Raw genomic sequence first — 144,179 nt, forward strand, 5'->3', positions numbered from 1 at the left:
GACAAAAACGTTGAGGACTGCTGCATTAGAGAATGCATCTTTTTGGAATAGCATCCTCGGATGAGTCTAGTGTGAAGGAATATGGTGTTTGGCAAGAGCTGCTTTGCTTGTTTTTGAACTATAGAAGTCATGATCTACCTCAGCCAGACTGGTCCCACTGTCCCAGAGATCAGCCACAGCACCTGCATTTGGGCCTCCATCCCATGACTGTTGTTCCCATCATGTGTAACACCATCTCTGCCTCCTGCGATGATTTTCATTCTATTTATTCCAACAGAGCTCAAGTTCATTTCTTTTTTTTTTTTTAATTTTTTAAAATTTTTATTTATTTATGGTAGTCACACACACACACACACAGAGAGAGAGAGAGAGAGAGAGAGAGAGACATAGGCAGAGGGAGAAGCAGGCTCCATGCACCGGGAGCCCGACGTGGGATTCGATCCCGGGTCTCCAGGATCGCGCCCTGGGCCAAAGGCAGGCGCTAAACCGCTGCGCCACCCAAGGATCCCTCAAGTCCATTTCTTATCAAAGACTGCCAGAATTTATAGATATAAAACAAAATAACTAAAAGAAAACATTGCAATTTGCAGGTGGGTTAATAAAGAATTCCTATTTTCCTCTCCATGAAAATGTCTTGCCAAGAAATTGCGTGGATCCTTGGAGGGAGCACAGATCTTACTTGCAAAAGCACTTCACCAGCTCCCTCTGCTGTTTGTTGGTTTGATTTGGAACTCAGAGAAACTATGGTACTTTCTGGACTAAAATACTGGATAGTAGGCAAGTGTATCAGTCAGTTATCAGTATACTCTGTACATATATTCTAGAGTAAAAGCAATCAAACCACTAAATACATTTGCCTAAGAGAATTTCTATATGTATTTTTATTATCTTAGAATCTGTTTTTGTTTCAGCTGTGATCATGTAACCTAATGTGAAGAAAAAAGACTTGCAACAAGTATCTGTTTACAGGTATCTATTTGATATAAATTTCCATGGCCCAGAAGAGAAACAAGCAAAAAAATCTCACAAAATTCAGGTGATTGCTGGAAAAATTATTTGCCACAAGTTCAGGGCAGAACAACCAAACCCCATTTAGGGAATTCTAAAGCCTTTAATTCTGAATCCCTACTTGTCAAAACAATTAACAGCCTCAAGAGAAACCTCCATGCTGCTGGAAGAGGTAAACACCATGGGGCTGCCTCTGACTCTAATAGAACTTTCATCTCTAGCTCAGCAAATCTTTAAGTTCAAAACCTGGAGGAAAAGACAACAAATTTAATTATGAAAAAAACTTGCGATCATATTTGGGGCAATAATTTTGTTTTCTTTCCCTAGCCTTAAAGTATTTCTCATTCTAAGTACTAATACCTTCTCAAAATCTCGAAGGTGGATTCTAGTTATTTCTCTTTAATAAAAATAAGTGATTTTTTTTTAAATTCATGGATCCATCTATAAACTGCATTATCTATGTCTAGATAGTTTCTTTCCTAATATTTCTATACCTGGTGTATCTCACATTATTTTACTAGTTCATAAAGCCTGCAGACTTAATTGGGAAAGACAGGTTTATTTGGAATCTTTTATATTTTTATAAAGCAACTGAATTAAAAAAAAAAGTTACCTATGAAAAAACATGCTCTATGGGAACAATCTTCCCTCCCCCCTTTTCTGGAACATTTTTTGAAAGTCTAGTTTGTAACTGATATGTGATTGTTAGTGCTGCAGGTTAGTTAATGGACCAATCAGTAATATAATAAAAGGAAACTATTACTTGAAAATAGATGTCTAGGGGCGCCTGGATGGTTCAGTTGGTTAAGCATCTACCTTCGGCTCAGGTCATGATCTCAGGGTCCTGGGATTGAGCCCCATGTTGGACTCCCTGCTCAGCTGGGAATCTGCTTCTCCCTCTGCCCCTGCTCCTGTGCTCTCTCTCTCTCTCTCACTCTTTCAAATAAATAAAATATTTTTTAAAAAAACGGGTGTCCATCAGACTATTTAAAATAATATTTAGAAAAGATTATATTTTAATTCTTTTTATCTTCAGGACTCAATTCCTCATGTAAATCAATAATTGTTGAGGTCCTCATTTGCTTTCTGTACTAGAACTCAAATGACTGCTATTTACTAAATCTAGGCCTCAATATAGGGCACCTGGCTGGCTCAGTTGGGAGAGCATGTGACTCTTGATCTCCAGGTTGTGATTTTCAGCCCAGTGTAGAAATCACTTAAAATAAATAAACCTGGGGCACCTGGGTCGCTCAGTTGCTTAAGCATATGCATGTCCTGGGATAGAGCCCTGTGTCAGGCTCCCTGTTCAGTGGGAGCCTGCTTCTCCCTCCCCCTCTGCCCCTCCCCACTGCTTGTGCTCTTAAATTAAACAACAACAACAACAACAACAATCTTTTAAATAAATAAACTTGGGGTGCCTGGGTGGCTCAGTCGATGAAACATTCTACTCTCGGTTTTGGCTCAGGTCATGATCTCAAGGTCTTGAGATCAAGCTCCATGCTCTGCTCAGAGTCTGCTTATCCCTCTCTCTCTGCTCTTCCCTCCATTCTCTTACTCTCAAATAAATAAATTTTAATTCTTTTTTTTTTTAAAGATTTTATTAATTCATGAGACACACACACACACACACACACACACACACACACACACACACAGAAGCAGAGACACAGGTAGAGGGAGAAGCAGGCTCCATGCAGGGAGCCCAATGCAGGACTCGATCCCAGGCCTCCAGGATCAGGCCCTGGGCTGAAGGCGGCGCTAAACAGCTGAACCACCTGGGCTGCCCAATAAATTTTAATTCTAATAAATAAGTAAATAAATAAACCTTAAAAAGATAAATCTATGCCTCAGAAGTACCCATTCAAAACCCTTTCAGTTCAAATAAGACATGGAACAAGATCCCCACATGGAGAAATAAAGAACAATCTGCAAAGATATAAACATCAAGGAAATTGAGACAAGAAGATATCACATAACATTGATTTCTTCTTCCTTTTTTAAAGATTTTATTTATTTATTCATGAGAGACACAGAGGAAGAGGCAGAGACACAGGTAGAAGGAGGAGCAGGTTGCTCCAAGGGAGTCTGACATGGGACTCCATCCCAGGTTTCCAGGATCAGGCCTAGGACTGAAGGCGGCACTAAACCACTGAACCACCAGGGCTGCCCATCTTCTTCCTCTTAGAAAACAATCTCTTCTGAGAAAAACAAGTAGCATTAAGTGATTCCTGTAGCAGTCACAGTCTTTGATTGTCAAAGACAAATGTTTTAAGGTTTCTTCTATGAAGTTGGGAGATTCTTCTCTTTATTTTTCTCAAATAACCATTTTAAACTAGAAGTGATGAAGGAAAAGTCTCAAGATTAATTTTCTGTCTCTAGAAAGTAACCTTTTTTAAAGCCATTTTTAAAAAGATTTTATCTTTTTTTTTTTTAAAGTAATCTCTATACCCCACATGGGGCTTGAACTCACGATCTCAGGATTAAGAGCTGCATGTTCTGCCAACTGAGCCAGCCAGGTACCCCTAGAAAGTAAACTTCTAATTTAAAAACATGAATTTGGCCTACTAAAATATAGAGGAGCAGAAGATTCCAATTAGCACAATAATTGGCCTTTCTGCCTGATTGGGTACTTCAAAATAATTAACACATTAAGTTTTGACAGACACCCTAGAAAGTGGTGACATTTTAAAAGCTTTAAAATGTTGACATAAAAAAAAAATCAAAAAAAAAAAAAAATAAAAAAAATAAAATGTTGACATAGAAGGCAAGTCATGGAAAGAATAAATGACCAATAAACATGAAAAAAATGCTTAAGGGATGCCTGAGTGGTTCAGTCAGTTAAGCATCCAACTATTGATCTCAGCAAAGGTCATGATCTCAGGGTCAGGAGTTCAAGCCCCGTGTTGGGCTCCATGCTGGGCATGGAGCCTACTTAAATTTAAAAAAAAAAAAAGCTTAACTTTATTAATATTTGAACAACTGGTAGTTTTTTCCTATGAAATTGACATTATTTTTTTTTAAGATTTTATTTATTCATGAGAGACACACAGAGGCAGAGACACAGGCAGAGGGAGAAGCAGGTTCCATGCAGGGAGCCTGATGTAGGACTCTATCCCTGGTCTCCAGGATCACACCCCAGGCTGAAGCCTGTGGCACCGCAGCTGCCCCAATTGACATGTTTTTAAAAATGTCCATAATGTCCACACACACACACACACACACACACACACACAAAGACAATATCCATAGGGTACCTGGTTGGCTCAGTTGGGTAGAGCATGCAGCTCTTGATCTTGGGATTGTAAGTTCCAGCCCCATGTTGGGTGTAGAGATTACTTAAAAATTAAATCTTGGGGCAGCCTGGGTGGCTCAGCGGTTTAGTGCTGCCTTCAGCCCAGAGCCTGATCCTGGAGACCCAGGATTGAGTCCCAGTCAGGCTCCTGCATGGAGCCTGCTTCTCCCTCTACCTGTGTCTCTGCCTCTCTCTCTCTCTCTCTCTCTGTGTGTCTCTCATGAATAGATAAATAAAATCTTTAAAAAAAATAAATCTTTTTTTAAAGATTTATTTTATTATTATTTTTTCATGAGAGACACAGAGAGAGAGGCAGAGACACAGGCAGAGGGAGAAGCAGGCTCCCTGCGGGGAGCCTGATGTGGGACCCAATCCCAGAACTCCCGGATCACACCCTGAGCTAAAGGCAGATGCTCAAGCACTGAGCCACTCAGGCGTCCCAAAAATTAAATCTTTAAGATTTAAAAAAAATATTTTACTTATTCATTCAGAGAGAGAGAGAGAGAGAGAGAGAGTGGGTGTGACACACGTTTTGCCACACACTCCAATGCACTAGTTATACATAGTTGTTTATCATTCTGAGTAGACTGGGCTTATATCCTTGGCTTAAAGAAATTATTACAAGTGTTATAATAATGCAGTAAAATTAAGTTTTAGTATATGTGCTGCAGAAGTGAGCACTGCAGTAAAATTAAATGTCTCTTGGAAGATTAATTGCTGCATTAACTGTTATAGTACTGGTAATGTCACATTTACAAGTAAAACTTTATTATTTTGGGGCAGCCCCGGTGGCTCAGTGGTTTAGCGCCACCTTCAGTCCAGGGCCTGATCATGGAGACCCCGGATCAAGTCCCAAGTCAGGCTCCCTGCGTGGAGCCTGCCTCTCCCTCTGCCTGTGTCTCTGCCTCTCTCTCTCTCTCTCTCTCTGTGTCCCTCATGAATAAATAAATAAAATCTTTAAAAAAAAACTTTATTATCTTCTATTCGTATTACTATCTTAAGGATCGGTCTTCTGGCAGCATTGACAAACTTGATAAAAGATCACAATCTTGCACTTAGGTTCTACAGACAACATTGAAGTCCTGTCCAAAATCTCAGGCAATGACATGCCAAGACAACATTGCAAACTTGTAATATACTCTTCTATTATCAGTGGGGTGGTAAAAAAAAAAAAAAAGCCCAGTGATAAGAATGTACTGTGGCAGTGCCTGACTGGCTTAGTCAGTGGAGCATGTAGCTCTTGATCTCAGGGTCATGAGTTCAACCTCATGTTGGGTTCAAAGCTTACTTGAAAAACAAAACAAAACAAAACAAAAAAACAACAACGTCGGGACACCTGGGTGGCTCAGCCACCAGGTTGAATGGCTGCCTTCAGCCACAGGGCATGATCCTGAAATCCCCGGGTTGAGTCCTACATCGGGCTCCCTGCAGAGTCTGCTTCTCCCTCTGCCTGTGTCTCTGCCTCTCTGTGTCTCTCATGAATAAAAAAATAAAATCTTAAAAAAAAATAAGTGGAAACAGCTCTTTAAAAAAAATGTACTATGAATTATTTAGAATTTTAGAGTTCAGGTGACTTCAGTGACATTAGAACATAGCCACCATTTTTACCATCTTATTATATAAAGCATCATACTTACATTATAGAAAATTTTAGGGGGCGCCTAGGTGGCTCAGCCAGTTAAGCATCTGCCTTCGGCTTGGGTCACGGTCCCGGGGTCCTGGGATTGAGCCCTAGGTTGGGCTCCCCGCTCAGCAGGGAGTCTGCTTCTCCCTCTACCTCTCTCCTCTGCTCATGATCTATTTCTCAAGTGAATAAATAAAATAAAAAAAAAGAAATATTTAGAAGTATACAGGCATCTGGGTGGCTCAGTCGGTTAAGCGTCTGCCTTCAATTCAGTTCTGCCTTCAGTTCAGGTCATGATCCTGGGGGATCCTGGGATGGAGCCCCACATTGGGCTCCCTGCTCGGCAGGGAGTCTGCGTCTCCCTCTCTCTCTGCCTCTCTCCCCTGCTTATGTTTTCTTTTCTTTTTCCCTGCTTATGTTTTCTTTCTCTCTCTCTCTCTCTCAAAAAAATAAATAAAATCTTTTTTAAAAGAAAATTTAGAAATATATAGAAAATATAAAGATGGAGGAAGAAAAAAAGCACCACAGTTGTATCATCCAAAAGAGGCAACCATTTTTTAACTTTGTTTTTTTGTTTTTGTTTTTTTTTTTTTAAATTTTTATTTATTTATGATAGTCACAGAGAGAGAGAGAGGCAGAGACACAGGCAGAGGGAGAAGCAGGCTCCATGCACCGGAAGCCCGACGTGGGATTCGATCCCGGGTCTCCAGGATCGCGCCCTGGGCCAAAGGCAGGCGCCAAACCGCTGCGCCACCCAGGGATCCCCATTTTTTAACTTTGTCATATTTCTTTTCAACCGTTTAAAAATTTGATGTATTTCTCTTTCTTTTTCTCTACATTCCATAATTGAGATCACAGTATACATACATAGCTTTATATCCCGTATTCTTTTACTTAACACTAAATAGTGATCATTTAGCTTGTCATTAAAAACTTTGAAAACAGGATTTCTAAAGATTCATGAAATGTCAATACAGTAGTAGACTTACACCAGAATATTTTCAGTTGTCTTCATATTACTGGACATGTAATTGCTTTTTAGAAGTATTGCTGTAGGGGTGCCTGGGTGGCTCAGTTGGTTAAGAATCTGCCTTTGGCCCCTGTCACAATTCCAGAGTCCTGGGACCGAGCCCTACATCGGGCTCCCTGTTCAGTGGGGAGTCTCCTTCTCCCTCTCCCTCTTCCTGTCATCCTCTTGCTTGTGCTCTCTCTCTCTCCCTGTCAAATAAATAAATACAATCTTAAAAATTTTTTTAAATATTGCTATAAACGTGTTAGAATAACTACTATTGTGCATAAATGTTTGTACCCATTTTTCATTGGTTTCTTAGAAGTGATCACCAAATCCTTCTCCAGAAAAGTTGTAATCATATTTATCAATAGGACGGGAGTGTCCACTTCAATGTAAACATGCTAGAATCAGAACGCCATTGCTTTTAGTCTTTGCCCTAACGATAGTGGGCAAATGGTACCCTAGTGTTTTAATTTGCATTTGTTCAAGTAATGGTGAAGATTCGGTTGAGTATTTGCTGTATATTTATTAGTGCCCTGTTTTCCTTTTGTGACTTTCCTGTTTATATTCTTCACTCCCTTTTCATATCAGGATGTTGTTTTTCTTGTCACTTCGTACGTGTTCATTGTACACTAAACATATAAGCTCTTAGAAAAAAATTAAGTTTGAATGTCTTCTCATATCATATATAAGAATATGTTTTACATGGATTAATGAGTTAAATATAAACATGATAATAAAGCAACATTGTAGTGAAAAAAGATTAATATTTTCTTCTGGACAGATGAGGACACATTTAAATATCTTAGAGGAAACAACATCTAGTTGACTTTATAAAAATTTTAAAATTTCTATGCATTAAAAAATTGTTCATTTATTTTTCCAATAAAAATTAAAAGGCAAATCAGAAAATGTTAAAAGTGGTTTTTAAAAAAAATTTTTAAAGTGTTTTTTATCATCTCCGTAATAGCCTAATTATTTTTATCCCAGAATTTATCACATTAAAAAAAAGTAACTGTCTGGGATCCCTGGGTAGCTCAGCAGTTTAGCTCCTGCCTTTGGCCCAGGGCATGATCCTGAAGACCAGGGATCAAGTTCCACATCAGGCTCCCTGTGTGGAGCCTGCTTCTCCCTGTGCCTGTGTCTCTGCCTCTCTCTCTGTGTTTCTCATGAATAAATAAATAAAATCTTTAAAAAAAAAGTAACTGCCTACATGTTTGTCTTCCCTACAGTGTGAGCTCCCCAACGGCAGGACTGTGCTTTAGTTATTTTGCTCTCTTACCTTCTGACAAGACCGAGCATTAGTGGGTGCTCTGTGCAGGTTTGTTGAAGGAGGGAAGGGAGTGGGGAGGGGTAAGGAGGGGAGGGGAAAGAGAAGGGTTGAGGAGCAGGAAGAAGGGGAAGGAGGAGAGGAATGAATTGTTTTCCAAGGAAAAGTAGTCCTGCTGAGGACTGAGCAAGGGCTGTCTAGCAAGCAGTCTCTGGATGGCTGAGCCCACTAGGGCGGCCATTGTTTACTGATGGGGATGGGTTGGCAAAGAGCAATCTGACCAGGAGAGGTTGACCCAAGTCAGACGGAGGGGCTCTCTACTCCGCAGGGCATCAGTAAGGCTCTGCAGCCACAGAGGAGAGTAGGCTCTTTGGTCGAGTGAGTGTCTGAGACAGACCTGGAAGTGACCTGGGAGCATCTTAGAGAGACCTCTCTGCCAGTAGCCACGGCCTCGCAGTCATGCTTGCTGCTCCCATGAACTGCCCCTTTGCTAGACTGCAGTGGACCTGGAGGTGAGAGCTGGGGAGGAAAAAGTGAGAAACGTGGGCCAGTGGTGTCATCCTTCTAGATGAAACTTCCGGTCTCCCCAAACCCCTTTTTTGCAGCCATAAATACCAAATCCACTTTGTCATGCAAGCCAGGTACAACTATTTCTTTTTTCTTTTTTAAGATTTTATTTATTTATTCATGAGAGACAGAGAGACAGAGAGAGAGAGAGGCAGAGACACAGGCAGAGGGTGAAGCAGGCTCCGTGCAGGGAGCCCGATGTGGGACTCCATCCTGGGTCTCCAGGATCACGCCCTGGGCTGAAGGCGGCGCTAAACCTCTGGGCTACCCCAGCTGCCCCAGGTATGACTATTTCAATTCACATCTCTTTCCTGACAAGAGTATAATGTGCATCGAAAATTGGCCAGGTTGCTTTGCTATTGACTCTAGCATTCTGATCTGTAACGTGGAGGAGGCTGTGAGGATGGTAGTAGAACTATGGATGCAATTTGTTAAAAATAATGACAGATACAGCCACTTTGGGAAGCAGTGGGGAAATTTCATAAAAGGCTAAACCTAAGTATACCATATGACACAGCAATTCCACTAGTAGGTGTCTGCCCAGGAGAGATGGGAACATTCTACACACAGACTCCCATGTAAATGTTCTGAGCAGTATTATGCATAATAACCAAAAAAGCAGGGAAAAAAACCAAATATTTATGAGTTGATGAATGGACAAAATGTGACACACTCACACAGTGGAATACTCTTCAGCAGGAAATAGGAAGGAAATATTGAGACCTACACAACACAGATAAACCTCAAAAACATGCTCAGTGAAAGAAGCCCATCACAAAGGGCCACAGTATAGGATTCTATTTTAATGTCTAGAAGTGGTGAATTATGGGAACAGAAAATGAGTGGTTTCCTGGGATTGGGGTTGGGATTGGATGACGGTGAATGCGGGTGAATTCAGGGTGAAGGATCTCATGAGGGTAATGGAAACATCCTAAAGCTGGATTATGGTTAATGGTTGCACAACTAGAAAAATGTACTTAAAAGCACTGAATGGTATATTTTTTAAGTGTGAATTTTATGACATGAAAATTATATAAATTACACCTCAAGGCTTTAAAAAATGTAAATGGGATAAATAAAAACTTAGTAAAGAGAGCATTCCTGGGGCATCTGGGAGGCCCAGTTGGTTAAGTGTCTGCCTTCAGCTCAAGTCATGGTCTCAAGGTCCTAGAATCAAGCAACCGCAACCACAACCAGCTCCCTGCTCAGTGGGGAGCCTGCTTCTCTCTCCCTCTGCTCCTCCCCCTCCCCACTTGTGCTATCCCTCTCTCAAATAAATAAAATCTTAAAAACAAATTTCTTTAAGGATAGAGACTTATATTTTGAGAGCTTTGAGAGAACCTGAATACCCTGCTCAGTAAATAATAACATTTTGGATAATAGAAAAGAATGTCACTTTAGGAAACTTTATAGCTTTAGTTCTCAGGAGACTGCAGTGTTAGAAGCTGCTAATTTAATTCCTGTCTTTGCCCTAATGATAGTGGGCAAATGGTACCCTAGTGTTTTAATTTGCATTTGGATTAGAGTCAAATGAAATGGCAAACTAACAAAACGTTGCTGTCACCTGCAGGTTGTTTACATTTCCTGGACATTGAGAATGCTGAGAAGGTGCAATGGTAAACTAGGCCTAGACCTAGCTTCACAGAATTACAGAGTTTTGAGTGGCGCCTTGACAGTGGGGGCCAAGGAGCTGGTGACCACTGGCTCCCACCACACCTGAACGCTCCTGCCCCCGGGTAGTCTCTGGAGAGGCCTGTACCTTAGCACATCCAGGGCAGGTAGGCAGGAAGGAAATGCATCTGCTCAATCCTAAATCTCATTAGCCAAAGGCTTTCGACTTCCCTGCCTTTCTGGGGTCTCTAGTGTGAGGGCCAGAAGTCCCAGGGTGCTGGTGTGAGGCAAGGGCTGTTGGTGCCACCTGAGGCCGTAGAGTCCACACCCAGCTGGTCTCCTGGTGGTGGTGAAGTGGAGGCACATGTCTAAGGGCACCAGAGACAGCGAGGGGTGGCCATCTGGAGGGACATGGGAGATATCTTACGCAGGAAACAACACAAATGGGAGATATTGGGCCTTCAACGCAGAGGCTGATGGGAAGACCAGTGCAGGTTAACCTGGTTCTCCATCTTTATGTGGTTCTGAGCCAGGGCCAGAGAGTGCAGAAACACTCAGTGTCTGTGTTCTGGTGTTTTGAATGCCACGGATGACACGTTGCTCTGGTCCAGCTGGTCTCAAGCTATTTGTGCTCAGGACCCCTTTCCACTCTTAAAAGTTAGTGAGGACCCTGCAGAACTCTGTGTACATGGAGTGAGGGCGTGGAAAAGGGTTATATCTACTAATATTTACCATGTAGAAATTAAAACTTAGACATTTAAAAAATATTAATTGAAATAATTAAAATATCATTACAGGTTAACATAAATAACATGCTTTATGCAAAACAACTGTCTTTTTTTAAAGATTTATTTATTCATGAGAGAGAGGCAGAGGGAGAAGCAGGCTCCATGCCAGGAGCCCGACGCGGGACTCGCTCGGGACTCCAGGATCACGCCCTGGGCCAAAGGCAGGCGTCAAACCACTGAGCCAGCCAGGGATCTCCTGTCTTTTCTTTTTTTAAAAGATTTTATTTATTTATTCATGAGAGACACACAGAGAAAGGCAGAGACACAGGCAGAGGGAGAAGCGGGCTCCCAACTCGGGACTCAATTCCAGGACCCTGGGATCATGACCTGAGCCGTAGGCAGATGCTCAACCACTGAGCCACCCAGGTGCCCCTAAAATAACTATCTTTTCCAAGGAAAAAAACCAAAAGTTATGGTGATGGGTTGAGTAACATTGGTATTTTGCAAATCTCTTGAATATCTGGTTTAAGAGAAGACAGCTGGATTCTTATTTCTGCCTCCACGTTCAATCTGTTGTGCTGTGTTGTTTTGGTTGACGTAGATGGAAAAGTCTAGCTTCCCCAGACATGTAGTAGCAAAAGGGGACCTCGTGGACCTCTCGGCACCCGCAGACCAAGCTGAGAACGGCTGGCGTGGCCTAAGTCACGCTTTTTTCAACTATATGAACAATGCTCTAGCAGAAACCCATACTGTTTACCCTCAACAGAGACCAGAGATAAATTCTATTTGAAAAAAACTTTCCTGGGTGTTGCAATAAACCATAAAACTCCTTTGAACATTTTTATCACTTTGGAAAATGCTTTATCTATCTCCAGCCTGTTCCTTTTGTAAACCAAAGGCATCTGCCTCATTAACAGCCATGTTCTGCACTGCCCTGACCACAAGGTGGCTCCCAGCCCAGGCTTTTCTGGAGGGACCAGTCCCAGGGCTCTACGCTTTGGTGGGGCAGGTGGGGAACGAGCTGCTGAAGCCACTGAGGGCAACTTTCTGTGGATGGTTCAACACAAGAAAAGAGTCTGTTGGGTATGAGGAGGAACTAATTGCAAGAAAAGGGAAATTAAGAAAGATTAGAACTATTTTTTAAAATGTTTTCTGGGCAGCCCCGGTGGCACAGCGGTTTAGCGCCGCCTGCAGCCCGAGGTGTGATCCTGGAGTCGCGGGATCGAGTCCCACATCGGGGCCCCTGCATGGAGCTTGCTTCTCCCTCTGCCTGTGTCTCTGCCTCTCTCTCTCTCTGTGAGTCTCTATGAATAAATAAATAAAATCTTTTAAAAAAATGTTTTCTTTAGGGCAGCCCGGGTGGCTCAGCAGTTTAGCGCCGCCTTCAGCCAGGGCCTGATCCTGGAGACCCGGGATGGAGTCCTATGTCGGGCTCCCTGCGTGGAGCCTGCTTCTCCCTCTGCCTGTGTCTCTGCCCCTCTCTCTGTTTTTTTTTTTTTTCCTCTCCCTCTCTATGTGTCTCTCATGAATAAAGAAATAAAATCTTAAAAAAAAATCTTTTCTTTAGGGGCACCTGGGTGGCTCAGTGGTTGAGTGTCTGCCTTCAGTTCAGGCTGTGATCCTGGGATGGAGAAATGCATGGGGCTCCTCTGCTTGTGTCCCTGCCTCTCTCTCTTGTCTCTCATGAAAAAATAAATAGAATCTTTAAAAATAAATAAATAAATAATTTAAATTTTAATTCAGTTAACATTTAGTGTATTATTAGTTTCAGGAGTAGAGTTCAGTGATTCGTCAGTTGCATACAACACCCAGTGCTCCTTACATCGCGTGCCCTCCTTAATGCCCATCACCCTGTTACCCCATGCCCCTACCCTCTCCCCTCCAGCAACTCTCAGTTTGTTTCCTATGGCTAAGAGCCTCTTATGTTTTGCCTTCTTCCAGAACTGCATTTTTTTTCAGTTTTTATCCTATTTTATTTTTCCTTCCCTTCCCCTTCATTCATTGATTTTGTTTCTTAAGAAAGATTAGAACTATTTCTTAACATGGTGGGGAATTAGGGGAGTACATAAAAAATTCCAAAGTGGTGTTCTCAATATTAGAAGAAGTACTATGTGGCACTTTCCCTCTCTCACCAGCTAAGGTGGCTTTCTTCTCTTATTGTTTTCTGTGTCTCATTGTTTCATGCTTAAATTCTGTATTACTGTCTCTACTAAAATGACTCTCTGCCAAAGCAAGGTTTTATACTGGAATACATGTGTGACACTGAATGGTGGCGGTAGGGTGACGCACTCCATTCTCAGAGACTGGAGGCCTGAGTTCGAGTCTTCACTCACTGTGATGCTCGACAGGTTATTAGGGTTTCCTCCCATGCCCAAGCCATACATTCCATCTAAATGGGCTAAAATAGGGCTAGTAATTCCTTAGCTGCCCAAAGGCTTCGTTCCAAATCAGTTATCTCTGGCGCTCTTTGCTGCTGGCTTTAGGTATATGAATCTATGTTTCAATTTGAATCTGGTCGAGTTTTTGTTGCAACAGAAACCAATATTGGCTAGCCCTTCCCAGTTTCCTTAATGAGACATAAGGCCCCTCAAGGTCCAGCCCCCGCCTGTGTCTCTGGCCTTAAATCTCTGTTGGCACTATAAAGCTCCAGCCATAATGTGACATAATGCCACCCCACCCCCCCATCGTGCTGCTCTTACCTAGTCATCTCCGAGTTGTCATTAGGTCTGAGCTCAGGCATCACTTCTGCTGGGTTGCCTTCTCTCACCCCTCCAGTCCGGTTCAGGGGCCAGGTACCTCTCGTAGTTACTCCCACAGCACCCTGTACGTCCACAGCACACGTTTCAGACTGCTGCATTATCATTTTCTAAATGCTTTAGTCTACTGTGAATCCTGGGAGGCAAGAAGTTTGTCTGTCATCTTCATAGGTATCCTAAATACATAACATGTTTTCTGGCACATAGAAGGTACATAAGAAAATATTTATTGAATGGATGAAGAAAGGAGGGGACATCTTCCCTTGATGATGCCAGTCACGTAGTAGCTGATCATTGATTATTTGTTAAACTGAACAGAAAACACTGATACGCTTAACAGGATGTTCAAAACCTGATAAACAAAGATACCAATAGAATTTTGGTAATGGGTGACTTGCTCACAGAATTAAAAAGTGGCAGATCTGAGATGTGAACCAGAATATTCTGGTTTCACAATCATTTTATTTAGAAACAGAAAATGCTTCCTTCTTCACACAGACACAACCTTAATAATTGCTTCTCAGGACAATTAAGCACAGTTAATTGTCAAGCCCAAGGAAACAGGAAAGGACACAAGGAGAGACTGAGGAAGGATGGCTGAGTAACCAGATTCTAGGATTAAAGTGAGGAGGTGGGGAGACCTTTCTGACATTGCAGGCAGGAGAGGCGCTGACTGCCTGATTTGAAAAGACTAGGAGATAAGCAGACAGAAAGCCTCTGCCCACTAAAAAAGCACACTCTTGCCTTTGCACATACTCTGTGTTTGCTCACTCTTGCTTCTCTTGCCTAGTGAGGTCACAGAAGTTGGGTCCCCACTCGTGCACAGTGGTATGAGACACTTCCCTTGCACAGCTCTTGCACAAATGTGGTCTGAGCTTCAGAAGGGGACTGAGCAACTTGGAAAGACGTAGCCTTTCAGCGTCAGACACCAGGAACCAGCAACGCTGACACGGGATTTGACTCCACTGAAGCCTTCTAATGACCATGGCCCATAAGCGGGTGACCACAACTCCTCCTCCAAAGACCTATGTCTCCTGGAGGAGTATTTGTTTATTTATTTTGTTTGTAATTGTAGTAAAATACACATACTATAAAATTCACTGCCTTAATCATTTTTAACTGTACAGTTCAGTCCCATTAAGCATACTCACATGGCCATGCAACTATCATCACTCATCCATCTTCAGGATTCTTTATCTTCCCAAACTGAAACTCCTTATCTATGAAGGGACATCTCCCCGTTTCCCCTCCCTCCAGTCCCTGGCAACCACCTTCTACTATAGGTACCTCATATTAGTGGAATCATACAGTATTTGTCTTTTTGTGATTGGCTTACTTCACTTAGCATCATGTGATCAAGTTTCATCTATTTCATAGCATGTGTCAGAATTTTTCCCTTTTAAGGCCTGAATAACGTTCCATTGTATATATGTGCCACATCTTCTTTATTCATTCATCTACCAATTGCTTCCACATCTTGGCTATTGTAAATAATGCTGCAATGAACATAGAGGTGCACATATATTTCTGAATTAGTGTTTTTGTTTTCCTCAGGTAAATACCCAGAAGTGGAATTCCTGGATCATATAGTATTTCTATTTTTTAGTTTTGAAGAAACTCCATACTTTTTTTCACTGTAGCTACACCAATTTACATTCTCATCAAAAGTGCATGAGGGTTCCCTTTTCTCCACATCCTTGTCAACACTTGTCATTTTTTGTCTTTTCAATATGATCTATTCCAAGAGCTGTGAGATGCTATCTTGTTGTGGCTTTGATTTGCATTTCTCTGATCATGAGTGATGTTGAGCATCTTTTCATGTATCTCTTAGCTATCTGTATGCCTTCTTTGGAGAAATGTCTATGTAGGCCCTCTGCTCATTTTTTAAAAATTGGATTGTTTTTTGTTATTGAGTCATATGAGTTCTTTATATGGATATCAGCCCATTATCAGACACATCATTGGCAAATATCTTCTCCCATTCAGTAGTTGCTTTCTCATTTTGATGGTTTCTTTTGCTGTGGGAAAGTGTTTTTAGTTTAATGCAATCCCAATTGTTTATTTTTGCTTTAGTTGTCCTTGACCAAGGAGACAGATCCAAAAAAATATTGCTAAGACCTATGTCCAAGAGTTATTGCCTATGTTTTCTTTTAGGAGTTTTATGATTTTGTGTCTTACATTCAGGTCTTGAATCCATTTTGAGTTTATTTTTGTATATGATGTGATAAAGTAGTCAAGTTTTATTCCTTTGCATGTGGCTGTCCAGTTTCCCCAGGATTATTTATTTATTTATTTATTTATTTTATTCCCCAGGATCATTTATTGAAGAGATTATCTTTTCCACATTGTATATTCTTGCCTCCTTTGTCATAAATTGATTGGCTGTATAAATGTGGCTTTATTTCTGGGCTTTCTATTCTGTTCTATTGATCTATGTGTCTATTTTTGTGTCACTACCATACTATTTTGATTACTGTAGCTTTGTAGTACAGTTTGAAATCTGGGAGTGTGATACCTCTAGATTCATTCTTTCTCAAGATAGCTTTGCTATTCAAAGTCTTTTGTGATTCCATAGACATTTTAGGATTTTTTTATTCTGGTTCTGTGAAAAATGCTACTGATAATTTTATAGAGATTACAGTGAATCAATGGATTACTTTGGGTAGTATGGACATTCTAGCAATATTAATTATTCCAATCCATGAGTATGATATATCTTTCCATTTATCTGTGTCATCTTCAGTTTCTTTCAACAATGTCTTACAGTTTTCAGAGGATAGGTCTTTTACCTCCTTGGTTAAGTTTATTTCTAGGTATTTTATTATTTTTGGTGCAATTGTAAATAGGATTGCTTCTTAATTTCTCTTTCTGCTGCTTCATTGTTCATATATAGAAATGCAATGAATTTCTGTATATTGGTTTTGTATTCTGCAACCTTACTGAATTCATTTATCAGTTCTAGCAGTTATTTGGTAGATTCTTCACCATTTTCTAATGTAGTTTCATGTCACCTGTGAATAGTGAAAGTTTTACTCCTTCCTTACCAATTTGGATACCTTTTATTACTTTTTCATGTCTGATTGCTGTGGCTAGCTTCTAGTCCTATGTTCAATAAGTTGGTGAGAATTGGCATTCTCATCTTCATCTTGATCTTGAGGAAAATATTTGGCTTTTCACTGTTGAATATGATGTTAGCTGTGGGTTTTTCATATATGGCCCTTATGATGCTGAGATATACGTCCTCTGTACTCACTTTGTTGAGAGTTTTTATCATAAATGGATGTTGAATTTCATCAAATGGTTTTTTTGCATCTATTGTGATGATCATATGATTTTTATTCTTTAGTTTGTTAATGTGGTGATTGATTTCTGGATGTTAAGCCATCCTTGAATCCTGGGCTAAACCCCACCTGGCCTTTTTTTTTTTTTTTTTTTAAGATTTTGCTTATTTATTTATGAGAGACATACGGAGAGAGGCAAAGACATAGGCAGAGGGAGAACCAGGGTCCTTGAGGGGAGCCTGATACGGGACTCAATCCCAGGACTCTGGGATCATGATCTGAGCCAAAAGCAGATGCTGAACCACTGAGCCACCCTGGCATCCCGGCCCCACCTGGTCTTGATGAATGTTCCTTTGAATTTATTATTGAATTCAGTTTGCTAATATTTTGTTATCTTCAGATGTAATGTTGGAATGTTCATTTGAGATTTTTCTTGTTTCTTGAGGTAGGCCTCATTGACACCCTTATCTTCATGTTATATTAAGGAATTAAGGATATGGAGCCTCCATATTAAGTATTAAGTAAGTATTAAGCAACTTTTCCAAGTTAAAAAAGCACCCAAGATCATGCAGCATCAGACAGACCAGTAACTTAAACTCAGGTCCACCTGAAGCCAAAGCTTCTGGTGAGTCCATTGCACCACCACAATGCAGTACCTGGAGTGGGATTCTAAGTGCCTCCACTGCTGGACCAACACTGGGCCTTATTTTTGGACAACACAAAATCATGGATGGTGTCATAATGGGACTGTTTCCAGAAGAAATTAAAAAGCAGTTGACCTCCTGGCCAGTGGCCCCAAGAAGGGGCACAGCAGCGAGTGCTGAGGGAAGAAGGCAGGATATAGGCAAACAGAAGCAAGTCTGGGCTTGCTGTTGGACAGTGACGACCTTCCACAGCTCTCATTTCTTAGGTCTCTCACATCATCCTTTCTTGCATGAAAACAAAAACAGGTACGTACACTATGGTCCGGAAGCCCTGCTTGAATGTAAAGCTGCCAAGTTTCACAAGGAAATCAGAGATGGTAGAGTTTGTGTCTCTTGGTTCTGCCTTCAGTATTCCTCCAACTCCTGACCTTGCTTGACTGTGACTAGGGCCAGTGGAGATGTGGGTTTTCTCAGCAGGAAGCTGGTGGTTGTATCATATGATTATGGTTGATTTTCTACCTTGTGTTTTGGTTGATGAAAGTAAAAAAATGTATGTTCAAGCATTAATGATTCACTAACATTGGTTTTGTGTGCACTCCCAGGTGGTGTTTATTTTGAAAAGAGACTCCAAGCAGCTATGAGATAAAGTTCAAGAACAAAGTGTTTTCAGAAAGAAAAGAAATGGCCTCAGCTTACAGGCTAAATGTCAAAACAAAGACCAGTGATGAGTTTCTGGACAGCATGTGAATGAAGGAAGGAAGACAGGACTAGAAGACTGACTCCAGGGCCAACTTCCACCCCATGTTCCATTGCTCCAGCCGAATGCAGTGTACCTAGGACGAGGCGCTTATCTTCATCTGTGGGGAACACACCTACCAGATCCTGGGGTTCTGGGGTAGAACAGAGCCTTATCCTGGCTCCACAGGTGCAGGAGAAACACAGGTATGGCCTTTACCCTTGGCTTCTTTGGGTACTTATTTATTGAGGGTTATATTGTGTATAGCATTGTGTTAAGCACCGAGTGTTAGTGATAGACCAGAGGGGAAAAAATAACTGTCACAGGGGCACTGTGTGGCTCAGTTGGTTAAGCATCTGCCTTCAGCTCAGGTAATGATCTCAGGGTCGTGGGATCAAGCCCTGCATCAGGCTCCCTGCTCACTGGGGAGCCTGCTCCTCCCTCCAGCTTGTGCTCTCTCTCGCATCTCTCTCTCATCTCTCTCCCTCAAATAAATAAAATCTTAAAAAATAACTGTCACATATAGAGCCTGCTCTGAAGAAGCTTGTAGAAGAATATGTGAATTTACCAAGAAAATATGAGTGTTTACTATGTGCTAGGCACAGGAAGTCAATGGAAGAGCAAGACACGTTCACTTTAACCAAAATCCCTAACATGGGGTGCCTGGGTGGCTTAGCTGGTTAAACATCTGCCTTTACCCGGGTCATGATCCCAGGATCCCCAAGTTGGGCTCCCTGCTCAGTGGGAAGTCTCTCTCCCCCTCTCATGCTGTCTCTCTCAAATAAAATCTTTTAAAAAGTCACTAAATGCAAAAAAATACTTTGACAGATCCCAGAGCTAATATAAAAGCTAAAGCTAAAAGGCCTCTAGGAGAAAGCACAGGTGAATTTTTTCATGGTGTTGGGGAAGGAAAAGATTTCTCAAATAGAACATGAAAGCACTAACCATCAGAGAAAAATAATAAATTTTGCTTGATCAAAACTAAAACCTGCCCTTTATTTTTTAAAAAGATTTTATTTTTTCATGAGAGACACAGAGAGAGGTAGAGACACAGACAGAGGGAGAAGCAGGGTCCATGCAAGGGGCCTGATGTGGGACTTGATTCTGGAACTCCAGGATCATGCCCTGAGCCAAAGGCAGACGCTCAACCACGGAGCCACTCAGATGTCCCTAAAACCTGCCTTTAAAAGATACTTTTAAGAAAATAGGATAAAATATTCTCAATACATACATCTAACAAAGGACTTATTTCCAAATTGCATCCTTGCCAGGGAAGATGAAAATTTAACTCCTTAAAAACCCTCTTCCCCTGATATCTATTTTTTTTTAAATTTTTTATTTATTTATGATAGTCACAGAGAGAGAGAGAGAGGCAGAGACACAGGCGGAGGGAGAAGCAGGCTCCATGCACCGGGAGCCTGATGTGGGATTCGATCCCGGGTCTCCAGGATCGCGCCCTGGGCCAAAGGCAGGCGCCAAACCGCTGCGCCACCCAGGGATCCCCCTCCCCTGATATCTATGCATCTTCTTCCCATTCCCCTATCTTCCTAGTATAGTATTGTCATAATTTTGGCGAGATCAACATTTAGCATGTCATTATTAAACCTATGTACATGCTATCTTCAAATGGACCACTATATTTTTCTGCACAATCCTTAGTTTTCCTTAGAATTAATCATTGGTTTGTGTTCTTGACTTGCTTGGTTTTCTACATACTCAACCCCAGTCCAATCCCAAACTGCTCACCAAGTATCATAATTTCCTTTCAGATGGGTGAAAGAACTTCTTCCCAGGGAAATCTGTACTAGAGCCTTCTGACCTATTCCATGTGAATGGCCTACCATCTGCACATGGTGCGTGGTTTTTATTCTGGATTGCTTTGACATCATCCCCATGATCCGTTTTCCTCTTTCCCTTTGTTGGATCCACTTCTTGGGCTCCATGTCCTCTTCTAGCTTTGTATAATTTCTTCTTCTGGTAGAGGGCATCTTCTAGGAACTTCCTGGGAAAGAGCGTATGGGAAGAAAATATTTTGAATTCTTCAATCTCAAATCTCTGTGTTTTGGTTTTTGAGAGAGAGAGAGAGAGAGAGAGAGAGAGAGAGAGAGAGACTATGGTGGGTGTGAGGGCAGAGGGAGAGAGAGAGAGAGGATCCCAAGCAGACTCCACCACCTGATGCGGGCCTCCGTCCCATGACCCTGAGATCATGACCTGAGCCAAAAACCAAGAGTCAGATGTTTGACTGATTGTACCACCTAGGCACCCCTCAAATAAATAAATAAATAAATAAATAAATAAATAAATCTTTTTTAAAAGTTGGAAACAATAATTTTACAAATTTTGAAGGCCTTGTTCCATTATTCTCTAATGTCTAGAATTGGTGTTAAGTTCAAAGCCATTCTGTTCTGATCCTTTGTTTTGTTTTGTTTAAGATTTATTTATTTATTTATTCAGAGAGAGAGAGAGGCAGAGACACAGGCCGAGGGAGAAGCAGGTTCCATGCAGGAAGCCTGAGGTGGGACTCAATCCCGGATCTCCAGGATCAGGCCCTGGGCTGAAGGCGGCGCTAAACCGCTGCGCCACCAGGGCTGCCCTGTTCTGATCCTTTGTATATGAACTGTTTTCTCTTTCTAGAAACTTGTAGAATTTTCTCTTTGTTCTAAATATTCTAAATATTGTGATGATATACAGTTGTATGGGTCTATTTTTATCCATTGTTCTGGGCACTTCAGCTCCTTTAAATCTAGAAGCATATTGTTTAGCTCTAGGAAATTTTCCTAAATTATTTCATTGAGGATTTCCTCAACTCCATTAAGTTTTTTCCCCTTTCTGAGCTCCTGCGATTCAGAAATTAGTCATTAACTTATCTTCTAATTTTTTATGTTTCTCTCTTATTTTCCATTTCTTCATCTTTGGGCTCTTTTTTTCTGGAAGAGTTCCTTGACTTTATTATTCAACTTTCTACTGAGTTTCACATTTTTGCTATTGTTTTTTTTATTATTATTATTTCAAAGAGTTCTTATATTCTCTGAATTTTTGTTGTTTTTAAATTTAAATTCAATTTGCCAACATAGATTAAAACACCCATGCTCATCACATCATGTGCCCTCCTTAGTATCTGTCACCCAGTTACTCCAGACCTCCCTCCCCTTCACCAACCCTTTGTTTGCTTCCTAGAATCAGGAGTCTCTCATGGTTTGTCTCCCTCTCTGATATTTCCCCACTCAGTTTTCCCTCCTTCTCTTATGGTCCTTTGTGCTATTTCTTATATTCCACATATAAATGAGACCATATGATAATTACCTTTCTCCAATTGACTTATTTCACTCGGCATAATACCCTCCAGTTCCATTCATGTTGATGTAAATGGCAGATATTCACTTTCTGATAGGTGAGTAATATTCCATTATATATATGTGTGTGTATATATATATATTTTTTTTTCTTTATCCATTGAACCCACTCTGAATGTTTTTTTTTTTAATATAGTATCCTGGGGGTGCCTGGGTGGCTCAGTCAGTTGAGCATGTGACCCTTGTTTTCAGCTCAGTTGCGTAACCAGGCTCCAAGCTCGGTGTGGAATCTACTTGAGATTCTCTCTCTTCCTCTCCTTCTGCCCCACCCCCTGCTCTTGCACACTTTCTCTCTTTCAGATAAATAAATCTTAAGATATAGATATAGATATAGATATAGATATAGGTATAGATATAGATATTAAGAGAGTCCTGTTCTTATTTCAGGGTGGCAACATCTTTTCTTATCATTTTGAAAATACTGGTGATAGTTTGTTGAAAACTTCTTCTCACACAATCTCTTATTTAGCTTCCTTTTTAGTCTCTGTGTTTTTGTCTGCATCTTCTGAGTTATAAGCCTTCCTCAGGTTCACATTATTCTTCAAAGGTTCAGGCCGAAGAGCTTAAACACTAAAATGCTGACTGAAAGCTCTGAGTGTGTGATAAACCTTCAGTGTAAGGTAACCTGGCTTGGCCCTCTGCTTGGCAAATCTCAATATCAGTATCTTCACATCTCTCCTACTAGGCTGTTCAGAGGGCCTGGAGAAGACCACCAATCTCCTGCTTGGAGGATGATAGCCTTGTGGCCAGGATTCTGAGAACTGAGTGAGAACAGAACATACATATACTGCATCCTACTGCAGACAGTCCTATAGTTCTGTCTGAAACCATGCCTTGTAACCTTACAGCCCTCTAGTTTACCATATAAAGAATAGGGCAGTGGGAGAGATAATATGGGTAGCTTCTACTATAAACTTTCAGCCAGTCCTGTTTATTTTAGCATGAAACACTCATCAAAATAGACAATAATCTAGGCCATAAAATACATTTTTATACATTTAAAAGAATATAAATCATAGCTCTTAGACTGCAGTAAAATTAAAATAGAAATCAGGAACAGAAAGAGCTGAAAAATGCCAAAAATACTTGGAGATTAAGCAACACACTTGTAATAACCCATAGGTCAAAGAAGAAATCTCAATAGAAATAGAAATATATTTTGAGCAAATGAAAATGAAAATACAACTTATCAAAATTTGGGGGATGCTCCAAAAGCAGTGATAAGAGGAAAATGTATATGTTGAATGCATGTATTAACCTTACACTTTGAAGAAGAAGAAGGAAGAGGAGTAAGAGGGGAGGGAGAGGAAGAAGAAGAAAAGGAAGAAGAAGGAGGAGAAAGAAGAAGAAGAACAAGAACAAGAAGAACAAGAAAAAGAAGAAAGGTAGCAGCATAAAATAAATGATAAATATTAGAGCAGAAATCAATGAAATTGAAAATAGGAAATCAGAAGAGAAAATCACAAAACTAAAAGCTGATTCTTTGAAAAAAATCGATAAAATCAGTATGCTTCCAGCCAGACTGAGAAAAAAAGAGAGAGAACATAAGTTGCCAATATCAGAAATACAACAGGGTACATCAGTTGAGCATGGACATTAAAAGAGTACATTTGGAGGGAACCTGGGTGGGGGCTCAGTTGGTTAGACATCTAACTCTTGATTTTGGCTCAGGTCCTGATCTCAAGGTTGTGAGATCCAGACCTGCATCAGGCTCTGCCCTCAGCAAGGGAGTCTACCTGAAGATTCTCTCCCTCTCCTTTTGTCCCTCAGCCCCCCTAATAAGAAAAAAAAACTCCTAAAAAACAAAGAATACATTTGGTAACCTAGGTGAAATGGATCATTTCCTTGAAAGACACAATCTGCCAAAGCTCACACAAGAAGTAACTGACAATCTGATAAGCCTATATCCATGAAAGAGGTCAAATCAAAGTTAATCTTCCAAAACAGAAAGCATCAGGCCACAAGAGTTCACGGGTGAATTCATGCAAACATTTTTTTTTAAATTTTTTTTTAGAGAGATTTATCTTTATTAGTATCTTTATTAGCAAGAAAAAGAAAACCAGAATTTCCACCCCCCCCTCATGCAAACATTTAAGGAAGAAATTATACCAATTTTTTACAATCTCTTCCAGAAGATAGAAGCCAACGGAATATTTCCTAACTTCTTCTATGAGGTCAACGTTATCCTGATACCAAAAGCAGACAAAGACATTACAAGAAAAGAAAACAGACCAATATCTCTCATGAACATAGATGCAAAAATTATCAATAAATATTAGCAAATCAAATCCAACAATGTATTAAAAAAATTATACATCACAACCAAATGTGATTTATCCCAGGTAGGCAAGGCTGGTTCAATATTCAAAAACCAATAAGATGGTCCATCACATCAACAGGCTAAAGAAGAAAAATCAAATGATCATACCAATAGCTGCAAACAAAATAAAACAGCAAAACAAAAACACCCATTTGACAAAATCCAAGACTCATTCATGATATTTGAAAAGTTTTAAAAACCCAGCAAAATTGGAATAGAGGAGAACTTCCTCAACTTCTACAAAGAACATCTACTAAAAAAACTACAATTAACATCATATTTAATGATAAGAAAATCAAAGCTTTCCTGCTAAGATCAGGAACAAGACAAAACAAATAAATGTTTCTTTGACCTGCTCACCATTGCTTATCAAGATCATACTGAAAGTTCTAGCTAATTCAATTAAGAAAGAAAAGGAAATACTTTTATACTGATTGAGAAGAAGGAACTCAGACTGTCTTTGTTTCCAGATGACACAATTGTCTATGTAGAAAATCTGAAAAAAATCTATACAAATACTCCTAGAACTAATAGCAATTGTAGAAGTTTACAGGATACAAGGTTAATATACAAAAGTCAAGGGGTAAAGGTAGTCAATAGATAAAAAAACTCCCATTGTAAGATATATGTCTTGGGATGTAATGTATAGCATGGTGATTATAGTTAACAATACTATATTGCATATTTGAAAGTTATTAGTAGACAATAGATCTTAAAAGTTCTCATCACAAGGAAATAAATTTGTAGCTATGCATGGTGTTAGATATTAATTAAACTTACTGTGATAATCATTTCCCAAAATATGCATACTCAAATTATAATGTTGTATACCTAAAATGAATACAATGTATAAATGTCAATTATATATATGCATATATGTCAATTATATCTCAAAAAACATCAATGGCTTTCTTATATACTAGCAATGAACAAGCACAATTTGAAACATAATTTCTAACTTAAAAACATAATACCACTTACAATAGAAGCACAAAAACATGAAATACTCAAGTTAAATCTAACAAAACATATACAAGAGCTACTGAGGAAAACTACAAAACTCTGAAGAAAAGTAACAAAGAAGTTAATACCTGGAAAGATATTCCATATTCATGAATAGGACAATGTATTCAAGGTGTCAGTTTTTTCCAACTTGATCTATAGATCCTACACATTCCAAGTCAAAGTCCCAGCAAGTCGTTTTATAGATATCAATAAGCTGATTCTAAAGTTTATATGGAGAGGCAAAAGACCCAGAATAGCCAACTCAATACTGAAGGGGAAGAACAAAGGTAGAGGATTGACACTACCAGACGTCAAGACTTACTACAAAGCTATGGTAATCAAAACAGTATGATATTGGCACAAGAATGGACAAATAGATCAATGTAACATGATAGAGATCTCAGAAATAAATCCACATAAATATCGCCAACTGAATGATATTTGACAAAGATGAATGCAGCAAAGACAGTCTTTTCTACAAATGGTGTTGGAAGAATTGGACATCCTCATACAAAAAAATCTAGACATCTTACACTCTTCATAAAAAATATCTTTGCAAAAAAAGTCATGAACCTAAATGTAAAGCATGGAATTAGGAAAGTCCTAGAATATAACAGGAGGAAAAAACTAGATGAGCTTGGGTATGGCAATGACACTTTATTTATTTTAATAAAAATTTTCTTGGAAATTTTCATTATTATGGCTAAATTTATTTTTAAAAAATAACTTTCCAGGGGGCACCTGGGTGGTTCAGTCAGTTAAGTATCTAACTCTTGATCTCAGCTTAGGGCTTGATCAGGGTCATTAGTTCAAGCCCTGCATTGGGCTCCACCGTGGGCATGAAGCCTACTTATTTATTTATTTATTTATTTATTTAAATATATTTATTTTTTTAAATTTTTATTTATTTATGATAGCCACAGAAAGAGAGAGAGAGAGAGAGGCAGAGACACAGGCAGAGGGAGAAGCAGACTCCATGAACCGGGAGCCCGATGTGGGATTCGATCCCGGGTCTCCAGAATAGCGCCCTGGGCCAAAAGCAGGCGCCAAACCGCTGCGCCACCCAGGGATCCCCCATGAAGCCTACTTTTTAAAAAAAAAACAAAAACAGGGACCCTGGGTGGCTCAGTGGTTGAGCGTCTGCCTTTGGCTCAGGGCATGATTCTGGAGTCCTGGGATTGAGTCCCGTGTTGGGCTTCCTGCATGGAGCTTGCTTCTCCCTCTGCCTACGTCTCTGCCTCTGTCTGTGTGTCTCTCATAAATAAATAAATAAATAAATAAATAAATAAATAAATAAATAATTTTTTAAAAAGTAACTTTCCATAAGTTAAATTATCATTTTCACAAATACTAGTGCTAAATGAAATACCAACAGCAAAACAGAAACCATGATTAATGAGGAAGTTGAATGTTTTATTATTAAACTATTTATCTTTATTATATAAAAACAGCATCAGCAAGGGCAGTATAATGCAAGATCAAAGATAGTATTTCTCTTTATCTGACACTGTACAACTAACAAACCTTTCTCCACTGCCAGCATTTCCAGTGGGAAGATCATCTAAGCATTTCCACCCCAATCCAGGGCTGGATGTAAGCAATTTACAATATTCCCTAAGGTTTAAGATTACAATTTTATTCTTGAATTATGTAACTTTTTAAAAATTTTTTAAAAATATTTTATTTATTTATTCATGACAGAGAGAGAGAGAGAGAGAGAGAGAGAGAGAGAGAGAGATTGAGAGGCAGAGACACAGGCAAAGGAAGAAGCAGGCTCCATGCAGGGAGCCCGAGGTGGGACTCGATCCTGGGTCTCCAGGATCTCGCCCTGGGCTGCAGGCGGTACTAAACCGCTGAGCCACCCGGGCTGCCCGAATTATGTAACTTTTTTTTTTAATTTTTATTTATTTATGATAGTCACACACAGAGAGAGAGAGAGGCAGGGACATAGGCAGGGGAGAAGCAGGCTCCATGCACCGGAAGCCCGACGTGGGATTCGATCCTGGGTCTCCAGGATCGCGCCCTGGGCCAAAGGCTGCGCCACCCAGGGATCCCCGAATTATGTAACTTTTATAACTAGTTTTTAACCACAGATAATTTCAGGATTCTGAATATTATAACTGGAGCCTAATCTAAAAATCACAGGGTGTTGCAAAAAAGTTTCTTATCAAGTTTATCTGCCATCATTAGAAAGTTAAGGGGTGTTTTCTTCCATTAGCATTGTTGCAAGTAGTTTCTTTTTCCACTGATATTGTTAAAAGTTATTTTAAATCCTCTATCACCACTAATTTAAGATAACTATGCTAGATTAAGTTGTGTCATACTAGTTTATTTAGGGGTTCCATTTTTACTCCTCAATACATTTTCTGTATTTCTTATATGCTTTTTCACTCATTAATTCACCCAGTTCTGAAGGATTACTGAGTGTTATCTGGATCAGCCAACCATTTTCATAACAAGATTTGTTGACAAGTCCTGGGTTTTCTTCAAGAGCTTCAGTAATTTCAGTTACTTCTGATAGAGGAGAACAGAGTTCACTAACAGCTTTCACACTTTTCAAGGCACCAAACTCATCTTGTCCAGTTTTGTCCCACATTTAGGCAGCTACAATAAACAGCATCTCCCAAAGCTTCCTTTGCAAAGTTACTGCAACGGGATGGTTCCAATACCATTTTCAGTTGTTATCCATTCATGTCTGTCTGCAAATTTATGCACGGAGAGCAGAGTGAAGCCTGTGCATAGCTTCCAGGAGGTGCCAGCCCTTAGCACCCCAGGGCCACAGCCCCCATGCTCTGCACTGCTCCTAGCGCCATGTTGCCATGTTCATAGAGGTGTGGGGGTCACACTCTGGCAATGACATTTTAGATAGAACACTGAAGGCATGAACCATAAAAGAAAGAATTGGTTAGCTGAACTTCATTAAAATAAAAAATTTCTTCACTGTGAAAGACAATGAGATTCTCTCAAGAGAATGAGATGATAAACCACAGACTAGGAGAAATTATTTGCAAAAGACACATCTGTTATTCAGAACAAAGAACTCTTAAATTTTAACAATAATAAAACAAGCAATGTGATTTTAAAATAGGCAAATGATCTGAAAAGAAACCTCACCAAAGAAGATATACAGATGACCAGTAAGTACATGGAAAGAGGCTCAATGTTATATGTCATCAGGGAATCGCTAATTAAAACAACAGTGAGATATCACACTACAGACCTATTAGAATGGCCAAAATCCCAAATGCTTACAACAGCAAATGCTGGTGAGGATGTGAAGCAACAGAAATTCATTTGTTGATGGTGGGAATGCAAAATGGTTCAGCCTCTTTGGAAGGTAGTTTGGTAGTCTCTTACAAAACTAAATATACTTCCACCATGTGATTCATCAATTGCACTCCTTGGAATTTACCCAGAGTTGAAAAGTACAGCAGCCCATCCTTATCTGTGGTTTCACGTACTGTGGTTATCCACCCTCAAACCAGGTGGTCTTAAAGCAGACGATCCTTTCTGACATACTGTTAGAAGGCCAGTGGTAGCCTAATTCTGTATCAGAATGCCTACCTTATTCATCTCCTTTTGTTGCATTACGTAGGCATTTTATCATCTCACATCATCGCAAGGAGGGTTGATGCATGAAGATATTTTGAGCAATAGACCACATTCACATAACTTTTATTACAGTATATATATTTTTTAAGATTTTATTTCTTTATTCATGAGAGACCCACAGAGAGAGAGAGAGGCAGAGGCAGAGACATAGGCAGAGGGAGAAGCAGGCTCCATTCAGGGAGCCTGATGTGGGACTCGATCCCGGGACTCCAGGATCACACCTTGGGCCAAAGGGAGGCACTCAACTGCTGAGTCACCCAGGCATCCCTATGGCATATTGTTATAATTGTTCTATTTTATTATTAGTTATTGTTAATCTCTTACAATGCCTCATTGACAAATTAAACATTATCATATGTATGTACATACAGGAAAGAACATAGTACTTAAAGGGCTCAGTGCACTGTTTGTGGTTTCAGGCGTCCACTGGGGATCGTGGAGCACATTCTCCATGGAGAAGGGAAGACTACTCTATGTCCACACAAGAACCTGCATATGGGCATTTAAAACAGTTTATTCATAACTGGCTACACTCAGAGGCAATCAAAATGTCATTCAGTAGGTAAATAGATAAATAAACCACGGTACATTCAGACGATGAAATTTACTCAGTGCCAAAAAGGAATGAACCATGAAAAGCCCTGGAGGAAACTTAAATGCATACTACTAAGTGAAAGAAGCCAATCTTAAAAGACTACATAGTGTATGATTCCAACTATATGACATTCTGGAAAAGTGAAAACTGTGGAGATGGTAAAAAAAAACAGTAGTTGCCAGAGGTTATAGGGAGGGAGGATAAGTCAATGAAGTGATGGATTCTTAGGGCATCAAATTACTCTGTATACCATAATGGTGGATACATGTCATATATTTGTCAAAACTCATAGAATGTACAGAACCAAGTCAAATCCTAATGTAAACTATGGACTGATATGATATTGATCTGCAAGGTGGACTCATCGATTACAATAAATGGACTCTGGTGGGGGATGTTGATAATGCAGGAGGCTATGCATGTGGAGGGGCAGGGGGTATGTGGGAAACTTCTGTAGTTCCCATTCCATTTTTACTGTGAACCTAAGGCTACTCTAAAAAAGAAAGCCTATTAATTAAAAAAAAAAATCCCTTTTCTGTCATTTTAGTGGTGTTACGGAAGAGAGAAAATACAGATACAGCTAAAGTTGATTCTTAGAAGCCTAAATCAATATAATATACTGGAATAAAAAGAAATGTGTTGAAGTCAATGGTTGGTGAACACTAGGAAGAAGCTAGTTACTTTTGATCCTGAGGAATTAATTAGCATTCTTGGTGCAAACCTAAAGCAAAGGAATAGGTATTGAGAGGGTCCAATGGTCTATTTAAGAATCATAAATATCCTGTCAGTACCAGGTGCTGAGTAATGGAGAATCATTTTTAGGTAGACTTCAAGCAGTAAGTGGGCTTTCTCACACTGAAAAAGATTCCTGACCCAGGGGGGAGAACATGGCCAATGTATAAGCAACAGAGGCAGAGATCTCGAGGTAGACAAAGAAACAGGCACATGTTGTAAGCCCATCTCTGCTACGTCCTAGGTCCACAGAATGCTGGCACTTGGTGTATAACCACCAGCAGGGAGGTGCAGCCTTTTCTGTAAATGCAGAAAGGCCTCAGAATCATAAATCACCCCCTCTCCACACACACACACACAGTCAGTGCTTGATACTTTAAACAAGAATGGATAGTAACAGGATAGATGCAGAGTTCAATTAAATATAATGGAGAGTCCAGAAATAAAGCCTTTAAATTTATGGTCGGTTATTTGGCAAGAATATTAAAACAATCCAATGAGGAAAGAATAGTTAGTATTTTCAACAAATGGTCAATATTCACAAGCACACGAATGAAATCATACTCCTTCATCTTGCCACACACAAAGATAAACTAAATGAAAAGAAAAAAAAACAAAACAAAACAAAAAAACAAAGATAAACTAAAAATAAATAGTAGAGCTAAATGTAAGGGCTAATTTTTAACAATTTTAAAGAAAATACAGGAGTAAATTTTCATGACTTTGTGTCAAAGCCTTTTTAGATATGACACAAAAAGCAAAACCAACAAAATAATAAATAAATTGGACTTTGTCAAAGTTAAAACATGTCGGGGCATCAAATAATTATTTTTTAAAAAGTGAAAAGACAACACACTTCCAAGAATGGAAGATATTTATGAACCATATTTCTAATAAGGCACTTGTATCTAGAATATATAAAGAACTCTTACAACTCAATAATAAAAAGTAGGGGCAGCTTGGGTGGCTCAGTGGTTTAGGCGCTTGCCTTCTGCCCAGGGTGTGATCCTGGAGTCCCAGGATCGAGTCCCACATTGGACTCCCTGCATGGAGCCTGCTTCTCCCTCTGCCTGTGTCTCTGCCTCTCTCTCTCTCTCCCTGTGTCTATCATGAATAAATAAATAAAATATCAAAAAAGTAAATAATCCAATTTTAAAATGGGCAAAATAATTAAAGAGACACTTCTTTAAAGAATACGTAGAGATGGCCAATAACCACATGAAAAGAGGCTAACATCATTAGTCCTTAGGTAAATACAAATCTAAACCACAATGATACTGCTTCACACCTACTATAATAAAAAGATAGTAACAAGTTTTGATGAGAATGTAGATAAATTGGGGCCCTCATACATTGCTGGTGGGAATGTACAATGATGCAGTTGCTTTGGAAAATAGTCTGGCAGTTCCTCCAGAGGTTAAATTAAATATATAGTTATCATTTGAACTAGCAATTCCAGTACTGGGCATATACCCAAGAGAAATGAAATCATATGTGCACTCAAAAAGTTGTTCACGAATGCTTATAGCAGTATTATTCATAATAGCCCAACAGTAGAAATAACGCAACGTTCATAAACTCACGGATAAACAGGATAAATAAAATGGGGGTAAATCTATACAAGGCAATATTATTTGACAATAAAAAGGAATAATATACCGACACATACTACAACACGGATGAACCTCTAAAACATTATGCTAAATGAAAGAAGCCAGTTACCAGAAGCCGTATATGACTCTATTTATATGAAATGTCCGGAAGAGGCGAATCCACAGAGATAAGAACTAGATTAGGGATTGCCTCAGATATGCATAAAATCCCTCAGGGGGATTGAAAATGGGAGTGATCGCCAAAGAGAATAGGGTTTCTCTTGGGGTGAAAATTAAAATGTTCTAAAATTGTGGTGATGTTTGTGCAACTCTGAATATGCTAAAATCTGTTTAATTTTACACTTTCAGTGGGTGAATTTTATGGATTTGTGTGAATTATATTTCATCAAACCTACTTTAAAAAAAAAAAAGATTTCATTTTTAAGTCATCTCTACACCTAACGTGGGGCTCAAACTCAAAAGCAAGAGTCTCATGCTCTACCGACTGAGGAAGCCAGGTGCCACTAAGGCTATATTTTATTTATTTATTTTTAAAGATTTTATTTATTTATTTGAGAGAGACAAAGAGCGAGCTTAAGTGGGGGCGATGAGCAGAGGCAGAAGGAGAAGCAGGATCCCCGCTGAGCAGGGAGCCCAATGTGGGGCTCAATCCTGGGACTCCAGGATCATGATCTGAGCCAAAGGCAGATGCTTAACTGACTGAGCCATCTAGGCGACCCTAAAGCTATTTTTTTTTTTTAAAAGGTGGTCAGAGTCATTTGAGGAAAGCTTCCAACTTGAAAGAGAAAGAATAAAACAAAGAAACAAGTAGCAAAAATAGTTGCAAAAAAGCACCCAGAGACAATTTGGGAAACAGCAGAATAACCTCAAAATAAGAGGGCTAATTACCACAAATATTGAAGACATAAAACAAGAATAGATTGGTTAGAAAATAGGAATGAGCTCTTTGGAATTCAAAAGATATTGCTTGCCACCCCTCCCCCTTGAGTTTAATATGAAATCCAATGTCAATCAAATCTTTCAGAAAGATGAAAAGAATAAAAAGGACATAGGGGATAGGATATACATTAAGAAAATTGGAGGAGCAATTGAGGAGATCCAACATATAGGAGTTAGAGAGCAGAGTGACTAATGTTCAAAGTAATGTAAGAAAACTTCAGAACTGAAGGGCACGAGCCTCTAGGTTGAAAGCTACAAGCGTGTTTAGGATAATACATGAAAAACAATGTATATCAAGGAACATCATCATGAAATGAACATTGGACATGCAGAGATGATCCTAAATGTTTCTAGAAGAAAAGAAAAAGGCCACTCACATAGTTCTGAGAATCAGAATGGCATTAGACTTCTGACAGTTAACATAAGAAGCAGGGAAACAGGGAACCAAAGGACTCGTACCTTCCAAATGTATGTGAATTTTCATCCTAGAATTTTATGCCTACCCATATTTTCAATCAAGTAGAAAAGGGACTTTTCAGACAAGCAAGCAAGGACTCCAGATTTTTTTCTAGGTATAAATTAAGAAAAAGGAAGATACAGCTTTTGGCAAAAATGGAATCCAACACAGAAAAGGGACAAAGAGAATTCAAGACGACCACTGTTTGTCAGGTTTGGAGGGCAGCCGGTCCAGACTGGAAGGAGGTGGACAAGGTGTTTGTGCTCCTAGAAAACAGTCTGGTGTTTGACAGATCCATTGCAGCAACTGGGAGGGAAGGAGGGATGGAAGGAAAGAAGGGAGTGAGGGAGGAAGGACAAGAGTATGGATGGGCAGACAAAAACACCTATAGGTTTAAAGAAAACAAAGCAAATGAAAAAAGTGAGGTAGTTATTAAGTCCAAGAGGAAAAACATTTACATAAAAAAAGAAACATAATCACGATATAGTATTTAGCTCAGAAACTATTTAGCGTTGTCTCTAATATTTACATTGATGATTTATTTAACTAAAAATTGTAGAACTCTATTAGGAAACAGGTTGGGAAGGGGAGTATAAGAGAATGACATAACATGCTATTGAGAAAAAAATCTTTGAATTAAGTCAAGAAATACTAAAAGCTTATACTACTAAGGGTGGAAATGCTAAAAGAGATAACAGAAGACGTGAAAGGTGGTTGTGTTTGGGGTGCAAGCAATGGCAAGAGATGGACAAGACTTCTTTTTTTGGCAATATAACTTTCAAAACTATGTACATTTACTATGTTTATAAAATGTAAAAATAGCTTTAAACAAGAAGAAAAAAGACTTTAAACAAGAAGAAAAAAGACGTTATCAATCATGTAAATCAGTGGTTTTAAAACTTGTTTTGGTTAGAATGCTTTTTTGGGAAACCTTATGCAAAATAAAAGCACAGCTAGTATACGATAGAATCAAAGGGCAGAGGCCCTCTTGCCCTAGCAGTCTGAGACAACTCTTAGAAGTCACTAATTCATTCATTCATTCATTCATTCATTCATTCATTTTTTTTCTCAATTCTTAAGAATAACTCTTAGAAGTCACTAATTCATTCATTCATTCATTTATATATTTTTTTCTTTATTCTTAAGAATAACTTAAAAGCCAGAATCTCTCTGATCCATGTAACTAATAAATCTGACAGATTTTTTTTTTTAAAATTTATTCATGAGAGACACAGAGAGAGGCAGAGGGAGAAGCAGGCTCCCTACAGGGAGCCTGATGCAGGACTGGATCCCGAGACTTCAGGATCACGCCCTGGGCGGAAGGCAGGCACCAAACCGCTGAGCCACCCAGGCATCCCCAACAGGAGTTCTAACTTACCCAAAGTTATACAAAGCTGGGCTTAGAATCAAGGCCCCAGAGTCCCTGCCCAGGACTCTTTCTCTTATATGGTCCTACCTCAAGAATTTAAAAACATAGGGACAGAGGCATCAATGAAAACCAGTTCATTTTTATGGACAGGGAAAATGTGGACACCTTTGATCATGCCAATGGAAAGGAATAAATCAGAGTTGAGGCTTTCACAGGAGGTAAGAGATAATAGGGTCAAAGGAAAAAATAAGAGGTTGGTGTTATTATGCTAAGAGTGGCAATCAGGTATTATCTCAAGTGCCTCATTTGATCAATTGGGAAGATCTACTCCAAGCACTGAGTTGGGTTTTGAGACCAACTCTGGCTTCAGCAGGAAGGTATTTCCTGATTGATTAGGGATGTCTGGCAAGACAAGTGAGAGGTTGCTGTGGTTGACATGCTAATTGTCCTCCATTCTCACTTCAATGAGCTATCATGATCCTTCTGGAGACATTAGTCACCAGCTTAAGAAAAGGAACTGGTGATTTTAGGAGTACCAGGTAGTCAGAACAGTGAATCGGGAAATGAATAGGCAATGATATTGCTGAACCAAAGGCAGTTTTGGATGCGTTGTAGATCTTCAGTTGATTCTACTGCTTGAGGAATGCCCAGGTGTAAATGACTCGTAAGAGATGAAGGCTGGCTTATACTTACCTTTAAACTCAGCAAGGTGTTTGTCAGTGCAAGGATCCTCTCAGATCTGAGTTACGCAGTTGGTAAGCCATGAACCACATGTACGCCTGAGCACATGAAATGAAGCTGCTGTGAGGGTTGAATTTTGAGTTTTAATTAGTTAAAACTAGAGTTGAACTTGAAGCCCTCTTCCACTTACAGATGGAGTAGATGTACTTTGCCCTATTCCTCCCACTAAGTACAGCTATAACTCTTAGACATTATATCTAAAACAAACAAGACACTGAAAGGTGAAGAGAGGAAGGAGAGCAGCTGGGGATGTCAGTACCCACAGAATGACATAGCAGTGAGCTCTCTGGGTTTTCTTTCTGCCTCAATGTTCCAGTCTCGGAGCTAGAAGCCAGCAGCCTGGAAGTGCCAACAAGCACAGACCAAAAGAGTTCCCGCCAAAAGTCTGTTCTCTCTAGCTAAGGGAGGAAGAAAGTGGTAGACTAGCAAGACAGCTTTTAGACCACACCGCTCTACTCCAGCCAATTGCCACAGAAAAAAACATGGCACCACACACCTCTCCTAAAATGCCATGCCAGCAAAGGCAAAACGTGGAGCCTACAATTCTACCCTTGCAAGGCTGAAATGAGGCTCCTCAACATTCCTGCTGACGTGACTTCAGAGAACTCCAAGTAGGAAGCTGGGATTTTCACCCCCTTTGGCTGGTGATGCCTTTCCCAACTTGGCAGTTTCTAAGTGGAAAATATGCGAACCCGGACTTCGGTATCTGATATCTGACAATACTGAGGCATCCCTCTCTCCCCTCATGAGGGTGGTGTCAGAGGAGGCCTTGTGCAGAGTCAGGACTGCTCAGTGGTAATGAGGCCACCCCACAGTGAACACAACCTGGACAGCAGGCAGGTACATCACCCCTGCAAGGAAACTCCCTGTCCCTGGGTATCAAAACAGGCGGAGTGGGCACTTCTACCTGCACCAGGCAATATGAGACAGCATGTCCCTCTTCCCTTGCCAGAGCAATGCCAAGAACGACAGCCACCTCAAACAGAAGGTCCAGAATCTAGGAACGTAATGCAAAATGTCCAGGTTTCTTTCTTTCTTTTTCTTTCTTTCTTTCTTTCTTTCTTTCTTTCTTTCTTTCTTTTCTTTCATTTACTCATGAGAGACACAGAGCGAGAGAGAGAGAGACAGAGACACAGGCAGAGGGAGAAGCAGGCTCCACGCAGGAAGCCCGAGGTGGGACTCCAGGATCCCGCCCTGGGCTGCAGGAGGCGCTAAACCCCTGCGCCGCCCAATGTCCAGGTTTCAACTGAGTATACCACACAAAGAATCTGGAAGATCTTTAAAAGAATTCAGTAGATAACAATGCTGAGATATTAGACTTATCTAAGATTTTAAATCATAATAAATGCTTCCAAGAGCAACTGCACTCCTAAAAAAAAAAAAAAGAGAAAAGATAGTTTCAGCAAAGAAGATATAAAGAAGAATCAAATGGAATTTTGTGAACCCCCAAATGCAATGACTAAAATACAAAGCTCAGTGGATGGGCTCAAGAGTAGAATGGGGACAGAGGAAAGAATCTGTGAACTAAAAGACAAAACTATAGAAATGACCCAACCTGAGCCACACCGAGAAAACTGGTGGAAGTGATGGGGAGATAACAGAACATGTAATACTCGCATCTTTGGAGTCCTGGAAAGAGAAGAGAAACAGGGCGGGGATGAAAGGCCCTCAGTGAAATGATGGCTGAAAACTTCTCAAATTTGGCAGGAGAAGAGAACCTACATAGTCAAGAAGCTGAGTGAACCACAAACAGAGTAAACCTAAAGAAATCCAAGCCAATGCACATCATGATTAAACTTCTGAAAAGCAACCAAAGAAAACACCTTGAAAGCAGTCAGAGAAAAACAACACCTAGTCTCTAGACTAAAAATAATTAGAATGACAATGGATTCTCAATAGAGAACACAGAGGCTGGATGGAAGTGGCACAGTATTTCTCAAGTGCTGAAAGAATGACTATCCATCTAGAATCCTACATCCAAATAGGATTACATCCCAAATAGATATACCTAAAATATCTTTCAAAGAAAAAAAGGAAGACATTCTCAGATGAAGGAAACCTAGAAGAGTTTGACCTATCCTAAAAGAGTGGATAAAGCACATCTAAAAAGATAGGAAAAGATATTCTAAGAATATCAGGAAGAAAGAACATGGTAAGCAAAACTATCAGTAAATACATTAGCTTTTCCTTCTCCTCGAGTTTTCTAAAGTATGCTTGATGGTGGAAACAAAAACAAAGTTGCCATTCAAGCTAGTTTTCTCCCTTTAACAGTGGGCCATATGTATTTCATCCCAGTGTTCAATAACAATAGACTGTTTCTTCCTTTCTACAGTGAATAAGCACATTTTGTCCACCAAATTTAAGCTGCCACTTTTGGAAATGGAAAATTCTCTTACTAAGGAGAAGTTCTTTACTGATGGAAAAGGACATAATGGTTAATAATGCCAGCATAGTACTACTTACAAATATACACTTTAATAGCAAAGATCTTTTTTTATTATGCTGAATTTTGCCAGTGGAAATAAAATATTAAGTACTGGGCTTTAAAGTTGTTTCATAAGTAGAATCTGGAGGAAGTATTACGAATTTGATAAATTTCTTTTAAAAATGTGCAACTGAATAATGGTTCAGACCACAGGAGGTTCAGAGGAAGCCAGCCATGCTGGCTACTGTTCTTCTCTTCAAGATTTGCATTTAGAGTTATCAAGGGACACATAACATGCCAAGTGCAAAGAAGGAAACTTCGAAGCAATGTAATAAGTATTTGTTCCCTCAACGCATGCCAATCGCATCCAGCAATGACCACAGCTATGTTGAAGTTAGGCCTGGCTGTATCCTTGCAACATTCTGAGCAGAGTATTCACCTCCTATGGAATCTGTCAAAACACTGAAGGGTCTGTTCTCAGTAATCTGTTATCTGGCCATCGGCCCAGTTAAACAATTCACTTTAGCTGAGCAGGAAGAGAAGACCAAGAATTGAATGGAAATCTTTGGGGATTCCCTTGGGTACCAGCCCTCAAATGATGCATAAAATTAGAACCATTACTTTTTAAGGATGTGTACAAAGATGCTCAGCCTCTTAAACTGAGAGGAATGTCAAGTTAAAGTACATCAACATACACACACACACATATTTTACCTTAGTCGATGGACAAAAATAAAAAAGGTTGATAATATTCTGCACAGTTGGCAAAGCAATAAGTAAATACTCCCCTATATTTCTACTGGGGGTATATATTAGTATAATACCTGTCGTTAGGCATAAGAGATTTGATTTTACTCTACTTATAAGCTAAGAAGTTAGCATCTTTCTCTTGCAGGAATCCTGATATAAGACAAGGGACTCCACGATCAGACACACAGGACTTTATTACTCACAGTACGTTAAGCAGCATGAGCATTGGTGTGTTTGCACAAATCTCCTTGCCCCCAGGTCCCACAGGGAAGTGCAGGAGACCTTGATGGATTCTGCTGAGGTACACTGAGCCTGAGCAATCTACCCCTTGTATAGCAAGCAATAAGGAAGCTTGCTTTTTTTGTCTTGGAGGGAGACGTTACTTCATCTTCATCCCTCAAGGTTGTTCACTGCAAACCCAAATCTAAGAAATAGTCCATGTGAAAAGTGGTCAGGGCCTTGCATTCTTGCATACCCAAGAATGCACAGCAGAGAGCCTTGGTAGAGTTTTTCCCAAGGTCTCTCTGCAGGGCAGTTTGGAAATAAAAATTGTAAATATACCTAATTTTAACCTAGCAATTCCACCTCTAGGAATCTATCCTATATATGTAGTTGCACATGCACAGAACGATGGCTATAGAGGTTATTTATCCTAGCGTTATTTAAAATAGAAAAAAATTAGAAACTGAAATGTCCATTGATATGGGACTTGGCTTGATTATAATACACCTTCATGATAAAATACCACATAGTATAATAAAGCATAATGAGTGCTAACTTAGATTGCCAAGTGAAGAAAACAGATGCAGAAAAGTACTCATAACGTTCTCCCATTTGTAAAAAAGAGGTAAAATGTGCACATGTACACATTTTCTTGTGCTGTGTACACATAAAGTTTCATTTCTCTAAGGACACACAATAAACTGTGAGAGGTAAACTGAATGACTAGAAAGGGAATAGGAGACATTTTATTGTATATCCTTTTAAATGTTTTGATTTTTATTCATTCATGAGAGACACAGAGAGGCAGAGACACAGGCAGAGGGAGAAGCAGGCTCCCCGCAGGGAGTCTGATGTGGGACTCGATCCTGGGACTCCAAGATCACTGAGCCGAAGGCAAGCGCTCAACTGCTGAGTCACCCAGACACCCCTACATGTTTTGATTTTTAAACCATGTGATTACAACTATTTGAAAGGTTAACTGAAAGAAAACAAAGTATTACATTTTCTGAAATCCCACCATCTTAAACCAAAGGTCAGGGCATTCCAATGGCCCTCTCAGTTTAAACATCTCATGCAGGAGAATGAACTTTGTGACTTATTTTATCACCCACTGTAGGTATCTAATATCCCACCTAAACCACTTGACAATCCTAATGAGCTGTACTCCGTTACTATCTTATGAAAGAGAAGCTAGGTCACAGAACCACACCCTCACCTGGACTTTTTGTGTATAATCTGGAAACTCCTTCTTCCCACATCTATCCCTTCCTTCCTGAGCCAGAACGCTGTCTGGGGAGGCTCCACCCCCTTCCCTCTGGTGATAGCGCCTCCATCTGCAGTTGGCAATCCTGGCTGCATATGGACCAGGGAGAAACTACACACTGATAAAGGCAGGAAATGACAAATTCCAGGACAACACGACACCAAGGGATTTGGATTCAAACTTTTAATAATAAATTGTGCCAGTAGAAGCTTTTCAAAGGCAATGATATATCAATAAATAATAGTTAAATTGAGTTCCTGAGAAAGAACCTACCACATGAAAGTATGTCAGAGCGCTGTAAATAACGGGGCGTTACTATAAAATAGCGAAAATACTGACAGTCACGATACAAGCACAGCAGACTTCAGAATTTGCCATTCATACAAATGTAAACCAGTACACAGGAATTGTTTTTTTTTTTTTTTTTTTTTTTAGTTTAGACATTGATAAACTTATAAGTGTTGTTGCCTAGATATATACTAAATAATGGATACATTATGCTAAAAAATTCAAGGAAAAATATGTGGAATAATATAATGAAAAATATGATGCTTCAGATTTTTAAAAAGCAAAAAAGAATTGAACTTTTTACTCAGATATAAATCACTTTAAATAGGAATCATACTAATTTGAAATAAGGAATATTTTGTGTGTTTATCTATGTAATTATATGTACATCTACACTTCTAAGAAAATATGTATGGCTTAATTAGTTTTTTTATTCCAATGTCACTTTGAATAATCCTTGCTGTTTTACAAAGATTAGAAAACTGTATTTTTAAAACCAAGTTAAGATTGATACTTCAACGCACACCAAAAAAAAAAAAAAAGTGAAAGAATTGAATTTCATCATGGTAATAACACCTCCGTTGTCTATGACAACAGGAGGAATGATGTCACGCAAACCTTTCAGTGCGGGCAGTCTCTTGGCAGTAGGGTGGCAGCTACTGGATTCCACATATCAGCTACGCCAACCAGAGGGTACTGACCAGTGAAATAGAGAGTTCTATGATTGATTTAAAATTTTTTGGCATAGCTAAATTAATCCCTTTTGATGTATACAAGTTTCTTACATGACAAATGTCTAAGATCATCCCCCAAAGAATCCAATCATACCCCAGACACACACACAAAAATCACTTCTTAGTTACACATCTGCATTTCTTTAACAAAACAATAAGGGATACAATCACAGCGAGGAAGTCACCCACACGATACGTTATCAGCAAACTGTCTAGAACATCTCATTTAAAGATACTCAGTAAAAACATATTCACAGAACCTGCTGTGAATGGCAAGATATGGTAATTTTATAATAGAAAAACCCTGCTCATGCAGTACTCTCTACACATCAGACATCTGAAATCATACCCACGTAATCACCTTGCTCACACTTTCTATTATACTATAATATGCAAAAAGCAAAAAAAAAAAAAAGCAGCTTTTAACATTATATCACAATTTTGAAATGTGGGAAAAATATAAAACAAAAACCATTGTGTGAATAAAATGATATCAGTAATATCAGAACAGTGTTATCTTTCTTTTTTTTTACACATTATTGCACAGATTTCTTATCACATGTTCTTCAGTTTTTATGTCTTTTCCTAAATGTGAATAAGTGCTATGGATAAAATACAAATGTAGAAAATAACAGCAGCATGATTTGTCAAAGTTAATCCCTATAATTTAGTAAGAAAAATGGCTATAAACAAAATAAGTGCTCTTTCTAAACTGTACTAAACTTTTTAAAATAATGTTTTAATGCAGTGAAGGTCCTCAAAAGCCAATTCCAATTCAAAGCAATATTGATACCTGCCCCCAACCCCATCAACCAGAATCTGCTAGATTTGAGTCCTTCTTTAAAAAGCTTTTTTGTTTTGGGGGGTTTTGGTGAAGACCAGAACTTCAAGTGAAGTAATGAATGGACTAACTTGAACAACGCTGACATCGACTCTCCATCAGGCCTGTTAGGAAACCAGCTGTTGGCACCCTGGACCTCTGAAGCAGAGCGTCAGGGATACCGATTCACGGTCTACACGTACACAGGCTGGCAACCTTCAGTCTGATCCACCGTATCAGAATTTTCCAAATCGGAGTCCTCTGCCTGGGAAGCATCTGTTCCTGAAGGCTTTGGGCATCTAAAGGGATAGCCGTTGTCATCAAAGAACCTTCGGAAAGTGAATTCATAAAATGCGTGCTCAGGGTGTTTATTATTTGGGGAGGTGAGCGTGTCCCAGGCCTTTGTGCTATCTTCACTAGCATCATTCCAAGGGCTTTCTTCATCTACAGGGTCAAAATTTGAGGTGTCCATGGGGTGGCTGATCTTGGGAACATACGGGGCCGGCTGCTTCCGGATGTCACTTGAGAAGTCAATGGCCCCGAAGAATGGGTGGGCCTTCAGGTCATCGGCCCCATTCCTCCCTAGCCGGTGGTCGGCAGCACAGCACAGTTTGGTGATGAGGTCCCGGGCCTCGGGGCTCAGCTTCACCTGGACTGGAATGTGGAGCGTGTTCTCCCAGTTTATCACCTGACGAGACAACAGAACCCAAATTTTCCTTTTTTTTCACATTTTAAGGCCAGTTTAGGGCAGTTCTGAGACAGTATGTGGTGACATGGCTTTCAAATAATTTTACTTTCATGACGGGACAACAGTTAGAACAAACCCAGGAGCAGAAGTTGCAAACCTGAGCAGCTAGGAAGGGCCAGTGTGGTTTAGTAAGGGGCTCACAGCCTGAGGCAGGGGGTGATAAAGCCAAATACAGACCAAAAGAGACTGATTTTCTTCTATCAGAAAAAGAGTTTAGCAAAATAATTTTGTGATTATTATGGCCATCAGATGGTCAACTGAGGTTTTATTTAAAAAAAAAAAAAAAAAAAAAGACAACCTCACAGAGGAAAATAAAGGTGACTGAACCAATGGCCCTGGCCTCATGTTCATGACAGTCAACCACACAGAGCAGCCATTGGGATGTTCAGTACATTTGTTATGAAATGCATCTGCTATGAAAAGAAAACCTAAGAGACTTCTCAATTATTTATACTTAGAATCAGGATAAAGCAAGGCCAAGCTAACAGGCCACAGGCTAGGGTGACAGGGCATTGGTAAGGCATGGAGGCAGGTGGGGTATGGGTGGGAGGGCTGGTTCAAACTTGAGTAGTTGTTTTAGTAGATCTAAAACTGTGAAAGTCACAGAAGAAAACATAGGGGAAAATATTCATGACATTGGATTTGGCAAAATTTCTTGTATATGGTACCAAAAAGCCTGGCAACAAAACAAAAGATACATAAAACGGACTTCATCAAAATTTAAAACTTTTGTGCATCAAAGGACACTATTAACAGAGTGAAAAGGTAACCCCCAGAAAGGGAGAATATATTTGCAAAGCATATATCTGGATCAGGGATTACTGTCCAGAATATATAATATCATGATCCTAGTGTCCTGGGATCAAGTCCCACATCGGGTTCCCCACAGGGAGCCTGCTTCTCCCACTGCCTATGTCTCTGCCTCTCTCTCTGTGTCTCTCGTGAACAAATAAGTAAAATCTTAAAAAAAAAAAAAAATCCACAATGAGATACCACCTCACACCCACTAGGATGATTACTATTAAAAAACAACAACAACAAATGAAGTAAATGTTGATGAGCATGTGAAGAAACTGGAAGCCTCAAGCACTGATGATGGGAATGTAAAATCATGTAGCCACTGTGGCAAACAGTTTGGTGGTTCCTCCAAAAGTTAAATGTAGAATGACCATATGATCTGGCCATTCCACTTCTGGGTATGTAACCCCAAAAACGAAAGTAGGAACTCAAACAGATACTTGTATATGTACTCATGTTCACAGCAGCATTATTCGCAATCACCAAAAGGTAGAAAAAGCCCAATTGTTCATCACCAGATGCTTGATAAATATATGTGCTATACACATACACTGGAATATTCTTCAGCCTTAAAAAGGAAGGAAATTCTGACACGTTACAACATGGATGGATCTCGAAGACATGCTAAAGTGAAATAAGCCAGTGGTGAAAGGACAAATACGGTATTACACTTTTACAGGATACCTAGACTAGGCAACTTCACAGAGAAAAAAGTCAAAGAGAGGTCTGGGGGTGGGAGGAATGGGGAGCTATTGTTTGATAAGCCCAATTTCTGTTTGGGATGATAAAACTATCTGAAGATAGGTTATGGTTACAGTCGTACAACACTGTGAATGCACTTTATGCCACTCAACTGTAAAATTAAAAATGTTTAAACTGGTAAATTTTATCACAATAAAAAATTGAGTTATCATACAAGCAAATTAGTGAATGGTATGGCAATTCAATTAGGATAGAGATAGTGTCAAATTTCATTTTTATTGTTACCAGAGTGAAAACTAAGCCTTCATTCAGGATTTTTCTAAATAAGGGATTATTAATTTAGGGTCTAACATGGACTCTGGGACTTATGAATACTTCAAGAATTTTTAGTGAACACATATTTTGGTGGGTAAGTGCACTGTTCAAAGATGTTCCAAAGATTTTATCAAATTCTCAATTCAGTCCTTCCTAAGAAATCAATTCATTTATTTCAGAGAATAATGGTTATAACTCCAAAACTAATTATTTACTATTAAATGATTATTTCCAATCAATATTAGAAAAATGTACAACTAGCCCAATCACATAGCTGATAATCTGCAAACAATAATGGATATAGTGTATAATGTAGTATAATATCCAAAGAAGTAATTGATTTCTTCAAGTACAGTTCATAAAGTTTTCAGTATTTTTTGCAAGGTAGGCACGTGTGGCAGCAGAGAATGGACGTAGAGCCCACCTTTACTGCTTCTCCCTGTTCATAGTTCAAGATGGCGGATGACCAATGGTTCAAGTAAAACTTCAGATATACATAGATATCAAAACACAGGTCTAACTTGGTGGCTTTACTTATTAAAATAAAACTTTTTATACAGGTAATAATAATGATTTAAAAACATACAACTGACACTCTTCCACTACTCAGAATTAAAGGTCAAATGCTGACCAGAGACTCATGGGTTCATCAGAAAACCAAGTGTGTTTGCAGCGAGCAGATGCATGGGCTGGTTAGTACCTACCTTCAGTTGGGTTTCCGTGGGGGTAGGGGCCAGAAAGGGTGGCTGTCCCACCAGCATCTCGAAGAGAATCACACCAACACTCCACCAGTCACAGAGCTGAGTGTATCCTGAAAGACAAAGTCTCACTCAATTCCACACAGGTGTGCATTCTTCTCAGAGAAGAGTTTTGCAAAATCCTCAAATGCTAATTTGCCGTTTAAGGGGAAAGCATGTTCCAGCAGCACACATGTCATGTAAAAGGAAAGCAACCTACACAAAATGTGCCTCCCTGTACGTGTGGCTCAGAATAGCAGGCTGGGTGGGACACCTGCCAGGGTGGTGACAGTCTTCATGTATTCCCTTATTTTCTACAATTAGTCTGTAATAAACACAGGATGCTTTTATAATAAGACTTTCTACTTTTAAAAGCCTATTGTTACTGTTAGTAACATCACTAACCGGGATTTTCAGTTCTTAAAGAACTGAAAGACATAAACTAAAATAGGACTAACTGAAAACCAGAAAGTGCTCCACCTGCCAGTCCTGAGGGCTTCCCTGGGAGGCTTGCTAAGTCTGTTTTGGAAGAAGTTGAGGAGTATGAAGAGGAGGGCAAAGAAAACAACTGTCCCCTAAGACCTACTGTGATGCACTCACAGAGCCAGGCCCTTCCTCACGGAGCTCCCAAGGTGCGGTAGCTGCGGCAGGGCACCTGCAGCTTGGTCAGGCGAGCCAGCCTCACCAAGGCAGTACAACAGGCCCATTTTTCGATTTTCTCCCACTTGTCCTTCAGAGCTCTGCATCCTAGTCCCAGTCATGCTCCAGTCTTGATGTCACCTGATCCTTGCTAAGCTTGAACTGGGCCTTAAGACCTGCCAGCAGCATTTGCTGTGTTCTCCCATCACCCCATCCCCCAGCTCTTCCACCCTGGTCTGGCATTAGAGGTGGTAGGGTAACTTGGATCCCTAGTTCCAGGACTGCACACGTTACGGTGCTGGAGATACTTCTCACCTCCCACTGTGAGAGGAAGGAGACAATGAGACTTTCCTGTGCGGTAAGGCTGACGTTCACAGCAACCTCTCAAGGTAGTTATTGTTATACCTGTGGCTCTGAGTGGTTAAGTGCTTTGCTTTGGATTTCCACAGCTGACAAAGAAAACTGGAGTAAAACAACACATGTGAAAAGACAGACCACCGATCTCTGGATTTATTATACTGTCACTAAAAGCCCTGCAACTGATCCCTGAAAGGTTCTTCTCGTACTCAATCAAATGTCGTATTTGATAAAACAGAGCATCCACACAGGAGACTAATTCTACTGAACGCTTGTAGTTCCATGTACACCACTGCCCCCAAATCTCACCTTCCAGCACTTCTGGAACAACAGGGGGAGAACTGGAGGGAAACAATACTTATGTCCTGTCATACTTCATAACCAGCTGAATATAACCATAACCAGCTGGTATAAGCAGCTAGGAACTCAGGCAAGGAAGAGTCAAAGCGGGATCCTGGACGTGTATGGCTTAGGAGACTGAGTAGTGTTCCTGTGCCCTGAGAGATGTGTCTGTCAAAACAATGTGGAGAGATTCTCTTGGGTTCTAGATAGAAAGCCCAACCCTACACCCCAACCTAACACTTCCCAGCCAAAGGAGTGAACTAGCAAGACACGTCTAATGGTGTATGTCCTCTTTCACCCCGGAAGCAAGGGCAGTTGCAAAAGACATGAGATACATTGGAGGCTTGTTTGTTAGGGAAATAATTTCGCTCTCGGGCTTCCACAAGCACAAAAATACAATGAGAACATTCAGAGTCTCAGACAGCTGGAGCTGGAGAGACTCTTAGAGGTCATCTGGCTCAACAGGTTTAAAGTGAAGATGGCTGCCAGTTGGGCAGCTGGCTGTGGCTGGAAGTACGCACCTTTTCGGAGGAGCACTTCCGGTGCGATGTAATTTGGGGTCCCAACCAGGGAGTGAGCCAGGCACCTCTGGTGCTGCTTCCTGGCTCTCTGCTCCAGGGTCTTCAGCCTGTCTCCACATCGACAATTAGACACGTCGTCCCAGAGGTCACTCGGCTCCATGCTATCCTGTCTGATGTGGCTCCCTTTTATCCAGGAATCAGGGGCAGTGAAGAAGGGAATAAAAAAATGAATTTCCACTATTCAACAATGCAACAAATCCACAATTTCAAAGGGGAAAGTAATTCAGTTCAGCTCCTGACATGTTAAGAGAAAGAATCCTCCCCAACTGCTCTGTAGACTCAAGCCATGAGGTAACACAAACACTACGAACAACGGATGAAGCAATGACAGGAGCTGGGTGCTGTGCAGGGTGATAGTGTGATGCTGAGGGAGCAAAGCTCAGGTAACTGTGGCAATATCGTGCATAGCATGCGGGCCAAAGTCTACTACCTGTCTGACAAGACATGTTTCAAGATGAGCGTGGGAAAGCATGAGAGGAATTAAAAAATATAAACAAAAGTGACTTTAATGCCAGAATGAATGGCATTAATGGGAATGAATTAAATTAGGATTAGTTTTGAGTTGAAAAATAGAAGCATGAGGCTCGGTTGATGGAGCATGCAACTCTTAATCTCAGGGTTGAGTTCGAGCCCCACATTGGGTGTAGAGATTACATTAAAAAATTTTTTTTAAATAAAATAAAAGGCTGAGCCATGGTATTAAAATGACTATTTCAAGAAATTGAGCCATAAATAAGATAATGGCCAGCAGGACTGCAAAAGATGGAGTTAACCTATACCTACACTTAGAGATACCTATAGAAAAAAATCACATTAGCTATAAGAAGAGGACTCTTGGGAGGTTGTAAGGCTTAGTTTTTAAGGCTCATTTTATAAGGGCAGAGCGATGGTTCCCAACCAAGGTCCACACCCCACAGCCTATTGTCCTAAAAATACTATAATAAAACTTGCATCTCCTTCAGGAAGAAAAGGATGTCATATCAAATTATAAAATAATGGAAAACAGATAATTTCAAAATGATCAGGAGCCACCAGGATGGGAAAGCATTGCCTTAGTTCAGTTATGGCTAGATGTAGAAAGTGGATGTGGCGGGCAGCCCTGGTGGCTCAGCGGTTTAGCGCCACCTTCAGCCCAGGGTGTGATCCTGGAGACCCAGAATAGAGTCCCATATCGGGCTTCCGGCGTGGAGCCTGCTTCTCCCTCTGCCTGTGTCTCTGCCTTTCTCTGTGTCTCTCATGAATAAATAAAATCTTAAAAAAAAAAAAAAGTGGACGTGGCACGTCTGAGACAATACCTTTCTGGTAGTATTTGGAATTGTGAGTCCATCTGAACCCAGTGCAGAGGCCAAAATCTGTCAGTTTGATGTGACCATCAAGATCTATCAAAATGTTGTCTGGCTTGATGTCTCGGTGGATGAAGCCCATTTTATGGACACTCTCAATGGCCAGAGTCAACTCTGCGATGTAGAACCGGGCCAGGTGCTCGGGGAAGACCTCCATCCGGATCAGCAGGCTCATCATATCCCCCCCTGGGATGTAGTCCATCACAAAGTACAGGCTGTCCTTGTCTTGGAAGGAGTAGTAGAGTTTGACCACCCACTCATTGTCCGCCTCGGCCAGGATGTCCCTCTCAGCCTTGACATGGGCCACCTGATTTCGGTTCAGGACATCCTTCTTCCTCAGGGTCTTCATGGCGTATAGGGCATGAGTGTCCACCTTACAAGCAAGACACACTTCTCCAAAGGCACCGATCCCCAGGGTTTTGATTTTCACAAACATGGACTTGTCCATTTTGGCCCTCTTCAGCCTATTGTAATTAGACTCCTTCTGGTAGAGGATCTTTCTCATCTGTTCCTGCTCAGCTTCACAAAGTCCCGCCTGTGGAGAAGGAAAACAAGGAAGTCACATTATTGGTCACATGATAGGAAACAGGTGGGGTGGGAGACCCTAGAACTGAGACAGTCCTAACTTAATTTTCATATTTAAGAACACTGAATAGGTCCAGTATACTACACAAGCAACTGGTTTGTTCTTTATATGCTTATGTAGACACACATCTGGAATCTAAAGGGAAGATAAAACAGGTGAAATTACTTCCTTTTTAGGCTCTAAAGGAAACCTCTATAAATAAAAATTTTTGAAAAGGGGACCACAAAGTTCCTGGAACTCTAAGAGCAATCTAATAATTGAATAGCTCAAGGAAAATGGGAACAAAGAAAAATCAATGAAAATGGGAGAGCAGAAAGTAAGAGCACAGATTTTTAGAATTTGCAATGATTGGCTTTGTGTGATTTCAATTTTTTTTTTGTGTGTGTGATTTCAATTTACTGTAACATTTTAATTTAAATCATTTCCTTAATAACCTTCTCTAGCAGATTACTGTCAACTAAGGTACATTTAAAATATTTGCTGGGGGACGCCTGGGTGGCTCAGCGGTTGAGCGTCTGCCTTCGGCTCAGGGCATTATCCTGGAGTCCCGGGATCCAGTCCTACATCAGGCTCCCTGCACAAAGTCTGCTTCTCTCTCTGCCTATGTCTCTGCTTCTCTGTCTCAGTGTCTCTCATGAATAAATAAATAAAATATTAAAACATATATATGTATTTGCTGGGTGTCTTGGAGGCTGTCAGTTAAGCATCTGCCTTGGGCTCAGGTCATGATCTCCGGGTCCTGAGATGGAGTCATGCATTGGGCTCCCTGCTCAGGGGGGAGTCTGCTTCTCCTTTCCCTCTGGCTTTTGCCTCTCCCCCTGCTGTGCTCCCTCTGTCCCTCTCCCAAATAAAGAAAATCTTAAAAAATATATATTATTTGCTAATTATAGAATTAAAGGATAAATAGATTGTTACCAGATATATTTTTCTTTATAAATCCCACAATTTCAATTTATAAAATCTCAAACTTTGTTTCTACCCTTTCAAAGTGTTTAAGTACCAGTTACTAAAATTTGACAAATTTTGTTAATAAATAAGGACTGACCCTAAAAATCGATCTGGCAATCTGCCTGTTGGGGGAATCATGCACAGTGTTCACTGCTCACCTGCAGAGTCAGGGTGAACGTGCAACAGATCCAGCAACATCTGTGACATTGCCAAGGTGTTCGCCTATAACCCACCATCGCCCCATGAGACGAATTGTTTGTAATAAAGGTGCATAAAGCAGAAACAGAAATGGGATTCTGCTGTAATTCCCATTACCACTTTAGGAAAGAACCAGGGCCCAATGATAAGGACATAATGAGAAATTACTTTTGCCATTTCCTGCTCCAGCTGCAACCTTCGGTTGACCTTCTGCTGGTAGGTTTTTATGACGTTTTCCACGTGCTGCTCCATGAAGAACTTAAACGCGTATGGGGAGTAGCTCTTGATGCGGGACTCCCTCTTCTCTTCATCTCTGCTGTTTTTCCGAACAGGAACAGGAGAGGTCTGAATCTGCTTTTTATCCTTCCCTGCTTTGTCCCCTTTGGCGCTCTTGTGGCTCTTGTCAGTCTTGTCGGCAGGCTCGGCAGCCTGGCTCCCACGGAGGCTCTGCTCCAGGCCCGCGCACAGGCTGTCCACATCGTACTGTTCGGACTTACTGCGGAGTAGCAGGTGTTTGGGGTAGGGCGGGGGTGGGCACCTCAGGTCTGGGCTGCCATAGTCAACGTCCAACGGGTACGCACTGGCGCCCCCCAGGGGCAGAGGGTGCTCATCCTTGGCATCCAGACCCTCGGCTCCAGAGGGGGTGGGCGCTGGCACCCAGGCTGGGTGGGAGGGCCCCACAGCCGTCTGAGGCTCGGGCCGCATCACCCTCACACTCTTCACTGGGTGCAGGATGTGGGCGGCTGTCACAGCTGTGATGGTGTTGGGGGAGGGCATGGATGGCTCCGTCTTGCTGGGCACTCCCGCTCGAATGGGCACGGCCACTGGCTGCTGGTGGTTGTTGAAGGAGTTGGTTCTGCTAGGGACAGGGCCTTCAGGCAGGAATGCCACGTGCTGGCGGGCTGGCGCCTCCAGGCCTGGCTTCTGAAGAGAGTCACGGCGGGACAGGGTAGAGGACTGCCACTGCTGGACAGGAGGGCTGCCTAGGTCATATAGGTCCACGTTGAGGCTGTTTCTGGAGGGTGTCATCAGACTCTGGGGGGGGCTGTCGCTGGTGAACACCTGGCCCCTGGAGCCCAGCATGTGCACCTGGTGGGCCTGCTTGTGGTGCGGGTGGGGCATGTACAGACCTGTCGGTGTTCCCGTGGGCGGGAATGCATGGCCAGCCCCAGGCTGCCCACCTGGGCCCTTGGCAGCCAGGTTTGCATAAGCTCCGGCCTCCTTGTTTTGGAAGGAGGGGCTGCGCTGGATGCCGTAGCCCAGCGGCTCCCCAGGCACCAGCAGGTGTGGCCTATAGTGGGGGCCTTGCAGCGGGAGGGCTTGGCCCCCAGGGCCAGCCACTGGGAAGCTCATGCCCGCGGCCTCCATGTTTGTGGCATAGCCTTTGGGCTGGTGCTGATGGCCACTGGGCACACTGTGAGTGCTTCCAGTGAAGAGAAAGTCCATGTACTGGCGAGGCACCTCCTCCAGTGTGCTGCCACCCTCGTAGGCTGCCGCACTCATCTGATGGTAGGGTGGGAAAGGGTCACCTGTTCCTTCAAAGCTTGGCCTCCGTGGTATAGAGGCTGGTACGGTTCCCTTTCCTGCAGAGAACAGAAGAGGGACATGGCATTAGTGGGGAGCCTGTGCAGCTGGTCTGCCTCTTGCAGACTGGCCCCGCCTGCCGGCAGTGTCCTTGGGGCTGGCCCTGCTGCAGGCTCTTCCATGAGCCCAGGCCCTCTGTAAGGCCTTTTGACAAAGGCTGAACTCTGCTGTGGGCAGAGGACTGAACTCTGCTGGGGAACTTCTGGGTCACAGGCTCTGCCCTGCCCCCCGAGGTCCCTCACAGGGATACCTGGCAGAGCCGAGAACCTCTACAGACATCAACTAGTGCAGAAGCACAGACAAACAATGACTGTCTTCCTGGGCTAAGAAGATGCATCAGTGAATACACATCAGAGGCAAATGTAGAAGAAAATCATAACAGATTTGGGCCTGCATTTCCCTTTGGGGCTCTGCCGCAAGACAGACTCTGGGACTCTAAGAATCTTGACAGGGATAGCCGGCAGGCAACGGTTTAAGGGTCTTCTATCAACAAGAAAACAAGAGTTTGTGCCCTCTTAACAAAGATACAATTTCTCACTCAACAGAGGAAGGGAGTTTTATCAAAGATCTACCACAAAATAAGGAAAGCCCTTTTTGCTAAATATCCTAAATCCCTTATCATGCCCAGGGACCTCAGGTACCAAAAATTGTCCCTCCCATTTGCTCTATCCTCAAAAAGGAACATTCACTGACAGCCAATGAGGCAGAACATTTGGTGCTGGTGCCTCTGGCCCTTCCCAGGGGATATTGAGGGGCTGTCTAGGCCACTGCCTACGGCCTCCAGGCTGGAGAGACGCCTGCTCTGAGGCTACAGTGTGAGAAATCACTGTATTTTAAAGTCAATGAAATAGGGGCACCTGGGTGGCTCGGTCGGTTAAGCAACTTCGTTTGGCCCCAGTCATGGTCCCAGGGTCCCGGGATTATCCCTGCACCGGGCCCTGCTTAGTGGGGAGTCTGCTTCTCCCTCCTCCTTCTGCTATACTCACTTTCTCTCAAATAGATAAAATCTTTTTAAAAATCTTAAAAAAAAAAATCAAGGAAATAAACCTCCCTTTTCAAAGACTCCCTTGCAGGCCCAAGAGAAAGTAAAAAGAACATTTTAAAACTCACTCTCTGCTAGGTTGCCTAACTTTACTATCCAGTGAGTTCTTCAAACTCCATAAAAAAAAAAATATGTATACAACCCCCGCCCCCCAGAAAGTACCAGAGGCTATTTCAGGACCCAGGTAAGTCCCATGATCTGCCACCTGTTGCCTCTCTTTTCAGGGCCCAAATGCAGAGCAGGGCAGGCCCAACTCACCGGTAAGGGCAGTGAGTGCCAACAGATAATGCACTGACCAGGGCCACACTGGACCTCACTTCCTGCAAACCGTCTTCACCCACAGTGCAGCAGGTCTGAGCTCACCTGGGGAGGTCTGCTTAATGACTCGCACTATCTGCTCATTCCTGGGGTCCAGGTAGCCCATCTTGCTGATGTACTCCAGGGCGGCCTCGATGCTCCGGCTGCCAGTCTGCTTGAGGGCCCTGCCTGCCATCTCCTGGGAGGAAAGCACACAGATGAATGGGAGGTCTCAATGAGTGTCATCTTGACACAAAGCCATGCAGGGACTTCTATTCTCGCCCTGTTCAGGACTGTTGTGATATCTGCCTCTGTGCCTGCTGGGATCTGTGACGTGCTGCAGACAAGTCTCAGAACGAGCACAGTTGGCCACATGTCCTCAGGTGCTTCATGACAAAAGCCTAACACACACTAACCCATAGGCTATTTATTGTATGTCACAAACACACCGGAATTTTGATGGGTGGACCTGAAAGAATCCTAAGTTCTGCTTCTCCTTAGAAAACTTCTGTGATTGGACTGATAAATCCTGCTTTGGGATTGGGGGAGACTGGGTGACGGGCACTGAGGTGGGCACTTGATGGGATGAGCACTGGGTGTTATTCTATATGTTGGCAAATTGAATACCAATAAAAAATAAATTTATTTAAAAAATAAAAATAAAAAATAAAAGAACCAATGTGATAAACCACCCCCCCCCCAAAAAAATCCTGCTTTGGGAGTAAACTTAAAACTAGAACAGTTTAATGTGAACAACGGTTGAACAACGGTTGAAGTCTGAGACCCTAGCTTTAATCCCAGCTGACCCCCAGGCTAACTGGGAGAAAGAGACAGAGAAGGAGTGGCCCCCCTCGTGGCCCCTGGAGGAGGGGAGGGTTGCCAGGGTCGATAATAAAGAGCTTGCTGGATGCCTACTGTTTCCAGTGCCCTGTGCTGGCTACAGTAGCTGGGAACTTGCACATGGGCTCCTGATCTAATAGAAGAGAAGACAGGCCCCATAGGAGCCCTTGGAGCAGGACCCAGCATAGAACAAGCCCCCTAAAACTGCCTGGGGGATGAACAAGAGACAGAAGCTGGCGACTAGCCACCATGGGAGACACAGCAGCCGAGGGTCAGAGGAGATGGACTCCTTCTGCTGAGAGAGAGGGCATCAGGGACTGTTTGTGGAGGAGACAGAGACACAGATGACCCCTCAAGGACAGACAGAATTTGGGTAGACAGAGAGCCCAGGAGAGAAAAGATATTCTTGGTAGGTGGAACCGCCGGAGTATAGGACAGGGGGCAGAGAACGGGCAGAGTGGCAGGCACCGAGAAGGGGCATTAGAGACAGCAGAGGGGGGCTCGGGCTGGGGCCAGACTGTGCCCAGGCCTGCTCCTAGTTGAAAGCAGTTATGGAGGCTTTTCAACAGGGGACATGGGGCAATGAGAAGATCAGTTTGGGGCAGAGAGACAATAAGCAGATTCTCAAGTTGGAGAGATAAAACAGGTCAGAGTAGACAGTAGAAAGGAGGGGACACAGCACCTGCTGGTTGGCTCAGCAGAGCTGTGGGCAAATGGGACGGGTGGCGGAGGGGAGAGAAAGCCTGAGAGCCCAGCCTCCTGGAGACAAGGACAGAACAGCCATGTCGAGGCAGCAAATGGGGCATGTATGGAAGGGAACACAGCACTGTGAAGGGGGAGGGCAGGCCAGTGGGGAGGAAGAAACAATGCAGTAGGGGTGGTGACAGATGAGAAGGGTTCCGAGGGCTTAAGGGATGGGAAACCATGGCAAAGGGAATCTCGGGGCTCAGACAGGAGAGAGGAAAAGGGGTGAGGGTGTGGGAAGACCTCAGAATGACAAGAAGAAAGCTCGGGGTATTTCTGGGCAGGCAGACTGTGGCTGCGCTAGCACAGGGCCACTCTGGGGAAACAGTACTTGTCCCCGACTCAGAATGAGCCAGCCTCCTGAGCTTCCCAGCCCAGCGCCTTTCCAGGCTGACTCCCAACAGACCACTGTGCTCCCAATGGCCCTCGGCCAGGCATCACACCCCCAGGACCTTTATCAGACCAACATGTTCGTCGGTCCATCTGTCTCCTCCTCCAGGACTGGGTGCACATCCTGGGGCCTGCAGCCCACAGTACCTGTTGCTATACTGGCCGCTGGCCACGACAGCACAAGTGACTTCAGCGCTCACTACCCCCTGGTGACAGCATACTCCAGCCAAGCTTTCCATTCCCAGAGATTCCCGCCTTGTGGCAGGACAAAGCACACGTGCCTATACTCCTGCTGACGCCAAGAGAGCAAGCCGTGCGGGGCGGGGGTGGGGCAGGGAACAAGGGCCTAGGTGCGGGGGGGTGGGGGGGGGTGGGGGGGGGCTGTCGGGGCAGGAAGAGGCAGCTTTCCAGGCAGACGGAGCCCTGGGAGTAAGAACAGGGCTGGTGTTTGAAAGCGAGCAGGCATGTAAAGCGCTGTTGAGAGGGAGGCGCACAAGCCAACACGGTGATGCCTCACCTGCAGGCGGGAGGTAACGCTTCAGCCTCCCCGCCTCAGGGCTGCGTTATGCGATGAGGTCATGTCTGCAGAGAACTCTCAACAGTTCCGAGAAAAACATGGTATAAGGCCTCATCTTATCAGGATCGCCCTGGAGCTTCTGGCGCCCATTTAAACACTGCGCCCTTGGAGAGCTGACCCTAACCAGCATGTGCTGGGTCTGCACCACCACCACCACCGTCTACATCTCCCTGGGGTGACCTGCCAGCCATGCTCACTGCTTCGGCACCCGCCCATCGACAGGGAAGTGCGGACTCCCAGCCTTCGGTCAGGGGGGTGATCCTGGGGACCCGGGATCGAGTTGTCCCAGTGATCGAGTCCCGTGATGAGCTCCCTGCATGGGGCCTGCTTCTCCCTCTGCCTGTGTCTCTGCCTCTTTCTTTCTCTCTTTCTGTGTCTCTCATGAGTAAATAAATAATTAAAAAAAAAAAAAAAACCTGTCAAATAATTCAGGTCAGTTGTGTCTCGACCTTGTCTGTTTCTCATCTTCATTTGGCAATTAAGTAGTTTCTATACATTAATTCTTGGGAGATGCTATATACACATACACCCAGGTCGTACAGCTGGAGGAAACCCAGGATCATTTACAAATCCACCAGGAATAGGCACCCCGTCGCTGATCCAGCCTCACTGTCTGCTGTGGACTGCAAACAGGCTCAAGCAGACATCAGTGAGTGCTAAACCCATCTAACAGCATGACCTGCTTGCGGCACCATTGCTGTGTGCGACCTCTCTGAAGCTCCACATGACTCTAGTTCTCAGACATCCTGCCACAGCTTGAGGTGGCTCCAAACGTGCTTAGGGAGCAGGGCAGAGAAACGGACGCCCCCCGCATCCCTACATGGTGTCCAGGGGCTGGGCGTGGCTGCCTGGTGGGAGAAGGCATGGGCCTCTCCCCCAAAGGTCAGATGCCCCTCCTGGCACAGGTCAAGGGTTATGGTGGGGCCAAGGGTGCCCTCATATACAGTATTTCTAATGCACCCAAGAATGCCCAAATTCTGCCCCAGAGCTTAGGCACTTTCCCTGGATTTGGCAATCCAGGCTTAGGCACTAAGCTTAAAAAGCTTAGGCACTTTTCCCTGGATGGTATGTGCTCAGACACTGGCATATTTATGTGCCATGTGTCCACACTCTAAGCATCCTGCACGGACTAGTACACACCAGCCCCCCTTGCCCCTTTCTCTGGCAGCACACACCCATGTTCCGTCTGCCTCTGGACTATCTCTTCATCTTACCTATCCCTGCACCCTCCACCCCACCACACACACACGTGTGCTCCTCTGTAGCTTGTGCTCCATGACAAGGCCCACCCCACTCATTCACAGGAGCTGTGGAAACAAAGGTATCATCTTCCAACCATTACTAAGACCTGCCTGACAGTATCAGTTTTCCCACAGAGCTTTTTTCAGTGAATACCTTCCACAGAAGTGCTCCACGAGAAGCCTTGCCTCCAAGGCAGATCTGGGATGGATTTGGGCTCTGTGAGCCCCATGGCTGGTGGGCCACCTGTCCCATGCACCCTCCTTCGGTGCAGGACAGAGTTTCCACAGAGTTCAAGGGAAACAATGAGGGGGTGGGCCAGGCCCCGGGTGGGTAGAGGTGCCCCCCACCCCCGCGAGCTGCTGCCATGGGGCCCGCAGTGCCCACACCAGTCAGGAAGTCCAGCCCCAGACCCCAACTTTGTCTGGGGCTCACGGCACTTCTGTGTGTCCTACCGCCCCTTTCACTCCACCCCTTGTTTCAATGCGCCATTTCACAAAACTGCTCACCCATTTCCAATGGACTAATGAAGAAACAAAACTACTGATCAGCCTGTTATCAAATTCATATGACAATTACTGGGAGAAAGAAACACAACCCAAGATACAACTAACAACAGCTAAAAGCACCTATTGCAAGGATTAATGGTGACTGCCCTTGACAGAAGGGCGACTTTCTACCCGAAAAATGAAACCCGGGAGGCATGGACATGGCAGAAACGGTGGCCACTTACAGCTTGGAAACAAAAACACGCAGTGACTGATACGGTCAAAAGCGGATCATGAATTCACTGTAAACTTCAAATGAAAAATACTTGGTTTTGATGAAAATAAAAAAGTAAAAACGGAAACTACTGTAAATTATTTAACTTCTAACTAAACCTAACATGGGAACTGACAGATGATGACCTTAAGCAAGTCGCAGAAGCTTCATTTCCCACACTGTCCCCAACTTGTAGGGAGTTTTCCTGCCACTTGCTGCCCACAGGAGCCCAGACTCCTCTGTGTGCTAGACTTTCCGCAGACCCCACCCCGTACGTTGCGTGGGGCAGCTGGCTCAATTCCAAGGTACATCATTCCCCTCCTAGGAGGGAAGGCTGGGGGCAGGAGGGGACAGCGACCAAAGAGAGCGAAAAGCCTGTGCACAGTCAGCGGGATGGCAAGAAGCTGGCCTAAGGAGATTGAGGGGATGAAGCTAATAAAGCCCGGCATCAGGGCCCTGAAGCCATGCTCAAGGGCTTGGTCCTCCACTTCTTTCTCAGGAACTCACCAGCATCTAAGAGTCCTGATCTAGAACTGCGGCTATTTCAAGCATAAAACCCGCTCCAGAAGAGGCTGCAGGGTGGCAGAGCCTTGGCGTGGGGCATGGAGCCCAGTGCCTGGCTTCACCCTGCCCCCTGTCACACAGCAGCTGTGTGACCTTCAGCCAATTACTTGCCTACTTGGAGCATTTGTTTCCCTCCCTGCGAAATAAGGTGAATAGTACTGCTCCGCAGATTAAAAGACCATGACATGTTTCAAAACAGCATCATTTAAGGGTCTGCTCTTACAGCTACAGAAGTATTTAAGCATCTCTGGTGACAAACATAAAGATTATATTTGTAGGTCTTATACAGGGTCAATATTTCATCTAAAGGACTTTATCCTTTTTACCATACTTCTAAAGATAAATGTCATGGGTTCTTTCACCAAGTCTCAACGGACACCTCCAATCTCTTCCAGTTCACCTAGGGCTGCCCCATAAATATTACTATCTTCCATGGGTGCTGAGATGTGCACAAGGTCAGGCAGTCCTGCCCTAAAGCAAGCATGTGGCCCCTATTAAAGGGGAAGGAGAGTCAGGTATCTGTTCTAGTGTCTGACACTAGAAAGTGCTGGCTAAGTGGATGGAATGACCAAATGAGACTCAGATCAACAAAGGAGGAAAGAGCTACAAGTGGGGTGGCAGCCAGGAGGTGCTCCCGGTTCTCTGGGCAGGCTGCCTCCTGCCTGTGGGGAGGTGGAGAGAAAGCACAAGCCAGAGCTGTACCCAAACACAGGCTGTAGGGAATGTAAAACACCAATGTTTAACACAAAAATCAAACTAAGTTTGATTTCCCAAGTTTTACTCTATTACCCTACCTAATTTGCATACCTGGGCCATTCTTCAGGAGAGCCTTTTCTATAGAAGTTCATGAAATCTTAAACTGTCCTACTGTGTGCCTCTTAAATGGCTTACCCTTTACTAAGTATTAACAGTCTAAACCTGGGCAGTACAGAAGATTAACAAGACTTTGATACATTTATGTCACCTAGCAACATGCACCAAGAAAATGTCACATACAATTAAATTCTAAAGCACTCCAGAAAGCTTCAGTTAGGATGGCTTACTGTCTCACACTAAAGTTAGGCTTATCTAGTAGGGACTAAAGGTACCATGTCTGCAAGCCAGCCTTCTTTTTTTTTTTTTTTTTTTAAGGTATTATTTATTTATTCATGAGAAACAGAGAGAGAGAGAGAGAGAGAGAGAGAGAGAGAGGCAGAGACACAGGCAGAGGGAGAAGCAGGCTCCATGCAGGGAGCCTGATGTGGGACCTGATCCCAGGTCTCCAGGATCACACCCTGGGCTGAAGGTGGCACTAAACCACTGAGCTACCCAGGAATCCCCGCAAGCCAGCCTTCTCTTCCAGAAAGCCACCATGCTGGAGCTGAAGTCACTCTACCAGGCATGCTAAAGTCGTACAAGACGCCTCCAGGTTCAAACTCACTTCCTTGGTGACTGCTCCGTGCCACCTACTACAATGATGGCATCTGTGCAAACCGGACCTACCTCTTTAGTCTTCCCATTCAGTAAACAACCATGCCATTCTCCCAACCTTGGAAGCATCTTGACTTTGAGATTTCATTCATATCTCACATCTAATCTAGAAGCATTTTTTTTCTAAGCTTTACCTAGACTAGAGTGGTAAAAGATTCTGGATGCTCTGAAGGCAAGAGCACTCCACCATTGGTATCTCTCCCAAGAGATTTCTCCTTTCACATTTTATTGACAAACTGTTGATAACTTACAACTGGTTCTGGCTAAAATCAATTCTGGAAAATGAGATTTTCCTAAATCTCATCTCATATGAAAGGGACTGCAGTGATGCAGTTTAACAAAATGGCCAAGTGGATGAGGTGTGGGGCACATAGCCAAACTGCCCTCCCTCTGCCCTGGCAGATTCTTGGGCTTCCCCACACCCCAATTCCAGAGTGTCCACTGGGATCAGCCAATGCCTCCGCTGCAGGTCCATCATCCATCTAACCTCCCCTCTGCCTCGTCCAGCGACCAGTTCTCCAGCTGATGCAGGTCCCCCAAAGCTGGCCTGCCAGCCCTGAAACCCACAGACATGGCAGGAAGCCCACCAAACAGCATGAGAGGACCAGCAATCAGTTCTGCTGTTCCTTGGCCGCAGGTGCATGGGCACTGGACACCGACTCTGCCCCAGCCCGGGGCAAAGGCTGTGTGGTTGGGCCAGGTCTGTGTCCCACCTGCCTCTGCTCTCCTGACCTGGCCACTCTCAAATGGCTGTGCTTTCACCACCACTCACAGGCCCTACAGGGAAGAGCTGCAGCAAACCTAGTCACACGCCTACGATTTCTGACTCCTGGCTCATAGGGAGACAAAAGCTGGGTTCACACACTCTGTACAGCTCAATTATTTTACGGGCATCGACGCAGGGCCAAGAGTAATTGAAATGCAGTGAAGAGTTATTATGTATGAAGGAAGGAATTTCCCATGGAGGTCCCTCCCCCAGCCCCTTCCTGGTAAGGAAGCATTTTTCAATTGTGAGTAAAGCCAAATCCCAACATTTTCACATTCCAATTATGAATTTTGGCTGAAAAACTAGAAATGTAGAACTTGGGCCTCATTGGGTCTGTGTGGCCTGCATTGCAGGCCTTCTCAATACAAACTCTCTATTTTAGTTCAAAGTTGGAATGGAGGAAGAGTCTCTGGCCACCCCTTGCTGGAGACCCCATCTCTGGCCAAGACCTAATAGCCACCTGAGCACTGCTCTCCTGGGACTCAAATGCCCCCTTCTCCCCCCAATCAACAGGCATTTTTTTCACCTGTCAAGGAAAAAGAAGACCGCACAGCCAGCTTTGAAACTGGGAACTATTCTTCTTCACCTTAAAAAGGAAAGTGATCCAGAAGACCTGATTTCCTGAAGAGACCACGGCCAAGACGGAGAGCAGAACTGAGTATCATGGTATTTCCTCAGAGTACCTGCAGTCAGTGGCCAGGGAGCACAGTAACGCTCCCACCACTCCCGGGAGTGGCCGGAGGCATCACCATGGAACACGTGGGTACAGGCACCAGGTCCGCCGCTGCGCTGCATCTCCTCAACCAGATGCTTCCAGGAGTTCTTTTGGAAACAAAGTAGAACCTAGTGTCTCAGTGCATCTTGCCACCAGTTTGTCAAGCCTCAATCAGAAACACAGGCCTCTGGGAGGACCAACCCGGCAGACCCAGCCTCCTACCATTGTACGCAGCTCCCAAAGAGAATAAAGAGCATTCTACGTGGCCTTGTAAAAGCTTGCGTGCATGTGCTCTATGGCTGGAAAAATAAAGTGAGGAACAAACAGAAGCAACCTTTGAATTTTAAATGTGTGTGTACAAGAAAAGAAAATTAATTACTACTGCACATTAGTGCAGCTCATAGAAACTTCAACAGGAAAAAGCCACTGCACCGGTACTTTATTTACGCAAGTGGCTCTGGGTAGAGTGACCACTCGGCACTTTTGAGGAAAAAAAAATTTCTTAAAGTAACCTGCAGGTAAGGGAATAAAGAATAAATTTGGCTTAAAATTAAATATGAAAAATTTTCAACCTTGCCAGTGATCAAAGAAACACTAATAAACAGTTTCATATTTTTGGTGGCAATATAAACCATAATACTCCTTTGAGATGAATGTTTGTTATTAAATATCAATAGTTACAAAATTTGTTTGTATCCTGATTTAATAATTTTACTTCTTCCGATTCATTCTCAGGCTATATATATATTTTTTTTAAAAGTAATCTCTACCACCAACATGAGGCTTGAACTCATGGCCCCGAGAGATCAAAAAGTCTCATGCTCTATATGGACTGAGCCAGCCAGGTGTCCCTTTTGGGCTAATTTATAATTTTTTAAAAGGCTTTATTTATTCATGAGAGAGAGAGAGAGAGAGAGAGAGAGAGAGAGGCACAGACACAGACAGAGGGAGAGGCAGGCTCCTTGCAGGGAGCCCGACACGGGACTCAATCCCGGGACTCCAGGATCACACCTTGGGCCAAAGGCGGCACTAAACCGCTGAGCCACCCGGGCTGCACATTTTTTTGGCTAACTTAAAAGAATATTATAAAAATATTTTGAAATTCAATGTGTACAAAGAGTTGTCAGAAATAGGCAAAATAAATTGGCCCCTTAAATAGAAGGGGGATAGGATGGGAGTTGGACAAGGAGCTTAAATATACAATGATAGAAGGATTACATTAATTTTAATTAATGTTTTACCCAGAACATACTAATACAGCCATAAAAATACTTTCTATGCTTCTGTCTATGCTTCTGGGCTCTGTGTGACTAGAGAGAAACCCAGCCAGCCTCAGCAGTCCCAGGCTGCCCTGCCTGCTGTAGTTCTGCATATGGGGTGTGCCATCTTGGATGCTCAAGCCCCAGCTGAGCTCCCAGGGGAATGAGCTACAAGGAACCCCAGCAGACACCACGTGGAGCAGAACTATGCAGGAGAGGCCAGCCAACCAGAGGATCATCATAAATAATAAATTATTGTTATTCTTCAGTCACCAAAAGTTCCAGGATGGTTTGTTACACAATAGATAACTGATGATTGACTTGACTTCTTTTTCTGCAGTGTATACTCTGAAAAAGTATGTTCACCTATGTATCTTAAACTCTGCATTTAGTTATAAAAATTTGGCTGCATATTCAAAAGTACTGCCTTTTTACTTGCAACTCTGTAGGCCCTGAAATGAATACTTGGTTGGGTTAATACTGGACTACAAAATTATTATTATTATATCTCTAAATGTTTTTGTTCTCTTAAAGGAGTAACAAACTCTTGGGTATGACTTGTTATAACTTAGGTCCAATCTCTTTTGAGAAAAATAAACTATTTTTTTCAGTAATGAAAGTAACAGAAAAATAAAAATACAAAACACTTTACAGTGCTTCAGGAAAGAATAGGTGAATGAATCCTTTTTTTTTTCTCTTAAGTGAGCTGTATGTCCAACATGGGGCTTGAACTCACAACCCTGAGATCAAGAGTTGTATGCTCAACTAATTGAGCCAGACAGGCACCCCCGGGCAAATTAATCTTTCACAGCACATCTGTTCACCTCAGTGTCTACTAGGGGAGAACTCCTAGGTCCCAACCATATGTGTGCATAGGCACATATACATGTGTGCATACAGCCCACTGTCTGGGCTTAGGAAACTAGCACTGCACTGGGCTTCCCGGCCCCAGCCTGCAACCTGCAGGTACCCCTGTGCTCTGGCAGGAAGCCCTTGGGCTCCAGCAGCACCAGGGAACAATCCAGCAGCATCCTGATCCAAGGAGTGAGAGCCAAAGCCCAACAGAGATTGCAAAAGAGCTTCACAAGGCAGAATCTGCTCTGGCCCTTTCCAGAGCACCTCCTCCACCCAACAAGACATCCCTGGTTTTAAGAAGAACAACAGGTATACTCTAAAATTTGGCTAGTACAATTCAGCAAAAAAAAAAAAAAAGCAAAAAACAACAAAAAAAAGCATACACAGGGGAGTTATCATGTGCCTCACTTTTACCGAGTCTCTAAAACAATCTGTACTGCCTAAGGAAACTATGAAAGAAATCCAGATCTGCACTTCCAGTGTTCTGAGTGCTTAGGGAAGCAAGAAGCCTTTGGCAGACAGCACAGAAATGGTGCAATCCGCATGAAGCAAAGATGCTGGCCCCAGAAGACAGAATTCTAGGGAAAATTCTGGTAACTGATAAGCCAGAGGGTTTGACTTCTCAAGCAGGCAGAGGTCCATGCCTTCCTAGCACAAAAGAAAACCTATCCCTAAGTCAGAGCACACACTTTCAAAGAATGAGCTGAAGGATGCCAGGTGGCATCCTTGGATGAGGGTGGGGCTGAGTGTAGGTAGAAGACAGATCAACAACCTTTCTGGTAGAGAAAGGTTTCTGGTAGACAAGATCAGAGAAACTTCTCAAGAGAAATAGGGAGAAAACTTTTACAAAGAAAACTTAGAATACAAACAGACCTTGACAGAGTGGATAATTGAACAGATGCTAAGAGACCCAAGCCAGCCTTCTCAGCTCCCCCTGTTGGGTAGGGCTCAGGCTGGCCAGGACTCTGCACCAATCTCAGGCTTTCTCCTGTGGCTTTCTCTTCCTTTCCAGATAGGTTCAGAGGTCAGGACAAGGGTCCAGAAGCAAGGGCTTGCCAAAGCATAGGAGTTCATCTGTAAACTTAACCCTGAACTTCCAGTGTTGCTGACAGAACAGAGATAAGATAGATACTAAAGATAAAGTTAGACAAAAGGCCACCTGCCGTTTGTCTTTGGCTGCCTACAGCAGCATGACTAGAGGGGAAAGTCTCCATAAAGGAAAAGATTCAATTTCTGCTTCAACTCATGATGCTTGAAGAAGAAAAATCATAGCAAGACAGATAGCAGGACCAATGGCCTGTGAACAAAGCATGGAAACCTGTCATTAGTGAGCAAAAGAAAACTTTACCCCAAGATGTGCGTGCTTTCATCAAAGACACTGGTACCTGTCCTTGGTCTCCAGCACCCGGTATATACACGCTTGGAAAGGGCAAGTGGATAGCCGGTTCAACTCTACGAAGAACCGTATGCCACCAAACTTAAGTGCTATGTGAGACTGAATTTATGAAGGACTACCCTGTGTCAGGCCTGGGCATCAAGCTGGCCAAAAGATAAACCAGCCATTCGAAGCTGAAGCACGAACAGCTTATATGTGATTCTGGACAAACAGATTTCTCCTACTGGGCTCCAAGCCAATCCTGGCTCTTGAAGTCTACCCAATATGTGGGAAGACTGGTTGCTCTTCACTTCCAAAGTTCTACCCTGGTCTATGACCCACTTACATGAAAACAGCATGTAGGCATACTTCCTAACCCATACTTTTGTCATAAAACTTGAAGCTCCTTTTCTTTGCTTCTTAAATGAGTAAACTGTGTTTTTCCATGTGTTGTTGGTCCTCCATGCTGTCTCTGTCTCATTTTGTTGGGGATGGTCAGCCCATAAGCATCAAGGGGATTCTCTCTGCACCGGTACTTTATTTACTTTATTTACTTTATTTACTTTATTATTATTTACACCGGGGCATTTGGATGCAGTGTACACAGAGCTCTCTTCCCTGTGGTTATTTTTTTTAAACATAAAGGGGAATATCTAGAAAGCTATAGGCTCATCAAAGAAGGAAGACAGCAATCTGCTACTTCTAAAAGTACTATTGAAAGATACCATGTAATATATTAATTACAGTATAATTTATTAAAATCCATAAATATTTTAGTTATGAAACATGGTAGTGAAAATTGAAATTCCCTAGTTAAGTTTTTATGTATTTTTAAAAATTATTTATTTATTCATGAGACACACAGAGAGAGAGAGAGAGAGAGAGGCAGAGACATAGGCAGAGGGAGAAGCAGGCTCCATGCAGGGAGCCTGATGTGGGGTTCAATCCGAGGACCAGGACCAGGATCACGCCCTGGGCCGAAGGCAGTGGCAGTTGCTCAACCGCTGAGCCACCAGGGTGTTCCAGTTTTTATGTATTTTTCAGAAAAAGTTACAGTATAACTTTGAAACAGATACATATCGGGGAGTTAACTTTTAATTCACATCTCCAAGGGCTTAAAGGCTTGAACAACTTTCATTTTGCAACAATGCTTTATATTTTATTTTACTTCATTTTATTTTACTTCATTTTATTTTAAGCAGGCTTCACATACAATGTGGGGCTTGAGTTCACAACCCTGAGACTGAGAGTTGCATGTTCTACCGACTGAGCCAGCCAGCCAGGTGCCCCTCCAACAATGCTTTAAAATCCACTCATTTTGTTTCAAACTTGGCTGTGACTACCAGTTATAATTTTTTCTTAATTCTATGTTGCTGACAGTGAAATTTCAGAACATGCATTGCCAAATTGTGGTATAACTTTTATGCTTAAAAAATATACATGTATCTGTGTGGCAAGAATGTGGAGAAAAAGGAACCCTCATGCACTGTTGTTGGGAATGTAAACTAATGTAGCCACTGTGGAAAACAGTATGGAGGTTCCTGAAAAAATTAAAAAGACTACCATATGACCCAGCAATTCCACTTCTGGATATTTATCCAAAGGAAATAAAAATACTAACTCAAAAAGATATTTCCACCCCTATGTCTGTTCCAGCATTATCTTCCAAGACATGGAAGCCTAAGTGTCCACTGATGGGTGAATGGATAAAGAAAATGTGGTATCTATATTTATATCTACATCTACACATACACATACACACACACACATACACACACACACACACACACACACACACAAATATTATTCAGCCATTAAAAAATGAGCCGGAGAATGACGAACACCATATGATCTTACTTATATGTAGAATCTTAAAAAAACAACAACCCCAAAGCCCCCCGCTCCAAACAAGCTCATAGGCACAGAGAAGAGACTGGCAGTTGCCAGAGGTGAAGAGTGGGGAGTGGGCAAAGTGGGTAAAGGGGTCAAAAGGTACAAACCTCTAGTTATAAAATAAGTCCTGGGCATGTAATGTACAGCATGGTAACTACAGTTTAACTACAGTTATTGCTATATTGTATATTTGAAAGTTCCTAAGAGAATAGATCCTAAAAGTTCTCATCAAGAAAAAAAATTTGGGGATCCCTGGGTGGCGCAGCAGTTTAGTGCCTGCCTTTGGCCCAGGGCGCGATCCTGGAGACCCGGGATCGAATCCCACGTTGGGCTCCCAGTGCATGGAGCCTGCTTCTCCCTCTGCCTATGTCTCTGCCTCTCTCTCTCTCTCTCTCTCTGTGTGACTATCATAAATAAATAAAAATTAAAAAAAAATTTGTACGGTGATGAATGTTAACTGTATTTAATGTGACAGTCATTTTGCAGTATATACAAATATTGAATCATTATGTTGTATATCCTAAATTAATATATGTTAATCTTACCTCGGTTAAAAAAAATCTATGTGCACAGCATTTTAACATATTTTTTATTTTATTTTATTTTAAGATTTTATTTATTTGTGTCTCTTCATAGAGACACAGAGAGAGAGGCAGAGACACAGGCAGAGGGAGAAGCAGGCTCCACGCAGGGAGCCTGACATGGGACTCGATCCCAGGTCCTTAGGATCACACCCTGGGCTGCAGGCTGCGCTAAACTGCTGCACTACCGGGGCTGCCCTTAACATATTTTTAAAAAGATTTTATTTACTCATTTGAGAGAGAGCAAGAGAACATGCACAGGTGGGGGTGGGTAGGCAAAGGGAGGAGGAGAAGCAGAGTCCCTGCTGAACAGGGAGCCTGATACGGGACTCGATCCCAAGACCCTGAGATCATAACCTGAGCCAAAGGCAGACACTTAACTGACTGAGCCACCGACCAGTCCTAACATTTTAATATTTTTAATATTAAATAGAATGCTGCATTTAAATTCTTATTATGGCCAATAAGGGAAGAATAGCTTTCTCCAGGTTCAGATTACAAACATGTCTCTCAGGCCCCAATTTTTCCTAGAAAGGAGAAATTCATCAGTGGCATTTTTTATAGCACCAAGGAGTGAACCCAGGCCTCTGAAAAGCCTTCACTGCCGTCTACAGTGCTATGGAGCTCCTTCGTGCTCAGGTGACAAGACGTGGCAAGGCCCAGCACAGCCACCCCGGAGCAACCACGTCAGCCTGGACAGCCATGGCCAAGGAGACGGAAGAGTGGGTGTGGGTGCAGATGGGTGTGACAGAGGGACTAACTGGTTGTTGTAGAGAAAGGGGGCCAAAATCAACGTAATTTGGGGGAAGACTTTAAAAAGTGTCTTCCTCTAAAATTACAAAAAGGACCAAGAACACATGACTGCAGGGGTTCCATGCCAGTAACCACTACCACCAGCTTGCAGTGCCTTCCACCCTGCCAGACTAATATCTGATCACAGCTTGTAACTGGAGAAGGATTATCATTATTAGTGAGGATAGACAATCAAACACGCACCGAAGGAACAACCTGAGATGTTAACACTGTGTCATCTCTGTGTGTGGGATCAGGGGTGAGGTTTATGTTCTTCACCACTTTTCCTACACTTTCCAAATCTTCCATAGTGAGTTCATACTGTTTCTGTACTCAGAAAATAAAGTCTTTATAAACATGTGTCACCACCACCCTCTCATACAGACACACAAGCAGCCCACTCTGGTTCTGCCTGAATTCAGGAGTTCCTCCTCTCCTCCTGGCCTTCCCTCCCCCAGGGACCCACACACTGGGGCCCTCTTTGACCTCTGTCCCCTTCCCCTTAGCTGTCACCTGCCACATGGGCTATGCTCTCAATGGTTTGCCACTCTGAAATGCATCACAGAAATCTGTCACACAGCTTAAGGTCCTGGGACCCTTGCTCACACTGCTGCCAATGCTGGAATGTCAGCCCACTCCTAGCTCCAGCTAAGGCCTACACACTTCTGTAGACTCAGCTCAAGCCTCATTTCCACCACGAAACCCTCCCTGATGTCCTCTGCTCATCTTCCAAAACCACCCAGAAGAACTCGTTTCTCAGTCTTCCTGTAGCAAAATGCCTTGTAAAGCTACCATCAAACTGATGTTATGGAGTTGTCCTTACTGGTTTACATACTGTCTGCCCGTACTGGACTGTGGTAACATTTACTGAAAGTCTGCAACTCAGTCATCTGTTCCAGAAACATTTCTACCAAGGGCCCACCATGTGCCAAGGCACCATTCTAGGCTCTGCGAACGCAGAGGTGAACAGAACTGAGGAAAATCACAAGTTAGGTAATAACCTACTATAGAGTGACAAGTGCTATGTGGAAAAATGTCAAGTAAGGGTGACACCGAGTGTGTGTCAGGGGTAGGGGGCTAATATTTTACAAAGGATGTTTGAAGACCTATTATGGGAACATGTGAGGAAGGGAGGGAGGGAGCCCAAAGTCTTCTGCAGGAAGTGGGAACATGACTACAAAGGCTCTGAGGCAGCTAAGTGTGTTCAAGAAAAAGCAAGCTCAGTAGCTGGAACAGAGCAGGCAGGCCAGAATGAGGAGTCCCCATCCCACTGAGGCTCACGGGCTGTGACGTTACTTTGACTATGGCCACATTTTACATGAAAACTCAGTACCCGTGCACCTAACGGATCCAACTGATTAAGCAGCAGCTGCTTCTGATATCCCCCCTCTACTTCCTGGCTTTGAAATGCTAGACATGATCCTTCAGGTGCATTTCAGGATTAAAAGGGGTGACAAACCACTGGGTAGAAAATCAATGCACAGGCCACGATAAGGACTTTGGCTTTTACCGAGTGAGACCAGAAGCCATACCAGAGCACAAGATCTGCCTTCTGCTTTGAAAGGATTGCTCCAGCTGCTGGGTGAGAATGGGCTCTAAAAGGGACAAGGAGAGAGAAGGGAGATCAGTTGACATAACAGACCTGACCGACTGTCCATATGTTCTGTGGCACTGCAACCTCATGCAGAGGCTCCTGCTGGGGGCTCAGGAAGGTGCTCTCGGCTCCAGTAGGGCTTTTGTTATGGGCTCCAGACCGCAGCCCACGGTTCAGGGGGTGGAGGGCGGGTATTAGGGTTATCACTTCAATGTGGGGGCAGCCCTGAGGGTATTATTGGAAGAATGACTCAAGACTGAGACAGAAATAGGGCCAGGAGCTGTGCACATAGTCTCCAATCCTCAGAATGACTCCAAAATGTTGGTATTCATATTCAATGAAAATCAGGGGATTGAGGGTCAGAATGAGTAATCATATCAGAGGTTTATGCTATCAGGGGTTCAAACTCAAAAAGTCAAAAGAAGTCCAAAGTCATTAGTAATCAAGAACTGGAAAAAAAAAATTTTTTTTTTTTTTTTTTTTTTTTTTTTGAGAGAGAGAGAGAGCATGCATGCAAGGAGGTGGGGAGGGGAAGGAGAGAGAAAATCTCAAGCAGACTCCACACCCAGTGCAGAGCCCAATGCAGGGCTCGACCTCACAACCTTGAGATCATGACCTAAGCCAAAATCAAGAGGTGGATGCTTAACTGATTGAGCCACCCAGGCACCCCCCAGAACTGCATTAAAAAATTTATTTTAAATTCCACTTAGTTAACATAGACATTATTAGTTTCACGGACAGAATTTCGTGATTTATCAGTTGCATATAATACCCAGTGAACATCAAGTGCCTTCTTCACACCCATCACCCAGTTACTCCATCCCCCCACCCCCCCCTCTCCTCCGGCAGCTCTCATTTTGCTTCCTATGGTTAAGAGTCTCTTATGGTTTGTCTCCCTACAGAACTGCATTTTTAAAGACTATTTCACACCCCTTAGGTTGACATATTTAAAATGTCTGACACCACCAGTTATTGGCAAGGACAGTGAGACCTGCCCTGATTAAACCAAGGAAAGAAGTGTGAATTGGTATATCCACATAGGAGAACACTTTGACAATATCTAGGAAAGTTTAAGATGTTAAATCCCATGACCCTGAAATCCTACTTTTAGGTATGTATACTCTAGGGAAATTTCCACATACACAAGAGGACATACAGAAGAATACTCGCTGCACTTCTGTGGGCAAAAGAAAACTGGAAACAATCTGAATGTCCAACAGGATAATGGATAGATAAGTGATGATATACAATACAACTGAGCAATTAAAATGAACTAGAACCTCTTCTGTCAACAAGCATAAATCTCAAAAACATGTTGAATGAAAAAGTAAGCTGCAAAATCATACTGTACACAGCTTTTTAAAAATTTTGTAAAATGGTATGGTAGACTGGTTATAATCTGTAGGGGAATGAGAAGATTAACAATGGCTGGGGAGGAAGGGGAGTGATCAAGGCTGGAAGAGCCCAGAGAAGCGCCATTATATATGTAATAGAGTGTTTCTTCAAAAGTCTCTGAAACAGAATCACAATTCCTGACTTCAAGTTGTATCACAAAGCTGCAGTTATCAAAACAGTATTATAACGGCACAAAAATAGACACATAGATCAGTGGAACAGAATAGAAAACTCAGAAATAAACCCACAATTACATGATCAATTACCCTCCCACAAAGCAGGAAAGATTATGCAATGGGAAATAGTCTCTTCAACAAATGGTGCTGAGAAAACTGGACAGCTAGATGCAAAAGAATGAAACTGGACCACTTTTTGTCAGAAATACACAAAAATGAATTCAAAATGGATTAAAGTTCTAAATGTGAGACCTGAAAGCATAAAAACCCTGGAAGAGAACTCAGGCAATAATGTCTCTGACATCAACCATAGCAACATTTTTCCAGCTATGTCTCCTAAGTCAAGGGAAACAATCAACAAAACTAGGCAAACTACTGAAAGGCAAACTACTGAATGGGAGAAGATATTTACAAATGACAAATCTGATAAAGGGTTAGTGTCCAAAACATAACAAACTTACAAAACTCAACACTGAAAAAATAATCCAATTAGAAAATAGGCAGATGATATGAACAGACATTTCTCCAAAGAAGACATATAAATAGCCAACAGACATATGAAAAGATGATCATCATCACTTACGATCAGGGAAATGCAAATCAAAACTACAATGACCTATCTCCTCACACCTGTCAGAGTGGCTAAAATCAACAACACAAGAAACAGCAGGTGTTGGCAAGGACAGACAGAGAAAGGAACTCTCGTTGCACTGTTCATGGGAATGCAGATTGGTATAGTTTTTGTGGAAAATAGTATGGAGATTCCTCAAAAAAAAAAAAAAAAAGAACTACCCTGTGATCCAGTACAAAAAATACTAATTCAAAGGGATATATGCACCCCTATGTTTATAGAAGCATTATTTACAATAGCCAAGATATGGAAGCAGCCCAAGTGTCCATCAATAGATGAATGGATAAAGAAGAGGTGGTATATATTTACAATGGAATATTATTAAAACATAAAAAAGAATAAATCTTGCCATTTGCAAGTACATGGATGGAGTTAAAGGATATAATACTAAGTGAAATCAGTCGAGAAAGACAAATATTGTATGATTTCACTCATATGTGGAATTTAAGAAACAAAGAAGCAAAGGGAAAAAAAAAAAGAGAGCGAGAGACAAATCAAGGCTCCTAACTCTAGAGAACAGACTGATGGTTACCAGAGGAGGAGACGGGTAGGGGGTTGGGTGAAATAAGTGATGGGAGTAAGGCATGCACTTGTGATGAGCACTGGATGTTGTATGGATGTGTTGAATCATATATTGTACACCTGAAACTAATAACACACTGTACATTAACTAACTGGAATTATACTAAAAACTTTTTAAAAAGCCTGAAAAAAATGTGGGGAAATGTTCTCTTATTCTCCTTTTATAAATGTTTGAAAGATTACATCATCATCATCATCATCATCAATCACCAAACATACTGAACAATTAAACCAAGACCCAGCTTCTCTTTGTCCCACGGCCTTTCTTCACAATCCTGCCTCCTTGTCCTGTATGCTTTCAGGGCCAAAAGCTGAGTCATATTCATATTTGTATCCACTCTGCTTAGCAAATAGAGGCTGCTCGGTGTTTGCTCAAGCAATGAACGAATGAATACATGACAGCATAGCTCTTTCATGCCTTGGTTTCTCTTCCACCTTGCAAGCTCTCAGGAGGCAGGAACAAGCACCATTTCACATCTGATTCAGTGCCCTGGAGACCTTTTTTACGGTGTCAAAGAACCCATTCTTCCTTTGCCCTTGCTCCTGTCTCCTCACCCTCTCCTCTCAGGCAACTAGCTGAAAATCCCTCTAGGAAATTGGTTCAAATTCTCTGTTGACAATTGGCCCCGCAAATCATGTCTAGGAATGAAAGAGTTGATTAGAAGTATATCCACTTGGGTGAAAAATTACAAATGAACTGAGTGTCCCCAAATAAACTAATGTCTATCATCCATTTGGTAAAATACAATACTGTCTTTTTTTTTAAGTGCTAGAGAGTAAAATTTTGTGACATAGGAAAATGTTTATAATATATAGTTAAGTAAAAGCAAACAACAAAAAATGAATTTTGAATTTTTTTTCCTCTTTATTGCTAGACACAATGTGTAAACACATAAAACGCCAGGGAAAGAAGAGATCCCAAAGACTTTTCTTTTTTTTAAATTACAAGACATAGTGCATGAACCAAGGGCATGGAAGGCAGGCCAGAGCCAGCAGACAGCTAGACTAAAGTGGACTAAAGGCTCCTTCCCTCTTCCCAAAGCCAGGACAAGACCCGGGCGGGGGGGGGGGGGGGGGGGGCTCCACCAGTCGCCAGTCCACATAGGCAGAAGGCCATCCAAAGGAAAACTTTCTACCAGAGTCTTCTCCTCCTGGAGAGAGGGCAACACCCAGGATAAGTATATAGGACTTCAGCTGGTACTTGGTGCATTAGCCACAACTCTTGTTACTCTGCTTAGTTTTCCATCATAGCTCTTAGGTGACAAACACAGTGAGGAAGGGATTTACTTCAGCACCAAATGGAGTAGCAGTGATGTGAACCCCCAGGGCAGGGGAGAAAGGAGGGTGCTCTGCTGGAAGTGCATATGCTGTGCACCCAGGTCCTTGGGTCCCCACTCTGTGCAAGAGACACTGAACCAGAAGCACTCGAATCAGAGACTACAGCACAGCAAGGAGCAGATAGGAAGCACCGGGATACAGTAGAGAGACTAAGCCAGACACACCAAACTGACCATGGCCTGTCAGCAATCCTCCCTTGTCGTGAGAACACACCTCCCAGAGCCTCTGTCCATCTCACAGACTTGAGGGTCTCCCCTGGAAAAACTCAAGGGCCCCTCAGATAAGCCTCTAGAAACAGACATCTGTGGGTCTGGTTCTCCATCTGTTCATCCTACAGTGACAGTCCCATCAATAGGCTCCATCCCACAGTCTTTCCAATCAGCATTTTAGTGCACCACTCCCAAATATGAACAGCCCCAAATCACTAGACACTTGAGAATGTCTCCCAAAATAAAGTCAACACAAATCAAACGGCACATACAATATGATCCTGTTCTTGTAAAATTTTTAAAAATCACAGCATATACCAACATTAATTGTGAATAGTGGCTTCCTTGTAGAGAGAGGGTAACAGCATAATTTTCCAGAAATGCACGTCAAATACCTTTTAACAGGACCCATGACCCTTCTTACTTTCTCTCACTTCTTTGGCTACTGTTCTGAAATATCTGCCTTCCTTCACAGACTCAAAACTGAGTTCTCAAGATGGTGAATATGTGTCAACATCTGGTTGAAAGAATCTATACATCCTACAAATCCTTCCCACCCATCCATGGGTCTCAGACATTTACAAAACGTGTACTCTGACACCGCTGCAAAAGATGTGGTTGGAGGTAATGCTTCTCATTTCAGGGAGGATTTTGTTTTTAAACTGGTCACACTGTACCCACAAGGGTCAGGGAGCCAATAAACAAAAAAATCAGAAAATGTGTAACTCCTCAGGTGCATTAACATTTTCTCTTAGAAAATGGCTATGTTGCATGACAAAGTGACTCTATGTGAAAGAGCATTAAACTGTTCTAAGTACCTGCTATTGCTAGGAGGCTCTGCCTGAGTCGAGGGTTTCAAAATCTGTTGTGCTGCTTTCTGGACTGGACAATCTGGGGGCAAAATACCAGCTGGCTCCTGTAGAGTTAACAGATTTCCAAAAAATGATAGAATGTTGCCTTTATTAACATTTGCCAAAGCTTCAGCACTTCCACTAGGAAATTTTCTAATCCAATTTTCTTTTAAAAAAAAATATTTTGGGGACACCTGGGTGGTTCAGTCAGTTAAACATCTGCTTTTGGCTCAGATCATAATCCTGGGGTCTTGGGATCGAGCCCCGTATGGGGCTCCCTACTCAGCGGGGGGCCTGCTTCTTGCTCTCCCCTCCCCTCCCCTCTGCTCATGCTCTCTCTTGCTCGCTAGCTCTCTCTCTCCTAAATAAATAAAATCTTAAAAAAAAAAAGATTTTATTTTTAAGTAATCTCCACACCCAACATGGGCTTTCAAACTCACAATCCTGAGATCAAGAGTTGCACTTGAGATCAAGTGTACAGACTAGCCAGCCTGGTGCCCCTCTAGTCAAATTTTCCACCTACAGTGTTCCCACCTTCAATTCTTAGGAAATGCCACTTATGCCACTGACCAGAGCCTGTAACTATAAACTGTTGGTAGTTTTTTTAAAGAAAGGGGCAGCATGAGGGGAGAATGCTAGCAAAGGGTCATGTGCTGTGCAAAGCCCTTAACCTAAATCATCTCTTGCCAACCTCACAACCACCCTGGGAAATAAACATTACCAGCCATGCTTCCAAGATGGAATAACTGCGACTGGAACAGATTAGCAATATACCCAAAGTGACAAAGATAACACAGATGGAGCAGTGTTAAGGAGACGAGAGGCTTGTTTCTATTACAAAGTAATTATTTAAGGTATAGAGACTTTGTTCAAGTCAGTGACTTTCTGATCTCGGCTAGAACATTCCATTCATTCAAAACAGTTATTAAATCACCAAACAGTAAGGGACCCTGTTCTAGGTACTGGGGACGCAGCAGTGACAGAGCAGACAATGAATGGTCCTCGGCTCACAGGAGTCCTATTCCAGTGGTCAGTAATGTGCCTATACCTAAAAATTCTCATTGCTTGCTCATTTAGGCCAGGTAAGCCAACCAGCTGTAGTGATGGGTTAAAGCAGGGCTTTCAGGGGTTATGAGTAACTACTCACTAGAGTTATGGAAGCTTGTGGTTAATCCCAATGGGACCTGAACAGTTGTCCTGGCTTGCTGCCTGAGTAATACGCTCATCCTCAGGATGTGAGCAATGTGCTTGAGCCAAGACTTATTATCATACTTTATAAAAGCAAAAATCAGTGTGTGCTAATTTCAAAAATGCATGGAAAGAATCGCATTTTCTGTAGACAAGATCTAAAATGAGCAGGAAAGGTAAAGATAAGGTTGTCTGAAAAGCTGCACTCAAGAAGGCTGTTGATGATATAAAGTCCTGACCTTTGCTTCAAGGTCCTATAACAGAGTTCCATTTTATATTGGAATGCTCTTTTTATTTATTCTCTGAAATGTCCTTTTCCTTGTCCTCCCATTAAATTTGTATAGCTCATTAAAAAATGAGATAAGGAAGTAGACGTAAAAGGCTACATAATTTAGGGGGGAAAAACAGCTAAAAGGGAATCATTCTAAAAACAAGAACAAGACAATAATGAGGTCTGTGACCCTAGTCACCACTCCCTGGACGGGAAGGCGTGGTGCTAGGAAATCCAGCAGCTTTCTTCACCAGTTCTCTCAAAGATGAGAGCAAACCACAGAGGACAATTAGCAATTCAACCATCTATCCTCTCAGTTCAAATGATCTATCTGAAACAAATTCCAAAACCAAAACACACCAGCCAAAGAAAGTAATAACACAGTCAGGTTAAACAAACCAAAAAAGCCAATTTGCCCTGCTGCATGGTTTGGCCTAGCTCAATACTGAAGTATGAATAAAGCATAACCTTTGCTAAGGAACTGCTATGAAGAAAGTATTTTTGGATGAAAAGTATATGCTTGATGTGTATTAGAAAATTATATGCCAGGAAGGTTTTACAAAAACTCTTTCAGATAGCATGGAAATGCTGAGACAGTGCCTTGAAGCAGCACCCCTCACTGGCAATACACACCTCAGCCACTGAGTCAGGAAGGCACTGACCATAAGCCCATCCACTAACACAAGTTCTGCTGATCTCACTGAACTGGAAAAATCTGTTTCTGCAGCCAGCACTGCTGCTATCAGCCTTAAAGTCCAATTTGAGCAACAAAAATAAACATCACAGGGCCAAGGAAAGAATCAATATGATACTTAAAGTTTGTTGAGCAGTTTAACTTTAGAGCCTCAACCACATGAACACTCCTTTCTCAGAAATTCACAAATAACACATAACATTCTTTATCCAGCTGGGCAATCTAAGCTATTCTAAGATCTTGTCTGTTTTACGACAATTTGGTTTTGAAAAAAGGTTGAAAATATATTTATTGGCCATTGTAAACTCCAAGAGAGGCCATCAGTTCTCTTATGCTCATTACAGCACCCTTGGGGCCCTAACACAGTGCCTGGCACACAGTAGGCACTCCACAGTATGTGCTGAATCAGCAATATTAGGAATTTCTTTGGAGTGTCCAGTGCGTGGTATTCTAGGTAAAACTGTATAACCTTCTCGGTCCACTAATATTTAGATTACTGTGCAATGACCCATACTGCACTTTGGCAAGAATGGTTTAGTAATACATTTCTTTACTCTTCTTCCATTGTCAATTCTTCAGAGTGAGGGAGCTCCTCAGAGTGAGTGCTAAATCGCTGAGCCACCTGGGCTGTCCCAGCAGTTTTCCTTTTTATACCAGTTCATTCCTTTAAAGATGGCCAGGAAGGGCAGCTTGGGTGGCTCAGTGGTTTAGCGCTTCAGCCCGGGGCCTGATCCTGTAGACCTGGGATCGAGTCCCACGTCAGGCTCCCTGCATGGAGCCTGCTTCTCCCTCTGCCTGTGTCTCTGCCTCTCTCTCTCTCTGTGTCTCTCATGAATAAATAAATAAAATCTTTTAAAAAATGGCCAGAAAAAAAGTATCTTTCTTCACATTTAACCCTTGTCCTACAATCAGGAAATATCAGCACTCTGCCATAAATACTAAGACAATAAGCACAGCCTCTCTTGTGACCTTGAGTAAAAACAAGAGTTTCCCCACACCAACACCAAGTGACTGGTTTTTTCATTTCACAGTTGAGAAATTAGTCAAAAAACCTCTTGCTTAAAAAAACACCACAGAAAACCTGATGTAACTCTCTACCATGGGCAGGATCCAAGACTACCTAGCTTTCTGCTAAATCCAACTCCTTGAAATGAGGGACACCAGGACAAAGGATAATACCATGCTCAACGCTGGGCCATCTATTTGTTCTCAGACAGAAGACTGATCAAGGTACCAAATCACTCATGAGAAAAAACACGTCCCACAGAATATGGCAAAACCAGAAACAAATCCATTCTCATTGTGCCTTTCTCGCTCAGATTTCTAAAGAATCTGAAGCACTGTAGTAGGAAGTGGCAGACCATTACGAAAACCCTTAGCAGAGTGCCCAGCAGGCGAACAGCAGCTAGATGATGATGTGAAACACGGAGCTTGTCACCCGTCATTCCCCTTGTAGTAAAAATTCACATTCTACATGGAACTGTGGTGTCGTTGTTTTGTTTATATCATGACTCACAAATTTGTAAGAACAATTTATCCTTATTTACATGTGATATGATTTTCTGCATGTTATTCATGGCCCACAGAATGCTTGTTTGATCCATTCCTCATTCTGTAGGCTGAGACACCTGACTAAAATGTTTGGGTGCTGTCAGCAACCACTGCCTTCCACCAGAAGGATCACTCACTTCTTCATATTGGTCATGTGAGACTTTTGACAATGCCCTCCCTTCAATTAGGTGCCATGATCCTCTTGACATCTTCTCAGTTTAAAGGTTCCATGGAAGTGGGAAGGCACCAGCTGGTCCATTCTCTTCAGGATCGACTTCCCTGACGTATGAGAGCATCACCTACCTAGCTGGTTAGCAGGTCTGCAACCTAACAGGTCAGAAAGGCCTGTAAGTCCTAAGACATCCCCTCAGGCATGTGTCAAATACCTAGAATTAAGTCAGAGAGTGGAGATATATTTGAGAAATACTGTTTATGGAGATAAGCCAAGGCAAGTTTCCTCCTGATTTGGAAAGGATGACCCTCTCAGAACACTTGTTAAGTATGGGATCTGCAGTGATGCTGAAGGGATTCACCACCAGGTGATATGGCACCGACACAGAACACCAAATCCGTGTCACAGGACCCAACGCTCCCAGGCTGCTGGGGCACCGCTGCTCTGGTGGCGTGCAAACCCAGCACATCCCTATCCACCACAGCACCCCACAAACCAGCTGTGTCAGAAAGCAGCAGCAGGTGAAAGCTGCTCTCAACCTCCTCAGTTCCACAAACTGTACTTGGACTTGCTTTCAATACTTTCGTCCCCAAATAAGAAGAGCTAATTTCATGTGTGACATTCAAGTGACTGGGGTAAAGGATAGTGAGCCCAGAGGGAAACAGGAAGGTGATAGCCCAGAAGACTAGCCCAGTGGGTTCTCATATTTGCTGAGTTTTTAAAAATACCACAGCCCACAACCCATCCAAGACCAATTAAATTGGAACTCCTGGGGCTGGGGCCCAGGCCTGCTGAGTGTGTGAGCATGAATGAGAAAGAGAATGTGCATGCTCATATGTGTTCCCAGAGCCCCCACAGTGAGTCTAACTGCTCAGGGCTAAGAACTGTTGCTGCAGTTCATGCATTTACCCTGAGGTTCTAGACTTCCCCCAACATACCCCCGGAGGTGGAGCTAACCCTTCTAACACCCCACCTTCAGACGGCAGTTTTAGGAAGCTCCCCCTCATATTGTGCACACATCACAGGGAACTTGCTCCCACCTGCTCTAGTTCAAACCATACAGAATAAATCTTGTCCCTCTTCCAAGTCTTTGAAGAGACAAAGTGAGCTATATCAAAGTCAAAATTGAGCTTTTTATTTAATTGTCAGGTGCTTTCAGGAGTCCTGTGTTTAGTACCTGAGTCAGAGAAATTGAATATCCAAGCAAGCAGGAGTCAGAGATGAGAGATATTATAGAAACAACCAATTGAGATATGAAAGTAGAGAGCTTCATTTACATGTTTTTGAGAAACTCAAGTTGATATAAAAAGTCATTCACCCTGATAGAGAATAAAAGATCTTCATTATATTCACAAAGGGATTTTCCAGCTACTCTTCAGGGAGGTAGGAGGAGCCATAATACCCTGGCTTTAAAAGAAAGAATCACCTTTTCTGGGGCACATCTATTACCTTGATCACACATAAATTAAAAAGTAATAAAATTTCCCCTTCTTAATCTTTAGCTGGATGCTTTACAATGGCTGGTGTATTATATTCCCTCCACCCCGACATTTTGATCTCTTCTCTTTAGCAAACATAGGAAGCAGAGAAGCAGCAGGTTAGAGAGAGTGAGGTGTTGCAGGAGGGGCACACCATTCAGCTGGGCTGCTCCGGGGCTTGGTTGTTTAGATTCCATTAGACCATACTTTTGCCTGTGTCACCTTTGAACCAGAGCTGTCACTGAGGGCTCAGAGGTCACCCAAAAGCTCTGGAACCAGCTTCTGTACAAGACAGACAGGTCATGGACTTCTCCTTTTCAAGGGAAGCTACAAACCCAAATTTGAATGTGAAACATCCTGGATTTTAAAAATTGGAAACTGATTTTTTTTTTTTTAACTGCAAGACTAAGTGAGGGTGGAATAAAACCATTGCAGCTAAAGAAAGGGATCCTTATGGTTCCAGTCCGTGATCTCTGCTTTATACTGACTGGAACCTGAGCTGCCAAGTGCACTGAACGGCCTTTGCCTGCCTGTGGTGTGAACCTGTATTCATCCCCAAACCATGTGCGTGGCGCAACCAATGTACTGAACTGACATTCTTGATGAGAACGCTTGGTTCCTGAGTCTTCTGAAGTTGTGGATTAACAATGAAACAAGATCTTAAAATTCCAAAAGGACTGGAAGGGAGGCCCAACTGACAACACATTTTGTGCTATTAGCTAAAAGAAAACAGAGACTTGGAGAAAAAGAAAGCAGGCATCCTGGCATCATTTGAGGGAGGTGCCCCCCCACCAGGTAAATTTTTAGACCTTCACAGAGAAAAGTTAAATATTTAACTGTGAGGGACGCCTGGGTGGCTCAGTGGTTGAGCGTCTGTCTTTGGCTCAGGGCGTGATCCCAGGGTTCCAGGATCAAGTCCTGCATCGGGGCTCCCTGTGAGGAGCCTGCTTCTCCCTCTGCTTGTGTGTGTCTCTGCCTCTCTCTCTGTCTCTCATAAATAAGTAAATGAAATCTTAAGAAAAAAAAATTTAACTGTGAAAAATTAAATGCCAATTTGGAAAAAAACATGCATTGGTTTAAACACACAAGAAGAAAAAGTGGAATCCAGAGAGAAGCCACAGTTCATGAAATGATAAAACAAGATTATAAAACAATGTGATTGCAGTTTGGCTTCTTACAGAATGCATATGTACAAAAAGACTGAAGCGATATATTCATATCAATATACTCATGTTAAAAAATGTAATTTTACCAGTGGTTGCCTTTCAGAAGTAAGGTTTTCAACAGCTTTTGTTTTCTTCATCTATGGTGCCCAAAGTTTTCTACAATGAGTATAGATTACTGTTTTAGAAATAATGAAATGACAACAACAAAATTATAAAGTTGTCCCTTCTAAATTGCTTAAACTTTTACTGAGGACAGTTCTAAGCAGGCAGTCTGGGCAGAGATTAACTGGCACTGCACTGTCCACATGGTCATTTCCAATTTTCTTGTAGCCATGTTTAAGAAAATAGAGATAGGGGCACCACCTGGGTACTTCAGTCTTAAAACATCCGCCCTTGCCTTGGGTCGTAATCTCGTAATCCCGGGGTCCTGGAATCGAGTCCTGCAGGGGGCTCCCTGCTCGGCGGGGAGCCTGCTTTTCCCTCTCCCTCCCTCTACCCCTCTACCTTCTTGTGTTTGCTCTCTCACAAATAAATAAAAAATCTTAAGAAAAAAAAGCAGATAAAAGGGGAATTAACATTAACATATGTTCTGTAACACAATTTTTTCAGCATGTAACCAATATTAAAAATAGGGACATATTTCATATTCTCTTTTTGCATGAAGTCTTCCAAATTGGGTGTGTATTATAGACTCACATATCTCAACTCTGATAAGCCATATCTCAGGGGCTCCACAGCCATGAGTGGCTCAGGCCCTGCCTGGGCAGTGTGGCCTGACAGCATCAGCTGTGCCCACTAGGCCCCTTAGTTATGAAGAACCCAGCAGACTGCTCTCAAGTCACTGTCTTGTTTTGTTTTATTCACAGTTTCCTATTTAACAGGCTCTTATCAGTTATATATCACTATTCCTTTATGGCTACCCTTCTACCTATCACTCCCAGTGAGTTTTGTGTCTTTAATGAAGTATAATTTACGTACACCAGTGGAGAAGAGTTTTTGGTTGGCGTCTATGGGTGGGGAGTGGGGCATGGACACATTTTGCAGGAAAAGCTGTGGAGAGTTTCTGGAAAGGACAGGGACTGAGATCAGTGGGACCATCTTGTTCAGTAAGTCTACTTTTCAGTGTCTTCCTTCATACAGGATTACTTAGCTGTTTACCTCTAATTCGTGACCTACGAGGTAGTATACCATGAAACTCTGCCTGGCTTTTGTGAACTCTGGACTCAAAATTAGGTCCTTGTCTTAACACTGCTCATGCCATCATCTACAAGAGTACTAAACTTATGCTGCTCAGCTAATTCACCGGCTGATGGACATTTGAGCTGTTTATATTTTTTGGCTACTACAAATAAATCTGCTATGAATATTTATGCACAAATCTTTTTAAAGACATATGTTTTCATTTTTGAGAAATAATAATAGGAATGACCAAAATGTATGGCTAGTATATATTTAGTAAGTTTTTTTACATTTCCACCAGAGGTATAAGAAAATCCTAGTTGCTATACATTCTTACCAACACTTGGTGTTATCAGATTTTAAAATTTTATCTTTTCTAATGTAGTGATATCTCATTGTGGTTTTCATTTGCATTTCCCTGATGTCTAATAATGAGTATTTTTTTCCATGGTCTGTTCTTGTATATTCTCCTGTGAAGTGTCTGCTCAAATCTTTGCCCTTTTTAAAGATTTTTATAAATTTGAGAGGGAGAGAGACACAGAGAGGGAGAGGAAGAAGCAGGCTCTCCGTTTAGCAGAAAGCCTGACACGGGACTCCATCCCAGAACCCTGAGATCACAACCTGAGCCAAAGGCAGATGCTTAACCGATGGAGCCACCTAGGCAACCCTGACCTTTGCCCATTTTTGAAGGCTTGTCATTATCAAATTGTAAGCATTCTTCATATATTCCAGAAACAAGTCTGTTGTCCAATGTATGTATGCAGAATAGTTTTTTTATCCCATGGATTGGCTTTTTGTTGTTTTAGTGATGTCTTTTCAAGAGCAAAGATTTTTTTTTTTAAGGTATATTTAGGGGGATGCCTGGGTGGCTCAGCAGTTCAGCGTCTGCCTTCATTCAGCTCAGGGCGTGATCCTGGAGTCCTGGGATTGAGTCCCACAACGGGCTCCCAGTGTGGAGCCTGCTTTTCCCTCTGCCTGTGTCTCTGCCTCTCTCTCTCTCTCTTTCTCTCTCTCTCTGTGTCTCTCATGAATAAATAAATAAAATCTTTAAAAAATAATAAAATAAAAAATAAAGGTATATTTAGGAACACCTGGGTAGCTCAGTGGTTGAGTGTCTGCCTTTGGGTCAGGACTAATCCAAGGAGCCAGAGATGGAGTCCCACACTGGGCTCCCCACAGGGAGCCTATTTCTCCCTCTGCCTATGTCTCTGTGTCTCTCATGAATAAATAAATAACATAAATCTTTTAAAAAAAGAGATGTATTTATTTTACTGGGGAGAGACAGAGAGCAAGAGAGAGCATGAGTGGAGAGAGAGAGAGGGAGCATGTCAGGCTTTCTGCTCAGCAGGGAGTCAGACGTGGGGCTTGATCCCATGACCCTGGGATCATGACCTGAGCTGAAGGCAGACACTTAACCGACTGAGACACCAAGATGTCCCAACAGCAAAGATTTTTAATCTCAGAAAAGTCGTATTTATCAATTTTTCTCTTATGATACATGTTTCATATTAGATCTAAGAAATCTTTCCCTTTTTTAAGATTGCAAAGATTTTCTACTACATTCTCTTCTAAAATTTTTTATAGTTTGTATTTAGGTCTATAATCCATTTTGATTTAATTACTGTGAATGGTGTAAGAGTGTTAATTTTGTTCATTAGGATATTTATTTATCCCAGGACCACTTGCTGAAAAACCAAAAACTCCTTTCCTTCTTTCTCTTGGCATCCTTGCTGCAAATGAGTTGGCTTATTTCTGGACTCTAAGAATTTCACTCATCTGTGTGTCCTCATGACACTACCACACTGTTTTGATTATTCTATAGCTCTAGAATCTATACAATCTATTATAGTCTGAAGTTTTAACTAGTATGTGTCTTAAAATTATATAGTTTAAGTATTCTACCTATGTTCTTTTTAATATAGCATTTGCTATTCTAGGTCCTTTGCAGAACATAAGATTAAGATCAGTTTGTTAATTTCAATTAAAAAGGGAAAAAAAAAAAAGCCTGCTGTGGCTTTCTTGGAATTGTGATTAATCTACAAATAAGTTTGGGGAGATATGCCACATAAACAATATTAAGTCTTCTGATCTATGAACATGGTATATCACTCCATTTATTTAGATCTTCTTTAACTCATTCATTTCTGTTTTGTATTTTTTTACAGGTCTTATACATATACATATTTCATTAAATTTATCCCTAAATATTTCATGTTTCTTAATGCTACTGTAAATGAAATCACTTATTTTTTTAAAGTAGGCTCCATACCCAGCATGGAGCCCAATATGGGGGCTTGAACTCAGAACCCTAAGATCCAAAGCCTGATCTTTGATCAAAAGTTGGACACTTAACTGAGTCACTCACCCAAGTGCCCCGTGAAATTATATTCTAAATTTCAATTTCCCAATGTTAATTGCTGGACTACAGAAAACTACTGATTTCTGCATATTGACCTTGTCTCTTATAACTATGCATTATTATTATGTAGGAAATTATCAGTGCTGGTAATTTTTAATAGATTCCTTAGGATTTCCTATAAAAGGATCATGTAAAATGTAAATAAAGACAGTTTTACTTATTTTCCAATCTGTGTACTTTTATTTCTTTTACCCTTCTTAAAGCACTGCCCATGATCTCCAAAGAAGATGAAAAGTAGACATCCATGCTTTATTACAGATCTTAGAGGCAATGTATTCAGAGTTTCACCCTCAAATGTTATGCTAGCAGATTTTACACAGGTGTCCTTCAGCAATTTGAGGAATTCTCTTTTATTAGCTTTGTTATGAATGGCTATTAGATTTTGTGAAATGCTTTTCTTGCATCTATGGAAATGGCTTTATTCTTAATCTTGACATGGTGAATTACATTAATTTTCTATTTTTAAACCAACCCTACATGTCTGGGATAAATATCATTTGGTCCTAATATATTTTTACTGAATGGCGTATTTCCTAATACTTTGGTTAGGATGTTTGCCTTTATATAGCATTTACAAAAGATGTTGGGGGACGCCTGGGTGGTTCAGTGGTTGAGCATCTGTCTTCGGCTCAGGTCATGATCCTGGGGTCCTGGGATCGAGTCCCTCATCAGGGTACCCACAGGGAGCCTACTTCTCCCGCTGCCTATGTCTCTGCCTCTGTCTCCCATGAATAAATGAAAATCTTAAAAAAAAAAAAAAAAAAAGACAGTCTGTAGTTTTCTTATAATGGCTTTGTCAAGTCTTGCTACCAGAGCAACACTAGTCTCATGAGATTAGTTGGGAACTACTCCCTACTGCTTTATCTTGTGGAAGAGTTTCGCTATCGTTACTATTACTTCTTCCTTAACTATTTAATAGAATGCACCAGCGAAGCATGTGAACCTTTAGTTTTCTTTTTAAGAATTTTAATTATGAACTGAATAGAAACTGGGCTATTCAGATTTTTCTATTTCTTCTTGTGCTCATTTTGGTAGTTTTTGGTCTTCCAACAAATTTGTCTATCCATTTCATTTAAGTCACATTTGTTGGATCATAAATTGTTTATATATTCCCTTACAATCTTTTTGTCTGTAGGACCCCTATCCCTTCATTCATTCCTAAAATTGGTCATTTGTTTTCTCTGTGCCTTTTTTCTCTCTTTTTTTAAAAAAAGATTTTATTTATTTAATTGAGAGACAGAGGGAGACAGCATGTGTACAAGCTTGTGGCAGGGGCATGGGGTAGGGAGGGAAGCAGGAGGAAGAGGGAAAAGCAGACTCCATGTGCTGAGTACAGAGCCTGATGAGGGGCCTGAAACCATGACCCTAAGATCATGGCCTGAGCTGAAATCGAGATGGCTGCTCAACCTGGGTGGGGCCCCAGGTACCCTCTTTCTCTTTTTTATTTACTTTTTTGGGTAAGTTTGCCTAGAGGTTTATCAATCTTACTGATCTTTTCAAAGAACTAGCTTTTGGCTTCATTGATTTTTCTCTGTTTGTTCTTATAGTTTGTTCTCTTTATTGTTTCCTTTCTTTGACTTACTTTGGGTTTAATTTACTGTTCTATTTTCTAGCTTCCCAAGGAAAAAGCTTAGATGATTAATTTTAGACTTCTTTTCTAAAATATACACACTTAAAAAAACAAATTTCCCTCTAAACACTGCTTTAACAAAATCTCACAAATTATGATTATTTAGAATGAGTATTTTATAATTTCCTTTGTGATTTCTTTTCTGAGTCATGACTTGTTTAAAAGTGAGTTGCTTGGGCAGCCCGGGGGACTCAGCGGTTTAGTGCCGCCTTCAGCCCAGGGCCTGATCCTAGAGACCAGGGATCGAGTCAGGCTCTGTGTGTGGAGCCTGCTTCTCCCTCTGCCTGGGTCTCTGCCGCGCCCACCCCCCTCGAATAAAATAAATAAAATCTTAAAAAAAAAGAAGAAGAAGAAGAAGAAGAAGTGAGTTGCTTAACATCCAGATATTTGGGGCTTTCAGAGATTTTAACTTTTTTCTAATTTAATTTCATTGTGGTCAGAGAACACAGACTTCAATCTCTGAGAAGCTATTGTGACTTCTGTCTTAACAAATGATCCGCCTCTGTATACATTCTATGTGCACTAGAAAAGAATGTGTATTCCCTATTTACTGAGTGTGATGTTTATAGATGCCAATTAAGTTAAAGTGGCTGACAATGCTGTTCAATTCTCCTATATCCTTACTTACATATTTTTATCTACTATATCCCATCAATTATTGAGAGGCAGGTTAAAATCTCCACGTACAATTGTGGATTTGCTTATTTCTCCATTAGCTCTTACTCCATCTACTTCACATCATATAGTTTGACGCTCTGTTTTTTTTTTTTTTTTTAAAGATCCTTTTTTTTTTTTTTTTTAATTCATTTATGATAGTCACAGAGAGAGAGAGAGAGAGAGAGAGAGAGAGAGAGGCAGAGACATAGGCAGAGGGAGAAGCAGGCTCCATGCACCGGGAGCCCGACGTGGGATTCGATCCCGGGTCTCCAGGATCGCGCCCTGGGCCAAAGGCAGGCGCTAAACCGCTGCACCACCCAGGGATCCCGATGCTCTGTGTTTAAATGCATACTCACTACCACATCTTCCTGATATACAGGCCCTTTTACTATAAAGTGGTCCTCTTTGTCTAAAGTAATACTCATCCTGAGGGGTCTATCTGATATTAATATTGCCACTGCATCTATTTTATGTTCACAGTTTGCATGGCTTATCTTTTCCCAGACTTTTGTTTGGAGTCCATTTGTGTCCTTGTATCTAAGAAGTGTGTCTTGGGGCGCCTGGGTGGCTCAGTTGGTTAAGCAACTGCCTTTGGCTCAGATCAGGATCCCAGGGTCCTGGGATCAGCCCCCCATGGTTTTGGGCTCCCTGCTCCTCCCTTTCCCTTTGCCCTGCCCAAAAGCTCGTGCTCTCTCAAATAAATAGTCTTTACCCAAAAAAGTACCTTATGGACAGGACATAGTTGAATCTTGCTTTTTTATTCAGTATGACAACTTCTGCCTTTTGAGTGGAGTGTTTAATCCCTTTAAGTGAATGGAATTCTTAATATGGTTTGATTTAAGCCTGACATTTCTATTTATCTTGTATGTTTGTTCCTTTGTCCCTCCTTCCTTGCCTCCTTTCATGTTAATCAAATTTTTCTTTGTATTCCATTTTCATTCCTTAATTGGCTCTCTTGCTTTATCTCTTTGAATTCTATTTTAGTGATTGCTCTATAAACTGCAATATAGACTTTTAATTATCACAATCTACTTAAGTGTTAATTTCTAATTATGTCAGAAGAAACATAGAAACCTTGCAATAATACAATTCCATTTAACCACTTATCCATAGCGTCCTATGTTACATCTGTATGTGTGATAAATTCATTAATGCAGTGTAATTTTTACTTTAAATACTGACATGTCTTTTAAAGGAATAAATTAGTGTTTTATACTTGTTGATATTTACCATCCTTAGTGCTCTTCATTCCTCCCTGTATATCTTGTATTTCTTTTAGTGCAAATGGTGACAAATTTTCTCAGATTTTTGTTTCCCTGGAAATGTCTTTGCTATCATCTCTGAAGGACAGTTCTACTACATACAGAATCCTCAGTGGATAGATTTTTTTTCCTTCAGCACTCTGGTAAATGAGAAAAAAGTCCAGCCAGAAGCAACCAGACATTAAGAGGAAGGATCTCAGGTCTCAGACATCTCTGAATCCTCAATGCTTAAGCACAGTGCATAACTCATAGATGTTCAAAAAAACACACGATCAAAGAAGGACTACAAACATTATTTAGGTTTATGTCTGGTTCTGCCAGTCATTTAACAGTACTAAATGTTATTCAACCTCGGAAAAACTAACTTACATGAAACAATTATAGGACAAGGATCCTGGAGTAATTTCACTTTAAAAAATCTAACCTAAGGAAAGCAACAGAGATGTCTTCCAAAATTTGTGAATAAACATGTTCACTGTGGCATTATAATAGTAAAAAATTTGAAAAATAGGGGAATTGTTAAATTCTAGCAGACTACCATGATGGCATATAAGCGCTTCGGATTATTATTACTGATATGAAGAGATGCTTTGTATACAAATGTTGAGGGAAAAGAATTCAGCATACAAAACAAGAAAGAGCCAGATCTGGATTTGATTCTTAGTTCCACTACTTAACAGACACATTATTTACCTTGTGCAAGTTAACTTGTGAACCAGTGTTTTCATCTGTAAATGTTGACAATAACAGAACCTTCCTTGTGGACTTGCTGGGAAGATATAGTGATATTCACATAGTAATCACTCAAAAATGTTAATTTCATTAATAAGTAGTTCAAAATATCAACTATGTAGTCATAAAAATTACATTAAAATTAAATATATTTTGTTGAATGTAATAATAGTATTGTGATTTTGTTTTTATTCTGTTGTGTTTTTATCTTTTCCTATCTTTTACAGATACATTTAAATATATGAGTATATGAGTGATAAGTAAAATAATGTCTGGTATTTGTTTTTAAAATATTCTAGATATTATACTTCAATTAAATGTTTATTACAAAAAGTACTACAGAGATAGATGCTCTTGTACTTTTAAATTTTTTTCCAAAATAAAAAGTCCATCAAAACAACAAATAAAGAAAATATAATGTGGCCAAATAATAACAATTATCCCAGGACAGTGGGTTGATGGGTCAATTATACTGTATGGTAATTAATATCTTACTTTTATAAATGGTAGGGTGATGGCTAATTCTTTCTCTTTCAAGTTTCATGGGAAAAAACTAAGAGACCTGTAGCTTTGGGTCTGCCCCTCACTTGCTGTATAGTCTTAAACTGAGCACATCACCTCTCTGGGTTTCAGTTAATTTAACATGAGCCATGCAGGCTAAATAGCCCCTAAAACCCTGTAGACCTACCATGGTTCCCGAGATGGTGTGATAAAAACATGAATTCAGGAAAGGGAGAACCACACATGTACTGGAATGAATAGCTGGAAAAGGCCACAAAGATGAATCATGGAAGAAGCGGGACCTGAGTGGGCAGAGCATGGTTGGGCTGGGGGGTGGGGGTGCATTCCAGGTAGGGCAAAAAACAGGCATAAAGTCAGTGTGGGAGAAAGTCACACAGCTTGGCGACAGTTGGTGTGTAAAGAGGCAAACACAGCTGAAGCAAGCAGGCTGGGCTGGTAATGAGAGAAATAATCAAGTTTGGTAAGTGGTGATCGATCAGATGGTAGGAAAAGGAAGGGAGTGGATACTGAGAGAGTGGCTGATTGTCACCTTTCAGGAAAAGTTCACTGGCACAAATACTGGCTGAGGGAGACTGCTTAGAAGAATCTGGGTATAGAGCAGAGTGTGAGCACCGAAAACACACAGACATGAAAGCTATGCAAGAGAAAAAAAAATATGGGGGTGCCTGGGTGGCTCAGTCAGTTAAGTGTCAGCCTTCAGCTCAGGTCATGATCCCAAGGTCCTGGGAACTAGCCCCACATTAGGCTCCCTGCTTAGTGGGGGGGGTCTGCTTTTCCCTTTGCCCCTCCACCCAACTTGTGCTTCTTCTCACGCAAAAATAAATAAAATCTTTAAAAAAAAACGGAGGAAAAAGGTAGGTACTGGGGAAGTACACAGAGTATAGTCAAAGACAAGTCAACAACAGAGGTCTCAATCTTTCTTTAGAAACCACTCCCAGTACTTCTTGAGGGAGAAAGTAGAGACAGAGCACCTATCTTTATGTTGTAGGAGAAAGAATTCCAAAATTACCAGTGAAATCCTAAAGGAAGGGTAGGCTGAGCCTCTGGTGACATGAGTCCCCTTTCTACTGTGGAGATCTCAGAAACCTTCGCCTTCAAAAGGTAGATATGGCAGATTGGAAACAAGCACATCAAGACTTATGAACAGATCCCCAGCCACAGGTGAGACCTCTGGTGCAAATACTTCCAGTTGAAAACACCAGAGAAACAGTGGGAATGCCAAAGAGTAGAATGAGGCCATTTGGTATGTGGGCAGAAAGGGGAGGTGGCGGAGACACACGCTCTTTCCAGAGCCTCGTCTAAGTCCTCAAGGTTGACAGCTGGCACAGAGGCTGATTTACTCAGGTATGCCCCGCCACACTCTTGAGCCTCCTAGATGCCAAATGCCACTAGCTTTACGATGGCTCTCTGCTCAGTAAATCTTTCATAAATCCAATGAAGTTGCTTTAAATTTACACTGAATGTTTTGTTGGGTGGGAAATTTCATTACATCAGTCATTTGTTTTCAAACAACCTTTATTTCTGCCCATGATAATTCTTCTAATGTCATAATTAGCCAAATATATATGAAAACCACAAGGGTACACAAGTTGCACAGGTTAGAGCAGATCTGCTCTGTGTGATTACTGGGGGAGAGACGACCTGCAGGACCAAGGCTGGCGAGAGGATGACAATCTCACAGGAAACACTCTGAAACCCAGCTCTCGGCACTTCACCAGCTTTCCAGCTGATGACACTATGGTTCAGCCACCTTCCTGAGTGCCCATCATATGCCAGGCACTTTCCATTCCTTCTGGTCGATTAAAACAACCCACAGTGTAGGAGTAACTGTTACCCCCAGGGTATAGATGAAGAATTGTGAGGCTCAGAAAGGTAAGCTGTTAACATGTGTGACATGTTGTTATGCTCTGGTTTCCTAACCAAATATACCATTTGACTTAACTGAGATCCTTTCTTCCTTACTAATAGCAGCCCAGTTCTATCCCAGGCAGCCATATGCACAACTCAAGTACACATTTCCAAGGCTGCTTTAACCTCTTGTGACTAGGTTCTGGCCAGTGAGGTGTGGAGGAAAGCCCTTTAAGAAAGAGCCAGGGGATGCCTGGGTGGCTCAGCAGTTGAGCATCTGTCTTCGGCTCAGGGCGTGATCCCAGAGTCCCAGGACCGAGTCCCACATTGGGGACCTTGCATGGAGCCTGCTTCTCCCTCTGCCTATGTCTCTCCCTCTCTCTCTCTGTGTCTCTCATGAATAAATAATCTGAAAGAAAGAGAAGGAAGGAAGGAAGGAAGGAAGGAAGGAAGGAAGGAAGGAAAGAAGGAAGGAAGGAAAGAAGGAAGGAAGGAAGGAAGGAAGGAAGGAAGGAAGGAAAGAAGAAAAGAAGGAAAAAGAAAAGAAAGAAAAAAAGCAAGCCAGAGCTAGAGCAGCATTTTGCTGCCATATTTCTGCTTCTTGTACAAACTGTTGACTCTCAGAGAGGTACCACCTGGTACACTTGGAATTGTTAGCTTCTTATTAAGGAGGACAGAACCGAAAGAGAGGAGGAGCCTGGGGCCTTGGTGACAGCGCATACCACCAGGCTGGCCATATCCTGCCAACCTTCCTTTGTTATGCCACCTATGTATATTAAACCCTGTAGCTGGGGATCTATTTCCAGTAGCTTGATTCAACTCCCAAATCATGCTCAGAGCAAGCTTGGTCAGAACTGAAATATAGTCTGTCTGATTCTAACAGCTGGAGATATCTGTTGAGCATTCACTATTTACCCAGGACTCTGCTAGATGGATGGGGGAAGGGTGAGGGCATGAGAGAATGGTACAAAGGGAAAAGACATTTCCTATGGCTTCCCAGAACTCTAGGAAAATACCAAGTATGCTTATAAAAATTCTGAAAATAATTATATAAAATATAATACAGCACTATGCTATAGAATATATTCAAATACTCATTAATCACCTACTAGGATGGCATGAGCCATCAAATGGCTACAACCATATATATGTATAATAGCAAATAATTCAGGTAGAAAACTGCTCAGTGTGCCATAATAGGTATTAGATAAACAATACTGGTGATCTCCACTATTTTCCACATTGTTGCACGTAGAGAAAATACTGATGGTTGTACTGCGTGTTTGCATTTGCTCAAAGAGGCCAGGACCTGGCTTCCTGAAGGCAGCAGAACCACACCCCAGCAAACTCAGAGCCTGTCATCCCCAAACACCAGCCAAGTGCTCTGCCTGGCACACAAAACATTCTTGGGAGCAAAGAAAGCTGAAGTGTCCAGATAGTGCTGCTCCTGGGGCTGTTCTGGCCTGTCCTCCCAAGACGCCAGGCCTTGCCTACCTGTTTGCCAGGATCCCTGAGTGGCTCAGCGGTTTGGCATCTGCCTTCGGCCTAGGGCGTGATCCCAGAGTCCTGGGATCGAGTCCCACGTCAGGCTCTATGCATGGAGACTGCTTCTCTGCTTCTCATTCTGCCTGTGTCTCTGCCTCTTTCTCTCTCTCTTGTGAATAAATAAATAAAATCTTTAAAAAAAGAGGAAAATGGGTCTAATCTCAAGACACTCAGAGCCCCCCCTCAAAATATGAGTTTTCTGCTACTTAAAATCGAAGAACTGTCACCACTTTTTTATGACCACATACTTACTGCCACAATTAAGAATACAGAACAAACTATTAAACTGACAAACAGATGTGTTGTTTTGTAGTAGCAGTATTCATTGCTGGCAGGGTTGGAAATATAAAGGCAATTTATAAGACTTTTTCGAGAGAACCTTGGCAAAATAAAAACTGCTCTTCTCATTTGTCCTAGTAATTCCATTTCTAAAATTTAGTCTAAGTAAATCAGTGATATCTACAAAGATTTACGTAGAAGAATGTCCATCACAGTTGTTAAATTAATTAAATAAAGAAGCCATCAGACTGAAGTGATTCTAAGACCTTCTGCCTAAGCTGACATACCAAACCTAAGCCTGATAAGGACAACCAATCCTAAACCTAGGCTTTCCCAAATATTGTAACTTCATTGCTGTAAACAATCAAATAATTTTCTTACTTTGCTTCTGCCTCTTCTCTCTGAAGGTTGTCCCCTGAACACCTATTAGTGGAGCGCTCCTAACTTCTGGTTTGCCACCACTGATTGGAATCATTTTTGCTCAGATGAACTTAAAAAAATTTTAATATGCTTCAGTTTACCTTTTAACACCAGTTATTTATAATAAATTACAGAACTACTGTTTGAACAATGGAATATAATATAGGCACAAAACATGAAAATCTGTATAACAAAATGTTTCTCCCTTTACTTATACATCCGATGCTTATTAGAGTTTGCAGTTTTAGGTACTTGAGAATGAGGACCAGAACAAAGCCACTGCCTAATGGGGCTTAAATCTAAAGAGAGAAATGTATATTACACGAAATACACAACTAAACAGTAACAAAGTCTGATAAATGCTATGAAAAGAAACTTCTGTAATGAGAGAGAATAAAACAGAGGGATCTGGTTCAAACTAGGGCATCAGAAAATGCTTTTCTGAATCCAGGACAGCAAGACAAGCCTTCTAAAGGGAGCAGGCTTTATTCAGGCAAGAAGGGGCCAGTGTTGAGAAGTCCGGGGAAAGGCTGTAAAGCTGGCAGGGCCGGAGCACCAAGTGCTGGAGAAGGGGAGCCGCCGGAGGCTGTGGGGCGGGCCCTGCCTACGGGTCAGGAGCTTCATCCCAAATGCAGTGGCAAGGTTTCCAGAAGGAAATGACAGGATCTTTTCCATTTTAGAATGATCATCCAGAGAGCTCTGTGCAGGGAATAGCTGAGCAGAGGGGCCAGAGGAAGCAGTGCTGTCAGCGAGCAAAGATGGAGGGTTGGCAGGTGGGGGGAGCAGGCCCCATAAGTGCATAGACGGGAGCAAGATACACTCTGGGAGAGAACTGACTGACCTTGACATTAGGTAAGGAGAGTGAGAAGGGCTATACTACATACATGTATTTCTTGTAAAGGAAGAAGTGGGATCATACTGCATATTCTGTTTTTTTCCACTCGTCACATCCCTCCTCACTTTTCTTCATTTCCTTTCATTACAAAAAAATTTGGCTGCTTTTATACCAAAAGTTCAAAGTGGTCCTATCTGAGCCGATAGAATTATAGGCAATTTTTATTTTCTTTTTATACTTTTCTAGATTTTCCAAACTTACACAATGAACACATACTCTTCTAATAACCAGGGGGAACACTGTGGGGGGAGTCGGTATGATGTGCTTGTGTCTTGTATCTTGTCAAATATCCTACTTTAACAAAGTATACAGTTTATCTTTTGGCAAGGCCAGATTTAATTTGAAAGGCTAAAAAAAACGGGGGGGGGGGGAAGGGGGGAGGCAAGGAACTGCTACACCCAAAAGCCATTGTAATACAATTTCCTGTTACATTACTGGCATTCCTAAACTTAAGTGTTTCTTTTTTCCTTCTCCTCTTACAAATATTTCAGGGCAGTACCCAATGCTCCGTAATACTGAAAAGTCGTTCCCTTTCCAGAGGAAGGGAGGAGGAAATGTACATGTTATCTAAACTTTTTCTTTTTTAGATTTTTTTAATTTATTCCTGAAACACAGAGAGAGGCAGAGACACAGGCAGAGGGAGAAGCAGGCCCCCTGCAGGGAGCCTGATGTGGGACTTGATCTCAGGACCCCAGGATCATGACCTGAGCCAAAGGCAGATGCTTAACCCCTGAGCCACCCAGGTGTCCCTCTACCTTTTTTCATTAGCAAAATACCTGCATTACACAGAACCAATCCCGAGGCAGGATTAGTTCTCCCCGCCCCCCCCGCCCCCCCACCGAGGTGTTTGCCTCAACGACTGACAAATCAGCAATGGCTTCTGCACTGACCAGCACAGGGAACTGTCTGGGCAGTGTTCCAGGCACATGCACAGTGCGTGTGCAAACCCACAGTGCACATCGAGGGTGAGCCACACCCATGGCCCTGTACACACCCGGGATGCACCAGACGCAGCACCCAGAGGCCTGCACACGACATGCGAGTGAGACCACAGCATGAACACCTGTCCTCACAGGGCTAGGCATCAAGCATCAAGCATCCAGGGCCTTATGGAAATACAAGACTTATGGAACTACAAGACTATGGAAGTCTGAACAAGAACAGTTCAAATCCAGGTGGAAGAATTACAACCCTGCAGTAAGAAAGAACCTGGGTTGGACCCTCACAGGTGCCCAAATCCAGGCTAGGGAAGGCGGATGCCAACATTACCAGCCAACAGAATGATATGTTGAAGAAGTCCCCAGAACAAGTGAAGTGGAGATGTGAGCAGGAGGAGGCAGCACCACACACCCAGGGCAGGTGCACAGGGGAGGAGTCGGGCCAGGTGGGGCCTGATGGCCAGGGGACCTGGGGGACTGGAAGCACTGAGCATGTGCCACTGGCCCATGGAAGTAAGAGGAGAGGGGATGGATGTCCTCACTGGGCATGAGGGGAGCAGAGGACCAAGTTGGGAAGAAAAAACCCCTACCAGGACAAGGTATATACATCAGCAAACACACTGCAAGCCAAAGACAGAGGTCTGCGTGGCCACATTAAAGGAGCACTGAAGTCTTTCCTGTCAAGTGTAACAACTATGTCTAACCAACCTTCACTGAAGATACAAGGTCAGTAAGAGCTGGGGGAGGGGTGGCAGAGGGGGTTACAGTCACCTGCCTGACCGCCCAAGCCATCATTTCCTCTGCAATACTGGGCTAATGACTGGAATCCATCTCAAATGCCTGCTGTGCAGTTTCAATGAGGCTACCAGTGCAAGTGCTTGTTGGAATGGTCCTTGGCACAGGAAGCTGCTGCCAACACCAGTATCTGTCCTTCCTCTGAGAGATGCACAGGCCCCAGCAGGCCTCACCCCTCTGCAGTGATATTTCCTTTGGCAAAAGGACATGGGTTGATGAATAACTAGTAGAATGGGTTGAGAAACTTGATTTTTCGGGGACGCCTGGGTGGCTCAGCAGTTGAGCATATGCCTTTGGCTCAGGGCATGGTCCCGGATTCCCAGGATCGAGTCCCGCATCGGGCTCCTTGCATGGAGCCTGCTTCTCTTCCCTCTGCCTGTGTCTCAGCCTCTCTTTCTGTGTCTCTCATGACTAAATAAATAAAATCCTTAAAAAAAAAAAAAAAAGAAACTTGATTTTTTTGCACTTTTCAGCCTGAGAATACAAAAAAATATTTTTTTTAAATCACTCCCTTTTCCTATTAACCACACTACCTCAGATTTATTTGTTGCTGTGGCCATTATTCTCAGGAAGCCTGCCTCTGAATATACATCCTGACCAGCAGCTTTTTTCTTAGGCCAAATTTGGTGTAATACATCAATCTGTTTGTTTACATTTCTTCCTATCCTCGTTCCATTAAAGATTTAAGTCATTCAGACATTCACAATAAAGTGAGGAAAAACTGGATTAAATCAGGATTAGGAAAATTATGCTAACATAGAAATTCAGGACTGGAAGAATATGGTTGTGACAAGCCAGAGCCCTAAAGTCTTCAAAGCTGCCACAGACTTGGCACCACTCACAGCCGATCAATGTGGGAGGCTCACGAAGGTCAGGATATGGGTTGTCCACAGAGAAAGAGCACAGGCTAATTGCTCAAGAGAAGCAAAAAACGTTTCCTGGTACTCACATCTGAAAGGAAGTTTGCACCTACGTCTTCCTCTAGGTGATAAAATGCTTAGCTATTTCTGAGGAGTGCAGGAGCTACTACTGAATAGGATCCTTGCTATCATAAGGCCCCCATGCCATCCATCCATCCATCCATCCATCCATCCATCCCATGCACCCTGAGAAGGCCCGAGTATAGTGAACCTGCCCCAACAACATCCTTACACCTGTTAACCCACTGCAATTCAGTGAGAAGACACAAGTCAGATGCTTCTGAGAAGCAGACATGTTATATGTATTAACGACACTGCAAAATCAAATTAGTGGTTTTTAAAACTTTGTCAGGAAGAGGGAAAACCCAGTAATATGAACACTTGAAACCATTAAAAGAAAAGGTGAAACGAAATTTTATAAGATAAAATAAAAGCTAAATTTAAATTACCTATGCCAATAAGAAGAGTATCCGTGATACAAAATATGACACTAATAACCAAAACACTTATTTTCCCAATTCCTTTAATCTATATATAAAGAACAGCCCCTTCCATAAGGACTATTAACCTACTGGCTTTTTTTTTTTCTATAGTATTTTTTATAAGTCTTTAGAAATCTATGTGCAAAATATTTTAGGCACTCTATCATTTGACATATACACTATATCATTACACAGAAAATACTTAGTCTTGTACTTTTCCTAGAAATTTACATTAAAAACGTATCCTGTGGTGGGAGGGGGAGCTGTGTGGCACAGTCAGTTGAGCATCCAACTCTTGGTTTAGGCTCAGGTCATGACCTCAGGGCTCTGAGACTGAGCCCTGTGTTGGCTTCATGCTCAGTGGGAGTCTGCAGGAGATTGCCTCAACCTCTGCCCTTCCCCTCCACACCCATGCAGGCACTCTCTCACAATAAATAAATAAATCTTTAAAATACACACACACACACACACACACACCCCAGGCAGGGGTGCCTGACTCAGCCAAAAGGGCGTGTGACTCTTGATCTCAAGGTCATGAGTTCAAGCCCCACATTGGGTATAGAGAATACTTTAAAAAAAAAAAAAAAGTTAAAAAAAATATATACCCACACATACTGGTTACATGGGTGTGATTCATTCACTGGGTGAAAATCACCAAGCTGTACACTTGAGAATCATGTATTTTTCTTATGTAAATTTTATTTTATTTTTATTTATTTTTTTAAAAAAGATTTTTTAAAATTTATTCATGAGAGACACAGACAGAGAGAGGCAGAGACACAGGCAGAGGGAGAAGCAGGCTCCATGCAGGGAGCCCGACGTGGGACTCGATCCTGGGACCCCAGATCACTCCCTGAGCCGCAGGAAGACGTGGGACTTGATCCCGGGTCTCCAGGTTCACAACCTGGGCTGAAGGCGGCGCTAAACCACTGAGCCACCAGGCCTGCCCCGTAAATTTTATTTTAATAAAAAGTTTAAAAGAAAACATATATTCAAGTAAATACTTTCATTAAATCTCAGGTCAAATGACATGGGAAAAAATGTATGCACATACATATGTGATGGATAAAATAGTGCATATAGAAGTGTATTTCACCAGTAAGATCTTGAGAAAACGTGTTCACTGCCATTCTGATTAGTATTACGGTTAAAAATAACAAAGTACAAGAGAAAAAATTAAACCTAAATTAAAAGGCAATACAGTAGAAGACAAAGGAAAATGAAAAGCTGTAATACTAGCTACTCTCTATACCTATCATATTGGATCTGATAATCTGCTTTAGTGAAGACACACACAGCTCTAGAGATTCTGTTGTGGTTTGCACTCACATTATTTGGATTCTCATAATGAGGTTCTGACCAGGATTCTCTGAAAGCAAATGTACCCTGTATACAGACCAAAACCAGTCCAAATCAGAGGGTAAGGGCGAGGGCAGAGCTGTTTTACTTTATCAAGTAACACTATATACACCAAAGTGATTGAATTATTTCAGGGGCATTAAATATGACAAATGGAGACCTTTCTGCTAGCAATTAGCATAAATTAAATGTTCGTGGGAAGATCATTGGTGTCATGATCCTTAATTTTACTCTATTTGTATTTTACCGTCTTGGATACAGCAATGGCTTCATTATTTCTTGCACTGTAATTATCACTAATGGATTTTGCCACAATGAGTTCCCACCTGTATTTTGGATTATTTGCTTCACTCATTTCTTTTTATCACAGCTGAAACACAACTGCAAAGAATGCCCTGCTCTGATTACCTCTTTTGTTTGCAAGTGATTTATAGAAGATTTTAGGCTTTGCTGTTGGTTTTTAAGTATCTGCAATCTTACTCTAGTATTTCCCCAGGACTGCTCCTTCTTACTTTCAAAACCATCAAGTTCTGTTTGTCAGGGGATAGCACTTGGCAGCGTATTTAACTTCATATTTTCACAATGAGAGAGGTCATGCCTTTGCTGTCAGCTTCCACTGCTAAAACACTCTGCACCACATTATTCATGATCCTGTGCTTTATAAAAGCAACTCAACATAACAATGCTTCTTCACACAAGTTAATCCTAGTATATCCTAAAGTGTCAAGGAAATGCCCTACAAAATAGCACGATTAGTTTCACAGACATATCATCTGAGAAATATAAATTCTCTAGTTAAATTCTGTGGTAATCAACTACAACAAGAAGGTTGATATGGCTTTTGGAAATAAAAGAGGGCATTGTTAGGCTTTTCCTGTGACTGTGAGGCCAGGAGTAGGTAATTAGGTTATTTCTAAGAAAGTACAAGTGCTCAAGCCATCTTGATGTTGCTTTGAGTATGAAATCTTACTAGTTTTCCAAGGCAGCAAAAAATACCTAGCTGATTTCCATTTTCATGAAACTGTGACTTTTAAGATAACAGATGTATAACAAAGCATTAGCTTTCAGAAGTCCTTTTATAAGGCAATTACATTTTTACCAGTTACATTTTACTAAATACATTTTTACCGGGTTGAACACTAATTCCCTTTTACATGGTCCTGCCTCTCAACCTGTGTTTTACGTGGCTATGCGAATCGCCACAGGATCATAAATATAGAGCTACAAGTTGTTTATTTATATATTATTGGTGCCACCTCCATTAATGTGTCCCTTATTCTTAAGCAACTGAGAAGTCAGACTATGTTGTCACCATTTTGATGACTTCTCAAGCTTGATCATTTCCTTAACAGAGTTGTGTTTCCTATAACAGTATACATACCATTTTCTAAAATAGGAGAAAACAGAGTCTAAGAAGAGCGAATTCATGTTAATCAATGTTAGCTAAATCAAAAAAATGCACAAACCAAAAACAAGGAAGCCAGTACCTTCCCCATGACAGCTCAGAGTAAGCCCAAATCAATCTCAAAGACAGGGCTAAGTGTGAAAGCCCTTCTCAACTTCACAAGGACAGGACAGAAAATACACAGGTACAATTTCACTAGAGTTCAGAAATGTCCAGGTCTGGCCTGAAAAGGAAAAGCAACCAAGAAGTCAGTTCTGGAGAGAAGGTGGAAAACCATGCAATGGCACACTGGAAGGGTCTCAGGTTTTGGCCTATACACACTTCTCTTTGTAAGCAATTCAGAGCCTTCAAGTGGCAACCACGGGCTCTTTGGCTGTCTCAACTGTGCTGGACGGACTACTTACTGTAACTGCCACCGCAGGAGCCTCAGGGAAGCTACACCCACCTGGTCACATCCCGCATTCACCAGTTCCTGCAGCATCTGTCGGTTTACTTCTGCAGCTGCGGAAGTGCCAGATTCATTAGCAAAAGGCAACAGGGAGTATCTGATTTCTCTCAAAGCTTTCTGGTAAGGTCCAAACTTTGGAGTAGCTCTCATTTGCTGTTGCTGTCTGGCAGCATCCTTGCCCCCCAGGACCTTGGTGGCCAGGGAAGCATCACTGTTTGGTCCCACGGGCAGCCCCTGAGCAGAAGACTTGGATGGCTGCTTTAAGCCCTCTCGAATCTCCTGTAGTCGCTGACGGCTATTTCCAGAATAAGTCGTAGCAGGAAAAGTCTTTGGCCTCATTGTTAGTCCAGTTTCCTTTTACCATAAATACAATCTTCTTAAAGTGTTTTATTATTTAAAAAAAACTGTCAACAGTATCAGTTAGTTGTAAACATACTTTCAAAACAATTTCCTTTTGAAAATTTTCTTTCCTTCAATTTTTGTAGTTCCTATAGAGAACCCAAAATTTTCCAGAGTCTTCATTTTGAAGATCATCACTATCTGAAAAAGAAAATGGAAAGAACATATTCATTTGTGATTTGCACAAACTGTTAACAATACTTCTCAGAAATGGACAATGATCTTGAAAATATTCCACTAGGAAGGATTAAGAAAGAACACAACACCTCTCAGAAATGATAAAAATACTGTTCAACACTGGTTGGCACACGTGACATCTAGGGCTGTCCCAAGATGTTTCCTGTAATATGTAATCTGCAATAAAGTAAATCTCCACAAGCTCATACTGACTTAGAAATATGTAACTCAGGCAAAAACAGTAAGTAGTATTAACAATTGATAGCTCACTTATAATACTTCATTATAATAGAATTTCATTTTGAAATTCAAGCCTGAGTATTTAGGGTTAAAGTTTCTACATGAAGTCTTGGATTTCTGGCTCGCCCCTAATTACCACTCAGCTCAGGGCCCACACCTTTGTCTCTTCGTGGTTTTACTGACCTTTCCCCCCACCTGAACCTGTGGTCCTTCCAAAAATTTGGAAATTTTTCCTTATTAAGCCCTCCCAAACTTCCTGGAAGATACTACAAAACTTGTCACATTAAAGGTGTCCTATCTTGCAACTTAAAGCAGTTCTAACACAATGTGTTACTGAGACTCTGGAGGTAACTACTCTCTTGTTTTTTTTATAAAGTGGTCAAGTTCTTATCAGCATTGTGACCTAAATACCTTTCTGGTAGAAACTGATACTTACATGGAAGGGGACTGGTAAAAGCATGTGGGTGATTTCTTTCAGTACTGATGAGTGGCTATACCGATAAAAGTTATTTATATAGATCACCTACTACTTCAGCATGGAAATGGCTTCTACACTAGAACTAGATATCACAAAGCCATTTTCTGATAGTGAATTAATCCTACCTGAGGCCTAATTCACTAACTACTCTGTCGTTCTTGCATTCAGAAAACAAAATGAAGCCCAACCTGATACTGCCCTTAGCGGCCAGCTCTACTGGAAGCAGGATCCAGCTCCAGGCACTAGGTGACTGGGTGACCTTGGACAAGTCGTTTAACTTCCCTCACCCTCCCTGGGTGAAACAGATGACAACACTTGGTAAGAGGGCAGTAGTGAGCACCGAGTAAGACCATGCAAGTAACTGGCTCAGTAGCACTTGGAACATATCACATCTTTGGTAAACCATGTTTCTACTACTCCTGTTATTATTACTTGTGTAATTAGCTATCATCACCGGAGCACAGATGCCCACCAGTGGCAAAAGCAAAGGCCTACACAGTCTCTGAGCTCATACTTGAAGCTGTGGTGGCCCCTTCTACCTGTCCCTCCTCTTCTGCCCTCACTCATTTCACTCCTTCTAATCCACAGAATTCAATGAGCAAACTGCAAAGGATAAGTCCTTTTGCATTTTAATGAACAAAGAAAAACTGATTCAAAAAAAAAAAAAACCAGTCTTTAAAAGGAGGGGGGCAGAGAGATCTGGATTTTCTCAGTAAGGAATTGTAGAACTATATAAGATGGAAGTTGGCTTCACAGGCTTTGCCATGTAGAAAAAAAAATATATTTTTTTTACCCAGTATCTACTATGTGCCAGGCCATAAGCGTTCTATGTGAATTTACTTATGTAGATCTATTTCATAACCATACATATATGCCTGTAAACCTGAAGAAATTACATTAAAATTACTATTTTTTTCTTAGAGGTGGGAAGATTCTTTTCTTAAAAGGTTCTAACTATCTCTTTCTCGATGAATCTGAGGGAAGATTCTATTTAGAAAGTAAGAAGCAGACTAAATACATTTTTCAACATGAAATCCATACTTCAATACACAACATCTAACATAGTAAAGTCACCAAATGACTGTTTTAAGACTATGCAGACAGTGAACAATTAGATCCAAGAACTGCTGAGATTTCCCTGGGGCCTGGACCAGAGTATTGGCAGGAGGCCAGAAGCCCAGAGCTCTGCTTAATTGGTGTAAAACAGGGCATATTGCAACCACACTCATTTTCAGTGACTTCGTGGTCTAAGCATCTGTTTTGAAATACCTAACTCTCTAAAACCATGAATTCCCATTCCAGCAAAAATAGAGATTCTCAAGGAGCTGCCAAGCACGTAGGGAGAATCCTGAGTGATTCGCTATGTCTGAGAACAGGCAGGAGTCTCTCTCAAACATCACTTTGTTTCCAATCTTTGGGGTCTTTTTTCCTTTTCTTGAAATACACAAGACATAAATCATACTCCCTTCACAATAAATAATCAGGGAGGGTTTCTTTACTGTCAAAATGTCTTCACCCTTCCTCTACCTTCCTGTATCATCTACTCACCTACGCCCCATCCACCCACCTATCCACCTTGCGAACATTCATCAAAAACCTACTAAGTCTCAGGGACTGCTAGGACAAACAAGAACAAAATCCCACCTTCAGCAAGGTAAAGGTGAGGTAGCCAAAAAAAACAGCTTCAAAGGAAAAGAAAGGAGGGGGAAAAGTCATCTAACAAATAGGAGAAGAAAGGAGAAAGCCAGAAGCTCTGAAGTAGAGATAACTGAATCTGAGTGTAGGGAACAATGGAATTCCAGCCAAAGGGACCAGCATATGCAAAGGAGCAGAGGGACAGGCCCCACCCGTCACATTTACATCTGTGTCGTAAAGGCTCTTCCTGGACAGTTATGGAAGGATGAGGCTGTGCACAGGGCTCCACCAGGAAGGACCTTCAAGGCCATTTTAATTGTCTGGACTCCTTGCAGATGGTAGCAAGTCACTGTCTGCGTAAGCCAAGGAGCGGTATGTCCAAAAGTGCTGTTTAAAGAGTTGAGTCTGGAGCCCAGCTGGAAGGTGGACTAGAAGGGACAACTGCAACACACCAGGTAGATGAAGAAAGCCTGGATGAGGTGCAGTAAGTAATCCCAGGGAGGGAGGAGAGGGGGTTTCAGGAGCTAGTTACACCTTGGCCAGACATTTGGGCTTAAAGACATGGATGGGAACTACCAGTAGGCGGGACATTTACCTAGCTAGTGACTTGTCTGCTCAGCAGTTAGGTAAGTGAGTGGAGAACTCCTATCCCTCCCAACTGGCATGAGTGGCAATCTAGGGTAAGCCTCATTTTACCCTCAAATGACATCAACAGACTGAAAAGAAAGTACAGAGCTACTTCATACTCCACTAAGAAAGGGCAAGGGCCACAAGAGATGGTCCACATGAAGAAAAAAAGCTGTGAGAATGCCCAACCCAAGATGGGGGAGGGGGCGGGGAATGTCCTCTCTGCTGGGCTACACCAGCAGAGAGAAGGGGAGCCAGGCACAGGTGAAAGAGGCCCTGGTTGGTTGATGAAAGCCCTCTGAATTCACTCTAAAAACGTAAAGTTGCTAAAATCTAGTGACGAAGTCTTTTTTTGGCAGGGGGTGGGAATGTTTTTATTTAACATAGATTTCTTAAGGTGCACAAATCATAAGATCAATGAATATTCACAAAGAACACACCCTTATAAATAGCATCTGAATCAAGGAGTGTATCATTACAACACAGAAGCCCTCGGCCCCCACAGGTCAATGCCCCAAAGGGAACCGCCTTCACTATTTCTAACGCCAAGGATTAGTTTGACCAGTTTTTGAACTTTATATCCATGGAATTACCTGTACCCATAGTCTGTACCTTACATGTCTGGCTTATTTTGGTTGACACTGTTTGGTTATTCATACAGCAGTATGCAGCAAGAGTTTTGCCATTTTTCACTGCTGAGTAATATTCTACTGTACGAACATAATTGTTTATCCATTCTGCCACCAAAGGACATCTGGGTTATTCCCAGTCTGGGGCTTTTGCAAACTGCTGGCTGCCTAATGGCTCCAGCCCCAGAGCTATGAAGAGCTGAAGAGTGAGTCGTCTGCTCTAAATACTGCTTCTACCACCACATCAAATATTTTCTGTGTAGTTACTGGCAGAGCCCTAGTGATTCATGTAGTACCTCTCTGGGATTATAAAAATGTACCCCTTCCTCAAGTAAATTGTTACTATGTTATTGTACAACATGAGCAACTCCTGCCTGGGGAGCTTCCAGAGCTCTGCAGGCAGTGGCCTGGCCCACTCCTAAATAGACTGATGCCACAGTCTATCACACACCCCCCAGGTGAAGGGGGACAGGTAAAGTCTGAATTACGAGTAGAGTTGGAACTGGACTTCTGAGGCAGGTGACAGTGGAGTGATCATGCATACTCTCCAGAATATGTGCATAACATGCACACTGTGTGGCTTTATCTCAGGAGATGATTCTCTACTGTTGTACAGGTATTCCATGAGTGGTCCAGAGTCTCCAAATAGGCTACACATGCCCTCATATAAGTGAGCATTTGTATGATGTGAGGTATGCCCTTTTACATGTAAGGCTCATAAACCCATACAAGGTGACCCTCTTACTAGGTCTCAGGGAAGCAGAAAATAATGACGAGCCTCTGACTTTAAGGAGTTCACAGTTTAAGATGGGAGACAAACAAGAAAATCAATTTAAAAAAAAATTTTTTTTTAAATTTATTTATGATAGTCATACAGAGAGAGAGAGAGAGAGAGAGGCAGAGACACAGGCAGAGGGAGAAGCAGGCTCCATGCACTGGGAGCCCGACGTGGGATTCGATCCCGGGTCTCCAGGATCGCGCCCTGGGCCAAAGGCAGGCGCCAAACCACTGCGCCACCCAGGGATTTTACTTAGATAATGTAACAGTAAAAGTTTACCCAAAGAATTATGGGGATCTGAAATAGAAGAATAGCTGGAGAACAAAGAAAAATGGGTAGATTCAATAGCTTAAGAAATAGAACCCATAGGGGTGGTGATGTTCACTAGAGGACTGGTTGGAAAGGGGAGGCCAAGTTTCTGGTTTAGAGACCAGAGCTGATGGTAGTCCCATTCTCTGAGCCAGGACAACCACTTGGACAATGAGCATCAAGAAAGACACCTTGGTGGGGATGGAAGAGGGCAGTTCTCAGGAGGTAAGGACAGACATGTCTGGGGGAGGCATTCAGAATATGGCCGTTTCGGTGCAAAGGAAAAAGCAACTGGTGGTGAGAAGCCTGGCTTCCACCCCCAGCTCTGGCACTGAGCTCCATGTGATCTGGGCAAGCACTTCACCTCTCAGAGCTTCAATTTCCTGCTAGGTAACAAGCCTTTCTCTGTCTACCTGACAGGGCTGCTCTGAAGATCACAGGTGAAACTGCATGTGAGATCACTCTCATCTGTAATGCACAACACACTGGATAATTATTAGAATTACTAATAAGTTCAGGACTCAGAGTAAGACAGAAAAGGCTTTATGCAAGTCAAGAGACACGACCAGGGTAAAGGTCAGATTGGCTAGTGGGAAAGGTTCCAAACTGAATGTAGAAATGCAGGCTTACTCCAAGTGACTCCTCTTTGAATGACTATTTGATAAGTACGCTTGAAAAGTTAAAGTATTTTCTTTTTTAAAAAAGAAAAGCATGAAGAGGGAAAAACTTAAGTCATCAGACTTGATGTCTGAAACATGTGCCTGCAGCGGGGCCTAGGATGGTCAGTTCTGAGCAGTACCTGAGCTTCCAGAAGCTGACTGCTTCCCAACCAGCCAGGATCAGGTTCCATCTGGATGACCAGAGACATGTTAAAAGCAACAAATCCTTCCTTACCTCTGGAACTTAACAAGACCATTCTCTCTGCTAGGAACAAATACTACTCTCAGCCTGGTTCACTTATGCCTGCTAGAATTCTCAGTTTAAAAACTCCCTCCAGGGTAGCCCGGGTGGCTCGGCGGTTTAGAGCCGCCTTCAGCCCAGGGCATGGTCCTGGGGACCCGGGATCGAGTCCCACATCGGGCTGCATGGAGCCTAGTTCTCCCTCTGCTCTGTGCCTCTCTCTCTATGTGTGTGTGTGTGTGTCTCTCATAAATAAATAAATAAATAATCTTTTAAAAAATAAAAATAAAAATTCCCTCCACAGAAGGACTTCCCCACCCACCCAACCTCAAAGACTGTGGTGTTCACTCACAGCCTCATCACAGTGTACGATGAATTACTGACGTGCCCACTTTCATCTTCAATCACCTTAACTGTAAGCTCCGTGGGGGCAGGAGGACCTGCACCCACTGCCTGGCATGTACATGCACACAGGCCCAAGAAGCACCTGTTGATTGAATACATGCAGCCACCTGTCACTCGGGGGCCATCCCCTCCATTCTAAGCTGGTGACAACACCTGCTGGAGATCTAAAGGCAGTGCAGGAGTACTCTTGGCACTAGGCTGAGCACAGGAAAGACCCTCAGTAAACAGCAGCGCTCTTTCTCTGAAGTGTAAGATGTAGGCCCAGATAAAATGTTCTCACATGAAGTTCACACATGACTATTATATAAAGTTTTATAACTACGGTATATTATTCAGCCAGCAAAAGGAATGAAACTGTACATAGGCTACAACATGGATAGACCTTGGAAATGTTATACTAAGTGAAATAAGCCAGACACAAAAGGACAAATACTACATGATTCTGCTTACATGAGGAGCCCAGAATAGGCAACCTGAGAGAGACAAAGCAGAATGGAGATGACCAGGGCCCAGGGGCACCGGGAGCTATTATTTAGTGCAAAGAGTTTCTTTTTGGATGATGAAAAATCTTTGAGTATAGACTGTAGTGATGACAGCAGTAACAATGTGAATGTACTTAATGTAACTGAATTATACACTTATGAATGGATAAAATGATAAGTATTACATACATTTTACACTCATATAAAAATGGGGGAAAAAATCATCTATTAACATTTAGCTAACTAGCATTTGAAGAATTGTTCCCTTTCTAAACAGTTACACATGCAGAGGCTGAACCTTGGGACAGGGTGCTGCCAGTAAGGCAAAGTCCCCTCACAGAGTGGAGTCTAACCTGCCAGGTGCCACCTATGCCCTCTCAAGCACACAGGCACCCCTACCACCAGGAGGCTGAAACACACAGCAGGGGGCAGCTTCCAAAGAGCTGCGCTCCTCAGATACCGGGAGTTGTAACCACTCATGTGTCCCACAAACATTCCAGTTACAAAGCCAGCCAGCACAGGTGTATTTATGCATTAGCCAAGAAATGCCAAGGGGATGAGCCCTTAACCAGAATCTGGACCAGAGGCCTTGCTTTCTTTTCTGTTTCCCCCACAACATTTTATTATAGAAATTTTCAAGCATACAGAGAAGTTGAAAGAATGATTCAGTGTCACCCCATAAACACACCCCCTGGGAAAAGTTCCTCCATGTGGTGGGAGTAGGAGGTCACCACACACTCCTGTCATGTTCTTTCCATCTCCCACCATTGTCTTACACAAAACAGCGGTCCTAGGACTACCACACGTACTGCCCTGTCTCTGTGAAAGTGAGTATGTAAAATAGCACCGCTGGGTAAACTGTGTTCCTGCCTGAATAATCTGGAAAGCATGAAACTTTCCTTCAATCCCATAAAGAATGAATGTATTTTTTCAGCTTGAGACCTTGTATTTTAGATTTTAATTTGAAGACAGTTGATTTCATGGCCAAATTATGATCTTATGAAAGAATTCTTCACGAGAATACTCACCAAAGATTGTAGCTGGAAATGAGCTACTCTGACACCCTACTATATCATTTCAGTAAGTTCGTTCATCAAGAATTTTCTAAATATGACCCTAAGGCCTCATGAATGTGGATTTAAAAAAAGAGGTATCACACAAAGTAAATCTAATTTTGGAAATTTGTTTGGCATCATCAATCAATTTAAATATACTTTAAAAGAAACTGTCAGACGCCAGAATTTAACAATTCAAAAACACCTCATTTTCAATCCTGGAGCTAAGACAACTACTTAGTATAGGTGGCTCATGTAAAAATGTGAGAACTCTATTTGAAGTATCCCTTAATTTGGCCCTATCAAGCCCAATTCCAATCCTGGAAAGTGCTATCAAATGTTCATGAACTTTCATTCTAATTTTTGTTAGTGCTTCATGAACCCACATCAAGGATGGATGCTAAACACACATCAAGCACCAACCAAAGAATCAACCAAACCCATGTATCTCAAGACCCACACTAACGACAAACACTGGCATTTTTTAAATCAGTATTTCTTGGACCTAAAACTCGAATTATTTAAATCATATTCTTTTACTATAATTAACTAGCAAAGTTGAAACTAAATCAGGCAGATGGGTCAGGCTCCAGTCAGATGCTGAATGTAAGAATCACAGACTACCATGCTGATGCACCTCTCCAGTACTGTTCAGGCCAGGAAACCAGACAACAGTGGCTACCCCTCATAATGAGGGTCTTTGCAGAAATCAATGATTACACTCCTCTGGGGATCCAAGAAAATTCCAATAAATAGTGCAATCACAAGGCTGTAGTGGATTCAGAAGCACCATATGTATGCCAAATACTCCACTGGATGTTATGAGGAGAACAGGGTCTCCCCTCTAAATAAGCTTACAATCTGGAGGAAAAACAAACCATCACCTTCTCTGTTGGCTCTGTACCTGTTATCTATGGTACATGTATGTATGCATTATGAACAATGGCATAAAAAAATGGAGCTACAGAAGTTTGTACTCCAGATGACCACATGGAATGATCAGGCTGTAGACAAAGTTAGCATCCATTACTTGCAGCATTCCTAACAGCAAGCAATCGTACAGGATGGGTCTCCTTATCTTCAACTCCATACCCTAGTAAGGCTTTTCCATCTCTGAGAAAGCCCTGCTTCCTTCCCCTCCAAATTTCAGACATACACCACTTAGGGAGTCCTTGATCCCTAAGGACTAATCCTAGTCCCGTTAGAGAGTCTCATTAAAGAAAGAGTCACTGCTATGGACAGAGGTAATAGTGTGGACCATCCAAAGAATCCCAATACACTTGCCTATTTGGAGAAAATCTACTAGAGAAAGGATTGTTTCACCAGAACTGGAAAGTCTAAAAGGCTATGATTTGATGAAGGAAGTGTGAGGCTATTCTTAGAGTCTGGAGCTTCCTGTGAAAAGGCTCAAACATAGAAGAGAAAGATGAATAGGCAGATAATGTTGGGGAGGGGGCAGGTACAGTCTGGGTACACTTCAGGAAAACACAAGAGTGAGGTAAGATAATGTTAATTAGTAATGGAACTCTCTGGTCCTTAGCATTCCTAATCAGGAAAACTGCTTGGAGGCAGGGAGGCCAATACCTCCAGAGACCTAGCCATTCAAAAGCCAACTTAAAATTCGTAAAATCTTTACCGTCCTTGCTAATTTAGAGGTTATAGAATCTAGGAGCTACACAATAGAACAATGATTAGTTAACAACAAAAAAAACCAGTGCTACAAAATAAGAGATTTTTCACTTGTCCTCCAGAAAAATTCCTATGAATGTCAAATATTAGTACATAAACAAAAAGTATTCAATTAAGAAATCCTTTGTCACAATTAGGTTGACATGCCTACATGGTAAGCAACATAAAGTTTTCACGATAGTGAATGATAAACATTAAGTAATGTCAAATTTCTGTCCTAATTTCAGTATCATAACCATTATCTTTATTTCCAACACTACTTTGTTTGAATAAGACTTCTAAAATGAAACTACAAATCAAATAACATCAGCTTTAAAAATACTGAGAGAATAGCTGGACTTAGTGAAACTGGTGGTCCAAGCAGGGCTATCTTCAAACACCAGGAGCCATTCACAGATGCTCTGTGTAATAAAGCCCTGGTTCACACAGCATCATCCACCCAACGTATAATGGGAATGGTGACACCTGGACTTGTGCCACAGAGGCCCAGTTCTGTCCAGAGGAATTATTAAGCAATAGGCTTTTGTAAAAAGGAAGGAGATTCAGAGAATTTTTTGAGCTGGAAATCAGTCACTTTCAGGATTACCAAGCCCAAGCCCCTCATTCTGCTGATCAGGATATGGTGCTCCTTTTTAAAGCAGATTTACAGTCCAGACAAAGTAAATGCACGGAGTTATCTTCTGTATTTCAAGCCATTTTTTTAAAAAGTCAGTAGGGAATGTTGCTTAGAAATTTCACATCATAACTATGAAATAAAATATAAAAGCAACCTTTGAAAAACAGAGTTGGTCTGGTTTATCTAATACAAAGCAGAACACCCAGCCCCCTCCAAAAGCTTTCCCAAATCTTTCCTATGTGTTTATGGTGAATTTATCAGCTTCACCACCTGCCCCCGTCCCCCCCACCCCAACACACAGTGGGATTTAGAAGCCTAGGGCTGGCTATTTACAACACAGCATTTAAAATAACAAGGCACCTTATTGTAAAAACATTCCCCTCCCACCAAAGGAAAGTCCCTCCCATCAACCCTGTGATTTGCTAAGGAAAGAAATATGTACAGTTCCAATTTACACTTAGGTCAAAACTATTTCCAACAAGATGGAGGGAATCCTTTCCAGTTCTAAAATTCCATGATTCTAGTAACTCACCTTAGTACTTTTGCATGATGTCTTCTGCTCAGATACCATTTTAAATTACTTGACACTTTGAGATTTATTAAATGCTTAGCAATTTTAATATCAAAGGAATGCTGGTGTACTCATTAAACAGTGTTCTATATATCTGGATAATGAGACCAAATTTTATGAGACGCTGAATAACACAGTGTCTTGTTAATTATAATTTAAAACAGACTTTCTTAAACAGTCTCTGCATTCTTCTTCTGGAAGATTGTTCTGTTACTACCTTATTACAACAGCTGCTAAAGAAAAAAAAAGTGAAAGATACAAGGCAGCTTAGTCTCTTGATTTAGCACTCAGAAATCGTGATCCATCATGGGAGGGATTTACGCTGAGAGTCAACGATACGGAACAAGACCTACTAAGTACGAATTTCCTAATAATAAGCCACGAATTGCCTCCTCCATTATTAAAGGAAGGCCCCTTATCTACTAATTTAAAGTTTAAACAGGACACCTGTACAAAGACAACACGCGTTTTGGGACTTTACATTCAAATTTTAGTACATTTAAGTTTCTGAGTAAAACGTGGGCCAACTTCCCTTTAAAAACGTTAACATATTTGCCGAATACTCTGGGAAGAGAGCTGTTTGGCCGCCGAATTTTTATCCGCCGAATGGACAGTCTCTGGCTTGAGCACCGTTGCGCAATCTTTCAAAGGCTCGATTACTATTATTCTTAGAGCCCCGTCACGTATATCCTACATAGCTGTGAAAACGTCCAAGGCCTCGTTTAGGATGTGTCTTTATAAGTCTACAAATAAGGAAAGTATACTTCCACGGTCGTGACTGCAAGAAAACAAAATACTTGTCCCTGGAAGGGGTCGGCACGCGCTGCCTGCAGCGCCCGACACCCGGCCCGGCCTCCGGCGAGCCTCGCCGCCCCGCAGGGGTCGGTCCTTTCCCCGCCTCCGGGGCACCGGGCACCGGGGGCTCGCGTCCAGCGAACGGCAGGCTCGCTCCGGGCTGGCGCCGCCGCCCAGCCCCGCCAGCGGGGCTTCCCCCCAGAGACGCTCGAGCTCGAGTTCCGAGGGCAGACGCGGGTCCGGCGGGGGACCGAGCGCACGTGAGGTTGCATCAGAAAAGATGAGCTCCGCAAAGTCGGTAAACTGGGGCGCACCGGGAGCGTGTTGCGCAACGGCCGCCGCTCTCCCGGCGCGACCCGCGAGGACCCGGGACGCGAACTTGCAGGGGTGGACGCGGGCGGGCAACGCTGCGGCTCTGCGGGCGGCGCCGTCGGGGCGGGGGACGCGGCGGGCGGCGGCGCGGCCCGGGGGGCGGCCGCACGGTCTGCGAGGGGACGAGCGCACAGCCCGGGGGCCGACGGCGCGGCCTCCGTGGACGGCGGCGCAGCGGGCGCGGGCCCCGATGCTACGGGGGGGTCGCGCGGAGCAGCCCGGGCCGCCCCAGCCCCGCGGGAGCCCGGCGCACAACAAAGCGGCGCAGCGCCGGCGGCCGGGCGCTCCCTCCCCACGGCCCCCGCTCGGCGGACTCCGGACGGCCCGCGACGACGCGCCGCCAGCGGAGGCGGCTCCGGGCCCGGGCCGGGCGGGGGCCGTGGGGGCAGGGCGAGGGCTCCGCTCGGGACGAACTTCCTCGGCCGCCCCGCCGAGCCCGGCGCCCCTCCCGCAGCTCGGCCCGAGGGTGGGCGCCCGGAGCCCCGGGGCCCCGCCGGCCCGCGGAAACTTCCAGCCGCCCCGCCCTGGCCCCGGGCCCCACGCCCCCCGCCCCCGCCCCTGCCCCCTCACCTCCTGGGGCGCGGTCTACACCCTCCGGGGCGTCCCGGTCCGCGGCTCCGGGGCCTCGCGCGCCGGGGGACCGGGCGCCAGTGGCTGGAGCGGCTGCTGGCCCCGCGGGCACGGGGGAGCCCCGGGCGGCGGCGGCGCGGGCGGCGGCGGCTCCATCTTCCCGGGGCGCTCACGCCGAGGTTCCAGCGCGCAGACCCAAGTGGGACATTCGCTACATTGTTGGCATTCCACGGGCGTCACGTGACCCCGCCTCCCGCGTCACCGGCGGCCGCATACCAGCCCGGGCGGGGCGCCCGCGGCCCTGCTGCTCGGCGGCCCTGCTGCTCGGCCGCCGCCCCGCCCGCCCGGCCCCGCGCCGCTTCCTGCCTCCGGTCCCCGCCGCCCGCCCGGCCGCCCGCCCGGCCGCCCGCCCGGCCGCCGCCGCCACCTGCCCCGGCCGCCCCGCTCCAGCGTCGCCCCTCCAACCGCGCTACTCCGCACTAAACTTGGTAACTCCGTCCTCAAGGCATCTCACACCAGCCTCGGCTGAGAGAGTGAGTTAACAGGCCTAGAGGAGCCACCAAAGTGACCAAGTCTGTGTCAGCTGTTAAAAGTAAGGGCAGAAGAGGACAACCTCACCGTGCAATCAAGTAATAAAGGACGTTCAGATATATATACCCCGATTTAGTCAGTTTTCATTTAATCAAACCCCAGAGCTATGGATATTTTATGAGAAATGTTCCCTGATGTGCAGAACTTAGTAACGTAGACCAACGAGTGAAACTCTGAGTCGTGCGTGTCCATCTGTGGGCTGTGCATGTGGTGCAAGGGCATGTGCAGGGATGGTGCAGAGATGTGAGTACAAATAATAGCTCGCAAACCAAACCCCTAACCCACTACTGGACTCCCCTGGCATCATACTTCCTACCACCTGCAGTCTGCGGCAGGTGATGGTGAGGGCTAGTATTGTTTTAAAAGGCAGTCCAATTTCCTTTTTAACTAATACACTCTTGTGAAGTTTTTTAATCTGAAAAGAAACCGTCATGAAGGTCATCAGGTCCGGCCGTTTTAACAACCTTAGTTAGCAATCCTTGGCGGGCCATCCTATACACTTTACTCTCTAATTCCCACCCAGGCTTTCAGCCCTGCCTCTGTCTTAGCTCTGCAAGGAAATCTTCCTAGATCGCCCAACTGTTTTCTCTTCTCTTTGGGCTCTGGTAATTAAGCCGATTATTGTGTGGCATAGAATTCAATTTCATTTTTCAATCTTATCCTGTGCTCTACCCAGGCATCTTGAATGGCATAAAACCCCAGTGGATATTCTGTAATTAAGTCTCTTTTGCATTCACCTGTGTACCTATTCACTCATGCACTGACCTTTCTTTCTCCTTCCCAGCCCCTGGCTGGCTGGGCTGGCTGCCATTCTTCTTCCTGTGTGTTTAAAGGTCCTGCTCTTGCTGTCTTTGAAGATGTAAACATAATTAAATAAAACATTTTTTTTTTGTCAGAGAAATATTGCAAATAAAAGGAATTTAGTGGACTTAAAATTTTGTATAAGTCCCTAATTTTGTAATTATAATGACCATTATACTATTGCTTGCAATAGTGAAAAATCAAGAAGAACCTAAAATACCCAGCAATAGGGAATAGTAGGAAAATAAAAGGTGAATATTCAAATGACAAAATTGTTAAGTAAATGAAAGAGCTCCATACTTTTCAAAGGATAAATGATAGAATTCAAATTGTAGAATGCAAAAAAAAGCAAGTTGCAGAACTATATATATATACACACTATGATACTATATTCATAAATAAACAGGATGCCACAGAACCTATACTAATCAATACTTTTATAGGTATAGACATGGAGAATGCAAGAAGTTGCACCAAATTCATTATGGCTGTTGACTATGTAGAAGGAAGAAGGGAAATTAGACTGAGAAGAGTAAAATGAGGACTTCAACTTTACCTCCAGTATGTTATTTCTTTTATTTAAAAAAGCAATGCAAAACTGTCAAAGTCTTAAAATTTGTTGATTCTGTGTGATTAGGTTCAATCATGTGTTATTCTTTGCGCCTTAAAAAAAAAAATCTTTTTAAAGTTTTCAAATATTGGGCAGTCCAGGTGGCTCAGCGGTTTAGCGCTGCCTTCAGCCCAGGCCTAATCCTGGAGACCCGGGATCAAGTCCCATGTCGGGCTCCCTGCATGGAGCCTGCTTCTCCTTCTGCCTGTGTCTCTGCCCGCCCCCCCCTCTGTCTCTCATGACTAAATAAATAAAATCTTAAAAAAAAAAATAAAGTTTTCAAACATTTATGTATGAAACAGATTGGAAAGCTTGTCCAAAGCTTGCTTGGACAAATTGACACACCTATGCAAGAGAATATTATGATTAATGGTCGTGTTTATTGTTATTCTGGATATATGTGTTTATTGATATAGACTCATTCATTGCTTTGGGTTTTTTTTTTTTTTTTGAATACTGCTATGAGTCATGGGCTAAACCAGGTACTGGGGATACCATCGAGAGCAAAACCACATGATTTATCCCCTGCTGGAGCTGACAGTCTTATAAATGTGTTTAAAAAAAAAAAAAAGCAAGTATTATACAATTTTGTAAAATAAGTATGTATATTTATATTTAAAATATATATATATAAAAATATATAACATATCATATAGAATTTTTTAAAAGATGCATATATAGGGGTGCCTGGGTGGGTCAGTTGGTTAAGTGGTTGACTTCAGCTCATGTCATGGTCTCAGGGTCCTGGGATCCAGCCCCACTTCTGGTTCTGCACTCAGCAGGGAATCTGCTTATCTCTCAGCCTCTCCTCCTGCTCTTTCTCTTTCTCTCTCTCAAAAAAAAATATATTTTATATTTTTTTTCTTTTTAAGTCCAGAAAAGTATGCAGCCAAATATTAAAAGTTGTACTTCTGGATGTAGTGATTCTGGGTGGCTTTTTGTTTTATTTTATTATTTTTAATACATACTTGATTTTTCTTTTTTATTAAGTTTTTCATTTTAATTCCAGTGTAGTTAACATACAGTGTTACATTTGTTTCAGATGTACAATACAGTGATTCAACAATTCTATGCGTTACCCTAAAACAGAGAGCCCCAGTAATTCCAAGATCTAAGAGCTGGGATTCAAACTTTGATAGATCTGACTCCAAAGCTTGAAAACACAGACCTCAAGAATCATGATTACAATGTACTTATAAATACGGAAACTGAAATCAAATGACTCCCTTATGCTTTGTCTGAGGAGGGTGGGGAGATTGGGCTTTGTGCAGTGAGGAAGAGGGGAACTCAAAGATGTGTCTCCAGCACCAGCCAGAGCCAAGAGAGCCTGCAGATCCACTCCCCACCAGTCCCCTGCAGTTGTGAGGTCTGGATGTTTTAAGGGTTCTCACTGAGGCCCCCGAGGAATATGCCCTAAGACTATCCACCTTGCCCTCACCCTCTCCCCAAGATTCCAATGCAAGAAACCTGATTATGGCTCAGCTTCTTTATGCCTTAGTGCCTAGAAAGCAGGCTCTAGTCTTAAAAGCCCTAGAAAACTAGAAGATGAGTTACACTGATTTAATTTGTTTTATACTCATGTATTTTGTTTCCTTGATTAGATTATAAATTCCACAAGATGGGATGCCTGGGTGGCTCAGCTCAGGGTGTGATTCTGGAGTCCCAGGATCGAGTCCCACATCAGGCTCCATATGGATCCTGCTTCTCCCTCTGCCTGTGTCTCTGCCTCTCTCTCTCTCTCTCTCTCTCTCTCTCTGTCTTTCATGAATAAATAAATAAAATCTTAAAAAAAAAAAAAAACTCCACAAGAAAAAGGAACCATATTCTTCCCCTAAGACTACATATAAAGAATTTCTTAACTGCTAATTTGAATTTATTGAATGCATTTTAGTATCTCCAATATCAAAATGTAATACAACCTTTTTCTTTAAACCAATGACTCTGGGTCAGCCAAAGAGATCTGGTTCATTGTTTGGAGTTTTCGGTTCTGCAAACCTGTAGCAACTTCCAGAAAAAGAAAAAAAAATCAAAGTTAACAATATCATCTCTATTAGTCGGGGCTCTGTTTCAATGATGAACTTGTTTTTTAAACATTTTTTGGTAACTGTGATAAACTATACATAATATAAAATTTATCACCTTAACTAATTTTAAGGGTACAGTTCAGTGCATTTGCAATGTTGTACAACCATCATCACCACCCATCTCCAGAACTTTATCATCCCAAACTGACATTCTTACCCATTAAACAAATCCCATTTCCCCTCCCCTTCTTGTTTGTTTGGTGGCTTTTTTGAGGGACCTCTTTGCAGTTAGTTGCTTTGCCTCTGTTAGGTAAATCAACTCTTTTTGTTTCTCTCCTATCGAGATTCCAGTCTCTTGTAGAATACCATACCTTACTAATTTTTTGCTTTTAATCTGCTGTTGGATAAGGGAGATTACTTATCAAAATTGTATGTAAAGTAAGAGCTAATAGAACTTATTCCTAAAAGACTTTCCTCTGCAAGGAAGAACTAGGACTTTGTGATGACTATTTCAACTGTTAAAAGGCCTTTTGCTTCTTCAGTTTCCGGACATTTCCCAAAAGGTTTATATTGTAGAAAGTCAGACTTACAAACAAATAGTTTATTGTTTTTAAGAGAGTAACAGATTACTAGATAGCAGATAAATGACCAGAAATGTTTTATATTTTGTAATTTTTTAAAAGCCTTTTATAGGAACCTATCTAATAGGTTCCACCATTAGGTTTCTTTTTCAATTTTGGCAAAATATGCCTAACTTAAAATTTAACATCTTAACCATTTTTAAGTGTATAAACTCTTATATTTCACAATAATGAAAACAGTCCTGATACCAGAGGAGAAAATCCCCAGTATTAAATTTTAACTCTTACATGTGTTTTCTAATAGTAAAATCATGAGAAAGTAAAATTTTCTTGATTCTGGTTTATTTCTACTTGCTTTCAGCATTTTGGAAAACAAGACTTCCTACAAAACTTGGTAAAACTCTCTGGGGTATGTTTAGGGGAAGGCCCAGGGTCCCAGGAAGCCTTCCTGGGTGGCCACCTGGTCAGTCTCTGCAGACCTGCCTTTCCAGCACTCCAACACTACAGAGTACGGCTTCATTCTCCACATAGCCACTCTGCTTCTCAGATGAGTAATAAAGTATGTGATTGCATAAGTCAGAATTGCTCAAGAGTTTAAGATTTGTTCCCAGAAGACCTCAAAGAAACACTGTCAAGATAAAAATCACATTCTGCATTTAGAGAATTCTTATGTTGACACTTTACGTTATTAAGAGACGAATTGCTAAAACAAATTTTCTTTTCTTACCACATCTTCCATTAGCTTACTTTTTATGCTGAGTGAGCTATGACAGTAACACCAGCTATTTACTTATTTCTCATTACGTTTGATGCTGGCTGCAATTTCTATATTATCTGCAGACAGGAGCAGCATGTTGTTATTTCTATAACTGAAATAAAAATCCCACTGAAAAGGTCTATATGCTCCTATATGTTCTAAAACCTTCCATTCAAATTTTTAATTTAATCTTTTGCAGGAAACATTGGTAATAATTGCTTTAGGAAAAACTAAAAGTATAAGGCTCAAACTCTCCTCTCCATGAAATCAATCTCAATGGCAAAATTAACATTTTCAAAGGGAAACATCTGAGTTCATCTAAATTGACAAATATTTAATTGAATAATTGTAATAGAAATGTTTTCAGGGATCCCTGGGTGGCGCAGCAGTTTAGCGCCTGCCTTTGGCCCAGGGCGCGATCCTGGAGACCCGGGATCGAATCCCACATCGGGCTCCCGGTGCATGGAGCCTGCTTCTCCCTCTGCCTGTGTCTCTGCCTCTCTCTCTCTCTGTGTGACTATCATAAATAAATAAAAATTTTAAAAAAAATTAAAAAAAAAAAATTTTATAACGTTGGGCTCCCAGTGCATGGCACCCGCTTCTCCCTCTGCCTATGTCTCTGCCTCTCTCTCTCTCTCTGTGTGACTATCATAAATAAATAAAAATTAAAAAAAAAAAAAGAAATGTTTTCATGGTCTATTTTTTTTAAGATTTTGTTTATTCATAGAGACACACAGAAAGAGAGGCTCATGGTCTATTTTTAACTTTAAAATTAACTACTAAATGTTTTGGTTTTTATTGAACAGCACTTTAAAACTATGGATTTTGTTTTGTTAAGCAGAACTGAAGATGACAACAACAATTGAGTGTGTTATCAGATGCTTGATAAATGGGTCTTGATAATAAAAACCACGATGTGATGATGATAAGGTGATTTCATATGCAGAAGTGGAAGGAGGCCAGTGACAGACAGGCTGCCAAATTTCAGAGAGCAAAGGAAAATCTGTAAAAGTCAGGAAGCAGTCATGCATATTGTATTTGGTAGCTGGCAACTCCAGAACAAAAAGAGTTTTTTGGTTTGGGGTCAAAACTTGAAAAATGTCCCTGAGCTAATGCCCTTTAGAAAGAGGTGAGAGAAGGAACTAATGTTTGAGGTAAAGATACTTGGAAGGGGAGAAGGGCAGCAGCAAAGTCATGGGAAAGCCTGGTATTTCAGGCATGCAGAGAATGGACAGAATGGAGAGAGTGGGAAGAATGTTAGAGAAATAGGGCCATGAAGTAAACAGAGAAGTTGAGAAGACCAGATGGCATCGCTCTGTGCGTATGTACTGTCAAATTAATAGTTAGGGGAGAGAAAGGAGCTGAAAGAATATTGGGTAGATATCACAGGAGGTGAGAGAAAGTTAAACTGAGCTCAGGTAAAGGACTCTGGTGGAAAGTATCACAGTGCCCAGGGGTCACACAACAAAAGAACGGAACAAGGTTTATGTCTACACTGAAAGGTGACCTCAAAGGAAAACAAGATCTTGAGTTTGCCTACCTCTTCCCCCTGGGATTTTGCATAAATAGGAATTTTGGGTGTATTCATGGATAAGAAAGTTACAATTTTCAATTGAAAGTCCCACATATTCATTCTTACACTTCCAACCAATGTTAGACATTTTTCACATATGTGGCTTGACAACCTTTCAAAGTGGTCTAAAATGGAACACATATATTCACCCAAATATTTAGCAAGCATTTACAATATGCTAGTCTTGTCACCCTCTCCAGAAGTACTTAATTCAACCCATTGGGTGCCCTGATGTGCTAGGCACCAGGGACAAAATACTGAAAATGGGCATTATTGTGGAACTTTAAAGTCTAGTGGGAGAGGTAAATAATAATAAGGTAATGCTACAAACAAACGGAACTTTGGAATTGTGATTAGTATTATAAAGGAAAGACAACTGAGATTTTATTTAAAAAAGGGGGGGGTGGTATTTGACCTTGTCTAATAAATCAGGAAGCACTTTAGCTGAGATGTAAAACATGCAAAGAAAATTAACAAGATGGACAGGGAAAAGCATTCTAAGAGAGAGAAGTACACATGCAAAGGCATAATACACCACTTCAAATGCTAAAAGAGACTATTGTTATTGGCATGCAGAAGTAGGGGATGGAAGATAAAAGATGAGGATAGAGAGGTCAGGCTACATAGGGCCTGGTGTGTCACTTTAAGGATTTTAGTCTTTAGACTCAGAACAATGGGAAGTCATGAAAGGGTCATAATGACATGATGGAATGGCATGATCTGATGTGTTTCCAAAAGATCGCCCTGGTTGCTGAATGAAGGATGAGTGGGAGCTGAGAGGAAGGAGGCAGAGACTAGTCAAGGAATGAAGTGATAAAGCTTGGGCTAAGATGGTAGAGATGGACATGGAATGAGTAGGCGAAATGGAGAAATAACAATGGGATCAGCTGTATGGCCCAAGGGAGATGGTAGTAGCTCATAGATTTCTGATTTCTCAAACTGGTGGGCTATTGTGCCATCCATTGCACTGAGATTCCAGATTTGGGTTTGGAGCTATCTTTTGGGGTAGAGTGGAGTGAATGGAGGTGTTCTGAAGGCAGTTGTAGACACCCATTTGTAGCTCTGAGAAATCTGATCAGGGTATCCAAACTTGTGAGTTGCCTGCGTATACTGCAAGTGGCCACTGAAGCTGAAGGTGTAGAGGAATTTGCCCATGGGACAGTGTAGAGGGAAAGGTGGAGGGGACTCAAATGTTGAGGAAATGCAATATTTCATGGTGAGCCTGCACAGGAAACAGACAAGCTGCCAGAAAGCTGCAAGTAAATGTCGTTTCAGAGAAACAAAGGGAAGAGTGTTTCAGGGAAGGAGGGATCAACAAAAAGACATGCTCCTGAAAAGTCAGGTGAAATGAGAACTGAAAAATGTCCGTTGGATTTAAAGATCTGGCAGCCATTGGAACCGTAGTGGAGAGCTCTCTCTTGGGAGGCTGAGGAGAGAAGATGTCAGATGGAAGAGATTTGTGATGAGTAAGGTAGCAAAGAAGCTGGGCAATGAAAGTAGCTGGAGACAATGAGGGTTCAAGGGTAGAATTTATTTTAAATTGAAGAATTCTGCTGGTGTTATAAATTACAGCATGATTAATGACTTACAGAAGCACATATTTGTTACTTTACCACGTTGTAGGTCCAAAGATACCACCTGCAGCACAGGTGAAGAATGGAATAGGAGATCCCAGCATCACCATTCCCTTTCCTTTTTAGACCAATGTGGTGGCCTAAAGCGCTCCTCTCCTTTCAGTTTCATCTTTTTCCTATCCATTCTTCACAACCCAAAGCCACATTAGTTTTCCTAATGTACAGCCTACTGTGTGGCCCACTGCCTACCAAACAAAGCCTAGACTCTTTGATAGTTGACATTCTCTGTGATAAAGTGAAAAAAATGTGTTTCGAGGCTTCTTCCACACTCTTTGTGTGTGTGCATGTGTGCAGGTGCAAGTACCCTAGACCTCCATGCAAATGAAATGGCTGTTTCCTGCTTGGAATCTGTCTCCATGTCATGTTCATGCCTTGCCAGGTTTGGCTGTCTACTCCCCACTTTCTCTCCTGGTTGAAATCCTACCCCTATATGGTAGGTAGTGGAATGCCATCTCCCCTTTATCCCCCCCCCCCAAAATGTCCATGCCTCAGTGCCTGGCGCCTGTGAATATGATATTCCACATAGCAGAAGGGACATCTCAGATGTGATTAAAGTTACAGACATTGAGATGGGGGAGATTATTTTGTATTATACAGATAAGGCCCAATGTAATTAAAAGGGTCCTTAAGAGGAAGAGAGCAGGGGATCCCTGGGTGGTGCAGCGGTTTAGCACCTGCCTTTGGCCCAGGGCGCGATCCTGGAGACCTGGGATCGAATCCCACGTCGGGCTCCTGGTGCATGGAGCCTGCTTCTCCCTCTGCCTGTGTCTCTGCCTCTCTCTCTCTCTGTGTGTAACTATCATAAATAAATAAATAAATAAATAAATAAATAAATAAATAAATAAAGAGGAAGGGAGCAGGAACACCTCGGTGGCTCAGTGGTTGAGCATCTGCCTTTAGCTCAGGGCATGATCCTGGAATTCCAAGATCCGAGTCCCACATTGGGCTCCCTGTAGGGAGTCTGCTTCTCCCTCTGCCTGTGTCTCTGCCTTTTCTCTGTGTCTCTCATGAATAAATAAAATCTTAAAAAGAAAAAAAGAGGAAGAGAGCAGATGGGAAGGTTGGATGCTACATCATGGGAAGAATTGGTCCTGCAGCTGACTTTGGAGACAAATAAAGGGCCACAATCCAAGGAATGCAGTAGCCTCTAGAAGCTTTACAAACCCCTGGATTTACAGCTAGCCGAAAAACCCAGGAACCTCACTCCTATAACCACAAAGACCTGAACTCTGTTAACAACCCAAATGGACAGGAAATAGGCTCTCCTAAAATCTTTGAAAAAAAAAAAGGAGGGGGGTATCCCTGGGTGGCTCAGCGGTTTCGCACCTGCCTTTGACCCAGGGCCTGATCCTGGAGTCCCAGGACCGAGTCCCGTGTCGGGCTCCCAGCATGGAGCCTGCTTCTCCCTCTGCCTGTGTCTCTGCCTCTCTTTCCCTCTCTCTCTCTCTGTCTGTCATAAATAAATAAAAATAAATCTTTGAAAAAAAAAAAAAGAAAGAAAAAGAAAAAGGCTCTTCTCCCTAGAGTCTCCAGAAAAGAAGTCAACCCTGACGACGTCTTGGAGTTAGGCATGGAGATCCACGTTGGACTTCTGGCCTTCAGAACTGTAAGAGAAGACATTTTTGTTGCGTTAAGCCACTGTTTGTGGAATTTGTTGTGGCAGCATTAGGAGACTGCTATTCCCTTCTTCGTGGGGTTTCTTCTTCGTTAGACACTTCCTTTTTTTTTTTTTAAGATTTTATTTATTCATGAGAGACACACAGAGAGAGTCAGATACATAGGCAGAGGGAGAGAGAGAAGGAGGCTTCCTGCAGGGACCCCGAAATGGGACTCTATCCCAGGACTCCGGGATCATGCCCAGAGCCAAAGGCAGACACTCAACCACTGAGCCATCCAGGCATCCCCATTAGACACTTTCTAATTCACTGTCTCCAAGAAGCTGTCCTTGACCATCTAAGTCAAGAAATAACCACTGTCCTTTCTTTGGAATTCCCAGCAGTGGTGGGTGGGACTTCTCTCCTAGTGAGAAATGGTCTGGTATGTTGGTTATATGCAGACTTGTCCTAAATCTCATTAGACTTCTAGCTCCTTGAGGTGAGTAAATGTTCAGGATATAGGTGCATACAGTAGTTACCACAGTATTTAGCCCCTTGTCTAATACATAGTACCTGAACTCTGTTAACAACAGAGTTAAAATCTCAACAATTTTTTTCTCTCTTTTTTTTTAATGTAATAAATGAACAAATGGAAATCCCTATAAAGATGGCAGAAGCAAAATAACCATAGTAAAGTGTACCCTTTCTCTTCTTTTTTCCCTCATGGTAGATATAATTATCTTAACTCTAAAATTAGAAGCCATTCCTTTACTATCACGGGTGGCCCCCAAACTATTTGAATATTTACTGTTAACAGAAAATATTATTCCTGTTACATAATTAATTTCAATTAGCTATATTCCATGCCTTTCCTCAGAAGCAGACCTTGGAACTTAAGGGAACTGATAATAAATAAGAATGGATAAAGAGACACGTTTACCTGTAAATGGCTGGTGACAACCAAGGTATTATTTTTTCAATATTGCTGATAATAATCAGTTACATTCGTGCTAAACAGGATTTGGTTTACTTATGAAGGACTAAGTCTGCATTTTAATGTTTCTTTTCCAGGGTGGAATTATGAGGGAGGGAAGAGTACAATAGTGAATATAAATTATATTTGGACCTAAAAAGAGAAAAAAGTGTTAAAAAAATTCTCCTCCCCGATCAATACATTCAAGCCCATTTATACCAAACAAATACCATGATGATACTAGTAAGACAGAACATTATATACTACTAAAAATCCCAAGACATGAAGCTCTGGTATTCAAATAATCACTGTAAAAGCATAAAGCAAGATTCAGATATTAGAGACGACTGTCCCTTGACAATGGATGCATGAATTTCACAGATCCCAGAACTAGAAATCTAAAAAGTCAGGAGAAAAGGAAAATATTTTCTCAACAGTTGGAGCTACACTAAAAAATCACAACTCAGAGCTGAACTAAGTTTAGTTTTCCATTGAGAGATCAGAATGATAGATTTTGTTTTGACCAGGCTCTTGCTGGTTTTTAAGCTTCCACAATAGCCCCCAGTATGCCTTTATTTAGTAGATAGTATACTATATAGTTTCCAAAATGAAAATGAGTTGAAGATCTCTGTAGCAGACACGCAAAGACTCAAATACTGAACATAGTTAGCTACAGAAATCTAGAGAAATTTTAGATAAAAACTGGCTAGGACGTAGAAGAAGTGGCAGGAAAACAGAGGGAAAAGCCAAGATGTACAACTGGAGCAGAAGCACAGGGGAAAACCCACCCAGGAAACAAGGCAGGTAGACAGAGGGGAGGGCTGAGCTCCCAGCAGGAAAATAATCAAGGAGCACTGATGCTTCTGCGACCGACAGGGCTGCTGGATTGTGGTTGCCCACCCTATTACTGTAGAATTGCTCTTGGCAGATTTCTCAGTTTTCCTCTCCAGATTAAGTTTTAATTACTAAGTGTGCTAGAAATACTGTAGGATCACACAGATGCCTGAGCACAAGTCCTTTTTATTAGTAGAGCCTAAAAGGAGGCCAAAAGGAAAAGAGGAGGTTCTTTGAAGTCCTCATGGAAGGTAACCAGTGCTGTATTTCCATGTCCCCAGGACAGTGCTGGTCACAGGTGTGGGTGCCTTAGGAAGCCATGTCTGAGTCCATTCTGATGCTGCATTTCCTCTGTAACTAATAACCACTGAATATTTTATTTTAATTTTTAAAAAAGATTTTATTTATTTATTCATGAGAGATACATACAGAGAGAGGCAGAGACATAGGCAGAGGGAGAAGCAGGCTCCCTGCAGGGAACCCAATGCAGGACTTAATCCCAGGACCCCATCCCAGGACCCTGGGATCACAACCTGAGCCACAGGCAGACTCTCAACCACTGAGCCACCCAGGCGCCACTGAGTATTTGTATTTTAAAAGGAACTCAGGAGATGTAAAGCCCTTAAGACTCAAAGAACTGAATCTCTTTAGGTTGAATATCAAGAATTAAAATACTTTGTCATTCATTCATTTATCACATGTATGTTGAATTCCAGGCACAGTGCCGGGCATTGAGATCATTATGGTAAGCAAACTCAGGCAGGACCCTGTCATCATAGAACTTACCACTCTGAGGAGGAGTGGTAAATTAATAAATTAATCATCATAAAAACAAATGCGTGATTAGAAACTATTAAATATAACCATATAACCTAATTCCTCTAACCTGCTGGGCACAGGAGGCAGTCAGGCCTGCCCACCCTGAAGGAATGACATCTGAGAGCTTAAGGGGAAGGGGAAGGTAAGCTGGCAAAGTGTAGGGATGGGGTGGAAGCAGCATCCCAGGCCTGGGAACTTGAGGATTTCTATAAAGGATGGGAGAGGAGGGGTGGGGTGGGGTGACTAGTGCTGTGCTAACGAGTATCCTGTGAAAACTATAGCCAGTCTACTCTTGCTGGAAAGACCATTTTTTTCACCAAATGAACCTCTTCTTGGTGATGCTGATAGGAGTGATTTTGGGACACAAAGTTTATTTGGAAGGGCTGAAGGGGATGTTGGTGACCTAAGTCCCTCTCATGTCCCCTTACCACCAGCCAGAGGGAACTGTCAGCACAATCTTCCTATCAGGTCCACAAAAACATATTAATTTTAACACCTTTTAGAATCAGAAGAAAAATGTGAATGTAATATCAATTATCAATTATATTTATCTTTATATAAAGTCATAAGTATCATTTTAATTTTTTATGGAGGAAGGAGCCCATGAGGGCAGTAGTCACACCACAGCCATGGGAAGTGCCTGTAACGGGAAGGCACAAGGAGGGAGCTGAAAGGAAAGGTCTGGAGGACAGGCAGGGCCAGACATCTGGAAAGGTAAGGATGTGGGACTTTATCTACCTCAGAGCAATGGGCAGCCACTGAGAAGGTCTAAGCTGAGGACTGATGTGATTGTAGAAAGATCACTCTGTATACATGTGGAGAGCAGATGGTGGAGCTGCTTGGGTGGAGTTTAAACAGCCACCAGCCTCACAGAGGTGAGGGACAATGGTGCTTCCTCAGAGCAGGGAGATAAGGGTTTGCTGAGGCTGCCTAACAAAGTACCACTAACTGGGGGCTTAAACAACAGGAATGTATTGTCTCATGGTCAGGGACGGTAGAAATCTGATATCCAGATGTCAACAGAGTCAGTTCCTAGTGAGGGTTGTCATGGAGAATCTGTTCCAGGCCTCTCCACAGGCTCCTGTAGCTTTAGGCCTTCCTTGGCTTGTTGGTGGTCATTTTCTCCCTGTGTCTTCACTTAGTTTTCCTCTGTATGTGTCTGTGTTCAAATTTCCCCTTTTTATAAGGACATATAATCATACTGGCTTAGGGCCCAGCCTGACCACTTCACTTCAACTTGATTGCTGGTACAAAGACTCTATTTCTGAATAAGGCCATATACTGAAGGTACTGAGGATTAGGACCACAACATACGAATTTTGGAGGGACACACCTCAACTAATAACAGAGAGTCAGCAAACTATGGCCCATGGGCCAAATCTAATCCACTACCTTTTTTTATGTGGCCCTTGAGCTAAGAATGGTGTTTATATGTATATAATTTTTTAAATTTTTATTTATTTATTCATGAGAAAACACAGAGAGGCAGAGACGTGGGCAGAGGGAGAAGCAGGTTCCCTGTGGGGAGCCCTATGTGGGACTTGATCCCAGACCCCAGGATCATGCCCTGAGCCAAAGGCAAATACTCAACCACTGAGCTACCCAGGTGCCCTGGTGTTTATATTTTTAAATAGGGGGGAAAGTCAGAAAAATATTTCATTCATGAATATTTTATGAATATTTCAGTGTCCATGAATAAAGCTTTATTGGAACACAACCACACTCATTCATTCATGTATCAAATGTAGCTGCCTTTGCACTACACTAGAGTTGAGTAGTTATGACAGACACCATATGGCCTGTAAAGCCAAAACATTTGCTACCTGGCTTATTATAGGAAAAGGTTGCCAACGTTTACTCCAGAGCTATAGCAGTGGGCCAAGAAAAACTGGGTGGGTAAGGGGGCTGTTGAGGGGGCAAGATTGATAAAATTTGGTATTGGGTTATAAAGGGGTTGACAAAGAGGGAGACATCAGGGACTCCTGCTTTTCTGGTGTCTCCCCCAGATATTGCCACAGAGCTCAGGATATGCAAACACCTCCACAGACCAAGAAGGGAAGTAAAATGACCCTATGTTTGGACCCCTGGAAGAAGTAAAGAACACTGGGGCCTTTGGGGGGGATGCACACCTCACCTAAAAGTTCACAAAGTCAATTTTTGTGACTACATAATGTTGGTGAAACAGAATACATCTGAAAACCAAATGCAGGCTGACTTACTGGTTCATAACTCCCATTTGACTTCTAATGCTGATGTGCAGAGTCCAGTTGGGCTTATGGGGTAAAAGGAGGAGCCTCACAACTGTTAAATCCGAGTTGTCTGTCTACCTTGGGGCCTAACCAACACCACATGCACCCCACCTTTTTTCTTTCCTGAAGGCCCTCAGCATTTAGCTCCTTTTCACCATCCCCACTGAGCTCCTTTGTTCCCTGGGGCCCACCTCCCCCCCACCCTCAAATTTGATTCAGCCTTTCTGCACCCTGGCCTGTATGAAGCCAAGGGAGATAGGGCCAAATTTACCTCTGCCTCAAAGGGCTCTCCTCTAGTAGGGGAGACAAAAATGGAGGCTGGTTCATCTCTGGTGAGATGGGCACAACAGACAGGTGCAAATGTGTGAGGAAGACTGGAAGTGAGGACCAAGGCAACAAGAAGACTCTGAACAAAGGCCCAGACAGCTGGACCAGGACACCATTCAAAGGTAAGTAGGTTATTCCCAACACTTCCGCCTGCCTTTTAGCACTACCCACCCATCTGAGATGGGATCCAGGCTGGACTCTGACAGACTCTCTGGGGGAACTGATGCCCATGTGCAGCTCTGCCACACCAGGGATACTCCACCAACCAAAGGCTGCTCCCAGGCTTCTCTCTGAGTCTTGCCTCCTGGCTGCACTTCTGAAGTTCCTGGAAAAGAAAGGTGTGAATGAGGTGTGAAGGAAGGACAGACCTTCCCCTGCTACTGTCAACTGCACTATGACAGGGATTAGTTTAGTCTTTGTTCACCCTCAGCACCTAGAACAAGACTGGTACATAGGAGGTGATCCATAACATGATAGAGCTATTGAAAGTAACTACTTTCCAATGGTATTATTTCAGGTGCCCAGAAATGCCACGTGTATGTTGCATGTCTTATTTATTTTCCAAATGATTTTGATCCTTAGTAATTTTTTCCCACTTGTTGCTCTGAAAGCTTCCATCACTCTGATTTAAAAGAGTTCCCCAACCTGCCACCTTCTCCACAAAACCTTTCCTGATCCTGGATTGCAAGCATATAACCTCTCATCCAGGAGACAGCTGAGTGTGCTGGAAAGACCCAATCTTTGAAGTCAGCATATCTGGTTAGTTGTGAGATCTTGACCAATTTCATCAAAACTTTTCAGAGCCTTGGTTTTCTCATTTATAAAGCAGAGATTCATATCCGTCTCATGGTGTCATAGGATCAAATAACACAATGTATGTGAAGTCACTGGCATATGGTAGGTGGTTGTTGAATAAATAAACTTTTTATCCAAGGAAAAATTTTAAAGAGCTGGAGCTCACCAAATTTCAAAGGAGTGAAAAGAACATCCTAGAAGGGAGGATAAAGCCAATAATCTTTCTGAGAGTTTTCAGCCTAATGAATCAAATTATTAACATCAAATTTAGGGAGGGAAATGTATTTCTACAGAAGGTAATAGCACCATATGCTACCAATTATAGCTCATAGCTGTGCTTTCTTAGGAATCATGAACAGAAAATCTAAAAAAGGCATTTATAATGATTCTTAAGTAAGGCACAATTGTGACCAACATCCCATAGATACTGAATTTTTAAAACAAAACTATCTATATTAAACTTTACGTGCTGTACATGCTGGAAAAAAAAAGTCAAAGAATTTGGGGACTTTGAATGGAATTTCCCTAACCTTAGGGAGGGACGCCACAACTCGAATATCATAACTGCCAGCTGTGGAATTAATTTTAAGCCATTTTAAGGCCTGACAAGTATTTTGTTTTGCAAGAGTAGAGCAATATGTTATGGTAGATCTCTGAAACTTGGGGTTCTGATTCAGGGATAACCCTAGTTTTCCTATAGTGCTGTTATACAAAGAGAAGAAACATAGGATTTACAGTCTAGACTGCAAATATAAAGATGATTTTGAACTTGTTGATATCCCATAGTCTTATGTCACTTCATCTTCTTTTTGAAGGTTTGTTTTTATGTTAACAAAATTAGCTGAAGTGATCAAAGTCAAACCCTATCCTTTGTTAACACATGCACACATACACGCACACACACACACACACACACACACACACACATTGACCCCCACCTCAGCTGGAAACAGGAGATCAGACATTCTGTTCACCACGTCACATTCCGTGAGGCCACACCCTGTTGGGTCAGTTCACACGCCCAGCAGAGTGTGTCACTGAAAAACTCTGAATGTCAGGAAATTGAGACTATGGGTAAAGAGAGATGGTCAAATGATTTCAATTCCTTCCTCAAGAGAAGCAATTCCTGACACCATGAGGAATGCTTAGAGGAATTTGCTCTTTCACTTCCAGGTTCTCCTATCTAGTGGGCATTATCTCAAACACCAAATGGGCTGACTGAGGACAAACATCAGTATGAGGGGCTCAGCCCTAAAAATCCCCTGGCACTACTGGACGTTAATTTGAGATATGGTCATTACATGTAAGTTCTACAAAAAAAGCACAACTGGCAAGACGTGGATGTATGGGGTTTCATTTGTGTGCAAAACAAGTACTTCTATGCTCAGCTGCAAATGAATTTCATATTTGCAGTTGCCTCCATTGCTTCACTGCTAAATACTACATACCAATCTGGAGCACATGTTACAATATTCTTTCAAATGCCTGGGATCCCATAATAGCGTAATGTTTAGTTTCTGTAGGTGTGCTATTTAGTAAAGTTGGATGGGACTGGATGTTAGCCAATAGCATCCATTGAGCACTTCTGTGCCAAGGACTGTGAAGAGAAAGAACAGAAAAGACTGATGGAGAGAGCCCCACATACAAGAGAAATAATGACAGCGTGCTTTTTATGCTGCAACAGAGCAATAAGAAGTTCAAAATAATATACTAACAAAGAAGGACTTGAGTGCTCAGAGGGTATCAAACCAAAATTCAGGGCTCAGTTGGAATCTGAAGTTCAGATGACTGCAGCTATGGAAAACAACAAAAGAGGTACAGAAGGGACAGCTCAGGGCGCAGCCTTATGGTCTAAACACAGGTCTGGGCTTGGAAACATAATTTTTAAATAGCATCCAAAAATGAGGCTCAGAGAGCTATGATTTCACCTTCAAACTCTAGAAGGCAGAATTAAATATTTTTTCTTGTTGTATTTTAAAATCTATCTACTTGTATTTAACTAAGTTATTCTCATGAGAAAAACAAAAACAAAAAAATTGGCTTTTGTGACTTTACACAGTTATGGTTTAAAGGTAGTTTATTCTTAAACTTGTGGTACTTGATAGTGATGAGACAAAAGGTATGGACAAGTGGAATATTTAAAAACGGTTTCTACCATGTATGCTTGGTCTCACAATCCCCCATTTTTTGTGGAAGCAGACTAATTGAGTGACAAATTAATGGAATTAGACATTCTCAAGCAACCAAAATATTCACTAAGTCAACATAAAAATGACACTGCCAAATCACAGGTTTTGTGAAAGTAAAGAGGCATCTTTCATCATGGCTTCTCGAACACAGACCTGAGTTTGGTAAAGCACCAAGGTGGTGAAAACCTGGAGAGGATCCTGAGCCAGGATAAAGGAAGCTCTGTTCATTTGTAATTCACAGACCAGAATGGAAACCCTCAAGCAATATTGTCTATAGGGATAGTCTGGAGAGCCTGTTAAAAAAAAAAGTATACTCCTTACCTAGAGATTCTGAGTCCAAAAAATCAGTTCAAAGTGCTGACTCCAAGCATGTTCATTTTGTTTTTTATTATGGAAATATATTTAATAAAAGGATTATATACTTAATAATATGTCTAGAATATATGAAGAACTCTAGTAACTCAAAAATAAAGAGACAATCCAATTAAAACAGAAGCAAAGGGGATCCCTGGGTGACGCAGCGGTTTGGCGCCTGCCTTTGGCCCAGGGCGCGATCCTGGAGACCCGGGATCGAATCCCACATCAGGCTCCCGGCGCATGGAGCCTGCTTCTCCCTCTGCCTGTGTCTCTGCCTCTCTTTCTCTCTGTATGACTATCATAAATAAATAAATAATTTAAAAAAAATTAAAAAAAAAACAGAAGCAAAGGATACAGATAGATATGTGCCCCCCAAATATATAGGAATAGCTAGGAAGCAGATGAAAAGATGCTCAACATCATTAGTCATTAGGGAAATGTAAATCAAAACCATAATGAGATACTAATTCCCACTCATTAGAATAATGATAATAAAAAAAGACATAATAAATGTTGGCTAGGGTGCAGACTCCTCAAACATTGCTGGCGAGAATGTAAGATGGTATAGTCACAGTGGAAAGCAGTTAGATAGTTCTTCAAAACTTTATATGTTGTTACTGGGATCCAGCAACTACACTTCTAGGTATATCCCTAAGAGAAGTGGAAACAATGTTTATGTTAAACCTTGTACATAGAGCACCTAGGTGGCTCAGTTGGTTGAGCTCCAATTTTGGTTTCTGCTCAGATCATGATCCCATGGATAGTGGGATTGAGCCCCACATATGGCTCCCTGCTCAGCAGGAAGTCTGCTTGACATGCTGTCCCTCTGCCCCTCCCCTCTCAACTAAATAAATAAATCTTTAAAAAAATTGTATATAAATGTTCACAGAAGCATTATTTATAATAGCCAAAAAGTGGAAACAGCCCAGATGTCCATCAACTGATGAAGGGATAAACCAAAGGTAATACATCCATTTAATGGAATATTGACCATAACAAGGAACGAATGCAGTACTTTACATATTATCACCTGGATAAACCTGGAAAATAAGCCAGTCATAAAAGTCTACATATTATATCATCAATTGACATAAAATGCTTGCAATAGGCAAATCCATAAGGGACAGTAGATTACTGGTTGTTAGGAAACCAGAGGAAGAAGGGAAAGATGAGTGACAGCTAATGAGTATGGGGTTTCTTTTTGGGGTGATGAAAGCATTCTGGAATTAGATAATGATGATCGTTGCACAACCTTGTGAAAATGCTAAAACCACTGAATTCTACCCTATAAAATGGCAATTTTTAAAAAAGATTTTATTATTTATTCATGAGAGACACACACACACACACACACACAGACCGGCAGAGACACAGGCAGAGGGAGAAGCAGGTTCCATGCAGGAAGCCTGATGTGGCACTTGAACCTGGGTCTCCAGGATCATGCCCTGGGCTAACGGCGGCACTAAACCACTGAGCCACCCGGCTGCCCTAAAATGGCAAATTTTGTTGTGTGTGAATTATGCCTCAATTAAGAGAAAATATAACCATGATAGGATTTTCACACATAAACAAGTTAACGATAATCCCTTAAAATCACCAAATAGGATCATTGATCAAATTTCTAATTTTCTCTTTAAGAATATGTTTTTTGCCTTCTGTTTGAATTAGGATTACAGTAAAGTCTATATATTGCAGTAGACTAATATGCCTCAGTCTCTTTTAAGCCACCCCCTTTTTCTTTTTTTCTTCTTTTCCCACTTGCAATATATTTCCTGAAGAAACCAGATTTTTTCTTTTAAGATTTTATTTATTTATTCATGAGAGACACAGAGAGAGAGAGAGAGGCACAGACACAGGCAGAGGGAGAAGCAGGCTCCATGCGGGGAGCCTGGCGGGTGACTTGATCCCAGGTCTCCAGGATCACACCCTGGACTGAAAGTGGCACTAAACCACTGAGCCACCTGGGCTGCCCAGAAACCAGATTACATGTCTTGCAGAGCCTTCCGCCATCTAGGTTTCACTGCTTGCATTCCTGGTGCCCTTTAACCTTTTCCTATATTCTTTTTACGTTATGTAAATTGGGTGTGACCAAGCTGCTTGATCAGATTCAGATTTGATATTTTGGCAAGATGAATGTAATATACTCCCATAGTTAGGTGCCTAGTATCAACCTAGTGTGGTTGTTTCTCCTGTGTTGTATTAGGTAATGTTGATGCTCAGTACCTAATCCATTACTGCATTAGGGGTGCACAGTGGGGATATATTTTTTTAAGATTTTATTTATTTATCCATGATAGACACACACACACACACACACACAGACAGAGAGAGAGAGAGAGAGGCAGAGACACAGGGAGAGGAAGAGGCAGGCTCCATGCCGGGAGCCCGATGTGGGACTGGATCCCGGGACTCCAGGATCACGCCCCTGGCCAAAGGCAGGTGCTAAACCCCTGAGCCACCCAGGGATCCACAGTGGGGATATTCTATCATTCTATCTCTATTTATCATTTGGAATTCTTTATTTTTTATTTTTTAAAGATTTTATTTATTTATCCATGATAGACAGACAGAGAGAGAGAGAGAGAGAGAGGCAGAGACACAGGCAGAGGGAGAAGCAGGCCCCATGCAGGGAGCCCGATGTGGGACTCAATCCCAGGTCTCCAGGATCACGCCCCAGGCCAAAGGCGGCGCCAAACCACTGAGCCACCCGGGCTGCCCTGGAATTCTTTTTTTTTTTTTTTTTTTGAATTCTTTATAAAGAGAACCTTCTAGCAAAACTATTTGGTTCTCCTGAGGTTAGGTTCTTTTTTTTTTTTTTTTTAAGTTTTAAGTATCTTTTTTTTAAAATTAATTTATTTATGATAGTCACACACAGAGAGAGGGGGAGAGAGAGAGGGCCAGAGGCACAGGCAGAGGGAGAAGCAGGCTCCATGCACCGGGAGCCCGACGTGGGACTCGATCCCGGGTCTCCAGGATCGTGCCCTGGACCAAAGGCCGGCGCCAAATCGCTGCGTCACCCAGGGATCCCTGAGGTTAGGTTCTAATAAGAGATGGAGAATAAATGTTTGATTTTCCCCTTTATTTTGTTAGCTGTTTCTCTAGCATTCTGTGAAAGTAACCCAGGAGTGTTTGGTTTGCTTTTGGTATCATTTGAACATATCAGGATATGTTTTGATCCATTGACATGTTTATTCTCACACTGCTCCATTTCAACCAGTGCATGCTGATTCACTTTACCTCCCAAGTCATTTTGAATGGCTTCTTTCCTTTCCTGTATGACAAGATGTTCTGGGCTCACCTTGTGTATTCAGGTAAGTTCCTTTTTTTTTTTTTTTTTTAAGATTTTATTCATTCATGAGAGACAGAGAGAGAGAGAGGCAGAGACACAGGCAGAGGGAGAAGCAGGCTCCCTATGGGGGGCCTGATGTGGGACTTGATCCCGAGACACCAGGATCCCACACTGGGCAGAAGGCAGATGCTCAACCGCTGAGCCACCCAGGAGTCCCATAGGAAAGTTCCTTTTAAACAAGTTTTCTCGGTGGTTCTCTTAAGGGAGGTCTAAGGACCACAATCTAAAATACACAGACCTTGTAGCTGGGTGGCTCAGTTGGTAAAGCTCTTGATTTCAGCGAGGGTCATGATCTCAGGGTCGTGCAATCGAGCCCTGTGCTGGGCTCTGCAGTGGGCATGGAGCCTGCTTAAGATTTCCTCTCTCCCTCTCCCTTGGGCCCTCCCTGCCCTCTCCCTTTCCCTCAAATAAATGAATGAATGAATAAACAAATAAATACACTGACCTAAGTAGTTTGTCTAGCTTCAGCCCATGTTACTTATTCTTAACAAGATCATTTATGTTTTATCTAATGACATGTTTGTCTGGACTAATTAAAGGGGGTCATGTTAGTAGTGGATGTTAGTTAGTGTAAGTGGTGTCAGTGGCTACCATAGAATTATAGGGATGAAAGTTCTTTTTTTTTTTTTTTAAGATTTTATTTATTTATTCATAGAGACACAGCTAGAGAGAGAAGCAGAGACACAGGCAGAGGGAGAAGCAGGCACCATGCAGGGAGCCCGACGTGGGACTCGATCCTAGGTCTCCAGGATTACGCCCTGGGCTGCAGGTGGTGCTAAACCGCTGCGCCCCCGGGGCTGCCCGGGATGGAAGTTCTTATATATATCTCTCTTTTTCTGGGGAGAAATAAATCCAAACTGGACATCAGCAACCCACCACACCTATGCAAAGGAGATGGCATAGGAAATGATGATGGTGTTGACTATGTAACAGTAACAGGTACCTGTTATTCTGTGCTTGCTACATGCCCATAGCTATGTGAAGGGCTTTACAAATGCTGTTTCCCTCTAACCTTCACACTGGCCCTCTCACATCATCCCATTTTGCAGACAAGGAAACTGAAGCTGTTCCTCTGCAGTCTTTTTTGGCCTCTTTGCAGGCACGCGTCCCAGAGCAGCCTTTAGTTCCTTCAAGGCTGAGGTGGGATGGGTCCTCGACAGTGCTCCCAGCTGCGCTGGAACCTCTAGCCCCAAGGTTAGGCTGACCTTGGTGTTAGAAAGAGATGCTTGATATCAAAAGAGTTTGAAGTGAAGACCCTGTGAGGTCATTATATTGGGAGGGGAGCTTTTTTTTCTTTTTTTTTTTTTTTTTAAATTTCAGTGTCGTTAACTTACAGTGTTAGACTAGTTTCGGGTGTACGATATAGTGATTCAACAATTCTGTACATCACCTGGTGCTCATCATGACAAGTGTGCTCTTTAATCCTCATCACTGATTTTCCCCCATCCCCTCTGGTAACTATCAGTTTATACTCTATAATTAAAAGTCTGGTTTTCAGTTTGTCTCTTTTTTATTTTGTTCATATGCTTTGTTTCTTTTTTAAGATTTTATTTATTTATTTGAGAGAGAGAAAGGAGGAGCAGAAGGGGAGGGAGAGGGACTCCACACTGAGTACAGAGCCATGGCAGGACTCAATCCCAGTACCCCAAGGTCATGACCTGAGCCGAAATCAAGAGCCTGATTCTCAGCTGACTGAGCCAACCAGACACCCCCATATATTTTGTTTCTTAAATTCCACATATGAATGAAATCATGTGGTATTTGTTTTTCTCTGACTGACTTATTTTGCTTAGCATTATACTCTACTTCTATCCATGGTGTTACAAATGGCAAGATTTCATTCTTTTTAATGACTGAATAATATTCATCTATCTATCTCTGTATCTTTATGTATCTTCCTTGTTCATTTACCTATCGATGGACACTTGGGTTGCTTCCATATCCTGGCTATTGTAAATAATGCTACAGGTATTGTAAATAATATAGGGGTGCATATATTTTTTCAAATTAGTGTTTTCAGGGTTTTTTGGGTAAATACCCAGTAGTGAAATTACTGGATCATATGGTAATTTTATTTTTAATTTTTTGAGGAACCTCCATATTATCTCCCACAGTGGCTGCACTAATTTGCATTCCCACCAACAATGTACAAGGGTTCCTTTTTCTCCACATTCTTGCTAACACTTGTTTCCTGTATTTTTTTATATTTATTTGTTTTTAGAAAGAGAAAGAGAGAGAGCAGAGTGATGGAGGGACACAGGGAGAGGGAGAAAAAGAATCTCGAGTATAATCCCTTCTGAGAGTGGAGCCTGATGCTGGGCTCAGTCTCACGACACTGAGATCGTGACCTGAGCCAAAAAAATCAAGAGATGGACACTTAACCAACTGAGCCACCCAGGCATCTTCGTTTCTTGTGTTATTGATTTTAGCCATTCTGACGGGTGTGAGATGATACCTCATTGTGGTTTTGATATGTATTTCCCTGATGATGAGTGATATTGAGCATCTTTTCATGTGTCTGTTGGCCATCTGGATGTCGTCTTTGGAAAAATGTTCATGTCTTCTGACCATTTTTATTTTTTTTAAAAGACTTTATTTATTTATTCATGAAAGACACACAGAGAGAGGCAGGGACACAGGCAGAGGGAGAAGTGGGCTCCCTGCAAGGAGCCAGACGCGGGACTTGATCCCAGAACTCCAGGATCACACCCTGGGGCCAAAGGCCTGTGCCAAACCGCTGAGCCACACAGGAATCCCCTCTTCTGCCCATTTTTAAGTTGGATTGTGTGTGTGTGTGTACGTTCAGTTCTTTATATATCTTGGATATGAATGCTTTATTGGACATGTCATTTGCTAACATGTCCTATTCAGTAGGTTATCTTTCAGTTTTGTTGTTTCCTTTGCTGTGCAGAAGTTCTTTATTTTGATGTAGTCCCAATAGTTTATTTTTGCTTTTGCTTCCTTTGTCTCAGGAGATATATCTAGAAAAATGTTGCTGCAGCCAATGTCAGAGAGATTACTGCCTGTGTTCTCTTTTAGGATTTTTTAATGGTTTTAAGTATTTAATCCACTTTGAATTTATTTTTGTGTATTGTGAAGGAAAGTGGTCCAGTTTCACTCTTTTGCATGTGTCCAGTTTTCCCCACACCATTTGTTGAAGGGCCTGTCTTTTTGCCATTGATTAATTGACCACATAATTTTATTTTTTTTCCTGGCTCTCTATTCTGTTCTATTGATCTATGTATCTATTTTTGTGCCAGGACTATACTGTTTTCATTACTACAGCTTTGTAGTATATCTTGAAATCTGGGTTTGTGATACATGCAGCTTTGTTTTTCTTTTTCAAAATTGCTTTGCCTATTTGGAGCCTCTTGTGGTTCAATACAAATTTTAGGGTAATTTGTTCTAGTTATGTGTTAAAATGCTGTTGGTATTTTGATAGTAATTGCATTAAATGTGTAGAATGCTTTGGGTAGCATAAAACATTTGTTCTTCTAATCTATGAGCATGGAGTATCTTTCCATTCATTTGTGTCCTCTTCAAATCCTTTCATCCATGTTTTATAGTTTTCAGAGTACAGGTCTTTCACCTCCTTGGTTAAGTTTATTCCTAGGTATGTAATTATTTTTGGTGCAATTGTAAATGGGATTGTTTTCTTAATTTCACTTTCTGCTACTTCATTATTAGTATATAGAAAGAGATCATCACATTTTAAAACTGAAGTTTATTGGCTCAAATATTCTTCTGCAGTTAGGAAGTGTGGGTAGGTAATCTGAGGCCCAGGTACAACCCTGCTTCCATTTTCTCAGCCTGCATCACAAGAAGAGGAGTCAGAACCTTGGTTTTCTTGAAAGATGACAACTTTCCCCGACATCTGACCACTACTGAGCAGAGGCACCTCCGCAGTTCTTAAAACTCCTTCAGTATCTGTGGTCATTACTGATTTTTACCTGTCCTTTGTAAGCAAGGACATTCATTATAAAAAGCATCTTAGCAAATCAAACTTTGCTAAAACAGCTAAATAGTACTATGATTCAAGTTGACAGTGTCTTTTACCACGTATGTACACAGATATTACATTCATGTGGCTGAACTGTGAAATTAAATTAAATTAAATTAAATATAAAAGACAGGAAAGCAAGGTGCCTTGAGTGACATCAATGAAAGGGGGAAGAAACCCTCCATCTCTACAAAAATCATTCTAAGAAATAGTGAACGTGGGCTAAAATTATATAGGACGCTCTTAATGAAAATTAAGTCTGTGGGGTGCTGGGGTGGCTCAGTCAGTTAAGCATCCAACTCTTGGTTTCTGCTCAGGTCATGATCTCAGGGTCCTGGGATCAAGCCCCGAGAGCCTGCTTCTCCCTCGCCCTCTTCTTCTGCCTCTCCCCTTGCTCTTGCACTCTCTCTCTCAAATAAATAAATAAATCTTTAAAAAAAATCAAATCAAATCAATTCTAAGCTCAGGACATACGGGCAAATGGCAGCCAACTGGCAGAAAGAGCTCAGAGAGCTTAAGGAGTCAGGAAGTACAAGAGGAATATTTTTAAAGTGAAAACATTTTTCTTTTTTGCTTACCTATATTTTCTGATTTTTCTCTTGGGAGCAAATGTTGTCTCTGTGATCAGAGAACAACAGCAATAAACTTCCCTTTGGAAAAACTGAAAATGACATGCCAAAGCCGAGGCTTCAGGCTGGAGGAGCTGGTGGGGCTGGGTGTGCCTGCAGCCATGTCCAGGTCCCAGAGCCTGGCGACTCAGGCTCAGTACTCTTCATCCTCTACCTTCTTAGCATGTTCAGGGAGTTGAGGGAAAAAATGGGTTGGGGAGGGCAGCCCGGGTGGCTCAGCGGTTTAGCGCCACCTTTGGCCCAGGGCGTGATCCTGGAGACCCGGGATCAAGTCCCACATCGGGCTCCCTGCATGGAGCCTGCTTCTCCCTCTGCCTGTGTCTCTGCCTCTCTCTCTCTCTCTCTCTCTCTTTCTCTCTCTCTCGCTCTGTGTCTCTCTTGAATAAATAAAATCTTAAACAAAAAATGGTTGGGGAACTGGAAACCCACTTGAGCAGGACTCTCTTTGTTTAATGATCAACATTGTGGTTGTGAGTTTTTAAAAATACGGCTGCCGGGCCCTTGCCACAGAGGCCCTGCTTCAGTGGGTCTGGGTGGGACCCAGACATTATTTGGAAACTCCCTAGGTGAGAGTTATTGTTTAATGGGGATGGAGTTTCTGTTGGGGAAGATGAAGAAGTTCTGGAGATGGACAGTGGTTTTCAATGTACAGTAGCATAATTGTCACTGAATTGTACACCTAAGAGTACTGAATCGGTAAAGGTTATGTTATGTATATTTTACCACAATAAACACCCCCCCACCACCACCACACACACACCTCTTGTGATCACTCCTTGCAGCCAGTGTGAAGACCAGGGTTGAGACTTGTGCTCACCACCTGTCAAGCCCCAGGGAAATTGCTTTTAGGATTTTTCTCATCAGATCCTCAGAGCAACCCTATAGGCAGCTACTCTGACCAACTCCATTTCATAGTGAGTTAAAGGAGGCTCAGCGGCTTTAATTGGCCTAAAGTTTCATAGTGAGTTGGGGGCTAAACCGGGTTTCAAAGCCAGATCCAAATCTATGTTTACAATTTACTAAGTGGACTACAATTTCATTGCCATTAAAACCAACCAGAGGGTGTCAATCAGCAGGTACCTTTTATCTCGAGTGACTTTAAGAAAGTTAACAGGGACCTTTCTCCTCTCCTCCTCCTCTTCCTCTTTCTCCTTCTTTTCTCTCTTATTAAACACTCTGTATTCGTCCTGTACTTGGAACAGCTTCCAGTTGAGTTTTACAGCCGGCAAAGAAGAGGCCGTTTATCATGCATTTCTGTACCGTGGGCCAAGGTTGAGCTTCACTGAAAACTATGCAATACATTTGCAATAAATCTACTTTTGTTTTGGTGCCACTGAAAATACCGAGGCTCACAGCAAAAGTGAGGAATTTGAAGATTAGTATTTTTAATAACAAAGGCTATCACTGTAACAACGAGATACAAGCAAGTCGCCAGGCCCAGATGGGAGGATCTTGGAACATGGAGGGACGGTACAGAGAGAAACCAAGGCAGATGCCTCCTCTTCTGGTCCTGGTTCTTAAGCAAGTGTTGTTTTCCATCAGCCTGCACTTTGCCATCCCCCCTCCTTCCAGCTCCCTTGAATTCAGAATGATTGTTGAATCTGGCTGGCAGAGCCCTGGGCTTGGGGGCGGTTCCAATTCTTACATGTCAGAAATAAATTTCAGTGGAACAGCTATCTCTCAGGCTGGTGAAGCAGAGTTTTTGAAAAAAAAATTTTTTTAATGAATCTGTTTAACAATCTGGGGAAGCCTATGGATCCCTTCTCAGAATATTTTCTAATGCATGAAATTAAAGTACATATGATTACAAAGGAAGCCAATTTTATTGAAATATAATCATTATATATATTACAAAGTAATAGATGTGTTTCTTTACTCATGCATTAAGATCTGATGGCAGATCTAACAACTTCCATAGTTAAGAGGTAGTAATGGGGGCAGCCCCGGTGGCTCAGCGGTTTAGCACCGCCTTCAGCCCAGGGTGTGATCCCTTTGTGGAGCCTGCTTCTCCCTCTGCCTGTGTCTCTGCCTCTCTCTGGGTGTCTCATGAATAAATAAATAAAATCTAAAAAAAAGAAAAAAAAGATGTAGTAATGACTATAAGTGGTATTTCAAGAATAACTGCAATTGTCATGTGATAGGAAAAATCTGTAATTTCTCCTGGAGACAAAGTCACAGTTTCTGCTAATACTACTGAGAATGCTGCCTACATTCATAAAGGAAGGAAATGCTAAATTTCAGTTAGAAATAGAGAAAATAAAGATGTAACTTTTCCTTATCCAGGTTCACAAAACCCTTAGCTCTAGCCACAGATTCTTGGTGATCTCTAAACCTCAGGCTAAGAACTCTGGACTAGTATCCCCTACACGAAGTATCCCCGCCATGGAGCCTGATAAAAGGCTTAACGTGGCATTAAATGTTAGCAGTGATCACAATATACATCACATGATTATAGTCCCTTTTAATGAACCTAACCAAGAATCAAAGAAGGTTTGGAAGCCACACATTTCTGCAATGAATACTTAAAAATGAAATTTTAAAGTACTGGTGGTAAACAGCTACACTTCCAGGAAGCCAACTACATGAATGTTCCTAAATACCATCTGGACGTCAAATAATCTGTCTCCTGCTGTTGTAACTGACCTGAGCTAACTTTTTTTTTTAATAATAAATTTATTTTTTTTAATTGGTGTTCAATTTGCCAACATACAGAATAACACCCAGTCTGAGCTAAGTTTTTAAAAAATATTTATTTTTTCGTGAGAGACACAGGGAGAGGGAGAGAGAGAAGCAGGCTCCCTGTGGGGAATTCAATGCAGGGCTTGATCCCAGGACTAAGCTAATTTGATTCCACACAACCCCCCAGTTAATTTTCACAGGTAATGGTAACTGCCGGAGAATTTTGAAGCAACCCTCCCACATCTCCCTATTGGGTTATAATGAAAGCAAATCTCAGACCGAAATCAGATACAAACAGGTACTTAGCAGACAGACATTTATTAGCAAAGCAAGCACAAAGTAGGGATCCCTGGGTGGCGCAGCGGTTTGGCGCCTGCCTTTGGCCCAGGGCGCGATCCGGGAGACCCTGGATCGAGTCCCACATCAGGCTCCCGGTGCATGGAGCCTGCTTCTTCCTCTGCCTGTGTCTCTGCCTCTCTCTCTCTCTCTGTGTGACTATAAAAAAAAATTAAAAAAAAAAAAAAAAGCAAGCACAAAGTAGTTCACACCACCACACCACCAGTTCTGGAAGCTCAAGGAAGTACCAGCTCTCTATTCTTCAGTTGCTCTGCCTGTACCCTCAACACAGCAGATGAAACATTCTGGAGATGTAAAGGCTGGACCCCCTACCATAAGGCCTTCAAACCCCAGGCTCGATCTTAAGGGTATAGGCTGCAGGGCTCCAAATTCTTCTATCTTGCTCTTGTAAGGAGAAACTGTAAATTGTTTTAGCCAATCCCAGCTTGGTTACACTTCATTTCCACTCATGCCCATTTTTGGCATTTCTCACTCAAAAAAACAAGACACTGTTTAACCAATAAAAATCCATTTTTGGGGATCCCTGGGTGGCGCGGCGGTTTAGCACCTGCCTTTGGCCCAGGGCGCGATCCTGGAGACTCGGGATCGAATCCCACGTCGGGCTCCCGGTGCATGGAGCCTGCTTCTCCCTCTGCCTGTGTCTCTGCCTCTCTCTCTCTCTCTCACTGTGTGCCTATCATAAATAAATAAAAATTTTAAAAAATCAATTTTTGATAGCCAGTATGCTTATTAGAAAGGCGTAGGTTGTTGATGGAGACATAGACTGCAGAGGGACTGGCAGCAGCCACCTGTGAAGGGTGCTCCTTCTGGTGAAATGCTAGCCGACCACTCCTGGACTCCCATTCTTCTCTCTGCCCCAACTTTTTATCATGAGAATTTCAAACTCACAGA

General features: G+C 42.1%; 1 protein-coding gene across 1 annotated transcript; it reads right to left on the reverse strand.

Moving 5' to 3' along the window:
- Positions 1-40,094: 40,094 nt before the first annotated feature.
- On the reverse strand, positions 40,095-113,891 carry LATS2 (large tumor suppressor kinase 2). Its single transcript, XM_041766118.1, has 8 exons — positions 113,566-113,891; positions 100,836-101,378; positions 53,052-53,184; positions 50,231-51,645; positions 48,283-48,865; positions 46,928-47,110; positions 45,036-45,142; positions 40,095-42,456 (listed from the first exon to the last, which is right to left on the reverse strand). The coding sequence occupies exons 2-8, from the start codon at positions 101,175-101,177 to the stop codon at positions 41,962-41,964; spliced, it is 3,258 nt and encodes a 1,085-aa protein (XP_041622052.1). The 5' UTR covers positions 101,178-101,378; positions 113,566-113,891; the 3' UTR covers positions 40,095-41,961.
- Positions 113,892-144,179: the final 30,288 nt, after the last annotated feature.

This window comes from Vulpes lagopus, chromosome 8 (assembly GCF_018345385.1).
Source record: "Vulpes lagopus strain Blue_001 chromosome 8, ASM1834538v1, whole genome shotgun sequence".
Lineage (NCBI taxonomy): Eukaryota > Metazoa > Chordata > Mammalia > Carnivora > Canidae > Vulpes > Vulpes lagopus.

Excerpts from the sequence above, each read along its gene's own strand:
- LATS2 (XM_041766118.1), bottom strand. The coding sequence starts at position 101,177 with ATGAGGCCAAAGACTTTTCCTGCTACGACTTATTCTGGAAATAGCCGT. Across the intron at positions 45,143-46,927 it reads GGAAGTGCTCCTCCGAAAAG|GATACACTCAGCTCTGTGAC; the intron begins GTGCGTACTTCC and ends TTTGTCTTTCAG. Across the intron at positions 42,457-45,035 it reads CCACGGAAACCCAACTGAAG|GTGATAAACTGGGAGAACAC; the intron begins GTAGGTACTAAC and ends TTGTCTCGTCAG.